The sequence below is a fragment of the Xyrauchen texanus genome, chromosome 20, assembly GCF_025860055.1.
Source record: "Xyrauchen texanus isolate HMW12.3.18 chromosome 20, RBS_HiC_50CHRs, whole genome shotgun sequence".
NCBI lineage: Eukaryota > Metazoa > Chordata > Actinopteri > Cypriniformes > Catostomidae > Xyrauchen > Xyrauchen texanus.
Window position 1 is genome coordinate 33,777,957 of NC_068295.1, and position 117,187 is coordinate 33,895,143.

General features: G+C 39.7%; 3 protein-coding genes across 3 annotated transcripts; 2 read left to right on the plus strand and 1 right to left on the minus strand.

The window, feature by feature from the left end:
- Positions 1-22,729: 22,729 nt before the first annotated feature.
- Positions 22,730-25,738, plus strand: LOC127660686 (homeobox protein prophet of Pit-1-like). The gene is made up of 3 exons (XM_052151052.1): positions 22,730-22,799; positions 23,900-24,126; positions 25,346-25,738. The coding sequence occupies exons 1-3, from the start codon at positions 22,730-22,732 to the stop codon at positions 25,736-25,738; spliced, it is 690 nt and encodes a 229-aa protein (XP_052007012.1).
- A 7,728-nt stretch (positions 25,739-33,466) lies between these two features.
- LOC127660687 (multiple coagulation factor deficiency protein 2 homolog) lies at positions 33,467-41,579 on the minus strand. Its single transcript, XM_052151053.1, has 4 exons — positions 41,465-41,579; positions 40,829-41,005; positions 35,951-36,110; positions 33,467-34,834 (listed from the first exon to the last, which is right to left on the minus strand). The coding sequence occupies exons 2-4, from the start codon at positions 40,999-41,001 to the stop codon at positions 34,703-34,705; spliced, it is 465 nt and encodes a 154-aa protein (XP_052007013.1). The 5' UTR covers positions 41,002-41,005; positions 41,465-41,579; the 3' UTR covers positions 33,467-34,702.
- A 4,514-nt stretch (positions 41,580-46,093) lies between these two features.
- Positions 46,094-93,524, plus strand: LOC127660683 (tetratricopeptide repeat protein 7A-like). Its single transcript, XM_052151048.1, has 20 exons — positions 46,094-46,280; positions 49,963-50,126; positions 50,436-50,604; positions 52,035-52,165; positions 52,782-52,906; positions 53,744-53,822; positions 55,686-55,855; positions 57,622-57,685; positions 59,222-59,359; positions 60,254-60,337; positions 61,019-61,123; positions 62,689-62,806; positions 62,952-63,009; positions 66,803-66,875; positions 67,204-67,364; positions 70,739-70,855; positions 71,256-71,359; positions 71,453-71,587; positions 82,907-83,109; positions 92,661-93,524. The coding sequence occupies exons 1-20, from the start codon at positions 46,151-46,153 to the stop codon at positions 92,877-92,879; spliced, it is 2,547 nt and encodes an 848-aa protein (XP_052007008.1). The 5' UTR covers positions 46,094-46,150; the 3' UTR covers positions 92,880-93,524.
- Positions 93,525-117,187: the final 23,663 nt, after the last annotated feature.

A 117,187-nucleotide genomic window follows, 5' to 3' on the forward strand; every position in this document is an offset into this window, starting at 1 on the left:
ATTTTTCCTGCTCACAGGAAATATCTCGGGTTCGCTTATAAGGACAGAGGCTACGAGTATGTGAAAATTCCTTTCGGTCTTTCACTAGCACCTCGGGTATTTACCAAATATATGGAATTTGCTCTGACACCGTTAAGGAATATGATTATCAGAGTGTCAGCTTATCTGAAGATCTGCTCGTTTGCACTCTCTAAGTGGTGAGCGACGAGAGATACAAACACATTAGTAACACATTTAAATATATATAGAGTCTTGTTCCCTTGCAAGAGATAATTTATCTGGGGCTCAGGCTGAACTCCAATCAGCTTCGAACATTCCATTTTATCCTGTACTACTTGGAAATACGGAATTCAGATTACAGAAGTAAAATAGTTTGCGCATGCTTTCCGATTTCACTAGGAGGATGTTGGGAAACACCTTTGTTGCTTTTGGCAGGCCTTTGTTGCTCTTTACTACTTCTCAATACTCACTACCAGTGTTGTAGTTGAGACCAGATCATCTGATTTAGAGTCGCAGAGACTCAACTCTGGGTAAAGTCCATGTCCATGACAAGATCAAGACCATAAAAATATGGTATTGAGACTGAGTCTGGCCTGCTCACTTCTTTTCCAACCCAATACTTCATCCTTTTCCAATTTTTCAACCAACAGTCATCCCGCACACAAACCTGGGCAAGTGAATGAAATGATCTCCTTTTGTCCCATTATCTCATTCTGTCATAATTCATCCTAGTTATGACCTACCAAGTGTTTGTGTTTAAGTTACCTCTAGCTGAAATCATGTCAAGTTTTCACAAGCCTAATGTAATTGTCTAAAAGCTGATTTGTTTAATTCATTCTATCATCAAGATCAGCATCTGCTTTGGATCATTGAAATGGTCTTTTTCCTAACCATTTCTTCTTAAAATGTTTGTCTCTGTCTCTCTCTCTCTCTCTCTCTCTCTCTGTCCCTTTTTCACCCCTATAGTTCAATCCACCTTCTCACCATAGTGCATTGTTGTTTGGCTGGCCTTCCTGTAAACCCAAAGACTAGGGACTCTGGTCTCTTTCTCCTGCCTGCCTGCCTGCATGGATCAGACCAGCTCTGGAAAGTTTTCCTCATTCTTAATCCTGGCATAGTTATTCCACTCTATGTACATGTTTATGAAGTCCTGACAAAATCCTTCCTCCTCAACCTCTCCCTCTCTCCTTCACTTCCCCTCTCTCTCCCTCTGGGGCATGACTCGCTGAGATTTAATTTCAGATTTTCTGCGTACAGGAGAAAGATTCTTCTACTTTTTAGAGCTAGTAATGTGTTGTTTTGTGACTCTGTTGTGTTTTTGCAGGATGTGGGATCTTAAATGTAAAGGAATATTCTGTGTTTGTTAGTTTTGAGGACATCTACAGTATATGCTAATGTACTCCTAAAACAATTAGCAGATACAGTATACACATTTTAAATTTAGTCTTTCTCTTCTAGGAATATGGCCCAAAAATATTGATGACTCATCTTGCACTCATGGATGTGTCCACAGTTTATCCAATGAAATGCTCTCTAAAATTGAGAACTTGCCCTCCCCTAATACAATTTGGCTTTGAAAAGCAATACCACGCAAAAAAATCATAGTTCACAGCTGGGACTAAAAGCTATTCATGAGAGAAGCTCGTTTACGAACTGATGCACGTGTGATGCAACCAGAGGATGTCAAGTGCTCGGACACATGAACGAGCTTCGCTCATGACCGTGCACAGTAGAGATGGGCATAATTTAAGCATTTTGGTGAAAAAGGGCTGAAGTTTTCATTCGTTTTTCCACACAAAGTGATTGTATCCCTTCAAAAGACATCGAGTAAACCACTCAAACCTTATGGATTACCTTTAGGCTGCCTTGTCCATTTCAAAGCTTGAAATTTTTGGACTCTTTTGACTCACACTCTATGGACAAAAACACCTCATGCATCCTTAATAATATCTTTGTGTTCCACAGTGAATGAAAGTCATACGAGTTTGAGATGGCATGAGGGTGAGTAATTTATGAGAGAATTATCATTTTGGGTGAAGCATTCCTTTAAGTGCTTGTATCATGAACAAAATGCAGTTTGTCATAACTGTCCGAATGTGATCTGCAAGGTCCAATTTACCTCAGTGGGTGTCGTAAAATGAACATTTAAAGTGACAGCAAAACACCTCACTGGCATTTTCACATATTAGAGGGTTGATATAGCCTCACCACATCTTGGTAAAAATTATTTCTGTGCTTCTATGCTTATTCTATTTTGACTGAATGGAAACTCTTCTCAGTAGCTTCAATGCAAACTCATAGTTATAAGACAAACAAGGAAGAACAAAGTGCTGAAAAGGGGTGGGACTGAATAAGGTCAATACAAGATACAAAACTGCACTTTGCAAAGCACTTCATGGAGTCCTCAAGCTCTATCAACAGAGTCTATTCATCACACAGGAAGATTTGGAATATAGTGCAAGTCGCATGGACCACTTTTATGGTGCTTTTTTGTCATTTTGGAACTTGACAGCCCCAGTCCCAATTTACATTCATAATATTTAAATGAGCGGCTTAGATATTCTTTAAAAACTGTATTTAACCATGAATATTTTATGATGGAGATACCGTGTGTTGACCTCATGGAGAAAGCTCTGGCTGAAATTACTATTTGCCATTTAACAGACCTGTGAAATATATTTTGAGGACACAACTTTGAAAAGATTAGTAGGCTCTGTGCTGAACAAGTTCAGGCGATACAGTTTAGTTGCTTATGTGGCCAAAAAAATATGTATGGAGTTGGATTAATGCAAACCTTAAAATGGAAATGGGTGGTTTCTGAGGTGAAGCACTCATGGCCACATTTTGGACCACTGTTAAAAGTGTTTAGCGATGACTTATGCAGGATACTTTTTTTGCATTCATTATATTTTAGATCCAGACATTTACGATACACTGTGCCAAGTAATACTGTTTTAAGAGCAACTAGCAAAATTTTGATCAAATGTTATAGCTCCTGGCCATGTTTGAAATTATGTGATTCATAAAACCCTTGCTAGGTCATTTTACTGCCTTCATTAACATGTGCAATCACACTTAAAATCACAAAGTTAATTGAAAATGTTATGTTTGTTTAGCTTTTCATTCCTCTCTGTTGGCTGCATGTCACAAAATGTGAAAGCATGTGGAACAGCTCTATGAGCCACAGTGTATTTTATAAGAGACTGGATGTAACATTAAACCTCAAGGCCTTCTGGACTATCAAATTTTTAAAAGGCAAACTTGAACAATGAGAGTGAGGGCATTTTCAAACTAGTGCTTTTGGTGCAGACCTGAGTTCACCTGATGTCAAAGTTTTGTTGGAGTGAGATTGGATTTCTGGATTTGTGAACCAAACTTGATTCTGCTTTAAAATATGGTCTGGGATATGGTTTGTTTGAACTTCTGTATAGTTTGCAATTGGTGTGACAGCAATAATTCACTGAAGTGAATTGCTATTATGACATATAATCTGCATCTTTGCATGCTCCTGGTCACCCTTACTATATTCTAAAGCCACTAAAGAAATGTGAATAATAGATGTAAAAAAAAACAAAAAACAAACAAGCCTTGAATGTGTGGGTGTCCTCATGTTGTAATGATTAAAAAGTGTTACAGAATAGTGTTTGATTTTTTTCTCCATTTTAAGTCCTACCAGCAAGTCAATGCTTTTTTGGTGTTGCTTATGTACAACAACCTCTTTAGATCAAACTGCTACTTGCGAGAATTAACTTATTGAACAATTTCACAATAACATTGCAGCATTGTGCATTTTTTGGTCTAATTTGTGAAAGGGTCAGCTCACCTTTCATCATAATTTTTTTAAAACCAGTCAACTTGAATATTATATTATTATAATGTTATAATAAATAATGTTAGGAAATGATAATGGAAATATACTATTATTGTATAATAATAATAATAATATTCAATAGTAATTTATTTCTTTAATAATGTCCTAACTTGATCGTAGCATTGCTATGAAGTCCATTTAAACCTTTATTTTGTGGAAGCTTTTATTTTGGTGGAAAATGAAGTTTCTGATGTTTCTGTTGTTTGTAGTTGATTTGACAACAGCCTTTTAATGTGAAATGCTCTCACACCTTTTCTATCCAGAATAACCATGTGTCAAGGGGTTGTTCTAGATTTTTATAGTAAATGGTAGCAGCCAAACATATGTGAAATTACGCAAATGTGCAAATAAAGTGAATCTGGAGTGTTAGCACACCGAACCGAACTCGGAGCGGATGTGTCACTCAGGAGACCAGATAGATAGAATTCATATGTATTAACCTGAAACCACTGAAAACAGATGTGTAATACACTGACACCACTTACATATATTTAAGAAAGGACTACACAATATAGACAAAACAGCTGCGTACGTAAGAGCAGCACAGTGGGCAGCGTTAGTTTAGCATATATATATATATATATATATATATATATATATATATATATATATATAATTAAATAATAAATAAATAGTTTTAAAATCACACTGGATCATATTGCGATTTAAATTTTACAGTATTTCAATTAATCGTTCAACCTCAATGTATAATAAATAATATGTACCTGAATATCAACATGTTTACATACTTTGATGAACTTGTTTTTTAATATATATACTAAAACTTTGCTGTATACTCGCAGAATGACTCAGACACACCAAAGTAGAACTCTAAATGCAAACGTGACATGACAATCACAGCCAGTCCAAAATATTGGATGTTTAATATACACTTAAGTGTAGCAGGATTTTGGACCAATGAGATTGCACTGTGGGCGGAGCTACCCAGCCCATTTATTTTCAATTAATGCATTAAATTACTACAGGCTATGTTGACTGGTGAGAGCAGTAGTCTCTCTCGATGTTGTCTTGATTGGCCTGTTGGTGAGATTGAAGCTCTAAAGCAAGAGGAAACCTTCTGTGGTTTTCCCAGAAAGATGAATCAGGGAGTGGTGACCGCCAAGTGGCCCAGGCTCCTTTCATCCTGCTCTTAAATCTCCCAGTGCACTGAAGGGGGTCCAGAACTGCACCATCTCGTTCTCCCGGTGGGGTGGGGGATAGAGCTGTTTGGAGAACCCTGGCCCTGCATTTCAACACTCGAGGCTCCACACTGTGATTATACAAGCAATTTATTTATGAGCTGAATGAGAAAAAAACAAATGCATACGGGTCTGAAATCTCTCATTCTCCATCTCTAATATATAGCTCTAATTGAAATGTTCATTCACATCTGGTTTCATTTGGTGTATTTTCTTTTAAAACTGTAGCTTAGGAAACTTATTTAATCTAAACAGATCTGGGAACAGCTTGTGTGTTGCTCCTCCTCTCTGTTGACCAGTGGAATTGTATTCCTGGTAATGGTGATTAATACTTCTCACACCATATTACATTCAGATCAGCCTGCAATGTGTCATCTAGACATGAATAGAGAAGTATAGTTTGGGTGAACTACTGTTTATTAAGGAATAGTTCACCAAAAAATGAAAATTCTGTCATAATTTACTCACCTTCATGCAATTTCATACCTGTTTGACTTTGTTTCTTCTGTGGAACACAAAAGGAGGAATTTCAAACGATGTCCTGTTCACTGATTTCAACACTATGCCAGTTGATAGTGACTCTAAAGCTTATAAAACAACCCAAAGTGCCAAAAAAGAAGTCCATGACTCATGCGTCATATGTCAAGTCTTCTGAAGAAACAACCTAAAATGTAAGTTGTCTCATGCATCCATGAATGCGCAAATGCGAACTATGCCAGAAGTCAAGATTTTCACAGTAAAATAACTTTATAAAACTTCATTTAAAATAACCACACACAAAAAAACAACTCTAATATGCCTTCAAAAGACATTAAATATGATGCTCTGGTCACACAGACTACTTTTATGACACTTTTGGGCCTTTTTTTACTTTAAAGTGAGTCACTATCAACTGACAATGCAATAAAATCCATTTTACTGAAAAATTCCTCTATAAAAATTCCTCCACAGAAACTTCTTCTGAGGACAATTGTTCCACAGAAGAAGAAAAAAGTAATATGGCCTTCTAAACACATGAGGGTGAGCAAATGATGACAGAATTTTCATTTATGGGTGAAATACTCCTCTAAAACTCTCTGGCTTTGCCATACACATATACTACAATCCTAAGACAAAAGACACCACCAATCACAGATCATATTAAAGAACCAGCACCACAACCGTGAGTACCTCCTGCAAGGCCCAGGATAACAAACTTCAAACTACACCAGCTGTAAGAAATAACCAAATCCTGCATGCAGCTAAAAATAATTCTTGTTGTTAGAGGAGAATAAGACCAGGACGGCGGCAAAGTACAGCAAATATTAGTCCTTTTCAACCACTGCTCGACCACAGCAAAGTTCTGGAGAGAAAAAAGAAGCAGAAAAAGAAAAAAGAGAGGGGGCTGATGGGATTGAGAAGGGTGAAGAGAAAGGCCTCACATAAAGTGCTGGAAATCTGACAAAACAAACTATGAGAAATAAGAAGGGGGAGTGGAAGGAAGAGGGAGGAAATGAGTGAAAGAAAGAAAAAAAGGAGCGCATGAGCTGCCTCGCTCACGTTGACACAGCTGAAGAGGCTGTAAAACCTCAAAACCTGGAGAGCAGTTACGCAAATATAAGTGACAGCCCTCGGGATTTAAGAAAAGTGTCTGTATGCCCCTGCTGTTGTGTCATTTTGTTTTCTCAGTGGCTTGGTCACATTCGTATTTGTCACTGAAGAAAAAAAAGAGTGCCAAGCTGTAATGTTGGGACAGGACCCACGACACAGCCCCCTCCCCCTCACCTCCCTTCCTCTCTGGCAAGCGTGAGGCAGCCTGGCACGGTGCTGAGACCAGCCAAGAATGGAGCTCTTCGTTGCCTCAAGCAATGTGGTGCGCTGAAATTTCCTGCATTAAAAGACTGTTTGGGAAGACCCCCATTAAAAATGTGTAAAGAGAAAGTTCCAGGCGAGAGAGAAAGAAAGAGAGATTTTTTTTTGTCTCAGGAAAAAAAAATGAAAAAAGCAACCTGGTCTAACAAATAAAATCTCAGAAATAAGTGACTTGCCTCACCAAAATGAGCCTAAATATGCTGGATTTTGCTGGATGTTATTGGTCTGATTTATTGTATCGCAATGTATTAAATGAAGATGAAAACTTAAGCTACGTCTTGTTTTTTTTTTTTTAAACTAATCTTTTCGAAATGCTCTCCATCCACACTGCTGCTTTCATGCGCTTTTTAAAAAGCTGCTCATCCACACTAAAACATGAAAACAATCCTCCACTGCGCACGTGAAAAATCGCTGTTCCATATACTGTCTGAAAAGCAGTTGTCCTCTTGTTTCGTCGCCAGACAGCAATTCTGAGTAAACTTCTCGTTACATTTGAAGAAATGCATCATGAAGGTTTTACAAAGTAACATTTATCTTTAACAATGCTATCAAAGTAAAAAACAGGCACAATAACGCCACAACAACATCGGCCACCATCATGACTGTTTTGGGTTGAATGGATCACATGACTGTGTCACATGACAACAAATAAGTCATCTTTTTCAGATATCTCTATCTTCCCCATCCACAATACAATGCGAAGATGGAGTTTTCAAATTAATCATTTCAGAGAGCATTTTCGAAAAGTTTTTGCTGTGAAAAACACCATCTCTGTGTGGATGGAAAGCCAAAAGAGAAAAAGACTGGTTTCAAACTAAAACGTATTAGTGTGGACGTGGCCAAAATGCTAAAAGAGCAATTTGTTTACTGTTATAAAAATAGAAAATGCCATGAATGGAAAAACTTAACTAAAATACATGTTTATGCATCTGTAATTAAATAAAATAAAATAAAAATAACCTTTTAAAATTACATTTAGTGTTTTTTTTTTGCAGTACTTTTAACTCGCCAGTATCAATACATGAAACCGTCATTTGCTGGAAATAACAAATGGCCATTTGAGCCCATACCTCAACCGATGTAATCACTACCATCATGGAGTTGAGCAAACCAGGAAGAAAATGCTCAAGTCGTGGTTGGGACTTTCGATCCTGTTTATGGCCCTGTGCATTCTTCTGATGATGCGGATGTGACACCATGCTAAACTAGTTTGCTCTGACAATGTTTCCTGAGCTAACATTCAGCAGCACTGCAATAGTGCAACACTGTAGCTAATCAGGAGCACAATCTAGGGCCAAGCACTAGAAAGCCTAAATACATGATTGTTTTCTGGAAATAAGCCTCAACAACCACAACCCATGACTGCCAACTTTTAACAGCGACTTTATGAAAAAATGAGGTCAACCATACTAAAAAGACCAGCTTAACCAGCATGCAATTTCCATGCTAGTACAGGCATATGCTGGGTAGTGCTGGTTTAGCTGGTGAGCCAGCATGCCTATGCTTTTGGTCTGGACCAGCATGGTCTTTATGATGAAGCTGGCTAATTTAAAAGCTGGTCTGATCTTTTCAGCAGAGAAACACTTCTAATAAGTGGACATATCCACGTTTGGGGTGCACAAAAGAGAGACAAAAAATCTACAAGATGGAGAGTCATATGAGAATTGATAGGTTACCCTGTCGCTGCACTTTCGCATTTCCATTTTGTAGTATTTCCTCCCTGGGTTTCTCGAACCCTGTTTTCATTTAAATTGTGGCAAAGCTCCCTCTCGCTGTATGTGTTTCCCAAACCAAGAGCTATTTCCTGACTCACTCCCTCTTTTATATAATTATTCCACAGTCTCGCTTTCTTTTTCTTTTTTGTTGGCTTCTTCTTTTCTGTGCGTTCTCAGTTTAGCATGACATCATGGCCTCCATAGGTTTTTTGTGGCTTGGCATGAGTCTGCAAAGGGCAAAGTTAAAAAGAGATTTGGGAGAATGTGGCAGAGAGAGAAGGAGAAGCTGCCAGGGGAGTTCTGGTTCATTGAGAATTGCATGCATGGTTGTTCCCTGCACAAGTGCCCACAATCATGTCCACAAACAGCGATCTAGCAACTGTTGCAACTAAAATCTCACAGCAGAAACATCATGACATAATTTGCTAACTATTTTTTTATTAGAAGAGAACTTCTTATCCACAGCTGTGGATTAAACACATTTTAGCTCTCTTTTCACACTGTGTATACAGTAGCTGGACTCTCCTGTTGTTGACTAGGGATTATTTTTCTGGTTACGGCTGTCAAAATTCCCTTTTACTGTCAAGTTAGAGCCTGAAACAAAGAGCATTATTGTTCCCATTCATGATGTCATAACTATAATGACATCCTATCATTTGACTGATCAACTGGTACATGCAGTTTGTCATGTTATCTCTGGACTAGTCTCAGACAGCATGCCCACAGTTTGTTCACTAAACGTCGGCATATTTCACACAAAACTAGAAAGCACTTGTGAAATCACAAGCTCCAATAAGATTGCTCGACTGCAACGCCAATGTGCAGGTTTTTATCTGTCCAAATTTGACAACCAAAATTGAACAAAGTACCAGGTTGATATTAAATGTATGCTTTTGAGTAAGAACTATCAAAGAAATTTGCCAACCCAGTCTCATGACAAGTCATAATAACAGAACAAGATGGCTATGTCGTAAGAAATTATAAAAGTTGTCTCGTACAAAAATGTACAGCTTTTACTTCCTTTGAGAAAACAAAACAAAATGACAAACCACATTATTAGGATTATCCCGAAGTTTAACCCCTAATTCAAACCTAAATCTAACTATAAATTACCACCTCTTACCCAAACCTGAAACCAAACCATGGCTTTCTGTTCTTGGCTGAAGTGGAACCCGACATGTTCTTCTGCTTTTGTAGCCCATCTGTCTCAAGGTTTGACGTGTTGTGCATTATGAGATGCTATTCTGCTCACTACAATTGTACAGAGTGGTTATCTGAGTTACTATAGCCTTTTTGTCAGCTCGAACCAGTCTGGCCATTTTCCGTTGATCTCTCTCATCAACCAGGCGTTTTTGCCTGCAGAACAGCCACTCACTGGATATTTTTTGTTTTTGGCATACCAAAATAAATCATAACATTCTCGAAATCACTGAGATTTTTTCCCCTCTCTGATGGTTGATATGAACATTAACAGAAGCTCCTGACCAAATCTGCATGATTTTATGCATCGCAGTGCTACCACACGATTGACTGATTAGATAATTGCAAGAATAAGTACAGGTGTAGCTAATAAAGTGGTCGGTGAGTGTATATGAGACAATGCATTCCTAAGCAGAAATATGAAATTAGTTTTTTTTACTCACTTACTGTATATTGCATTTGTATTTTTAAGCACTTATATTTCACTTATACAGTATGAGCTGTACAAGGACAAATGAAAGAACATACACAGACATGATGCTGCTTCTGCACAATTAGACATAAAGACCATTTGCATGCACACCAATACACCGTTAACTCCCAAAAATCATCTTATTTTCAAAATCTGACAAAGCATTATTTTATTTGAAATAATCAAGTTATTCTCTGGTTTTGACATCAAATTGTAATTAGCCATGTGCACAACACTTGCATACATTGTATAAACCAGTAAGAATATCAGTAATGGTGTTTAAATGCTATGCAATATAAAGGTAATTGTCAAAGACCTACTTATTCTTGAGTGGTTTATGACCTTACACCGATAAAGGAAAGCTGTTTAATGTGTTTACATAACCACACACATTGTCAGCTTATTAAGCATAATTAGAGTAAGAATGTGCATGTAAACACACTCATATACAAGACATGCTGCATCGATCATGTACTGTATGACATGCTGCTGCTGCACATTTAGACATACATACAATACCCATATAGCAGATCTAGAGAAGTGGTGCTGTAGAGGAGGAGGAAGAAAGTTTCAGAGCAAAATGCTCGCAGTGCACTGCAATGAAATTGGCTTATCTGCAAAACTGAGCAATTTAATCTTCACTTTCACATCTGAAAGTTGCATGTTTAGTTTATGTGAAAGTAGAGATTTATTGTAAAAAATGACTTCAATATTGATTTGTTTCTCACCCACACTTATCATATTGCTTTTGAAGATATTAATTTTACCACTATTGTCCACCATTTACTTGCACTGAAAGGACCAACAGGGATGAGATATTCCTATAAAAACTATTGTTTGTGTTCTGTAGAGGAAAGAAAGTCAGACTCATCTGGAATGGTATGAGCTTGAGTAAATTATCATTTTTGGATCATGATTTAACTTGATTTAACTTTAACTTCACACAGACAAGGAAACCTTGTTTAGGCCTTGTCTTGTGAGAGCCAGATTTTTGAAAATGTCCTCACTAATGCAGTGAAACATGTTGAAAACTGCCTCTTTTTTTTTCACCAGTTAAAAAGACCAAATCATATTTTTCTTTTAATCTACTGATATATTGACAGTGTTAGTTTTAGGGGTTGGGATGTAGAAAATGTCACTACCTTATTTAAAAAACTATTCCATCTATGTCCTCACTAATATTGTGTAACATGTGTGTGTTTGCTTGGGTAAGTGTGTACGTACTGGTTCTTGCATCAGCTGGGGTGCGGTTGTGAGCAGGCTGGGAAATCTGTACAACAATAAGTACATTTTCATAATTAATCCTGAAACCAATGAGTACCCACGACACATTCTCTTTCTCTTTCTCTTTCACATACACACACACACACACACACACACACACACACACACACACACACACACACACATAATTACCACACAAAGGGCTGTGCTGTGGCTGTACTTTAAAATGGATGAGTGTCACGCCATTCTCCGGTCATCTGGGCTGATTTGTACTGAGGGGTTTTGAGGGTGGATGAAATTATGGCTTATGTTCTTTAAATGAACTTTCTCTGCAGGAAATGTTTTCATTGAAAAATAAACTCAATTGCACACATGCATTAAGAGAGCCTTCTGTGCATATGTGCGTCCGAGCAAAAAAAGTGTACAAATGTAAAACATGCATCCCAGTGCTGTGTATGATTATATATATATATATATATATATATATATATATATATATATATATATATATATATACATATATATATATATATACATATAAATATATATATGCATCCAATTTACTCATGCTGGATTCTGTCTTTTTGTTCTGTCTTTTAACAAGCATGGAAATCACAGCAAGCGATTTCCAGCAGTGTTTGATAGTGTGTAAGTTTATGAATGTGTGTATATTTGTGTGTGTGTGTGGTCGTGCTTGTGCGTGCCTCAGGTCAGGCTATGATCTGAGTCATGGCATGAAAAATCAAATGTCCAAACAAACAGTCCCTGCTGGAACGATAAACAAACTGCAATGACTCGCAGCTCCTACACCATGAACCACTATAAATGCATGAAAAATTGTTGGGATTAAAGCCAAGAATGTCCATTTTATTGAAGTGTGTTGTATGAGATGAAGCAAAAAGAAACAGTTCCAATGTGAAACAGCAAAGTTTATAAAGTTCATGGACCCACAGCAGTAGGTGGCAGTATAAAGTCCAAGACCACTGTGATGAAGAATAGCCAGCGAAATTTGAAAACATGAAATTGACACTATATTTACGTTTTCTTTCTTTAATATTGGACATTGTTCAAGATTTATTGGTGCAGGTTATTCCAAGAGGATTTTTTTGTCTTTTTTGTTAATAGTTTTGTTAAACTTGCTCCTCCTCTGAAATCTTTTTTCTCAGATGGCATCATGAATACCTTTAACTTTTTAACCTCTCCCCTCTAAAAACCCATTCACACATGCAGCAACATTATCGCTTGATGCCACTAGTCCCTGTACTGTGTAATTTCAATGTTCTTGTTGCTAAAACATTTACATTCTGCTGAAGAGAGTATTTTTAGATAAACTGCACCAGTACTCATTGCACCAAATAATTAAAAAGAACTAGCAATGTATGAATTAAACTCACTCAAACTGCTGACAATTTGTTTTTCAAGCAGCATTTTTTATTATATCCATTGATGTGGTTACAGACCAGTCAAACAGAATGGTGTAATTGCTCACAGAAACTGTAACTTCTCTTGCATCTTGCAATCGCCATTATCAGGAGATGATAATGAGCTGTTGCTTGTGTCACCAGAAGTTGCCAGCTCTCATTGAAAATTACTGAGGTCATGTTGCTCACATGTGAAAGGGGCTTAACCATGTGGCTGCAATCTGTTATTCAATGCCCACTTTTCACAATCCAATCAATTTGTAATAAATATAATCAAGTTCTGCCTATTGGATATCCTGTTTCACTTTCAAAATATGTCACATTATGAAGGTAAAAAAGGTTGTGAAATGTGTTTTGACCTCAATGATTCACAATGTAGACAGCAAAAGAGAATGTGTGTGCCAGGGAATTCAGGGGATAATTACCACACTCTGAGTGCTGTCTGTCTGGATCATGATACACAGACATGGGAAAGTTGAGACTGTTTCATTCCACCAGGTGGAAAGTAACACAGTATTGAGGTGCTGACACTTACCTTATTTAGTAAGGTTTGCTAAGGCAAGCATCACTTTTACTGTTGATCACCCAAAATAGTTCACTAATGAAAATTCTGCCGTCATTTACTCCACAATTTACCTCAGTCATTCCAAACCTAACTGGAGAGGTTTTAATAATTATCATGGTCTGTCCTTCAATACAACGGCAGTTGATATTGTCTCACTTTAAAGTTTAAAAAAGGACCCAAAATATCATAAGAAATAGTCTATGAGAAACTTGTTCACAGAGGCTTGAGAGAACTTGCGTTGTTTTGTGTTTTGTTGTTTTGTGTGGTCCTTTTTTCAACTTTAAAGTGAGGCACTATCCACTGCCTCTAGTGAAAAGACAGACCAAGAACATCATGAAAACAAGAATGAAAGTCATATGTCTTTGAAACGCCAAGAGAGTAAGGCCACATCCACACTAAACTCAGTTTTCAGTGCCATAATGTCATAGTTTTACAAAGTATGCAGTTAGTAGAGAGTTTTCGAAAGAGGAAAACTCATTCTTCTATGGATAAGAGTTGTAAACAGAGCAAAATCAAAAGGTAAGTTGTAATGCATCATTTGTACTACAGAATAGTTCCTCAGTTATGTGTTATTACTTTTTTAAGCAATCTGACTTACACCTGGCAGGATATAAAGCAGGTGAAAAAAATCCCATAAGTTTACAATAGTCACTTTTCAACTATCGGGCCAGTGCAAGCCAGGGCTATCAACTGGCAAGCCATGGACAATAGCCTCAGACGTCAAGCCGCAAGACCAAAATCGATCAGCGTTCCCACCATTGGGCCAATAATTCTCTAGCATTGCCCAAAAAAACCCCCCTTAATATGCCTCTGCAGTGCAAACTTCACACACCCCGCCCATTTAACAAGCAAGAGGGAAGCTCAAGCTAAGGTATCATAGTTATCTAGAATCTCTAGTTTATATAGAATGTAAACAGCAAGATAAGTTAGCATTGACAACTTACCCAAGTGGTCTCTCCACTAACAGCGTGACAATGTCCCTGCACACCATCTATGAAAGTTCACTAAACCATGGAAAGTCATTTCTTTGGGCACCACTTTTTCCATTGGGGTTTTAATAGATTTATTCTGTGCCTGCATTATAATTTTTTTTCCTGAACTTGTACCGTTATGCACTAGATACACAACCTGGGAAGCTCGGTGAAACTCTGCCTTTGACATTGAACCCCTCTCAATCCCAGGTTGGCCTTGTTTGGCCCAAGGGTAATCGGCGGGCCAAGGCCATTGACCCTAAGAAATCCCAGAGGAGGCATAATGAAGCCCCAGAAGTGACATTGGGAATGCAACTGGACCTGACATGCACAAGCACACTCTCATTTGGGTCGATAGTAGAAACGCAGCTAATGAAGAAAGGAACAAGAGCCATTTCTAGGGACTGTAATATTATAGAGATCTGGGGGTGGGCTCTTTTGACTTGGGTCAACAAGCAACAACCAAAACCCAACACCCTAGCATTGTAGAAGTGACTTTAGCATGTGTAAATCACATTTTCTTCAAAATCTGTAAAAAATCTAGTTTGCTCTGCTTCCTTTTATCTCCCCCCTATTTTATTTAGGAAAATGCTAGAAATTGAGCCTGAGCTGACGTGGTGTATGGAAATTGTTGCTAGTGTGTCTGGTTGGGCAGGGTTGCAGAGGTGTTGTCTGAATGCCTGCAAGTGACCGCGGTGTCTCATTTCTCGCAGCCCTGTCTGAGACTCTCTACAAACACCTGTGACTCTCCTCTTTCTCTATCCAGACAGCCGTGGGGATACACTCTAGAGGTCAAGACCACTGCAGAGGGTGAGAAATACACCATCCCTCTCACTTTTGTGCCCCAGACACAAGAGTTTGCACATCACTTGCGAACCCCAGGGTCTCTCAGCAGACTATACATCTGCTTTCTCTTTCACCAAGTCGAGAAGTGTGTACTATGTGAGAGAGGGAATGCCAGACAGCTGGATATTTGCCTGTGTAGCTGCACTGGGAGCAGCTTTACAGGCTATTAAAGTTCTCCTTTATAGATATAAAGCTGTTTATTATCATGCAAGTCTCCATTGATAAAACTTTCTAATTTACCTTTAACACAAGTATATGTTCATATACAGATACAAATATGGATGACAGGAAATAAATATAAATGTGTTGGCAAGACACAGATGTGTCCAGTACAGTAGAAAGATATCTCTGTCTGTTGTTACTGCACTGACGTCTTTCATGAAGACCTTGTGTGAGAGACTGCACACATGGAAAATTACATTTTCAGGAAACCACAAAAACAACTTTAAACAGTTAGAAAGACTTAATCTCCAGTGTACTAACAATGCACTGAGTAATATTTATGTTTAGCTGGCCAATGGTTTTGGATGTAATACTGACACCTACTGCCGTGGAGGCAGCGTTACGCAAAAGCAAATTTTTCAGTTACCAATGCCATTGTAAAAATCCCCTATTTACTGGTGATTTTTTTAGCCATATTACATTTATTCCACAATCTCAAGTGATAATAGGGGGATACCGAGATAAAGTAATCTCATATGATCTGCATTTCAGATATCTAATACATGAAAGCTGATCATGTTATCTTAACCAGCCAAAGGGGGTGAGGCTGGTGGGGGATGGGGGTTATTTTGCATAAAACTGCTTTTATTAGGCCACTTATATGACTGGAATCTTCATCTCATGTGAGCGAACATAAGTTTATATATATTTCTCAATATGACTATTAATTTCTTTAGGGGGACAACCTTTCTAATGTCATTCCATTTTACTTCCATAATTGTTTATTTATGTTTATTAATTTATTTCTGAGTAAAAAGTATATTTAATTAGGAATTACATTCTTACATGCAAGAACTGAGCTATAAGGACTGAAAGGTATGCAGGATCTGGAAAATCAGCAGAAAACGAAAGTTTTGTTAACAAAGACAAACATTTATTTTTTTTTTGGAATAATAAATGCATTTAGAGAGTTAATAGGGTCAATTTTGATTCCATGTTGACTTTAAGTATTGAGTGAAAATAGATCAATGTTTGATCAATAGATCATAGATCATGTTTGGTCAGAAGACACAATGAGACCCAATGTGACCCATTGATTGAAACGCTTTATCAAGCGATGAGAACCAATTAGGTTCAATGCTATTGACGTAGCCACAACCTTTGACTATGGCTAGTTTCTTTTTTAATATGTTTTTACTTAAGAGTGAAAAACATCTTAAATTTCAGTTGGTTTATCACACAAAAGCAACCACACAAAACAATACTTAACAACCCACAATAATAAATAAAAAAGGTTATTAAATTAATTCAATTTAAACAATAATATGTTGAACTATTGCTTTAAGCTGTAGCTTTTTCCTTAGTAAAGGGGCAAAAGGTGAATAAATGTATTCATTAACGTCTTGAATGTGTGTATACACACATACAGACATATACAAGCCACCAAGCAGGACAGGGCATAGAGTGTTGGGTTACATTCCTTCCATTAGTGCTGAGAGGCAGCCAGGCAGGTCACTCCTCGTTCAATCCCAGGAAACTTGGAGAAGAGATGTCTCTTTACCCATCTGCACAAATTACACCATGGCTGAATCTGTGAAAAATGTTTGTCAACTGTGTTGTACATACACACATGGTAAAGCTTGCTTTTGAGAACCAGAATGTTTTGATCTTAATAGCAGAAAATTCCCGAGACAAACCATAGTATCTGCTTTGAAAACCGAGTGACACATAGTCATTTACTGTTTCGCCTACTTAGGATTTTTTCATGTAATGCAATATTCACACGTTTTCGAATCAGAGCATAGTTGAGCCAACCCCATCTGTCAATGAACAAATTATAGTTTAAGAGACACAATTTAGACCCAATCCCCAATGTGTAGATACTACATTTTTGCTTTTGCACTGCGGTACGCTAATATTTTTACTTATGTGCACAAGTCTGTGTATGTGAGACTAGAGTTGTGGTTAAATTGTGGGCCTCACAGGCAAAACCTCCTCCCAGTTCTCTAATGGGGCTACTCAGAGTCAGAATTCCTCAGGCTTCTGGAAATTCCCAAAGGTCTTGGGGGACAGGCTGGCCACAGCGTTCCGGGGTCTGCAGAGTTTGGCTGTCCCCATGTTTCTCCAGAGCTGGGAACGAGCCCTCAGGATGACCCTGCCTACTCATACATACTAATTTGCTTACTTTCTGTACTTTCTCTTACAAGAAGAAAACTCTGAAGTTTTACATAAGCCTGGAGTGCTTAACATCGGTCATCAGCCAACAGTAAAGCAGAATTTGTATTCATTCTAATGATGTATTGAATTTACTTGAGCTCTTATCTAGTTTAAAATTTACTTGAAAGTATCTGAACTTTCTAATTATACATTTTACATTTCAAGTACAAAAAGGAAATCATTAAGGAATTAATGGACATTTAAAGCATTTTTTAAGACTTCAAACTTAATAATTAAAACTTTAAGACAAACTTTGATGCAATACAGGCCTTTTTCAGAGAATGAAATATAGATGGACGGATGGGCGGATGGATGGATGGACAGACAGACAGATAGATAGATTCATCAAACTCTCAATAACATCAGGCACAGAGGCAAACCTACTCTGAATAGTGAGTTAATAGCATGTGAACCCAGCTCTTTTACTTTGACTATTTTCCCCCTCAAACTGAATAAATCATGTTTGAACTGCAGAGAAGAACAGACAGATCCTGAAGGCATTGAGGAAAAGCAATATAGGAGTATTTTGCAACACAGCCATGTCATACCATACCATACTATGTAAATTTACATACGTTTATGGCATACTATACCCAGTGTTGGGAGGGTTACTTTTGAAATGTATTCCACTACAGATTACAGAATACATGCTGTAAAATGTAATTTGTAACGTATTCTGTTAGATTACTCAAGCTTAACGTATTGTAAATACTTTGGATTACTTCTTCAGCACTGGTAGATTTTTTCACTTGTTTTGACTATAAAAACTCTGCCAGTACAGTAAGACAAAATACACATGTTAAAAATACATTCTCTGAAAAACCTAAATATCTTATGCAGTGTTGTTGTTTTAAGGATTGTTTGATATTTTTACAGGAAAACAATATAATATATTTATTATATTAATATGATTTTTGCCCTACTATCAAAGAAAAAAATTATGATCCAATGTGAATTTTCTTGATAAGAAATCTGATTATGCCTATATAAATATAATTTTAGTTTAGCATAAATCTGACAATTTACACAAGGAATATTTCTGTTCCTTCTGCTCCAAACTTACTTCAAACTTACTTCTCTGTCTGCTCGTATGAATGAAACACATCATAAGAAAGCGTTTCACCACTGTTCAAATGCACTTTTGATCGCATCATTTATATGTATAAATGTTTTCCATCTGAAAGGACTAAATATGAAATGAAACAAATGACAATAAAATGCAAAGTAATCTCTTCAGTAATCAAAATACTTTTAGCATGTAACTGTAGTCTAATTACCAATGATTTAAACTGTAACTGTAGTGGAATACAGTTATATTTTGTATTTTAAATATGTAATCCCATTACATGTATTCTGTTACTCCCCAACCCTGACTATACCATACCATACCATGCTATACTATACTAGACTATACTATACTACATCATGCCATACCATACCATACCATACCATACCATGCAATACCATGCCATGCCATACCATACCACACTATACCATACCATTCCACACCATACCATGCCATACAATTCCACACCATACCATGCCATACCATATCATTTCACACCATATCATTCCACACCATACCATACCATACCACACCACACCACACCATACCATACCATACCATGCCATACCATACCATTCCACACCATACCATGCAAAACCATGCCATACCATACATACCATTCCACACCATACCATTCCACACCATCCATACCATTCCACACCATACATGCCATACCATACCATTCCACACCATACCATGCCATACCATACCATCAGTGTAGTATAAAGTATCAATATGTCATACTTGAGTAAAAGTAAATTAACCTTCATGTAAACTGACTTAAGTAAAAGTTAAAGTAGATCATGAGAAACCGACTCAAGAAAAATTATTAAAGTAACTCATATTACATTTACTTAAGTATCAAAAGTACATTGCATGCATTACAGAACATTATATTAAACCCATGGAAACTTATTTGATTGGTGGTGCTCATCATTTACTCACCCTCATGCCATCCCAAATATGTTTGACTTTCTTTCATCTGCAGAACACATACAAAGATTTTTAGAAGAATATTTCAGCTTTATAGGTATTGCCCCAAGTGAAGGAGTTCAAGTACCTCGGGGTCTTGTTCACGAGTGAGGGGACAATGGAGCGGGAGGTTGGCCGGAGAATCGGGGCAGTGGGGGCAGTATTGCACTCGCTCTATCGCACCGTTGTCACGAAAAGAGAGCTAAACCTGAAGGCAAAGCTCTCGATCTACCGGTCAATTTTTGTTCCTACCCTCACCTATGGTCATGAAGGCTTGGTCATGTACGAAAGAACTAGGTCGCGAGTACAAGCGGCCGAAATGTGTTTCCTCAGAAGGGTGGCGGGCTTCTCCCTTAGAGATAGGGTGAGGAGCTCAGTCATCCGTGAGGAGCTCGGAGTAGAGCTGCTGCTCCTTTGCATCGAAAGGAGTCAGTTGAGGTGGTTTGGGCATCTGGTAAGGATGCCCCCTGGCCGCCTCCCTAAGGAGGTGTTTCAGGCACGTCCAGCTGGGAGGAGGCCTCAGGGAAGACCCAGGATTAGGTGGAGAGATTACATCTCCACACTGGCCTGGGAACGCCTCGGGGTCCCCCAGTCAGTGCTGGTTAATGTGGCTCGGGATAGGGAAGTTTGGGGCCCCCTGCTGGAGCTGCTGCCCCCGCAACCCGACTTCGGATAAGCGGTTGAAGATAGATGGATGGATGGATGGAGGTCAATTTAATGCAAGTGAATTGTGGCCAGACATTTCAAGCTACAAAAAGCAGATTAAGGGAGCATAAAGTTATCCATACTGCTACAGTGGTTAAATCAATGTCCTCTGGAGCAATTTAGTTTGTTTTGGGTGCGAACATACCAAATTGTAACTCATTTACACTGAATATCTTGCCATTGCAATCTCTAGGCATGATCATGATTTCAAGTTTGACTTCACTTTCTAGTGCTTGATGCATGCGCAGAGCACCCGATGAAATCCTTATCGCCAAGGAGACTGCTAATGTAAAGATTTATAGTTGAAGTGTATTACTCTTATTCTGCATTTATTTGCTTTTTTTAGCTTCAAAGTTCTGTCCACTATTCACTTACATTGAATTGACAGCGATATTCTTCTAAAAATTATTTGTGTGTGTGTGTGTGTGTGTGTGTGTGTGTGTGTTCTGCACAAACAAAATAAAAGTCATACACATCTAGGATCGAATGAGGGTAACAAATGAAGAAAATTTCCCTTTAATGGTGCATCAAGTCAAATCAGAATGATAATGTTTTTGGGATGAGCATAAATGTACACCACACGCCATTAAAATTGGAACATTGAAGGAGGGAGTTGAGTCATATTAGTGACCAGAACAGAGACTTGTGGGGGTGGGCTCTTTTCATTTTGGCCAATAAGCAGTAACCCAGAACACCCTGGCAATTGCATAGCAATGTGCTGAAACACAGTTAAAACAACTTAACAGCATAGTAAAAACCTGACAACCTCTTAGAACACCATGTAAACTGCAGACCAATCTGCAAAAAACACAGAAAACAACTTAGCAACAGCATAGTAACAACCTGGCAACCACATACTGTAGCAAACACACAGCAGAGATCAAACTGCATAGCATGCCCTGAATATACTACAAAGCAAATAATAACACTTTAGCAACCACCAGAAAACAAGTTTTGCGTAGGCAGAGACCATTCGCATTTTCATAAAATATCAAAATAACTATTTATAGACATTTTCACGAGCGCTGGTAATTATTCATTCACATCATGCCTTGTTAAAATGCTAAATGTAAACGCATGCGATTATATGAACAGGTCTCCTGGAAAGGCGGGAGACTGATCACACAACTTCATTATTTCACAGCTTTCATAACGTTTAACCCTAAACTTATCACATTAATTAGTAAAAAAATAAAAATAAATAACTTACATGATCAGTTTCTTGTCTTCCCCAGAGGAGACGGACGACACAACACGCAATCTGGCGCGCTTCGCTTATGATTTTGATTCAGATTTGTGATTCACAAAACGAATCATTCAGACCATTTTCTGAATCTTTTTGTTTAGTTCAAAGGAATCAAAGTTAAAAGATTCGACTCTTTTGATTCTTTTAACGAATCAGCATGCATTTTTGTACAGTTGCTATCTTTTTTGCTGTATTCATTCACAAAAGTAACGAAAGGGTCTGGAGAATATGTATCAGTGTAAAAGTATCAATTCTTTCTTCAAAATGTAGTAAAGTGAAAGTAAAAGTCTAAAGATTTTTTATACTCAAAGTATAAAAAGAAAAATGCAAAAACTGTACTTAAATAGAGTAACGAAGTATTTGTACTGCGTTACTATATACCTCTGCATACCACACCATTCCACACCATACCATACTGTGCCATACTGTACAATATACACCATATCATGCCATGCCACACCACAGCATACCATTTCATACATACCATACCATAAAAATACCATACCATGCCATAACACATAGTAATTTAAATTTGCTATGTTTTCCAGATCATGAATATTATTGAACACTTACTGTTTAAAAATAAATCCTGGTTAGCTTATATTTCTTTCTTTTTTGCCTAAGAGTGGTGCCAAGGCCTTGTCCTCTTGTGTTTATTTCTTTTGTTTATTCTCCACCTGGTGGTGGAACAATTCAATTACAATTTTTATTCTCAATTCCAAGCCATTTTATTGTACAAAATATCCCTTTACAAGAACCAGATTCATTAGAAACATTTTTGTTCATACACAAGTACACAGTAATATTATGTCAACAGTATACAATTAAATAAACATGTAATTAATGTTTGTAAAATTAACTAAGCACTGAAAGTAAAAGGAATATGTAGGATTCACCATCACTTTGACAGGTGAGGCGAGAGGTGTGACCGCTCTGTGATGTCACACTGGATTGTTGTGAAAAGCATAGCTCAGTCTGGACTGAGGTCAAACTTGATTACTACCTACAGTCCAGAGAGAGTTTATGATGGACTCTGACAAATCTCAACAACAGTTTTCTGAAACTTACTCTGAAGTCACAGTCAGCTCAAGTGCAGGTAAGGATTATACATTTCAAAGGTCTATGTAATAATATAAGATATGAAATATATATATAACAAAGAATAATTTGCATAATTGATATTGCATTATTGTGTTTGTGTAGTGTTAAGATTTAATTTGTTTTACTTCATTTTTATTGTATTTATTTTTTTATTTGTTTTGAAAACATAGCTCAATGCCAACATAAACCTACTTAACTGTTTCTAGTATTATCTAGCTAATAAAATAATAATCAAGGTAATAATTCGTGTTTGTACATGTCCTGCTAATATTTTGGACCCATTACAAAAAAAATGACAATATAATTTTATCAACATATTTTTATGTTTTAGAAATAAATATCTTTTTTATATATTTAAAAAATGATTTGTTTTCTCTACAAACAAATTACAAGGAATATTTTTTTAAGGTTTGCAATAATAGCAATAATATTTTAAATCGGCAGTAGTTACGATACAGCTGGATAGGTCAAGTGACCGTTCCGTCACTTAGCCACAAACCAATAGTAAAAATTACCAATACGGGTTATTATGTAGAATATGGGGATAAATACAGATGATCTCTAACATTTGTTTCTCATACATTTCCATTCATATCTTCTATCCTAAGATGGGGTGCAACTACTTTTTGAGGGGGTACAGTATATTTTACGATCCATTAGATATAAAACTAACATAGCCAATTTCAATTTAGTTTCACAAGCTTCCTATCCTTAACACCCACACCAACATTGTGAATAGCCCCTGGAAACCAGGCCCCACAATTTGACAAATTAGTGACTTTTTGGCCATTGTTGGTCTAAGCTCAGCATAATCCTTAGAGTTCTGGCATGTCTCTCTCTCACGATATTGAGTTTAGGTGGCAAAGCCTGCTGTCTTTTCAGTTCCTAGACAATTGTTTGGAAGCATTAAGGCGATTAAATCCTTCGTTGTCAATGAACATCATCTCAGAGGTGTCAATAACTCTCAGTGTCAATAGGAAATTGCTTGTAACCAGAGAGAGACCTCTGTAAAGACTCTTTATGTTTCTTTAAGTTTGACAAAGAGGTCTACTCATAATCAATTCACATCTTTGAATTTTACCTCATTGGATGCAGATGTTCAAAATCACACGAAGAAAGACTCTGGGACATCTGAGAGTGCCAGGGGTGGCAGAGGACGAGCAAGAGCATACACTTCTCCATCTCGCAGGAGACATCGAACTACCTTCAGCAATGAACAGCTGGAACAGCTGGAGTTAGCATTCAGACAGAACCATTATCCTGATATCTACTACAGAGAGGAGCTGGCCAGAGCCACCAAACTCAACGAGGCTCGTATACAGGTAACGGACATGTTTCCTAGTATGGTAACATGGCAGCTAACCTGTCGAACTAGGTAATATAAAGGATAGAGGGTTAAAGAAATAGTTCACCCAAAACTAAAAAGTCTGTCATTATTTACCAATGTCTCTTGCGAGTAACAGTCCACTCTGCGGCCATCTTGGAAAAGCAGCTATTTTCTCTTGTTACAAGCAGCATCAAAGGTACTACCTTCAGCAATGAGCACCTATCTACTTGAATGGGGAAAGACCAAAATCTCCAAAATGGTTGGTCAAGATTACAATCAGACAACATGTTTCAAATCCACAGTGAAATGTGACAATGGTATCATAAATTAGCTCAGATCCCACTAAAAAAACACTATTTTTCAGGATGGTCCAGCTAATGCGCATGCACATTCTTGAGTTGACTGACAGGCAATATCTGTATCTAAAAGCGTGATTGTTTTTTTTATCTGTAAGGTAGGACTTCCTTTTCTACATCTGCTATATTGGCCGTTAAAATTTCACCCATTCATTTTAATACAAGTGGTCTGTCTCGGGGGGGTTTAGTCTGTTTTTACTCTCACGTCACAATAAAGGGTTGGAACGACATAAGGGTGAGTACATAATTGCAACATTTGCATTTTTAGGTGAACCTTTCCCCTGAGATATGAGATTACAGTACAGCTAAAGGGAATACAATTTCAGGTTTAGGATTGTAGAGTGCAACATTTTGGTTCCGGCAGTTAAAGTATAATACATTGTCTCAATTTTTATAATGCCTTTCGTGAGCTTGGAGGTTATTAGTCGATGGTGTATACTTCCCCACAGCCACCACCATTGTGTCCTTAAGCAAGGCACTTAAATCCAGGTTGCTCCTGGGGGATTGTCCCTGTAATAAGTGCTCTGTAAGTCGCTTCGGATAAAAAGTGTCTGCCAAATGCATAAATGTAAATGTACTTCTGCTGAAGCCATTAATACCCATGATCCTGATGGGACAAATCCACCAATCAGACAATTGCAGCAAACAAAGCATGCCAAAAGAGCTCTACAGCGACCGTCCTCTCCCATGATACACTGTAAATGACGCAACCCGCTCGGTCTGCCTACACTCTCACCCAGCGTTCCAAATGGGACAAATCCCCCTCCAAAGGCCACTTCGAATGGAAAACAAAGGGGGCCCAAACAGGTCCATAATAGTTTAAGACTTCATAACCTGCCTGTTTATCTTTCTCTACAGGTATGGTTCCAGAACCGCCGTGCCAAGCAGCGGAAGCAGGATCGAATCACCCAGAAAGTGCTGCCAGAGGGCATGATGCCAAGGCGTGGGTCTATCTTTGGCAGCATGTGTGTGTCTTCCTCTGCCATGGGGCGGCAGTACCAGTGCCCCCATACCTTGCCACACATACCCCGATTCTCGTCAGTGCTGCCCTCTGGAGGCTATCCAATCCATCCACCCTCCAGCAGTCATTTCTCTTGTCCCTCAGGCCCTGCTCCATCACAGGCCACTAGGCAGCCTGATGACTGGTACAATCAACTGCGCAACATCGGCCCGTCCTCCAGTCTACCACCTGCTTCAATGCTCTCTCTGGCGTCAGTGTCAGCACTAGAATCTGGTAGTCACTGGAACTAGAGTTAGTGGTTCATACTCCAAAGTATGAGACAACCAGTAAAAATGCTTTTATTTTGCATTTTCATTACAAATTGAAGTATAATACCTGTATAATTATTTTAGTGAAAAGTTGAACTGAAAAAAATTACACTACTTCTAGAATTTCTTAGTATTTGTCCTCTTTTGCTTAAATTACAGCATGCACTTGAGCTGGCATGAACTCCACAACTTTGTACAAAACCTGGTGATCATGTTATCCAGCATGAATTGAGAATGTTTCAAAGAGCATCTTGCATGCTTTGATGGAATCAAATAAATCTTTTGACATTTGGAAAAAAGACATTAATATGGGAATATTGCAATCAGACTTATTTGATTAGTGACCTTAAAATAGTGCAGAATCTAAAATTAAATTTTCAATGCAACTTTAGCTCAATCGACAGAATTTCATTCATTCATTCATTCATTCATATATATTTATTTCATTCTTTTGAAAAAGAAATGAAAAGGAGCAAAAAGAAGATAAACTTATAATATCTGCCCCTTATCAACATAAGTTGAATTACAATTCCAAAAAGGTACGCTTACAACACACATCTACTTTGCAGCACCTATGCAAAGTCATAAATCAAATATCACATTGTCCTTCTAAATAAATGCATTATATTTTTCTATTAGTAATGCTTTTACACTCTTCTTAAAAACAAAAAACGATGTTGAAGTTTTAATTTCACTATTTAGATTGTTCCACAGACTGACACCTTGCATTGAGACACATCTTTCCTTTAATTTTGTTCTAAACTCAAGTTTCTGAAAGACTTCAGTTCCTCTTAAATTAAATTTACTAACTCTCTTGATGAATCAGTTTTGCAGTTTATCAGGTAATGTTTTCAGATGAGCTTTATACATTATTTTTAGAAGGCTATATTCTAATAAGTCATTGAATTTTAAAGTTTTTAACTGTATAAATATTGGATTTGTGTGGGCCCTATATTCACTTCCATTTACAACGCGAATGTCACGTTTTTGTAATTTAAATACAGGTTCTATATAAGTCTTGTTTGCACTTGTCTCTCAATGCAATAGGTCAGATGTGGAACAATCAATGAATTATATAACAAAATTAAGGCACATTTATTAACAGACTCTTTTACTTTATGTAACACAGCTATAATTTGGGATACCCTAGATTTTACCTGGTCAATATGGAATTTCCATGTCAACTGTTCATCAATCACAACACCTAAAAACTTAAATTCATGAGTCCTTTCAATCTGTACTCCTTGTACTGACAATGCTACATCTAAATCCATTTTTATACAACTAAAAATCACAAATTTTGTCTTACTGATATTTAAGGACAGTCTATTGGCATTAAACCATCTAATAATTTTCCCAAACTCATACTCTACAACTTGTAATACCTCATTTATATTTTTGCCAGCATAAAATAAAGTAGTATCATCCATAAACAAAATACATTTTAGTAACTTAGAAACATTTGCTATATCATTCACATAAAGAAGAAAAAGTACTGGACCTAGTACCCGATCCCTGGGGTACGCACAATTTATTGGACAATTTCTTGATTTTATGCTATTGATTTCAACAAACTGCTCTCTGTCTTTTAAATAACTTTTGACCCACTGATGAGCTATACCTCTTATACCATATTTATATAATTTAATCAATAATATTTCGTGGTCTAAAGTGTCAAACGCTTTTTGCAAGTCCACGAAGACACTTACAGTAACATATTTCTTATCCATAGCATTGGTTATTTCTTCTACCAGTTCCAAAATTGCTGTTGCAGTTGACTGATTTGAATGAAATCCATATTGACTATTTGTTAACAATTCATTTTTATCCAAATTTTTTTTCATCTATTCACAAATAGATTACACAAATATAACAGAGATATGGGTCTATAATTCGAAACATCATTTTTATTTCCTTTTTTGAAAAGTGGAACCACTTTGGCTATCTTCATACATTTTGTGGCAATTTGTGGCATAATGTTGATTATTACTGAAAATATTTTTGTTTCATCCCGTGTTTAAAAATTGCAGTTACAGTAAGACATTTATAATAGAAGTGAGGCCAGTCTATAAACATTATAATACACACTGTTTCAAAAGTATAGCCACAACAGATAGAGATTATATGTGTAATGTGATAAAATCTCTTTTCTACATGATTTTAGTGTGATAAAATCACCTGTTTTTTTTTACTGCCATTGCATCGTCATGGCAACTAAATTGAAGTTCCCCTTCTGTCGCTCTCTCCACGTTGTGTCGGAGAAGCGACACTAGGGGTCTCTCTTGAGCGCCAATATCCACCTCTGATCTATGAAAAAAGGCCAATGAGAGTTGGCAGCCAGTATTTGCATGTCCCGCCCCCGGACATACGGGTATTTAAGCGGCGCAAATACGGGAGTTCATTCAGAAAATTTCTTCGGAGCCGATGGTCTGTCTGCAGTTTGCTGCGATTTACACACCACTATAAACGTTCCTGTTTCCTCTGACGATCTGCATGTTGTTGGATCTTGACGGCGCACAACAGCGGCTTTCTCCTTCACATTGCACGGCGTGCATTGTTGCCCCTGAGCGCTTCGACAGCGCAGACACACACACACTGTGTATTAAAAGAGTAAATTCCTATTAAAAGAGCAATTTCTCTAAAAGAGCAAACACAGCGGCGTTGAACATCCTTTTAAGGACGCGTCTTTTTCAAGATGCCTTTCCGCCCCTGTGTCGTTCCTGGATGCGGTAGAGTGCTTTCCGCTTCAGACGGCCACAGGCGCTGTCTCGTGTGTTTGGGCCGCGATCACACCGAGGCGGCGTTTGTGGATGGTTCATGTTCTCACTGTGAGAACATGACCATGACCACGTTGCGGTCGCGGCTTGCTTTCAACAGAAAGCAAGCCACCCCAGCTGCACCCGCATTGCTCCTTCTTCCCACAGGATTGAGGACGGTGCGGTTGGCGCTGGGGGCGATTTGGGGGCGGCAGCGTGTGCAGTTTCGCTGGGTAACCCCCCGCGAACCTCCCGTTCCCCGACAAACTCGATGGTTTCCGTCTACGCTCGTGGCGATAGCAGCTCGCCTCACGGCCTGGCTGTCTATCCTCCCGAGTCCGAAGCAGATGAGCTCGCCGCTGCATCGGAGAGTGCGGCGTCTGATGCCGAGGACTCCCCTGGACTGCCGCCTTCGGGCCAGCAGGCCCAGGCTGAGGCCGACGCTCAGATGTCCGACATGCTTGCCCGGGCCGCCATGAGCGTGGGGTTGGATTGGAACCCTCCATCCTCCCCACAGCCTTCACGGTTGGATGATTGGTTCCTGGGGGCGGCGCGCCGTTCGCGGCCTCGCATCCCCCCGGTTCCTTTCTTCCCGGAGGTGCATGATGAGCTGACGTCTACGTGGAGAGCCCCGCTCTCCGCTCGTCTAGGTGCCACCCACTCCTCTCTCACCACCCTTGACGGCGGAGAGCACCACGGATACGGGGCGATTCCCCAGGTCGATAGGGCAGTTGCGTACCATCTATGCACCCGGTAGCCCTACCCCTGCCGGGTGCGCGGAGCAAGGTAAGTGCTTTGAGTCTATTCTCAGCACCTCAGCCTCGGGCCGCAACGAAGCCGGATGCTGCATTACCTGTTCTGCCCTGCTGCGAGGCCCCGCCGGGTACGTAAAAATACTCATCCCTTTGGTGCCCCTAGCGCAGAGCTGGGAAGCGTGGCTTTCGCTCCCCAATGCATCACGCTGGCTGCACCGGACCATTCGACTCGGTTACGCAATTCAGTTTGCCCGGCTCCCACCCCTCTTAGCCAAGGGCGCGGTAGAGCCCGTCCCTCCAACCGAAATGAGGAAGGGTTTCTACAGCCCTTACTTCTTTGTACTCAAGAAAGGCGGCGGCTTACGACCAATCCTGGACCGGCGAGTTTTCAATCGGGCCTTGTTAAAACTCCCGTTCAAAATGCTCACGCAGAGAAATATTCTGGCTGGCGTTCAGCATCTAGATTGGTTCGCAGCGGTAGACCTGAAGGACGCGTACTTCCACGTCTCAATTCTGCCACGACACCGACCCTTCTTACGGTTCGCGTTCGACGGCCAGGCGTTTCAGTACAAAGTCCTCCCCTTCGGCCTGTCTCTGTCCCCTCGCGTCTTCACGAAGGTCGCAGAGGCGGCCCTTGCCCCGCTACGAGTAGCCGGCGTCCGCAGAGACCAGGTGCTCCGGCACCTCAGCCATTTGGGGCTTCAGGTTAACTGGGAAAAGAGCAAGCTCACTCCGGTTCAGAGCATCTCTTTTCTCGGGTTGGAGTTAGTCTCAATGACAGCACGTCTCACGAGCGAGCGTGCTCAGTCGGTGCTGGACTGCCTCGCTTCCCTCAAGCCAGGCACAGTGGTCCCTCTAAAACTTTTCCAGAGTCTCCTGGGGCATACGGCATCCTCCGCGGCGGTCGCGCCGCTGGGGTTGATGCATATGAGACCACTCCAGCACTGGCTCCAGACTCGAGTCCCGAGACAAGCATGGCACCACGGCACGCATCGGGTAAGGATCACCCCCGCCTGCCTCAAAACACTCCGACCCTGGACAGACCTCTGCTTTTTACGGGCAGGAGTGCCCCTGCAGCAGGTGTCCCGACACGTTCTGGTTACAACCGACGCCTCCTGGTCCGGGTGGGGTGCCATGTACAGCGGGCACGCAGCAGCGGGCCATTGGAAAGGGGCCCCGCTGCGTTGGCACATCAATTGCCTGGAGTTGCTGACCGTCCTTCTTGCTCTCAGGAAGTTCCTCCCGTTAGTTCGGGACAAACATGTCCTCGTGAGATCGGACAGCACCATGGTGGTGGCGTACATAAATCGCCAAGACGGCATACGCTCCCGCCACACGTCACAACTCGCCCGCCGTCTCCTCCTATGGAGCCATCAGTGACTCAAGTCGCTGCGTGCCACTCAACGTCGTAGCGGACGCGCTATCACGACAACGCCTGCCCGGCGGGGAGTGGAGGCTTCACCCCCAGTCGGTCCGGCTGATTTGGGAACGGTTTGGCAAGGCCCAGGTAGACCTGTTCGCCGCCCAGGAAACCTCCCACTGCCCGCTCTGTTACGCCCTAACAGAGGCTCCCCTCGGGACAGACGTGCTGGCACACAGCTGGCCCTCAGGGCTGCGCAAGTACGCATTTCCCCCAGTGAGCCTTCTTGCACCGGTGCTGTGCAATGTCAGGGAGGACGAGGAGCAAGTCACGTTGGTGGCCCCCTCGGACTTGGTTCTCGGAACTCAGGCTCCTCGCGACAGCTCCTCCCTGGCGAATTCCCCTGAGAAAGGACCTCCTCTCTCAGGGATGGGGCACGCTCTGGCACCCGCGCACAGACCTCTGGAACCTCCACGTCTGGTCCCTGGAAGGGACGCGGAAGAGCTAGCCGGCTTACCGGCGACCGTTGTGAATACCATCAACCAAGCCAGAGCCCCCTCTATCAGGAACCTTTACGCCCTAAAGTGGCGCTTGTTCGCAGATTGGTGTTCTTCCTGAGCCGAAGACCCGCAGAGATGCGCGATTAGGTCAGTGCTTCTGTTCCTACAGGAGAGGCTGGACAGGAGGCTGTCCCCGTCCACCCTCAAGGTGTATGTTGCCTCTATCGCCGCCCACCACGATCCTGTAGACGGCAAGTCTTTGGGTAAGCACGACCTGATCCTCAGGTTCCTGAGAGGCGCCCGGAGGTTGAATCCCTCCCGGCCAGGCCTAGTTCCCTCCTGGGATCTCTCGGTAGTCTTGGCAGGACTCCAGAGACCTCCCTTCGAGCCGCTCGAATCAGTTGGACTCAGGGCCCTCTCTCTTAAGATGGCCCTGCTGATCGCGCTCGCCTCCATTAAGAGGGTCGGGGACCTGCAAGCGTTCTCTGTCAGCGACACTTGCCTGGAGTTCGGTCCGCAGATACTTCTGTGATCCTAAGACCGACGGGTTATGTGCCCAAGGTTCCTACCACACCATTCGAGATCAGGTAGTGAACCTGCAGCTGCCCGAGGAGGCAGACCCAGCCCTTTCGTTGCTGTGTCCAGTGCGCCCTGCATTTACCTGGACGCACACAGAGCACCAGACGCTCTGAGCAGCTCTTTGTCTGCTTTGGGGGACGGCAGAAAGGGAATGCCGTCTCCAAACAGAGGCTCGCCCACTGGGTTGTCGACGCCATCACACTGGCTTATCACACCCAGGCCGTGCCCCTACCCTTACGGGTCCGAGCTCACTCAACAAGGGGTGTTGCGTCCTCGTGGGCACTGGCCAAGGACACCTCCCTAGCAGACATCTGTAGAGCCGCGGGTCGCCATGCTGTAGCAACTCCCCCCTTCGAGGCTGGGATCTACCACCGCACCATACTTTCCACACGAGCCCTAAGACGGCCGTGTGACGTGTCTACCACTTTTCCTCCCCAAGAAAAAGGGCAGGTGTGGTCTCCGCAGGGGTCTGGTAAGACCCCTTCCCTATATGCGTGTAAGGGCCCCGGCCGTGATTGCTCTATGTGAGAAACATAGAGAGAAAAGAGGCCCAGCCAGGCTGGCCCGTTCCCATGTTGGCAAACATCGCCTTGTTCCCCTCCCAGGGTAACTAGAAGGATCCCGATGTTCGTATGGGGCATTGGGGAAGGGTACGTGCAGCCGGGTACAGACGATGCGTGGCACTGGATGAATCCCTGCCCGCCTCTGTATCGGCAGTTCACGTACACGGTTCAGCACATGGCAAGATTGGAATGGGTCCCCTAGTGTCGCTTCTCCGACACAACGTGGAGAGAGCGACAGAAGGGGAACGCTTGGTTACGTATGTAACCTCCGTTCCTCGAGGGAGGGAACGACACGTTGTGTCTTTCCTCCGCCATGTCACTGAACCGAGCCACTGTTGTGGCCGGACCATTTCCGGCTCCTCAGAAAAATCCTGAATGAACTCCCGTATTTGCGCCGCTTAAATACCCGTATGTCCGGGGGCGGGACATGCAAATACTGGCTGCCAACTCTCATTGGCCTTTTTTCATAGATCAGAGGTGGATATTGGCGCTCAAGAGAGACCCCTAGTGTCGCTTCTCCGACACAACGTGTCGTTCCCTCCCTCGGGGTACGGAGGTTACATACGTAACCAAAGGTTTTGGATGTAACTGTACACAGATAAGATAAGTAAGTGATTTTAGCACAATAAAATCATGTTAAGATATACAATGTTTACATCTTGTGACTATACTTTTGAAACAATGTGCATTTTAGTGTTTATGGACTGGCCCCATTCACTTCCATTGTAAATGCCTTATTGTAAATGTGACTTTTGCTATTTTTTTATTTTAAAATGTTTTAGTAGTAATCAATATAGTGCCACAAATGCTGTTGACTGAGCTTATGCAACTTGTATTGAAACCGGAATATTACTTTAAATTGTTCAAAATCCTAAAGCTTTCAGTTTATTACCAGTTTTAAAGGTGCACTCAGTTTTTTCCTCACTAAAAGGTTGACCTCCTAAAGACACGAATTGTAATTTTGCAATATATGTAAGAAATCATAAGCACTGACATTAAAATGAAGACTCAGTAACCTTATAAAAGCTGTTTTATTCTAAATGGAGAGGGTCCGCACATGTTATTGGACACTTTTACTTATGGATTAAAATAATAATGGCTGACTGTGAATAGTGAATTTTTACAATGGCATTTGAAACTGAAAACTATTGATTTTAAAAGATGCTGCATCCAAACCACTATGTGTTACTGTAAGTCCAAGATTACACAAAGACAAAAGTTACTGAGTGCACCTTTAAGTTAAAAAACAAAACAACTTTTGGACCCCACTGTACAGTAAGCCATAACAATTTTATGTACAAGAAGCTACACAATGAAGATGAAAAGGTTTTTCAACGACTGCCAAAGCAAGATTGATATTTTCTGTCTTTATTATATAGCTGCTTCCACAGAACATGTTTTCTCAATTATTGCTATATCTACCTAGAAACAATTATGACATTTATATAGATTTATTTTCCATATCCAAGCATTTATCAGTGACATTTTATTATGAAATACACTAGATTCAGTCCTGAACATGCTGTAGATGTGTTTAAATAAGGGCTTTAAGGACCGGTATAAACATGTGAAAACAAATGTTCTCATAACACATCTCATTTCAAATTAAATGTACAATGGAGCATATCTACAATTTTAATTACATTTCTTTTCAAAGCCATCAGTGTTCATTTCCAACTTTGGTAGAAATAAATTAACCATATTGAACACCAAAAACTGTCATTTTTGCCTTTTTATGAGCAGTTTTTGAACAGATATGATACTTTGTTTACACTTTTGTTAACTCCTGTTTATCAACCTGATCTTTTCCTTGTGTTAGAATATCAGAACACCAGATTAAGTATATTTCAATTGTGCACAATGCTGTACTTTGGTATCTGTTATAAAGTCAACCAACGGAACATCAGCAACAAAAGATCAGAGCTACCAAAGGATTCAATCAATCCTTACATGTCCATTGCACAGTGATTGGTAAAATCAGTTAGGTAGATGCTGTGAACACATGTGAAAGTGCATTCTCCCAAGCAAAAACCATCAGATCATTTTGAATAGAATTTTCTAATAGAAGTAAAACAGATTTTCATTTAAGGCAGAAAGCGCATGTGTACTGATGCCTTCATCAGAAGAGCAGCAATTAAGTCTCTCTTTGTAGCTTCATTTAGCAAGTATTCAAAAACAATGTATGATTGTTGTCAGTTTTTGCATTAAGGGTACAATCTTACAAGAGATGCACAGATGTGAGTGCAACATTGATGGCAAAAATAATAAATAAAAACATCATGTCTCTACATGACCCTCAGCCTTTAATATAATTTCACTTTTTACTGGGGTATGAATACACTGTGATTATCAAACTGCATACACATGTGAAGTGTATTTGTACATCAGAGGTATCTACATTCACTGTAAGGCAGTGGCTGTCCTTGTGTTCTTTTACTCCAGAGACCTTGCGAACTCTGCATAGTCAATGTAGCCATCGTTGTTTTTGTCGTCATCTCGGAGGACGTCATCAATGAGGTTGATGAGATCCTCTTCCTTCATTGGCTGGCTACTATCTCCCCCTTCCTAGAAATCAAGTCCAACGTTTATTATTCTTAAAAGGGAAGCAATACAAAATTATACAGACAATAGTGAAATAGCTAAATATTTTATGTTCTGGAAAGATTTCAGAATCAAAACAACATGATAAATGACTAATTCAGCTAGTTTTATTATTGTACATTTAGTGTAGGAGGTAGTGCATAAGTGGAGCAGGGATTGGTAGTTCTACAGTAAAAAGACACTTGCATTAAAATTAGTTTGAAATCCCAGCAGATTTACATGTTCTAGAAACAGATAACAAAGTATTTGGACATTTAAGCCCCACTTAAAGGAATAGTTCACACAAAAATTAAAATTCTCTCATTTACTCACCCTCGTGCCATCCCAGATGTGTTTAACTTTCTTTCTTCTGCAGAACACAAAGATTTTATATAAGAATATTTCAGCTCTGTAGGTCCATATAATGCAAGTGAATGTGTCCAAAATTTGAAGGTCCAAAAAGTAAATAAAAGGCTGCATAAACGTAATCCATGTAATCCGTGGTTAAATCAATGTCTTCAGAGGTGATATAAGTGTGGGTGAGAAACAGATCAATATTTAAGTTATTTTTTTACTATAAATTGTCCTCCCTGCCCAGTAGGTGGAAATATGTATGAAGAATGTGAATCACCAAAAACACAAGAAGAATGTCAAAGTAAAAGTGGAGATTTATAGTAAAAAAGGACTTAAATATTGATCTGTTTCTCACCAACACCTTTCATATCTCTTCTGAAGACATATATTTAACCAGAGTTTTATGGATTACTTTTAATCTGCCTTTATATGCTTTTTGGACATTCAAATTTTGGTAACAATTGACTTGCATTTTATGAAACACCACATTTGAGATATTCTTCTAAAAATCTTCATTTGTGTTCTGCAGAAGAAGGAAAGTCACATCTGGGATAGCATGAGGGTGAATAAATGATGAGAATTCTCATTTTTGGGTGAACTATCCCTTTAAAATGTATGAATGTCATGGCATTAGATACAAAATATTAAAATCAAGTGGCTTTTATTTAAAAAAAAAAAAAAAAGATGACACAAGCATGATTTTCATGCAAAACATTTCACAGAAATCAGAGGCTTAAGAGCACACACCTCCCTGTGCACATGAGTAATGGCAGTGGCAAGCTCAAGTCCATCCAGCAGATTGTTGCCATCATAGTCGTGCATCTTGAAGTAGTGCAGCTGCAGCTCTTGAGGTGTCATGTCTGACTCTGGCTTTTCAATCACCCCTTCTAAGTGCTCCATGATGTGGCTAAAACAGGCAAGAAGAAAAGTTCTAATTAGTGCATCCAGAAAGTATTCACAGCGCTTCACTTTTTCCACATTTTGCACATTTTGTTACGTTACAGCCTTATTCCATAATGGATTAAATTAATTATTTTCCTCAATTCTACAAACAATACCCCATAATGACAACGTGAAAGAAGTTTGTTTGAAATCTTTGCAAATGTATTACAAAAATATAATAAAATAACATGTACATGTACATAAGTATTCACAGCCTTTGACATGACACTCAAAATTTAGCTCAGGTGCATCCTGTTTCCACTGATCATCCTTGAGATGTTTCTACAACTTGATTGGAGTCCACCTGTGGTAAATTCAGTTGATTGGACATGATTTGGAAAGGCACACACCTGTCTATATAAGGTCCCACAGTTAACAGTGCATGTCAGAGCACAAACCAAATCATGATGTCCAAGGAATTGTCTGTAGACCTCTGAGACAGGATTGTATCGAGGCACGGATCTGGGGAAGGATACAGAAACATTTCTACAGCATTGAAGGTTCCAATGAGCACAGTGGCCTCCATCATCCGTAAATGGAAGTTTGGAAGCACTAGGACTTTTCCTAGAGTGATTGGGGGAGAAGGGCCTTAATCAGGGAGGTGACCAAGAACCCAATGGTCACACTGACAGAGCTCCAGCATTTCTCTGTGGAGAGAGGAGAACCTTCCAGAAGAACAGTAAAACAGTTTTCCTCAGTAAAAGGCACATAACAGCCCACCTGGTGTTTGCCAAAAGGCACCTGAAGGACTCTCAGACCATGAGAAACAAAATTCTCTGAATGGCAAGCGTCATGTCTGGAGGAAACCGGGAACTGCTCATCATCTGGCCAAAACCATCCCTACAGTGAAGCATGGTGGTGGCAGCATCATGCTGTGGGGATGTTTTTCAGCAGCAGGAACTGGGAGACAAGTCAGGATCGAGGGAAAGATGAATGCAGCAATGTACAGAGATATCCTTGATGAAAACCTGCTCCAGAGTGCTCTGGACCTCAGACTGGGGCCAAGGTTCATCTTCCAACAGGACAATGACCCTAAGCACACAAACAAGAAATCAAAGGAGTGGCTACGGGACAACTCTGTGAATGTCCTTGAGTGGCCCAGCCAGAGCCCAGACTTGAACCCGATTGAACATCTCTGGAGAGATCTGAAAATGGCTGTGCACCGACGCTCCCCATCCAACCTGATGGAGCTTGAGAGGTCCTGCAAAGAAGAATGGGAGAAACTGCCCAAAAATAGGTGTGCCAAGCTTGTCTTTTTGTGTATGATGCTACTTGAGGCTGTAATTGGTGTCAAAGGTGCTTCAAAGTATTGAGCAAAGGCTGTGAATACTTATGCACATGTGATTTTTATTTTTAATACATTTGCAAAGATTTCAAACAAACTTCTTTCACATTGTCATTACGGGGTATTGTTTGTAGAATTGAGGAAAATTATTAATTTAATCAATTTAGGAATAAGGCTGTAACATAACAAACAAACATTTCGGATGCACTGTATATCGGCCAGGTCAATTAATCTGCCAATAACTTAACATTTTGAGATTATCGCATCAAGAATACTGTGTGCGCCGATGTGGCCGATTCATAATTTTGCACCGTGTCAGACGGTCTATGAATCTTGCCTTGTCACTGGAAGGGTTTTAAAATATTTTTATCAAAATTGATCCAAACATAGTAAAATACACTTTCATTTAAATTCTGAATTCAGATTTTCTGTATGTCTCATCTGCCATTATTAAATTACATGATAATATAGTATTATATTGACATTATATCAGGGTGACCAATGGGTAATATTGGTCTATACCACTAAATAAATTGCAAAAATAATTAGCATATGAACTTTTGATCCTGAAAAAAGTATGACCTTTGTATTCACAATATGTTATTTGCTGATGGGGCAGTTGGCACATAATGTCTCCATGGACATTTTAAATGGATGAAACCTGCAAAAATAATAAATACACAAATACATTTATAAATAAGTAAATACATGTATTGCATATATTTGTGCATAAACAACTAAATGTGCGAGGAGATATACAAATAATTAAATGCACCAATTAATGCAAAATAATAAATTATAAAACTGTTGGGAAATTGCAAAAATGTTAATATAATGGTTTATTTTTAAGTCTGTATTTCCAAAATCGTTCATTTATTTCTGTATGTAGTTCCGTATTTATTTTTAATCTGTGCAACATGCTAATGAGAGGATGCCAATCAAACATTGGTAGGTGAAATGTATGACCTCATTGGCTGATCAATGTAAAAGTGCTTCACTTGACTATGACACATAAGGACATTACTGAATTTTCACAATCAATCAATAAATTGAAGTTTAGCAAAGGATCTCACTTTTATGATTCTCCAAACTACTCGCTGCCTCAGAGCAACTCTGCTATTGACGCCCTCTTCACTATGGAGAAACTGTAAACTACTGCCAAAAAACGTTGCACTTGGTATCGACAGATTGTCTGTGGTGCCTGAACCGCTCTTGACATCCTCTCATTAGCATGTTGCGTGAAGGAAAAATAAATACGGAACAGCATACAGAAATATATTATTATTATTAAATAAATATAGAAATGTGGAATTAAAAATCAACTTTCAATTTCGCATTTCCTTTGACAAATTGCATTTCCACAACCATTTACTTATATTTTGTATTATATTATTTTTGCATTGATTGGTGCACTTATTTATTTGTATATCACCTCACATTTAATATACATGAATATGCAGATTTAGAAATGTGTGTATTTTATTATTTGCTTTATAATTTTTTATTTATTATTCATCCTCCATACTTTTGTTTATCAACATCCAAATGTATGTGAATATATAAAGGAAAGTATATATCCTAGATCCTGTACCTTGTCACCATCTCTTACACACTTTTTGTTTTTTGTCTTCAGTAGTTGGATGATTCTATGAAACATGTCAAGAAAATGTCCAGGTCCTATTTTACTCCAGAATTAAAAGAAACAAATAATATTTTGCCTATAGACAATGAAGCCTAATTTTAGGGCCATTAATAAAAAAAAATGTTTTACATTATGACAGTTACGCACATTTATTCCCTTATTCTTATTACAGCAATGTGGGGGGAAAAAAATTAACAAACATATATAAACACAAAAGAACTGTCAATCTCCCTCGGTCTGGGGTCCATGCAAGATCTCACCACGTGGAGTTGCAATGATCATGAGAACGGTGAGGAATCAGCCCAGAACTACACAGGAGGATCTTGTCAATGATCAAGGCAGCTGGGACCATAGTCACCAATAAAACAATTGGTAACACAATACGCTGTGAAGGACTGAAATTCTGCAGTGCCCGCAAGGTCCCCCTGCTCAAGAAAGCACATGTACAGGCAGTCTGAAGTTTGCCAATGAACATCTGAATGATTCAGAGGAGAACTGGGTGAAAGTGTTGTGGTCAGATGAGACCAAAATCGAGCTCTTTGGCATCAAATCAACTCGCCGTGTTTGGAGGAGGAGGAGGAATGCTGTCTATGACCCCAAGAACACCATCCCCACCGTCAAATATGGAGGTGGAAGCATTATGCTTTGGGGGTGTTTTTCTGCTAAGGGGACAGGACAACTTCATCGCATTAAAGGGACGACGGACGGGGCCATGTACCGTCAAATCTTGGGTGAGAACCTCCTTCCCTCACCCAGGGCATTGAAAATGGGTCGTGGATGGGTATTCCAGCATGACAATGCCCAAAACACATGGCCAAGGCAACAAAGGGGTGGCTCAAGAAGAAGCACATTACGGTCCTGGAGTGGCCTAGCCAGTCTCCAGACCTTAATCCCATAGAAAATATGTGGAGGGAGCTGAAGGTTCGAGTTGCCAAACGTCAGCCTCGAAACCTTAATGACTTGGAGAAGATCTGCAAAGAGGAGTGAGACAAAATCCCTCCTGAGATGTGTGCAAACCTGGTGGCCCACTACAAGAAACATCTGACCTCTGTGATTGCCAACTAGGGTTTTGCAACCAAGTACTAAGTCATGTTTTGCAGAGGGGTCGAATACTTATTTCCCTCATTTAAATGCAATTCAATTTATAACATTTTTGACATGTGTTTTTCTGGATATTTTTGTTGTTATTCTGTATCTCACTGTTCAATTTAACCTACCATTAAAATTATAGACTGATCATTTCTTTGTCAGTGGGCAAACATACAATATCAGCAGGGGATTACATAATTTTTTTCCTCACTGTAGGCTCTGTCTTTTCTAATGCAAAATATAATTTCATATTTCCTTTGTATTAATTTGATCAGGACATTTTCTTGACAGGTTTCATGAGACTCATCCAGTTCATTTCAAATGGTCCTGCGGTGTGACAAACTGAAATATTTAAAAGTATAAATACAACATGTAGCCTCTCATTTAATGAGACCATAAAAGCGGCATGCATAATCATTATAAAAGAACTAGCAAACGGTGTTTAACATAGTTTTAGATGGTGTTTTACAAGTCACACCGCAGGACATGTCAACTTCCCCTGGACAGGCTGTTCCAGTGCATAGGTCATTTGGCACAGAGTACATTTTAGAAAGCAATGTCACAGAAATAATTGTGCAACTTCAGGTAAGTATTCATAGATTTAGTTTGAAGATGGAAATGGACAGAGGCTTTCAAATCAGTTTTAATAGAAGGAAAAGCTACTTACTCTTTATCCTGAACCATGTTCCTGTCTAACCGGATGATTGGTGGATGTACTTGATCTGAACCAGCTGGTTCTCCATGCTGTCCTCCATGGGACCTTACAGGCAGCACGCAGCTGGACCAGAGCAGGAACCAGCCCCATAATCTGAGCTGCCCAGACCTTCCTTTAAATCTCATTACACTGAAATCACACGGTTAAGAATGAACAGATCCCGTTCATCAGTATTGCAGCTGGCTGCTTTCAGAACATAAGTGAAACCCTACCACAGATTGATATTTCAACAATGAAAGAAAACACATTTTAAGAATCATAATAACAGATTATACAATGCAGGAATATATCTAGAAAATCTATGCAATGCGAATTAAATCTGGATGAACTTCGGAGAAAAGTCAAAAGAGATCACTGACATAACTATTAGCAGAAAGCGTGAACTATAATCAATGCTGAAGCATACTAAAAACTAAATGATAGATGTGAATAATTCAAACATAACTGGAGGAGCAGTCTAGACGTTAAGTCTAGACACCCAAACACCAGCAGCAGCTTTACATGTTTTGAAGTCATCCGAACGCTTTATGTCTAAATCACGATACACATTACAACGCTATAACAGCATAAAACTGCAAATGTATTCACCTTCTATATAAAGAGTCTTCACTATTTTCGCACTATTTGTACAGACACAGTTGAGTTGTGATGAACTTCTCCTGCTGAAGTTTATTCAGCGGCGCTTTATGTCCGCTTTTGCTCGCCGTAGCTACCTTTCACCTCATGGACACGACAGCTAAACTCTGATTGGACAAACCCGTTTTTAAAGTAGATGTGATTGAAGCTTTTTTATTTTATTGTTTTATTATTATTATTATTATTATTATATTTTAATTTATTTTATTTGTTTTTATTTTATTTGCTATTTTCTTTTATTTTGGGCACTTTTTGCACTGTGGACTTCTCAAAAGTAAAACCAGTTTATGTTCATACAGCAAATGAGATAAAAGAGTCTGCCTTTACAGGGGAGACCTGCTGAAGTGCTCCACAAATTATTCTATTTAACATATTTGTTTATTTTACATTATTATTTGTATGCATCTTTGATAAGTTAATTAGATGTTGTTATTAACTATTCAACTTTATCTAAAAAAAATATGAACGTCGCCATATGGCAACACTGTAACACAATGGAACAATTGCTGTGCTGCCATATGGAAACCCTGTACTACAATGGAATTGCACAAATGCATTTTCCCATTGGGGATTTTTATAGGCAGTGGCATCTATTATATATATATTATCTGTTAGTTTTAATAACAATATATCCCTGGGACATGAAATTGATTGAAGAAATATAAGAAATGTACACAATTAAATCGTTCTTAGAACTATTAAAGCTGGTCCAAATAATACACAATATATAAACACACAAATGTAGATTTCTGATAGCCTCCTTTTGATCCTTTTTATATTGTTTATGAGCAAAAGGAAGCTATCAGAAATCTACATTTGTGTTCCAAATCTAGACTAATAGAATACAAAAACAAGAGTGTCAATTAATTGTCGGTGTCCATATAATAAAAAATAAAAAAAGAAGAAGAAAGGGGTCTTAGCATTTAGAAATGTACATTTGTGTATGAAGAACTTTGCTAATAAAACAAATAGGTTGGCCACGACAGCTGAGCGCTGATTGGATTTCAGTAATGCGTCATAATGCAGCAGAATGTAGCGCACTGTGCAGTAATAGAGATTATTTAGCAGAGATGGGCCACTTCTATTGAAATGAGTGAGTCAATGGACTTAGAAACGAAGTCCCGCCTTACGGTTAAATGAGCCAATCACCTTTTAGATACAGACAACGCAGTCAATCGATTCTTTAACGCGCATGCGCGTTAGCTATACAAGCCAGCAAATTTGCGTTTTTTTTTAAGCTTGATGTGAGATAAAAAAAATAAAAAATACAATTCTCAATATAATATTCCGGTATTTCCAGATTGTTTTATTGATTTGAAATATGTCCTTTGATTGTTATCTTGACCAAATGTTTTTGAGATTTTGGTCTTTCCCCATTCAAGTACAGAAGAGCTGGATCGCCATGACTGGAAATAACGTCCTGAGCGCGTTCCAAACATGGCCGACAGTGGACTGACTTGCCTGGAAGACTTTGGCAGTAATCCACATGCCATGCTGTCTCTGTATGCTGCATAGATAGAAATGAACGAGTCTCGTTCACAGCACGTAGCTGCATGGCAAACGTCTGCAGAGAAAATGAGAAGGCCAAATCAATTTTCCGAAGGCTGGAGGTTCAGTTTATATTGCGTTCTGGATGTGGTAGAAATGTGACTCTTAGGATAGCCAATAGATTTGTGTGTGCTGTCTCCTAGCAACCATAGCACATTTAGTAATGTATGTAGTTTTAATGGATAATGTATAGCTACAAGCAATGAGGGAAGAGAGATTTTTTTTATTAGACTATATGGATGTATAATTGCTTAATTATTCTAGCATATGCAGGCTTATATTTGACAAGATATTTTAGCACTGAAGAAATCACTGTCTCTATGTGATCCCAAAGAAATTTGTCAAACAAGGTTTATTTTGAGTTATCCACAAGATGGAGCCACTATATTAACTGAGTGGTCATGACCTGGACAGGCGTCTGAAGCTAATTTTATTAGCATTTGCATTCTGTGGAAGGTGTTTGCATCTAATTCATCCTGTATTTTTTCATAAACGACTCCTTGTCGGTCTTATTCCAGACAATATGATATAGGAAGCTCCCTCTCTTGATCTGATAATTCAATTACAACAAGCCTGCAAAAAGTTAACAGGATTTAATTGGTTAAATAGATTTAGTCATCTAGCAGTTGAGGGATTTCAGGAAAATAGGGCATAGTGGTCTAGGACAAGGCTTTGCTTCAGAATAAAAACACTTAAAAGTGCATTTACATCCTTAGTTGATGCTTAACATTCCCAGTGACCCACATGGGGTTGTGACCCAGTAAATGATGATGGCCATCTTTGTACATGTAAGACTGAACATGCATTAAGGCCATTAAACTTACAAAATTATTAGTCAATCTTTCTTTCTCTGTCTCTTCGTGTGCAACGTATGCAATGCATGGGTGCCAAGATGGATTTTGCATACATATCCATAAATGTAGCTGTGCCCCTGTATGGCATTAATAGTTTTAACAGGACTACAAAAATTTATTTATCAAATCTTGAGCCCCAGTTTTCACCACAATAACATTATTACTACAAATTAATATTATCCACCACTATCATTATAAAAAAAGATAGAAATTAAATGACAAAAAGATTCTGAAAGCTTACACTGTTTGAAGTAGATCCAATTAATTGCATAAGCCTAATGGCATTTTGGTGATAAATGTGTTTTCCACACTAACAAGTGTTTCAGTGTTGATGTAGTTACTGCATTTGACATATGGGAAGTATGGTGCTACCACGTTTTTGTGACATGTACTCATACAATGGCAATACCATGGTATTTTTTAAAGGAATAGTTCATCCAAAAATAAAAATAATTTCTCTCATCATTTACTCACCCTCATGTCATCCCAGATGTGTATGACTTTCTTACTTCTGCTGAACACAAAACAAAGATTTTCAGAAGAATTTTCCATTTCTGTAGGTCCTTACAATGCAAGTGAATGGTGGCCAAAACTTTGAAGGCCCAAAAAGCACATAAAGGCAGCATAAAACTAATCCATAAGACCCCCAGTTGTTTAATCCATGTCTTCTGAAGTGATCCAATTGGGTTTGGGTGAGAACAGACCAATGTATAACTCCTATTTCACTATAAATCTTGACATCTGCAGTCTCCTTGGCGATCATGATTTCAAGCTTGATTACACTTCTAACGCCCTGCTCATGCAAAATAATCAATCTTGAAATCATATTCGTACCAAGAGACTGCAATTGCAAGATTTGTAGTGAAAACGTTGTTACATTTTGGTCTGTTCTCAACCAAAATCGATTGGATCGATTCAGAAGACATAAGCTGTTTCTCAATGTGCGTTCTTTTGTGTTCTTACATTCTCATGGACTCATACTAAATCATCATCCACTGCCGAATTTCGATTCCAATCTTCAAGAACGCAAGTATCTTGTTGTTCTTCCGAGTTCGCTCTTCCAATGTAGCTTGGCAAGACTGGTTTTCATAAGGATGCAAGTGCATTCTTTGCGTTCTTAGATTTGAGAAACACCCATGGATTAAACCACTGTTTTATGGATTACTTTTATGCTGCCTTTATGTGCTTTTTGGAGCTTCAAAGTTCTGGCAAACATACACTTGCATTGTAAGGACCTACAGAGCTGAAATATTCTTATAAAAATCTTTGTTTGTGTCCAGCAAAAAAAAAAAAAAAAAAAAGAAAGTCATACACTACTGGGATGGCAAGAGGGTGAGTAATGAGAGAATTTTAATTTTGGTTGAACTATTCCTTTATTGTACATACTGTACCTTGGAGTACCATGTAAATACCAAGGTACATTCCTTACCAAAACTAACCATTGTTTTACGGTACAGTATTTACAGTAACCATAGTTTAACCATGGTAAATGTAGTAAAACCTTAGTAACCACAAAGTTATGATTCCTACAGTTATGGGTACTACAATATTACTATAGTAAAACCATAGTTAATTTCTGTAAGGAATTAATACATATATAGGGTATTAAAGTACCATGATATTACCATCTGACACCATCACTGTACCACAGTACCAGTGCTTTTTTGTAAGGGCATGGCCATTTTTGAAGGGCTATTGCATTTATTTTAAAGCCAAGTTCACCAAAAGGGGTTAAAATGGTTCCTACTGTCCTGGAATATTACATTAGGGATTTTTAGGCTTGAAAATCCCAATTTTCTGAATAACATATTTACCCAGAAGTTATTTATTAATAAAAGTAATGTACATTTTAATAATAAAAATATTACATTTTTAAGTGATGCTCAACTATAAAATACTTCATCGGCTAGAATTGAAAGTTGCTCTTCATGTGTAAAGAACTTCTATGAAACCCCATCCGGTAATTACAAACGACAGAAAAATAATGGAGAAAATTGGGAAATGGGAACCCTGAGTACATCTTTATGTATTTTCAAATATGGGTGCTAAAACACTGAAGGGAAGCTAATAATGTGTAACTTAATTATTGACAGAAATGATCATTACATCTGTCACTGAAATGGGTTTCTGCGTGTGTAATAACTCTGCACATGCTCAGTGAGTTCTCCTTTGACAGTCGGCAGTCATTCCGCTGGTGTCGGTGGAGTTTGGCGTCCACAGAGACTCAGTCGGCGGGATGTCATCGCGTCTCTCCTTCTCTCAGTACCGTTTAGAGGCGGAGGTCGAGCGCTGCCGCGCCGAGTGTCAGTGGGACAAAATCCCGTCTTTAGTGGAGCAGCTCACTGCCGCGCGAGTGCACGAGGATGGTAAGTGAGCGTGTCACAAAATAGAATAGAAGAGACCCAGATGAGTGTGTGTGTGTGTGTGTGTGTGTGGTTGCGCATGAACTTTGCACCTTTCTCTTAAACTTTGGTCATGTGTTTTCTAGTGTTCACTGATAACAGCAACAACACTCACATACACTTTTGTTTCAAACGTTTCTTTTTGGGTGTAGGTTGATTTATCAATGCACTTGATTTATGAATGAGTGATTGATTGAGACATTGGTCTCAGTGTCCGCTTACTAAGCTATAGATCAGTGTGTATAAAGCCAGTTACTCATGTGAATCAGATGCACATCCTTCAGTCAATACAGGTAGAGGATTCAACTGGATTTAAAGGGACAGTGTCATAATTTACTCACCTTCTTGTCATTCCATACCTAGTTTATATATATTATAGTCCATGGAAAGTGGCATTCACATGGCGACAAAGTGACCAGAAGTTATACATTTTCAGTGAAAGTTGTTGATATTTTGGTGACGTGAGCGACAGTAACAGTAGTGGCCATAGCAAATGCATTTGAGAAGCAGTGACTACCAGTGAGAGAACAGTCAGTCCGTTTACAGTACATGCACAGTTATAATTGAACTTCAGCTGGTGTTTGCCTAGTCCAGCGAAAAGACAGACTAGAAAAACCTTTTACAACCCTTTAAAGGTGCACTGCAGTATTTATTTCCTCATTAAAAAAAGTTGAACGCCTTAAGAAATGATTTGTAATTTTAAACATTGTGTATAAAATCACGAGCACTCACATTAATATATTTTTACCTTATAAAAGCTGTTTTATTCTACATGGAGAGGCTCCACTCATGGGGGCTGCCATGTTAAGATCACATGACCAGCCGAATACTGAATACTTAATCTCAGTAACCGTCCTGTTATTCATGACAGACTGTGAATAGTGAATTTCTACAATGCCATTGTTAACAGAAAAAAAAAAAACTACTGTATTATATTGTGTTTGAATGATGCTGCATCCAGGCCACTAAGTGTCAGTGTAAGTCCAAGACGACGTGCATAAAAAATTACTGAGTGCACCTTTAAAAGACGAATTATTGTTGAAGTCCAACTGAAATCAAACTTTAAAGTGTGTGTAAACACACTGACTGATATACAAATGCAAATGCCCACTAGCAACAATAGACCTTTTTCACAGACTGTGATGACGCGTTTCCACCTTATTTAGCGGCATAAATCTTGCAAACTTTTTTATATGATAATTTTTTAAATATTGTGTGTAAGTTAAAAAAATTATGCTTTGTGTTATATTACCCTGGAATTAGTTTTAAAAAAAGAATTACCACAGCTGCAAGGGGGTTTGTGTTACAGCTGCTGAAAGAGTGACAGTAAATGCATCTTCTCCAATTTTAAGGAGTCTTAATCCACCACTCTCTATTTTTTATCTTCTGGAAAGTCATTCAAATGTTATAGTGGCTTTTGCTCTTGGAGCAAATGGATGAGTGAAAGAAATATTTGTTGTGGTCTCCCATTTACTCCCATTCACCGTTGTTGAAGTTTACACTGCAAACCTTTACTTCCATGTTCCAAAACTCGGAGTGTGAAAAAGGTCAGTTGAATGGAGACTTGGCGACCTTCTGCAAAGATTCTAAAAAGAAGATGCTTAGCAGAATGTCCAGGCTGCTCCTTTCCTTAAAGCTAAAGCAGATGGCTACCAGTGCCTGTCAAGCTCTAAAAAGGACCTTAAGAATAGTTCATTTGACACAAGTGTATTATAATACAAGTCTACTTGAGCCATGTGCAGCATAATTTGCTGTGAATTCTAACGTAAAATTTTGTCTGTTCCTCACACAAAGCTCTCGTATGGCTTTGGAAGACTTGGAATATAACACACAAGTTGTTCGGACTAATTTTATGGTAATTTATTACCTTTTTGAGGGTTGACCACCCTGGTCACTATTGCTTTTGTTGTATGGACAAGCTTGGACATCGATAATAACAGAATTTTCATTTTGGGGTGAACTATCCCTTAAGACTATGAGTCTTAAACACCTAGTCTGTCTTTCTCAATCTCATATTCAGCCTTGCTAAATCAAACAATGGTCAAACTAAAGTCAACAATCGTAAGGTGACATGCTTTTTAAACTCTGTCCAATTCCTGTTGTTATATCAACAGCAGTAATCTAGTGGTTAACACTTGGCACTCCCACCACTGTCCAAATCTTACCCAGCAAGTCTGGTCTCGCCACCGCAAGCACTCAGACATAAATATCCCTGTGGGAAACAAATTCTGTATTACCCATTTAAAAGTGTCCACAGAACTTTTTATTTTGCTGACTTTTCAATTTCTTCCAGCACAGATTTGAAGTGAGACTCTAGATACGTCTTAGTTTGTTGAGTCTTTCATAAATAGGAAAATGTCAGTCACAGATTTGACATATAACACAAGTCTGGATTCAGTGGGGAGTGAGAGGTCAGAGCAAACAGGAAGCACCTCATCTACACTGTTTATACAAAATATGCATGAAGGCAAAGACAACATTTTTAAAGCACCTTCTAGAAGGAATTTATATTTGAGCCAGAACAAACACTTGCTTCTTTAAACCTGATCAAACACTGCTGTAGATTAGCATGCAATCTAGGTGAAGGCATGTTTATCAGTGCATGCCATGCTGTCGTGATAAGGTCCAATGTTGGAAGAAAAATTATGCTATGAAGTCATTTCTTAACAAAAACAATCACATACTGTAAAAATATCTGTCAATTTAATGGTAAAAATCTGGAAAAATGCTACAGTAAAAAAGTGTAAATTGGTTAACAAGTAGTTACTGTTTTATTGTTAAAATAACAGTGAGCAGGCGCTCCCAGAATTCCTCATATTTCATATTTCATAATATTTTATGGGAATAGTTATGTTTATTTTTTATTTTTAATATCAGTTACGTACATTGGAGTGTTCTGTGTGTGTCTTAGTTTAATTAATCTTTACTGCGTGTGTTACACTGATGGTGTTTAGTGTTTGTGTGAGTAATACTGAGCTCTGTCTCTATATGTTTATTGGTCGTTACTCCTGGAAGAGCCATTATTGATGAACTTCATGTCATCATGTGCTCTTGTGTAGTTACTAAAGTGATTAACAACACAATATAAAGTGAAACGCAGATTTTTACAGTTTCAGAAGTTACGTTTATCATTTCATAATATAAAGGACGGTACTGCACTGTAAAATATACCATAAAAACAACAGTTTAAGCTTTAAAATGTACAGGTTGTTCTGTGAAATTGTTTAGATTTTTACTGTATTTTTACATAATTATTCTGACAACCACAGCTGGACATCATTTTTTTTTTTTTTTTGTTAAAACAATGGAATTGTCTTTACAGTGCTTCTACACTGTAGTTATGCTGCTCTGTATGTGGTGCTAGTCTTTACCAGACAAAGTACGGTATGTAATTTCAGTGTCACCAACATCACCAAATGCAAAAATAATGTATAATTTTCAAACAGGTTTCCTGTACAATCTCCCCATCTTACATTGGTTAGACAAACAGATTGTGCCATGTTGGGCTGAATGGGATGCTCAAACAAACAGAGCAATGTTTTGATACAGTGTTGATATTTTCTGGGAAATCAACCTACACATGGCTTACGTATGTTGTCTATCCACATTCAACCTTTACCATGGTTCCCTCTCTCTCTGTCTGTAGATGATTTCAGGCCACTGTTGCTGGCAGAAGCTCTGCTGGAGGAATGTCTTCTGGAGAACATGACCCTGTTGAAGAATTCTTCTCCTTTGACTGAACATTCACAGCCCAAACTAGCCCGAGCCAAAGCTCACCTTGACAGCATCCTTTGCAAGGGACGTCTGGAGGTCTGGGACAGTACCTAAGTCTCTCTGTTTCTTGTGTTTATCACTGATTCAAATCAGTGTTGTGAATAACTTAAATTCCACATTCTAAATATATACAGATTTTGTTGTCGTATATTAAAGGATTAACTGTTTAATTCCTAGGCTTTTCAGCCGGATCTCTTTTTAACTGCCATATCATCAGCACAACATAAACAAAAAAACAAAAAAATCACCACAAGCTCTTTGTTAACCCCTAGTGCATGACATGTATACATTTATTCTTTGTTTACATGACTTTCTCATATCTGATGTTTTCCACTCTTCCTTTAGCCACACTACCTGAATGAAGCTCTGCTACTGCTGGCAAAAGTGTACTATGTGCAGGGACGCTACAGGGATGCACAGGGCATGTGTGCCAAAGCTGGTGTTGATGATTTCACACGCCAAGAGCAGCCTCTATACCAGCTACGCATGCTAGCAGAGGCTTTTGTCATCAAAGGTATGAACTTAAAGCTCATTAGTCTGAACTGATTATTGTAAAATTAAGTTATTACAAGGTAATTACATAATCGTGTTAATATGTAAGAACTCAGTCTAAATATTCAGCAAATTGTACAATATATATGTACTGTGTCTGTCTGTCTGTTGGTCGAGCTCTCTGTCTGTCTGTCTGTCTGTCTGAATGTCAATCTATCTATATGTTTGTCCATCTGTCCGTCTTTTGGTTGGTCTGAATATCAATGTATCTATTTGTCTGTCTGTCGATTTATCTATTTGTCTGTAAATGGTCTGCACTGCATATAGCGCCTTTTTAACCTTAACGGTATTAAAAGTGCTTTACACTGTGACTCATTCACCCATTCACACTCACATTTACACACCAATGGTGGTATGCAATGGCGCTAGCCTGCCATTGGAAGCAACTTGGGGTTCAGTGTCTTGCCCAAGGACACTTCGGCACGTGAAGTCGTGTGGGCCGGGATCCTGCGATTAGTGGCCGACCCGCTCTACCAACTGAGCCACTGCCTAGTCTGTCTGTCTGTCTGTCTATCTCTCAGTCAGTCAGTTGGTCGGTTTGTTGGTCTGTTTGTCTTTCTGGGTGGCTTAATGTGAGGAAAATTTGACACTTGCTTAGAGATTATCTATATTAGAGAAAATATGACTTAATAGCATAGTTCCCCATTTTTCAGCTCTGCTCTGTTTAGTTCCTCAAATTTGAATGGAACTAGTGACTCTGGGTAAAGCAGACGTCTGGGCAAATCTGAGATGCAAAGAACGTTAGCCAAAAGTCAGGGTTATTTACAACATTCAGTTATTTTCCAGTACATGGTCTAGAAAGTAACAGGTCATGCTTGCTGAGAGATAATACTGTTTAATCATCTATTTAATAAGACTTCCTTCCTGTTGACCAGAGATCCATTGATGTATGTGTTTATTACTATTTTCTGTGTCTTTCTCAGCCAAAACACAGGATGAGGCAAGCCAGATAGACTAGATAAATGGGAAAGTCCCTCTAATGTCATTTAAAAAGACATGTTTCCATCTTTCTGTGTGTCTGACCAATGGTCATTTACTCCTGTTTTAGATGTTTTCCAAATGAATTAATAATAATGAATTTAAACACTGGAAATTCATTTAAATGGATCTGAGGGTACTGCACTTTTATTCACAGGTGAAAACAATTTAATTAGCCAAAATAGGGATATATACTGTAACTTTCAGAACCACAGGCATTCCAATTATGTGAAAATCTAATGAGCTATAATATGATAAGTAATAAGATAGAGCAGTTGTTGTGTAATTGGATAATGGTGCATTGATCTGTTTGTTTTGTAGAGCTTGTCCCCTTGGAGAAACTATATTACATTCTCTTCTATACAATTGTTTTCCCAAATAACAATAAAGACATTTATCTCAATAAATATCCAGGTTTGTCTTTGGACCATCAGCCTATGTCTGGTGCTTCCCGTGTTAGACTGCATGAAAGAGATGAAGAGTGCCTGACCTGTTACCGCATGGCCTGTGATGCTGGGCTGTTGTACCTTCAAGAGCTAGACAAGGTGTGTGTGTAAAGCAGAGTGCCTTAAACCCCTTACCCATGGCAAAATCACTGCAACATATGCCCTAAAGTGGTTTATTGCTTTTATACAACAGCAGCAACCACAAAATTATAAAATTTACCAATCCCCCTATACAAACATCCTAAAAAGAATATAAAAAAAATATATTTTGTAAGATCTGTCTGGTTGGCATTACATCTTACTGTGTGTGTGTGTGTGTGTGTGTGTGTGTGTGTGTGTGTGCGTGTTTTTGTGATTTACGAGGACAATTTTGTAAGTTACAAACTGGTAATTACAAGGTTATTATGCTATAAATGTGATTTATGAGGACATTTGTAGTGTCCCCATAATTCAAATTGCTTAAAAATCATACTAAACAATGTTTTATTGAAAATGTAAAAATGCAGAAGGTTTTCTGTGAGGGTTAGGTTTAGGGGTTGTGTTAGGTTTAGAGGATAGAATCTATAGTTTATACAGTATAAAAGTCATTATGTCTATGGAAAGTCCTCATAATGATAGGTAGACCAACATGTGTGTGTGTGTGTGTGTGTGTGTGTGTGTGTGTGTGTGTGTGTGTGTGTGTGTGTGCGTGCGCTGTGTGTGTCCACTTTGCTAGACTGTATGCACACCAAGTTCCAAAACACCTAAAAGCGGTTCATCAGTCCCTCCCTTTGATTTGGACCTGGGCTACTTCATCCAGGCAGCTCTTCAGAGTGCATACTTGTCACTGCTGCGCAAAGGGTAAGCTTGGATGCTACTGATCAGACTCTTTACCCATAAAATACCCTGCACATCATGGCTTTCATTATACTAGTTACTAACGAAGCCGTTTATACACAATATTCGTAGCGCAGGTTCAGGTAATCCATTTGTGGGCTCCATGTGGACACACTGTATGACCTGGGCTGTGTAAACACACTGCTGGTATTCTTGTGTCAACAAAACCTCTGTCTGGTGTTGATGTGCCAATGTCCAGCAGGTGTCAGTATTTCATTAGAGGTGACGGAAAATCATTTTGGTATTGTTAGACAATGGTAAAAACCAGGGGTACTAGTTATGAGTTACAGTACTCTGATTTTTGACAGCTGGACATTTTAACATCTTCTTGACTCATTATGTGCTCAGAATGCTAAGAGTTAAGGCATTTTTACAAATCATTGGATTAAAAAATGCAAAGTAACCATTTTTATGTAAAAACTGATAACTTGACAGCACTCACTTTATTAAGCATGCACCGTAATGAATGCAATGTAATGTATCACTGGCTGGAATGTTTATTTTTGCATAATCTTACTGTTAAACAAAAGATAAGCTGTAAGCAGTAAGCTAGTATTTCATGCCAAACACAGCCATTATGTTGGTCAGAATTCATCGTCCTCACTTCCTTCTGTGTCACTTTATAATAATTGACATAGTTGTTCATGTTCTCTTGTGACATCAGCCATAATAACAATCTGTGTTGTCGTGTTCTTCTGCCAAGCCTTTCTGAATCATTTTCATTTCCTTTCCCCACAATAATTTTTCATTCCACAATCACTTCTACTCATCTGTGTGTGTGTGTGTGTGTGTGTGTGTTAGTCACTTGGCTCAGGGTACACACCAGCTGAGGCGGGTCATGAGGGTTGTGGAGAGTCGGGGGTCTCAAACATTTCGTAAGGTGAGAGTTCACAAAGACACGTGGTGATAAGCATTCCCATCAACAGTATTCTTCATTTCACATCTACATTGCCTTTTTAAACCTTGCTTAAAGAGGTTAAAATACCCCCCACACACACACACTTATCATGTTCACTCATAATTCAGTTTTTCGCAACCATTATCCACTTCCTTTCTGACCTTTAAAATTAAACAGGCCATTTTTTTGCCTCTGTGCCTTCTATGTAAATGTCCTCTTTGCATGGGAAATGGGTAAAGGTGTAGTCACACTAGACTTTAACCTCCTGAGACCTGAGTGTGACTGCTGTGTGGATTTTCTATTTCCTTTTTGATTTGTAACCACTAATAAACATAAAATAAATAAATAAATAATTCTAGAGCAAATAGTTTTCCTAAATATTTATGGCAACATATGTGGACAGCGGGACTATGTTGTGAAATTTTAAACAATACCAAGTTATAGAAAGTCAGATTTTTTTCAGCAAATTGTGTATTATGTTTCCAGGAGTGTTGGTTATTTAAGTTTTGAGACGTTAGTGACATTACATCAGAATTAATTCTGATTCAAAGTCATGGCCAACATCATCCAGTCACTGCCACCCATGTTCAAATAAAATTATACATTTTACAATCTGAATCTATGTATTGATTATCATTGTCCCATTCCTGCCATGATGAGTGATCCAAACATCATCTGCAGCCTGAAACTGAACTTTAAATAGCAAGTTTGGATTGAATGCACTTAGCTGCATAAAGAGCTAGAGGATGCTCTTGCTCCCTATTTAGTGAATGACTTAACCTCCAATGTGCTGTCTGTCTGCACTGTTCTCAGAATAGTTCGAAATGCAACTTCATTTCATCCTAAATCCAGATAAAGCCCCTGAAAGCAAATATTTTCTGCTTTTGACCCATTGAATGTGAAAATGCACTGTAAATATAGATTTCTAAGGAAAAAATGTGCTAAAGTGCACATTAGTAAACGCTTGGCATTTTGCAATAAATCACTCAAATCTTTGAAATGGAATATCGAATGAAACTAGAGGCTCTAATCTTTGGTCTCAAACAGGTTTCAATGTAACGATAAACGTAATAATGTTTTATACCAGATGTAGTTTTGTTGCCGTTTCTCCCATAGACAAACTTTGCTGCGGTCGGCGCCATGTTGTTTTGTCACATGACTATCAAAGCCATACGCGGGGTTGCACGAGGTTAAGCACGTAAAATGACTTTGGACCCAACAAGGAACAGGGGCAATAGGATATGATATCACACTATAGGGATTCTAATTGTAATTGTAAATAATAAATTAAACATTTTAAACGTTAACTCCACTTCCCCGCAGCACTGCAAACCATGCAGTTTGTATTCTTTGTCAGCCAAGAGGTCAATCTGTGATAATTAGATTTTCTATTTTCTATATACCAATTTGTTGGCCAGAGTTCACCAAACTTAAAGTCAACGTCTAGTATGACTGCACCTTAACAGCATTTACCAGGTTGCAGATTTGCAAGTTCAGTATAGATCCTAACAGCCTTATAGATCAATAACAGCCTCCTTGCAAAATCTGCATTACATATTTTGACAGGATCATAAAACAATGTGTCTCACAAACTGTTAAGATCAGATTGAAATGATCAAGGACTTTGTTGAGGTTATGCAGAGCCAGCAGTAATACCACATCATTTAACAAACTTTCCCCATATTTTATTCTTATCGTTGGTTTAATCAGTTTTTCGTATTTGTTTTTATTAGTTTAAATAGTTTAACAAACAGTATGTTTTAATAGAACATGGAACTTTTTAATTTTAAAGTTTCATGTTTCAGAATACTGAATAGTTGTTGTGTGTTTTGTTGTGTTGTTCAGACAATAGCGCGCAGGCTTGCAGAAGTGTTGCTGGGTTCAGTGAGTGAGGACGCTTACTGGGGTCCACTGTCCCCTCCACCGGCCGGCTGGCTGAAGAGAGAGGGAGCCACACACCCCAAAGATGCCATCTACCCCTCTTCCAGACCACCACAGCGCTACAACACTGAGGGGTCAGACTCTTTCTGTTTGTCTTTTGATCATGACTCTGTGAAGTGTGTGGTGATGTGTGGTATTTAAACTTTTATTTGCCAAAATATTGAAATGTGTAGAGTAATATGTAATATATACAGACTATTTGTTCATATATTAAACTTGAATTTTTAAACTATCAATATTTAGGGGAATCCGTGCTTCCTGTGCAGTCTTAAAGCAATCGCCACTGGTCATAACCGAACGGGGTGCACCGGTTTGAATATGTGGAATTGAGAATATGATTTGAGTGCTGCAGTGGGGGGAGATTTTCAGTGTGTAATTACAGGGAATTGTCATTTGGGGAACAGTTCTTTTGATTGGGGGATATACTGTATGTTTTGAGATTATCGTCAGGGGCAGTTCTAGGATCAGTGGATATAGGCTAAAATAGGTACTTTTTGAGGAACAAATAGTTGCTAGATTTGCAAGGTTTATGGGATTGTATATATTAATTTATATATGACATAATACAAGATGATAAAAACATTCGCCACGCTGATCTTTACATATTGGCTTTTGCTGGCAAACTTGGGGATTGTTTCCTGTTTTAAAATTCAGGTCGTGCCGGAACACTCTGAATAAAACATACTGTAACTGTAACTACTGTGTGTGTCTGCAGACGCCAACCAGAGAAAGGAAAAATGCAAGAGAGAAGAAAACTGATTTTGAAGTAACAGAGAATTAGTCTGCAGCAGAATAAAAATGGAAAGATTATTTTTATGCTGTACATTTTTGACAATTTTAACTTGCTTGTGTTTTAATCAAAAGTGTTTCTATAAAAGGGTATACAAGACTTTCAGTAATAAAGTATGCCCTGGTTAGGTTAGGGAACTTTAGTCATTATAACTTGATTATTTTGGAAAGAAAATGAACAGGAGGCCTAACAGGACTAAAAATAGATCTAAAGATAGCCATTGCTCAGTTAGCGTTAGCTTAAATGAGGGTGTCATCTTGTTATTTTTTTGATTTTTAGCAATCTTTGGACATTTTTATATTGTCAAACCCATTTCTGTAATTTTATCAATCAGGATGGAATGTTTTAATGTAGACAAACCAACTTATACCATAAAACAACACAAAATTCATAAAATTAATTGCTTACATAGAATATACCTTCCTGGTGGATGATGTCATTAAGAAACTGGCTTTTGTTAGTTAAGGGGATAGTTCACACAAAGATCAAATTCATCATTTATTCACCCTCATGTAGCTCATGTTGGTGAGTAAATGATAACATTTGTAATTGTTTTGTGTGATCTATCCCTTTAAAGGTATTTTATAAAGACTAACAGGAATTAAAGCAATATTTGAAGACAAAACCTATAAATTGATTACCAATTAAAAGTGTTTTTTTGAAAAAATTAAATAAAGAAACATCTGAAATATTTGTAATAAATTGCCATATATTCTCCTTTTTTTCATTTTAGACATTACTGGATAGCAAAAGTTAACACATGTTCATTTAATTGTGAGATATAAAAGGAAACTTATATGATTTACATCTTTATATAATATAATATAATATAATATAATATAATATAATATAATATAATATAATATAATATACCGTAATTATAAAATTATGATTTAGCAAGAAGGACAATTAAGATACCTGTGCAGACTATCCTAAAAGCTCAGTTACAGAATGACATATGTAACTAGAGAATGTCACACACACACACACACATACATATGCATGCACACACACCTGTGTGACATGTTCTTTCCTCTTCCTGTTTCCCAGAGCTTTCTGTCCGCAAGATGTTGTGGAAGAGGCGGTGCTGTTGCTCCTCATTACAGAATCAATGGTAAGACCCTCTTCCTCACATTCATGCTTTCTTACTTACTTTGCTTTGTTGTCTTCTCTTTAGTTGTTTAAGAACTATTGCATAATTCTGTAAAGAAATATAAAGGAATAGTTCACCCAAAAATAAAGATTCTGTCTTTATTTTATCATCCTCGTGTCGTTCCAAACCTTTATGCTGTTTTGTTTTTCATAGAACACAAAAGGAGATATTTTTAAAAACAATCACGCTGCTCTTTTCCACACAATGACAGTTTCTAGTGACCATGGGGTGTCAATCTCCAAAAAGGACAAAAAGCACCATGAATGTAGTTAATAGTCGCTTTCACACATACTGCCTTTTCCAGAAAATGTACTGCAATTTTCAGTTTAGGGATCATGTGTCAACATGCCCCGTTCGAAAATACCAGTACATTTAGCACTGGCTATTGCCCTGAATGAGAAGTTTTAACATTAGCTGAAAAGCTATGTGTGAACAGAGTCTTGAGATTAACAGTGTGAGCGCATACAAGTTCAGGATGCGCTGACGTAAGACAGAGATGGTTCGGTTACCGTGGAGTCAAAAAATATCGTCAGATTGGACAGATAGTGAAATTATTCCATTTAGTCAGATAATATAAATAATATTTGATATTTTATAGAAGAATCTAGAGGAAATCAAGGAGTGTATGATGCTCCATGACTCAAATCAGAAGTCCTATGGTAAGCAGTCAATGAAAATTGACCATGCACGACAACAACACTAGACCACAAAGAAATGGAGATGGCAAACAAGCACTCAAAGTTGGGAAAAATGTAATGCCACTCACCTCCAACTCGCATCACAGTTTCAACTCTCCACCCAAGACTGCACACAAATGTGCTTGGCCCGTTTCTACTGAAACTCGGAACAGAGCAGCAGCAACATCAACTGCAGCGCTCCTGTAAATGCATGTTTGTTTACATCAGTCATATGTCTCCTAGAACGGGGGCGTGTGTTTCCATGTGAGTTTGGATCGGATCAACAGCCAGAGTGATCCTCGGTTGTTTATTATGTGATGCCCAGTTTTTGTCTGTAGTCATTTACATAGGCGGTAAGTGTGTGATACTTAGTATTTTTAGATTACTAGGTAGATTTTAAAAGTAGTGTAGTGTAATCCAGTCTAAAAGCTTGTGAATAGCTGATGTGGTAGCTTTATCAGTAAAAGTAATCCAACAGTTTTACTCCAATTTGCCAAGTTGCATGTGTGAAAATGGCTAATGACTTGTGCACTATTATCCAAGTCGTCTGAAGCCATATGATAGCTTTGTGTGAAGAACAGACTGAAATTGATATTTTTATGCACTGATAATCTTGATTATCATCGATGATTTTTAAATCATAATTTTTTTAGTTTTATGTTTTAGTCTTTACGGCGTTACATCATCATGGCAACAAAGTTGTAAAATTGGTTAAAACTTTACACAGAAATGTTATTAAGTGATATGATAAAAATGTTTATTTTCGCCTGAATTATTCCTTTAACTTTAAAGCTTTTCCGCTCTCTGTTGCTCCCTTTAGGCAAGCGGCGAGGCGGTGATCAGCCGCACACCTGAGCACCGGGAAGCGAGAGAGTCCAGCATGCAGGATGCCTCCTCTGTCTATGACCTGCTGAGCATCGGCATGGCCAGGAGGGGGCAGTACTCCATGCTCTCAGAGGTGAGATCAGTCTCTGTGCTTGAGAATGATTCTGCACATATGCATATTGATTCAACAGAGGGCATGGAAATGACCTGCATGTCAGTGCCATTATTGTGCTGTAGATTCCTTTCTTACCTTCTGTGTCTTCTTATCCTCTTTCCCCATGCCTTGCAAGCTGTCTCTCTCATTCTCTCTCTCTCTCTTTCTCTCCTCCAGTCTTCCTCTGTGTGGGCGATCTTTCTCCTCTCCCCTGTCTTCCTTCAGGTTATTTCAGTAGTTGAGCCATTATGTGATGGTGAGCGTTTACTCAGAGCTGTTCTTGGGTGAATACAGAATCGAAACTCAATGGATCTCATTCACTAATAATTGCGTGCAACTGTCAGTGTTTATGTGTGAGGAATGGATTTGACTAAGTTTAGAACAGACAAAATGTAAGTTCAAACGTAATGATAATAAATCATGCTTTATGTGTACAAACGTTCACATACAGGTTTCAGTCTCAGATATGTTTAGTCAATCAGACCTAATGTTTTCAATAGGTTAAGATATATTGAATACATGGCATATCACTTGTTACCCATATTGCACTTGTTTCCTGCATTATCTAGCACTATCAGCTGCGTTTTATGAACTCCAGTATATAAATATCCATTTCTCATCAAATTTAAGCTCACTTTCTCACGCATGTGCTGTGATGTGTTGTGTACAGAAAACCCACAATCCCCTATCAGTATTGAAAACAACATGATCCTTCCCAGAAATACTGTATCTAGTAATGCAATCAATGTTATATGCATGATCATATGATTTGGTTTCATCTCTGTTGTTTTAAATCTCACAGGCATTTCCTGGAAGGTTGATTAGTTTCGTATATCTCTAATGACTGTGTGATGTGTGATTGTTTATCTTTAGTGTTTGGAGCGGGCAATGAAGTTCTCCTATGATGAGTTTCATCTATGGTACCAGCTTGGTTTGTCTTTGATGGCAAGTGGGAGGGTGAGACTGAAATCTTGAACCATTTCTGAATGTTCCATGACATTTTTCAAGATAAATGATCATATTTTATATTAAGGTAAACGTTTATTTTCATTTTCACTCTTTACTAATATGCTGAGACTACTACAGGGAAGTCATTCATACATTGATTTATCAAAAAAGTGTGAACACTGTGGCTCTGTTGAGCTATCAAAGCATTACTGTGTTTGTTAGAGCTCCTAGACCAACACAACATGCTCAGCCAATGGCATGAGTTTGGGGTGGGAGTGTGTGTTTGTTCAGCCAATGGCAAATTAGGGGAGTGTTCGGGAAACCTATTGGAAACAGTCATTGTTTTTACAAATACACACTTCACATTGAAATAACTTCAAAATGAGTTTTATTAGCTTTAAGAATGAGATGCAGAAGGAAATTGTGTTTGATGGTAAAAAGGCTTTCAAGAGTGTATAGTAGCATTTTCTTGAGCATTATTGGCTGGTTGGGAATGGGATCAGTCTACAGCCATGTCTACCTTCGGCAATGTTGTTTGTAAAAGCATATGTGCCTGTATGTCAGTGTTTGAACAAGTTATCATTATAGAGCTCTGTACTGTTTTAGGAAATATTAATTTGTCTAGTGTGAGTTTGTGTCATTGTAACATAAAAGTATGCCTTATTAATGGTACATGCATTTATCGTACAGAATGAGGGTGCGGTGTCGGTCCTTAAAGAGTGCGCTACCATGAGACCGAAGGACCCCATACCACCTCTGCTAGCAGCCAAAGTGTGCATCAACCAGCTTCACTGGGTGAGCAAAAGATCCAGATGCAAGGGATAAAGGACAGTTCACCACCAAATTTGAATTCTCTCATCATTTACTTACCCTGCCCTCCCACTTTCTTTCTTTTGCAAAACACAAACGAAGATTTTTAGGAGAATATTGAAACTCTGTTGCAATTTTGAAGGTCTAAAAAGTCCATATTTTCAGAAGCGATAGGTGTGGGTGAGAAACAGATCAAAATGTAAGTCCTTTTTTTACTATAAATTCTCCTTCCTGCCCAGTAGGTGGTGGTATGCACAAAGCATGTGAATCATCAAAAACAAAAGAAGAAGAATGTGAAAGTGAAAGTGGAGATTTATAGGAAAAAGGACTTAAATATTGATCTGTTTCTCACCCACACCTATCATATCTCTTCTGAAGACATGGATTACACCACTGGAGGGAATTCTAAAGGCACAGTCTTTACGTATTATTAATTATTAATATTACTAATTATTAATTATGTTATTATTTTATTACCACAGCACAGAAAAATGGATTAAAAAATGTCATAAACTGATTTGGGCCACTAAGCAACCCCCCAAACACCCCAGCAACCACCTAGCTATGTCCTAGCAACTATCGAAAACACCCCAAAACTGCATAGCAATGCAGTATAAAACATTCAGAACACCTAAGCAACCACATAGGAACGCTCTGGCAAACATCCACTACACACATTGTGGCTGCAAGTTTTGCACTAATAAGCACCGCTCACATTTCCTATAGAAAATGCTATGCTAGCTATGTTCATAATTATATTAATTGGTGAAAACTGATTCATGGTTCAGATTGAACCAATCATGTATCCAGATCTGAACTGCAGTCCACTAATACCTTAGTCGTAGAACATTAGTAACGTTGTAGTTTAAATGATGACACACAGTGCAATGTACAGTACAGTTACAACACTACCAATCAAATATGCTATATATCAGAGGACAGACACATTGCAGTGCTGCCTTGTTTGAAGTTGGCAGAGATTAAGGCACATCTGTTGGAGTACAGCACACTATAAGAGGCTTAAAGTACAATAGGGCCCTATAGCCACAGGTTCCTAATGCACAGGGTTTTAACGACAGAGATCACGGCATCACACAGTGATTCTTCAAACCGGCTCTTATCATCCTACTATCAAATCGGGTCATTTAAGCCAAGGACTTGTCCTTAAGCATGGGTCCTTGATACTGACCATGTCAGTATGTTCAGCATTTGAATAGTTGAATTTGAATAGGAAGTCAGTTGAAATACGGTTGGGTTTTTATGTATTCGAAAGGGTCTGTACATTTTAAATGTGTATATCTGCTTAAAGTTGAATTATGTCAATGCACACTTTGACTTTAAAGCTAACAGACATGGACTAAAAGCCACAAAAGTAAATTTTTTAAGGACATTTTTGTTTACTTTTAGTATGGTAAACTACTCGAGTCACTACTTGATGCCAAATGTAAAATCTGGATCCTGAAGCCAAAAGAATAGAGAGCTGCTCGTAGTAAGCATCCAAAATAGCAACTACATCTTAATGTATGTCTAAAAACGTGTGTGTGTGTTAGTTGGAGGAGGCAGTGTCTCTCGCAGGAAGTGTGGTTGGCTTTGGAGAGTATGCTGAGGAGTCTCTACCTCGAGCTCATTTAGCCATCGGACTGGGCCATAGTCTGCAGGCCTCTGATGGTAAGCAAAGACTAAGTAGACAATTACGCAGTCTGGATCTGAGAAAATTATTCTGGCCTGCAGCTGTCTGCTCCTGTCCTCAGCTGATCTCCTCTCCTCATGTGTGAGGTGACTCACTTTTTAACTCTTTAACATGTGTTTGCAGCTACACTGAAAGCAGATCAGGATGAGTTCAACAGAAGAGCGCTGCAATCACTGAGAAAGTATGTTTCATATTTACTTTGTTTAGTTGTGCCTGTCCAGGCTTTAACAACACATTTTGGGTGGGAATTTCAATTCAGTTTATATAGAGCCTTTTACAATACACATTTTTCGAAAAACAGCTAAATAGAGAGCAACAGTCTGGTTATGATAACGATATCTTATAAACCTTTAAAGGAATAGTTCATCCAAAATGAAAATTCTCTCATCATTTACTCACTGTCATGCCATCTCAGATATGTATGACTTTCTTTGTTCTTCTGAACACAAACAAACATAAAAAAAGTGAGTTAGAAACATCAACATTTAAGTCCTTTTTTTAGTATAAACCTCTACTTTTAGCAGCCATTTTATGCACGCTCATGAGAGGAGGACTGAGTTCTTCTTCTTCTGTTTTTGGGCGATTCATATTCTTAATGCGTATCACCACCTACTGGGTAGGGAAGTAAAAAATAACTTAAATATTGAACTGTTTCTCACCCACATCTATCATATCGCTTCTGAAGGCATGGATTAAACCACTGGAGTCTTATGAATTACCTTTAAGCTGCTTTAAATGATGTTAATTGATAAATGAAAACAATTTATGTCATTATTTTTGAAGACATCCTCACTATGCAACATTTTTCCCAAGTGCCTAAAACCTTTGCACAGAACCGTAATTGCCGTTTATCTGTTTTCAAGGATGAGCCGCTGAGGTAATTCGATAAAAGCGGTTATATTTTTTCAAAAAGCTGTAAATTGTCAGAGAATTTACCAGCTTGTTATGGTGGGTAATCTCTCTATTGTCTCTCTCCACATTACCAATGGTGATAGTTGTTATTATTGCTGCACCGTCAAGGTGTTATTTATCGCATTTAGTTAAGATAAATAAGAAAGGCGAAGTTATTTTCTTTCCGAACTAACATGTCGCAGTGAGTCAGGAGGACAATCACTGGACCATGGGCACTGCTAAACCAATCTGATCAAAAGAGAAGGAACCTTCTCGCATGTGTACTTGTGGGGTTATTATTTCAGCCAAGGACTCACACCCCCTGTGCATGGCATGCCTGGGGGTAAAACAAAGGCAGCCTTGGCTAATCCTGAGTGCTGTCTGCACTGTGTTAGATTCCCATTAAGGGTTTGTGAAAGGTGAGTGGAAACAAACCCTCAAAGCCTGAAGTTGGGGGGACATTATAGAGGAAGCCTCGCTGTCTGCATCGAGGAGAGACGAGAAGAGGAGGATGACGATGACGATACAATTGATTGCTTTCTCGAGGATGATGAGGAGGACGAAGACGATGCGATACTGACACCTCAACCATCCAGGCTACCGAGCAGGCAGAATGGGGCCTCCCCTTCCCTGACACGCGTGGATGCTGATCTGACCGAGATGTGCCATCAGGCAGTGGCCAAGCTGTCTATTGACTGGCCATCTCAACAGATGGAACAGGGCACGGAAAGGGACTTGTATGATTGGAAGAGGCTGCCGTCATGGCTCCTTCTTCCTCTTTAACAAAGAAAGCTATAGACAGATCACAACCCTTTGAGATACCTCACTCCTTTGATCAGAGAACCAGTGTTACATGATGTGGCGGAATGATCCACTCCTCTGCCTTGTCGTCACCACCCTGCCTCTTAGGGCCGCCCTTCAGCCAGACTCATGATGGAAGTTGGGTAGGAGAGTGAGAAAAGATGCATAATTAATAAGCCTCGTTCTGACAGCGGTGAATGAAGCACACCTGATGTGAATAATGCTTCATCACCGCTGTCTTTTAAACGCAGAGCGCAACTCTTCTCGGGGAGCCGGCTTCAAATATCCATGTGTGCACTCACACATTCCTCATCCTCTCACGGCCAGGACCAGAGCTGGGAGGGTTCAGATGAGTTGATGCGCCACCAGACCCGCTCCTCAGACCCCCGGGGCCGATTTGATGATTTGCTGCGGGAAAACTGCACACATCGCGTCCGACGGGTTAGAGGCTGGGCCGCCTTCCCCTCTCATCTGCCATGGGCCCGGGAAGACAGGCTGCCAAGGATGCTGCCGCCCCTCATGCCGTGGACCCTGGAAGGGAGTTCCATGGACACTACTCCGCCCTTCACTGAGCCCGTCTCACCGCGAGGATACCAGATTCACCCTTTGTTATGAACACTATTTCCCCCATGACACTTTATTATCCCCCTTTATGGACATGTTACTTTTATTATTATTTCCAATAAATGCCTCTCCGGGGTTTGACACCACACCCTCTGTGTCGGTCTCTTGCTCACCCAGCCACACTGGTGGAGAATGTGGTCATTTTTGTGGGTAGAGACGGCACAGTTGGGCACCAACAGTGACGTCACTCTAACCTCTCATTCGCCGATTAGATGGAAAACATGGGGACAGCCTCCCAGCTACAGCAAAAGGGTAAGTGGCATTTAATAAGCATTTACCCTGTGGCTGGATGAGTGAGAGGGAGAGCTGGCCTGGAGAGGTATACTCCATATGTTCACTCTGACCTTAGGGCCTGGTTGAGGAAGTAGCATTCTCGTATGGGTGGCTAAAGAGTGTGAACCTCTGGCTCTGAACTCTATGGTTGGATACAAGCATGGGAGGAGGTGCCGACAGGGTGACACTTGGGTTGGTGGGGGAAGATGTGGCAGAATGATCCACCCTTCCGGCTTGTCATCGTCGCCCCGCCTCTTAGGGCCGCCCTTCAGCCAGGCTCACGACGGGAGTTGGGCAGGAGAGCAATATGTAACATTATATTATTACTTGTCAGTCATTGTAATTGTGGGATTAGGGAGGAGTGGTGTCTTTTATCAAATGTTTTATAAACCTTGAAGTGCATGCTGTGGAATAAGCTATGTGCCATCCTCATTTCCAAGTGAACATGAAAAACAATCAGTAAGGACAAAAGTACATTTTGGCGATGGATAAAGGCCAACACGGAGCGACAGAGAGAGGAAAGAGAAAGAAAAAAAAAACCTCACTTACCGGTTCTCTGATGCACCGTTTTTTGGTCCTCGATCACTCCTCTCAGGCAGATGGCAGCTGCTCCTCCCCGGGTGGACCGGAGTCAGACCAACAACCCCCGGCGGACAGAATGCCCCTCCACGTGCCTGGTGACTCGTGGGGACACCTCCGCCCCTGGCAGCGGCCCTAGCTTTCCAGGTGGTCGGAGAGTCGCTTCCCTCCTCCCCTCGCAGACGGCGGTCTTCTTTCGACACCTCCACATTTCTTGGGTACGGCAGGGAATTCCTCCACCCCTGGAAGCGGCACTATTGCTCCAGGTGGTTGGGGAGTCCAGTCGGGCTACCCCGTCCCCCGGCAGATGGCAGCAGCGCTCCTCTGGGTGGACGGCAGTGTTGAGAACTCAGCGACAGCATCCCTCCTCCCTCCAGGGTTTTGGCACCAATGTAAAGTGGTAAAAGGGAAAGGAGGAGGCGAGAACCAGCTTGACAATATAAATAATAGTTTTAATAATAAACTGAACGAAAAACACACAAACATAAACACACAGAGCAGCTGCCTGTAATTCTCTTTATCCCTCGCGTGTCCCCATCAGGCTAATTGGGGACCAGGCGTGCGTTGTTCCAGCCCGGCCCCACCCTCCTCCGCTCTACAATTAAGTAAACAGTTTTTTTTTTACTACATTAAGAGCACATTTTACTGAAAATCATGCTGTTCAAAGCAATTTCCAATTCATTCCTATGGTACATTCTGTAAAGCGAAAGTGTCTAAGGGGCGGATTTTAACAAAGGGTAATTTGTGGGGTGATTGACAAACTGTGAGTTGTAAACTGAACTGAATTTGTTGTTGTTTGACCACAGGGCACACTCACTAGACCCTCAGGACCCTCAGATCTCCTTTTACCTCTCTCTGCAGCTTGCCCTCGTGCGACAGGTCAGCAGCTTAACACTAACTAGAACAAGAAACTAGTCAGGATATCAGATTTGTGCTTTTTATGTCTTTCATGAAAAGAAATTCACATTAATCTCTTTCCTTAATAATGGGAAAGTTCACTCAAAAATGAAAATTCTATCACCATTTATTCACCATCATATTGTTCCAAATATAAGATATGCCTTAATTTCCTCCATAGAAAAAAAAGGAGATGTTAGACAGATGTTGCATTCACCAATCACTTTTATTGTATGGCAAATAGATGTTCATATATTGCCTGTTTTTTCAGTCTGTGTTATTTACCTCATTCTTTGTGTGTGTGGTATAGGTGTCAGAAGCGATGGAGCCCTTGCAGTCGGCTCTGACAGTACGAGGAGATGACCTGCACTCTCTACACCTGCTGGCTCTTCTGCTCAGTGCCCAGAAACACTACCAACATGCCCTGGACACACTTAAACTCGCCCTCTGCCAGTACCCAGACAACTTCAAGTATGTGTGTGTGTGTGTGTGTGTCAGGTTTAGCTGTTTTTGAAAAAGCCATATGGGGACTTTTTTGAAAGAGCCATATGGGGTTTTGTGTCCTCTTCCCTATTCGAAGAAACCCCTAACCTTAGGAAATTCTCTTGACATTTACTCATCCTCATGCCATCCCATATACACTCACCTAAAGGATTATTAGGAACACCATACTGATACTGTGTTTGACCCCCTTTCGCCTTCAGAACTGCCTTAATTCTACGTGGCATTGATTCAACAAGGTGCTGAAAGCATTCTTTAGAAATGTTGGCCCATATTGATAGGATAGCATCTTGCAGTTGATGGAGATTTGTGGGATGCACATCCAGGGCACGAAGCTCCCGTTCCACCACATCCCAAAGATGCTCTATTGGGTTGAGATCTGGTGACTGTGGGGGCCATTTTAGTACAGTGAACTCATTGTCATGTTCAAGAAACCAATTTGAAATGATTCGAGCTTTGTGACATGGTGCATTATCCTGCTGGAAGTAGCCATCAGAGGATGGGTACATGGTGGCTATAAAGGGATGGACATGGTCAGAAACAATGCTCAGGTAGGCCGTGGCATTTAAACGATGCCCAATTGGCACTAAGGGGCCTAAAGTGTGCCAAGAAAACATCCCCCACACCATTACACCACCACCACCAGCCTGCACAGTGGTAACAAGGCATGATGGATCCATGTTCTCATTCTGTTTACGCCAAATTCTGACTCTACCATCTGAATGTCTCAAAAGAAATCGAGACTCGTCAGACCAGGCAACATTTTTCCAGTCTTCAACTGTCCAATTTTGGTGAGCTCTTGCAAATTGTAGCCTCTTTTTCCTATTTGTAGTGGAGATGAGTGGTACCCGTGGGGTCTTCTGCTGTTGTAGCCCATCCACCTCAAGGTTGTGCATGTTGTGGCTTCACAAATACTTTGCTGCATACCTCGGTTGTAACGAGTGGTTATTTCAGGCAAAGTTGCTCTTCTATCAGCTTGAATCAGTCGGCCCATTCTCCTCTGACCTCTAGCATCAACAAGGCATTTTCACCCACAGGACTGCCGCGATACTGGATGTTTTTCCTTTTCACACCATTCTTTGTAAACCCTAGAAATGGTTGTGCGTGAAAATCCCAGTAACTGAGGAGATTGTGAAATACTCAGACCGGCCCGTCTGGCACCAACAACCATGCCACACTCAAAATTGCTTAAATCACCTTTCTTTCCCATTCTGACATTCAGTTTGGAGTTCAGGAGATTGTCTTGACCAGGACCACACCCCTAAATGCATTGAAGCAACTGCCATGTGATTGGTTGATTAGATAATTGCATTAATGAGAAATTGAACAGGTGTTCCTAATAATCCTTTAGGTGAGTGTATGTATGACTTTATTTCCCCTTCTGTCACAAAAGGCCAATGAGAATTGGCGAACAGAATTTGCATGTCTCTCCACGGGACATATGTGTATAAAAGGAGGGAATTGTGCATCTGTTTAGTCTGATTTTTTCTTCGGAGCCGAGCGGTTGTTTGTCCAGCGAGTTGATGTTCATGACTGTTCCACTCAACCCTCTACAGAGCTTTGCCGTTTGCTTCCAACCGGGTCCAAGATGAGACCGGCTCGCCGTACTGCCAGTCTGATGTCTCCTACGGACCCCCCGGGCTGGATGATGACATTGGCGCTGCATCGGAGAGCGTCGCGGCGTCTGACGGTTACTGACAGCGTCTGAGGGTCGGCCGTCATGCTTGTCCGGGCTGCCATGAGTGTGGGGCTGGACTGAAACCAATTCGGTGGAGGAATTCCCGACCAGACCCACTACGGGTACTAATTACTCTGATGGAGGGGACGAGACGTTGTGTCCCTCTTGCCACAACACCATACCAACCACTGTAAAGGCTAAACATATGCACGATTCCCTCCTTTTATACCCGTATGTCCAGGGGAGAGACATGCAAATTCTGTTCTCAATTCTCATGGGCCTTTCTCAAAGCTCAGAGGCAACTGAGGCTCTCAAGAGAGACCCCTAGTGTCACTTCACCGACACAACGTCTCGTTCCCTCCATCAGGGAACGGGGTTACGACAGTAACCTAGACGTTCTTCTGCTAAACACAAAGATATTTAGAAGAATATCTCTGCTCTGTAGGTCCATACAATGCAAGTGAATGGTGACCAAAACTTTGAAGTTCCAAAAAGCACATAAAGGCAGCATAAAAGTAATCTATATGACTCAATCGTTTAAATCCATGTCTTCTTAAGTGGTATGATAGGTGTGGGTGAGAAACAGATCAAAATGTAAGTACCTTTTTACTATAAATCTCCACTTTCACTTTCCCATTCTTCTTCTTTTGTTTTTGGTGATTTGTATCTTTGTGCATATCGCCACCTGCTGGGCACGGAGGAGAATTTATGGTAAAACAAAACTCTATATTTAGCTGTTTCTCACCAGTACCTATAACGTGCAGCATATGTGCAGCATTTATTAAATAATATAAAATAATACAATTTTTCTCATTTGTCTCAAAAAATCAGAAAATTGTGGAATTAAAATTGGTTGCGTTTCATGTTAACTTTAAGTAAAGGATTTATTTCACTTGACACCTGACATCGTGAATACACATTTACCCATGTACCTCATCACTGCACTACTGCTGTTTCAGTGCTACTGCACACACAGCATCAGGCCCCTCTGAGGAGCCTCTGTCAGTCAGAGCATCTCACTTCTGTATCTCTGCTTTATCTGCTCTGTTGCCCCTCTTTACACACACACATTCAGCCCTCCTCCCTCCAGCACTCACTGTTGTCCACCCACTCAGTAAACCTTTACAGAGAGACACTTCAGGGGAAGAAATCTCCAGAGAGCTGCAGAACTGCTTCCGTATGAAGCCAGACAGGTAACCGGGCCTGAAGGAGAGCTACTGTATGGTTACATATTAGATGTCGTACAAGTGGTTCAAGAGAGCAGGGTTCCTAATGGCAGATATAATACCAATTTAATGTATATACTGTAAAAAGCAATTTAGTGCAAATAAATGAGACAAGCACAAAATGTATATTTTTTTCTCAATATATACTCAAACTACCAAAATTTGCATTGTTAATTAATCCACAAGGATGACTATTGTGGAAAATAAATTACTAATTGTGAATGCAATCTCTAAAATAATTAAAAAAAAATCCTTATCTAGTAATTACAATTGACTGGAAAAGTCATGTCAATTACTTTTTCAGAAAAAGGTGGGAATTATGTGTTTCCCAAATTGCATAATTTCACAACATAAGTACTTTGTAGAAGTACTTTTAGGTTTGTTCTCTTTTTTTTGCGCTGTAGTTTATTAATTGTTGGTGTCTTTGTGTTTTTGTTTAGTCTTCTCTTTACCAAAGTGAAGCTGGATGAAGCTTTGTTTGGCCCGGCAGTAGCTTTACAGGCATGTGAAGAATTGCTGCACTTGTGGCAGAGTCGCTATGACTTCACTCGACTCAGGTAAAGTGCTCTACATAGGTGGTTAATCATTAAAATATTTAACAATTCTGTTTCCTTATGGTACTTTTACTTCATGTACTTCCTATATACAAACTACTGTACATACTACACAAAAATACTAAACTGAAAATATGTTTTTGGTCAGAAGATCTGGGATAGTTTGAGGGTGAGTAAATGATGAGAGACTACACTGAAGATGTTTAATTTGTTGAAAAGATACAACTCAAAATGCAATTAATTAGCAAATTGGGCACCACTAGCAGGAAAAACTGTATGGTTCTGTTTTCTTTTAAATGGAACTAGTTCTGAATAAGACTTGAGTTGTGTTTTTATAAGTGTTTCAAGTGTATGCTTGAGTGTGTTAGATGCTGTATTTTAATGCTTTTGGTGTCTGTTCCAGTGAAGAGGATGACAATAGCAGTATACCACCTGATCCAGGCCCTCTTAGCAGCAAAGGAAGCGGCCTCCATCTCACACTCCCAGACTTCCAAGAGACAGAAACAGGTGTGTATAAGTGTGTGAATGAGTGTGTGTGTTTTGTGTGTGTGTGATTGTATGTGTGTACAAGTAACCGAGACGTGTGTAATGTTGTGTCAGGGTCTCAGAGCGCTCCATCTTTAGCTGTGTCACGTCTGGAGCAAGCCTTATCTGAGGTATCTGCCCTTAGCTCCAACCACAGACAGGGCCCCGCCTACATTTGGACCACACTGGAACGCATATGGCTGCAAGCAGGTATGTTATAAGTGAAATTAATAAATTAATTACAGCTTATTAAGAGAGAAAATTACTGAGATTTTTAATCTATATCACTATGAAATGTAATCACCAGTGCCTCTTCAAGTCAACATAAAATGCTGTTTGTAACCCATTTAACCCATCAGATTGATGCAAAATATACAGCAAGACAAACAATGCTGTATTTGGTGACCAGTATTTGGAGGTTCACCCTTGAGAACACCTTTTATTGTCATAACTTTTGGTTAACATGGCTTTAGAAAGACTGCATTACATTCATCTGTAGCCCAAAACAAAGCCTAAATAACTATTTGTTCAAAACAATTTCCCACCCCCACGGCCTACGTGATGTCAGATGACAAGAAAAGGAATTTTAGAGGCAGAGCAATTTAGTATATTTTGATGACAGTTTACTGAGATTTATTTTTCTATGGGTCTATTTTGATTTCATGTAATATTTTTGGGAAGTCCTTGAAGCACTGTAAAGGCCTGACATTATTTGTAATGTTATTTTTGCATTATTTGTATACTGCTCTGTGTGAAATGCATTTCCCAGGGATCTTATATTAGGTGTTTGTGCCCTCTTGTTCCCATTCCCATCATTCCTCTGGCATGGGTTCATTTCCTGTCTAAATTGGGACAGGAATGGGAGAGTACAAGCAGAGCTTTTCATTTCCTTAAGAGAATGGCAATGCTGTAATACTGATAGTTTTAAATAGTAAGGTCCCAGTTTATCTGTTCTGAAAGAAGTCCACTATTCTTCATGCAACAAACATTTCCCTTTTTTACATCCACTTTTATGTATAACGTGTGAACCTTAGCTAAAAGTAATTAAGTAATCATAAAGTAGCAAAGTAAAAAATTGAAGTCATATCATTTCTGAAAATTGAAAACTGATATGCAAATATTATACCAGATTTTCTTTTCCTGAAGGAAATGCCAGTGTTTGCAAGGCAATAAAAGAGTAGTGTTTAGTTTTTAGTTCTACTTCAGTTTAAGGGTTTGGTTCTATGTAACACAACGCATCTTTGCAGGTTAAAGGCAGCTATTTAATTAAAGAAAAAAATAGACTGATCACATTTTGGTATGCCAATTAATGCAAGAAAGAAGACCAATCGCAATTTAGAATGTACATATTTTTTTTTTTTCTGAAATAGTTTTGCCTGCCTTTCCCTTTTTCTTTGCCAAATATTTAAATGGCATTACTATAGTAAGCATATTTGATGGTATTTGTAGTAAAACCATAGTAACCACAAGAATTGCCTTGGGTAATCTATAGTAGTTTTTTTACTGTATTAAAACCATGGTTTCTGCCAAAAAACGAAATACAAAAACAAAACTTGGTTAGCCTACAACATTCATGGATACTACTATACTATAGAAAAATTATTTCTGCAAAAACTATGGGTATTATTGTCTATAATATTACTATAGTAAAACCTTAGTTAAAATATGGTACTTGTATAGTAAAACCATAATAACCACAAAATTATTATTTTTATTACAATAGTTTTCATTTTACTATATGATCACTATGCTTTTACTATGAATATCATAGTTAAAATATGATAAATATAGTAAAACCATGGTAAATTTATTGCGAGGGCATGCAAAAATGATTGTGAAGAAACGCTAACTATTGAAGGGAACACAAATCTTATTGCAATGGAATGCAAGCTATTTAGAGGGAGCACATCTTATTGAGAGAGAATGCAAACAATTGCAAGGAAACGCAAAACTTATTCCGAGGGAACGCAGACTATTGAGAGATAAAGCAAAATTTATTGCGAGGGCGCACAAAATATATTGTGAGGGCATGCAAAACTTATTACAAGGGAACACAAAACGTATTGCGATGGAACACAAAACTTATTATGAGGGAACACAAAACGTATTGCGATGGAACACAAAACATATTGCGAGGGGATGCAAACTATTGCAAGGGAACAAAAAACGTATTGCGAGGGAATGCAAAACTTATTGCTAGGGAACACAACTTATTGCGAGGGAACACAAAGATTATTGCGATCGAATGTAAAACTTATTACGAGGGAACACAAAATGTATTGCGATGGAACACAAAACTTATTACGAGGGAACACAAAAGGTATTGCGATGGAACACAAAACTTATTACGAGGGAACACAAAAGTTATTGCGATGGAACACAAAACTTATTACGAGGGAACACAAAACGTATTGCGATGGAACACAAAACTTATTACAAGGGAACACAAAACGTATTGCGATGGAACACAAAACATATTGCGAGGGGATGCAAACTATTGCAAGGGAACAAAAAACGTATTGCGATGGAACACAAAAACGTATTACGAGGGAACACATTTTACATTTACATTTATGCATTTGGCAGACGCTTTTATCCAAAGCGACTTACAGTGCAGTTATTACAGGGACAATCCCCCCAGAACAACCTGGAGTTAAGTGCCTTGCTCAAGGACACAATGGTGGTGGAAAACGTATTACGAGGGAACACAAAACGTATTGCGATGGAACACAAAACTTTTTGTGAGGGAATGCAAACTTTTGCAAGGGAACAAAAAACATATTGCAAGGGAAAGCAAAATTATTACGAGGGAACACAAAACGTATTGCGATGGAACACAAAACTTATTACGAGGGAACACAAAACTTTTTGTGAGGGAATGCAAACTATTGCAAGGGAACAAAAAACATATTGCAAAGGAAAGCAAAACTTATTACGAGGGAACACAAAATGTACTGCGATGGAACAAAACTTTTTGTGAGGGATTGCAAACTATTGCAAGGGAACAAAAAAACATATTGCGATAGAACAAAAAACTTATTACGAGGGAACACAAAACGTATTGAGATGGAACACAAAACTTATTACGAGGGAACACAAAACCTATTGAAATGGAACACAAAACTTATTACGAGGGAACACAAAACGTATTGAGATGGAACACAAAACTTATTACGAGGGAACACAAAACCTATTGAAATGGAACACAAAACTTATTACGAGGGAACACAAAACGTATTGCGATGGAACACAAAACGTATTACGATGGAATTCAACACTTATTGAGAGGGGATGCAAACTAATGCGAGGGCACGCAAACAGGATATTTTTTACTTTAATCGTCAATTTGAATTTTTTTTATTTATAATAAAGCAAACATCCACTGCAAACCTAAGGTTAAAATGATTAATAAAACAAAGTTGGAATGGGGCCTGCATATATGAATTCATTGCAAACAATTGTGGAGGAGAAAAATTTAAATCGAATGTCCCTCCATTTCCAAAGACGATAAAAAATATCTTTATTTCTTGGTGTAAAAGCAAATCGTTCACAGGGATTCTGTGTTAAAAAACAAATACAAACACACAGCAGGCATCTGTTAATGAACATGTACTGTAGTTTGTGCTGTTGGAAGTTCTGAATGCCAGAGTAGAGCTGCAGATGTGTGTGAGGACTTCAGCTTACACAGCACTCCATACATGACCTTATTTAGACATGACGATGAATATGCCTCTATGAGTTTGTGCATGTGAGTGTGATTGAGTGTGTTATTTTGGGGAGTGGGTGGGGTTGGCCTGTGTGTGTTTGCGATTGCAATTATGTTGCCAAAGGTCGATTTTAAAACATCTGTGCTAAATTGCAACATATGCACGATTTTTAAGGTTGGTGCAATCTTGGCTAATATAATGGAGCATGTATATATTCACTCCGATCCTTCACTCTGAGAGTATGATGGATGTGGCAGCAAATACGTGTTTGAGAGTGTTGATGTTCCAGATGGCTGTGTCATGCCCGTGAAGTCGGAGACATTTCATAAACATGAATCATCATCACTCTATGCATGATATCAAGAAGAGGTTCTCATGATATAACAGATCACAGATATCCCAAATGTTTATTGTCTGTGATGTGACTTTATAATGTCACACAATATGATTTTTACATGGAAATTGATGTCAGATATCATTAAATTGAAGACTAATTAAAGAGATCTTAAAAGGCATTCTTAGCAGCTTCAGTTACAGATATCTGAAATTAACATTGCAACCAGTGAAAACTAAATTCCAGATATGAACAGATATTAGCATTTTTATTAGTTTTAATTCAGTTATTCATATCAGGAATGGGCATTTACACTAGTAACAATGTTATTATTGATAAAATAAAGTACATCGCTGATATGTGTATTTTGAATTTCAACTAGTCAGATATTAATTATAAATATATAAAAGGGTTGAATGACAGATAATTGTGAAATTCAACTAGTAAAAATTAACATTGCCACCAGTGAAAACTAAATTCAAGACATCAACAGTGTGGTGATGTGGGCGTGATCAAGCGACGTCTGTGGAGAGCGAGGCTGGGACAGGAAGAACGGTAAGGACTGACACCTGTGGGAAATTATCTCTTACAGCTGTTCTGTGATACAGTGAGAGCTGGAGAGGGATAAAAAGGGAGTCCAGACCATCAGAGGGGAGAGACACACGCAGCCGAGTTCTTGTGTGTGTGTGTGTTGTGTGCATTTATTACGCTGAAAAGGAAACCCATTTATGTTACACTGAAAGTGTGTGAAAATAAAGACTTGTGTTGAACATTTTCCGGGCCCTCGCTTAATCCGTGAGAAGAAAGTCAGAGACCTTGTCACAGTGGTGTCGAAACCCGGGAATTTGGTGGAAGTCCTCGCCCTTCGCTGATCTGATCAAGACTATTACTAGCATTCACTAAATGCAACATCAAGCACTGCTTGAGCTGTGCCAGGAACAGGAGCAGTGATTGCAGGTTATCCTTAAAGCTCAAGCAGAGGACCGACAGGTGCTACGGAGCTTGATACCCTTAGCCAGAGGATGACCCGGAGGAATTTGTAGAGCTGTTTGAGCATGCTTCGGAAGCAGCAGGATGGCCAGAATCCCAGTGGGTTGTCCGCCTACTGCTGAGAGAAGCACAACTGGCAGTCCAACAACTACTCGTTGCCAACTTCCTGGGTATCAGGACTTGAAACTTGCCATCTTGCAATAGGTTTGCCATAGCACAGAGCAGCACCACCTGCGCTTCTGCTTGCTGATGCTTGGTGAGCTCGGCCGTCCATTTGCCTTTGGATACAAGGCAGCGGGTGAAGGTAAGGTGTGTGCACGGGAATATAAAAAATTACCCTGTAGTGATGGTCATTATTCAATTTCGGTGACAAAAGCATAGTGTCCAGGCTGCAGTTAGTCCCCGCCTCTCCCATCCACTAATCTTGGGTACAAATTGGCCAGCATTTACTACTTTATAAGGGCAATGTGTGTATGGGTCCTACAACAAAACGTATCAGTGTGTGGTGTGTGATTTGCTGGCTGAAGTGGCTGTGCCAAGGCTGTCAATGTCAGCTCCATGTCAGGAAGACGCAAGGGAGGGGGAAGTCTTGGCTTCCCCAGCCCATAGAGGATTCCCTGCAGGGGATTTCTCTCTGGAGCAAACACGAGATGAGACACTTTGGCACGCCTTTGATCAAGTGAAAGTGATTGATGGTCAACGCCTCCAGCCAGACATTGCACTTGCAAATCTGTATTTTTTTAATTATCAAGGATCAGTTGTATCGAGTGACGCAGGACACTCAGACATAGGAGGATACAACCCTATTGTTAATGCCATGAATGTCAGCTGGTGAATCCGCCGGCCACTCCATGACTGCCGTTGCGCCCTCTTCCGTTAATCGAGGGCCCCTTAAAAGGAATTGATATGGACCTCGTCGCCATTAGAGCAGATGGCATGTGGACTAGTGGACTATGCAACATGATGTCCGGAAGCAGTGCCTCTGCACAACATTTCAACGCGAAATGTTGCTGAGACACTCTTCAGAATAATCAGCAACAGAGAGCATATGTTGTAACTTAACAATATTTCAGAGGTGGAAGAATGCTGTTCTATAAACATTGGAAATTTTATTTTCAAAGACAGCTTGGTATCAAATATAACACATCATTTCTTCACTGTAGAAGATCACTTCCCTTCATTTACACATACAAAGTGTTAGCAGTCTTATAAATAGGACCTAAACCATGCTAATGCAAGTCCACTCATGCCAACATTATTCAAGAGAACTCTGATAAGTGCGGTCTCTGTATTATGATGGGGCCTAAATCCTGACAGAAATTGTTCATATATACCAGTTCTCTGTAGAAATGAACATAGTTTGGATGACTTTTCAGATTAGAAATCGGTCCATAATTAGCCAATTATCTAGGATCAAACTGTGGCTTCTTAATAAGCGGTTTGATAACTGCCATTTTAAAGTTTCTTTGGACATGTCCTAAAGATAGTGAGGAGTTAACAATATTTTTTAAGAATTAACAAAAAAAGGTTCTGAGATTACAGAGGTGAATAACTCTTTTAAGAGTTTAGTTGGTATCGGATCTAACATACCCAGCCATGGCCAAAAGTATTGGCAGTGACATACATTTTGTGTTTGGCAAAGTTTGCTGCGTCAATATTTGTAGATTTTTTTTCTTCACATTTTTCTATGGTATACTGTAAAACAATGATAAGCATTTCATGAGTTTTAAAGGCTTTTATTGGCAAAATCATTCAATATATGCAAAGAGTCAATATTTACTGTGTTTACCCTTGTTCTTCATAACCTCTGCAATTCGCTCTGGCATGCTGGATATCAGCTTCTGGGCCAAAATCCTGACTGATGGCGATCCATTCTTGCCTTATTAGTGCTAAGAGTTTATTATAATTTGTGGGCTTCTGCTTGTCCACTCGCCTTTTGAGGATTGACCACAGGTTTTCTATGGGATTAAGATCCAGGGATTTGCCTGAATCCGGATACAAAATTTCAATGTAATTGCTTCTGGATCGTTGGGAGAAGTTGCTCTTGCTAGACGTTTTGATACCATTCTTTATTCATAGCAGTGTTTTTGGGCAGAATTGTGAGAGAGCCCACTCCCTTGGATGAAAAGCTACCCCACACTTGGATGGTCTCAGGATGCTTCACTTTTGGCACGACACAGGACTCATGGTAGCGTTCACCTTTTCTTCTCTGGACTATCAATTTTCCAGATGTCCCAAACAATCAGAAGGGGGCTTCATCAGAGAAAATAACTTTGCACCAGTCTTCTACTGTCCAATCCTTGTACTTCCTACAGAATTTCAGTCTGTCCTTGATGTTTTTCTTGGAGAGAAGTGGCTTCTTTGCTGCCCTTCTTGACACCAGACCATTGTCCAAAAGTCTTTGCCTCACTGTGCGTGCAGATGCACTCACACCAACCTACTGCCAATATTGAGCAAGCTCTGCACTGGTGGTGACACGATTCCGTAGCTGACTCCTCAGGAGGAGACGGTCCTGGTACTTGCTGGACACTCTGGGACGTCCTGAAGCTTTCTTCACTGCAGTTGAACCTCTCTCCTTGAAGTTTTTGATGATATGGTAAATGGTTCTTTCAGGTGCAATATTCTTTGCAGCAATTTCCTTGCATGTGATGCCATTTTGATGCAAAGCGATGATGGCTGCACGTCCTTCTTTAGAGGTAACGATTGCTAACAAGAACACAATGATTCCCTCCTTTTATAGCAATCAATCTGCTCTTATAATCCAATCATAATGATGGAGTGATTTCACCTGACTAGTACTCGTTCACACTTTCCCAAGTGCTGCTGATATGATTAATGAAATTATGTTAGCTGGTCATTTTGTGCCAGGGCCAAAAAACTGTGAAATTTGGGTTTTTGAGATGAAGTTAATTTTTTTGGCCAATGAAGCTTTTTGCAATTATTTAAAATGCATCTGAACACTCTTTACAATAATCTAGAAACTATGTGAATCAACACCACAACAACTGAAGCAGAACACTTTGCGCAATACAATTTATGTCACTGCCAAAGTGCCAATACTTTTGACTACGGCTGTAAATATTGTTGCTTTTGCTCTTTGATAAGTTTTGTTAGGTCTTCATGATCTATGACAGCAAAGGATTTAATTTGCTCATGAGGAAATATATGAGACACTGTTTTCTGAGGTTCAGTGACAGTTGATTGCATAATTCCAATTTTATTTCTGATGATTTCTATTTTATCAGTAAAGAAATTCACAAAGTTATTACTATTGTGCTGTGACAGAATATCTGGTTCAGTCTATGCTTTATTCCTTAACAATTTAGCCACAGTACTGAATAAACACCTTGGATTGTTGTGGTTATTTTCTATGGGTTTGCTATAATATGCTAACCTGGCAGCTTTTAATGCCTTTCTGTAGCTACAGATACTATCCTTCCATGCTCTGTGAGATACCTCTAATTTTGTATTCTTCCACTTGCGCTCCATTTTCCAAGCTGCTCTCTTGAGATGATGAGTTTGATCATTGTACCATGGCGCAGGGTTTTTTTCTTTAATTATCTTTCATCGAAGGGGGTGACACTATCAAGAGTGCTAGAGAAGACTGTATTTATATTTTCTGTTATTACATCAAGTTCTTCTAGATTTTTGGCTTACTAAGTATGCAATACAATTTTGGAAGATTAAAAATTAAGCTATCTTTAGTGGACGAAAGAAAAGTTCTTTCAAAAAAATTAAATCTAGCGTATGATTATGGTGATGAGTTGGTCCTGTCACATTTTGTCTGAGAATATTAATAAATGCTAATCCCAATGTGTCATTTTCGTTATCTATGTGAATGTTGAAGTCACCAACAATTAAAGCTCTATCTATAGTTACTACAAGATCTAATAGAAAATGAGCAAATTCACCAAGGAAATCTGAGTATGGCCTGGATGATCTATATGCTGTATCGAGGGCAAAAGACAGCTTTTTTATTATTTATATCTGACGATGTCACATAATGTTAAGCATTATTAGTTCAAAAGACTTAAATTTATGTCCTGTCCTCTGATTAACACCAAAAACTTTTAGTTCTGTAAATTGTAGCAACACCTCCTCGACCCCTCAGACGAGGCTCATGTTTATAACAATAATCTGTGGGAGTAGATTCATTTTAACTAATCTGATCCGGTTTAAGCCAGGTTTCAGTCAAACAGAGTGCATCCAAACTATGATCTGTAATAATTTCATTTACAATTAGTGCTTTGGTAGAAAGAGATCTAATGTTTAGTAGCCTTAACTTTATATGATGTTTATCTTAAAAAGAAAAATAATTCATATTTTTTTTTCTAAATGATTTAGTGAGGGGTTTGTGTTTGCTAGTTCAGGGAACAGACACAGTCTCTATATGATATCTAGGTGGTATGGCCTCTGTGTTGCAGTTTATGTGACCTGTGTGAGGTCTCTAGGCAGCTAGCAGTGATTCAGATTAACCAGTTTGTCTGCTTCCTGGCTTGGGCCCCAGTTTGTTTAATACTATCACTATTAAGTCTATGAGCCAAATTACTAGAGAGGAGAGCGGCACCTTCCCTGGAGGGATGAAGTCTGTCTCTCTTTAGCTGGTCAGGTCTACCCCAAAAACTCTTCCACCTGTCTATAAATCTTGTGGTATTCTCCGGACACCACTCAGACATCATGCCATTCAGTGACACTAATTTATTATAAACCTCCTCACCATGACGAGCAGGGAGGTGGGCAAAGCATATTACAGTGTCTGACATTGGTTTTGCTTTAATATTATCTTTAGTGATCTCTGACTGGCGAAGCCAGACATTGTTAATGCCAACATGAATAACAATTTTAGAAAATCTACTTTTAGCGTTAGCCAGAACTTGTAAATTTGATCTGATGTCAGAAGCTCGAAATACATTTAACAATAGTGACTGGAACCTCTATTTCCACGTTCCTTGCAACAGAATCACCTATTACAAAGGTTCTTTCACAATGATTCTCAGTGGGCACATCAATGAGAGGGGAGAATTGACTGGAATCCCTAACAGGAATGGGAAAGTAGCTTTGTTTTGCTGAGCGAGTATGCTGCCGAGACGTCATCCAAACGCCCTGCTGTGGGGCTCTACCGCCGGAAACCAAAGTGTGTGTGTGTTGGTCGCTGCACTGCCCACATCCGAAACAGTATCTACTGGCTTCTCTTTCTCACTGACCTCCACTAGCAGTCTGATGCATGTCTCTAACTCAATAACCTTCTCTGTCAGTTCCTTACATGTATCACATGTAAATCCCTCACTGCTGACAGAAGAAGCTATAGTAAACATGTGGCATGTGATGCAGGAAGAAATAACATGAGCGGATTCAATTACTAACTGCAATTGTTTGTTGTTGTTGTGGTTGTTCTTGAGTTGGTAGGGTTTGAGATCGATGTGGTTCTATGGGGTTCTTGATAAGCAGAGTTTTGAGATTGATGCAATAACCCATGTAAAACACAGAGGAGAAAACTAATCCATGCAGTCGAGATGCGAGATGTAGACAAGCAGAGAAAAAAAAAGAAAAGAAAAAGAGAAAACAGGTGTGCATGGTAAAATACATGCAATTCAAACAGTAGAATAGCAGAAAAATCCAAAGCACATGGTAAAATGGTAAAGGATACAACAATGAACATATAAGAACATTTGCTACTACTGAGGTTGAGGTACGGGCAGGTTTAGGAGTAAGGGTTAGGGTTAGGATTAGAGTTAGGTTTTGGGTAGGGTGACCAGATTCCTGCTTGTGGAAAATGGGACAGCCCCATCCCAGCAAAAATTAAATTGACAAATCCTTACCTAGGCACAGATCAATGCGAAGTAGAGGGTGCATCCAAATGATATGAGATAGGAATTTTGGGCTTTCATGAGCTGTATGCCAAAATCATCAGTATTAAAACAATAAAAGACCTGAAATATTTCAGTCGGTGTGCAATGAATCTAAAATATATGAAAGTTTAATTTTTATCATTACATTATGGAAAATAATGAACTTTATCACAATATGCTAATTTTTTGAGAAGGACCTGTAAGTCCTTTATGCAAGTCTTGTTTGGATGTAAAGTTGCTGAGAATAAGTTTTCAGAGACATGTGTTTTAAAATTATGAGGGGAGGGGAAATAATATAGGCACATTTTTAACCATGGAGGGTTGTGTTGTTGTTTTCCTATGGATGTATTTAAAATTTAGATATGCCCTGTACAGTTGGCATCCTCAGCGAAAGACAGGGATTCCACTCTCCGATTGGAATTGTACTTTCTCTCTTAGGTCTGATAACAAAAAGAACTAATTAATTCACTGATTCTTGACAAATACATTTGACTTTTCATTGGGGAAAGATTTAAGTTCAACTTCTTCAATAACTGTCTTTGATGTTTCTGTGTGATGTCACAGAAACCCATTACGGTATCAGAAACATTATTGACAATGTCATAGTGAGTGCTCACTGCCTCTGCTTTGTGATGTCATATGTGAACAGGGGAGTTGTTCGTGGCTGACGGGAGGATGAAGGAGGCTCAGTTCTGTGTGCAGGAAGCAGGAACTCTATTCCCCACCTCACACTCAGTGCTGCTGCTGAAAGGCCGTCTGGCCGAGCTCAGGGGCAACGACGCAGAGGCCAAGACCCTGTATGATGAAGCTCTCGCCATCAACCCCAGAGGACACCACATACTGCTGCACCTGGTGAGTGATACACATACACACCGTACACACCGGAATCATACATTTTGACATCTGAAGGTGCATATAAAAATATTTGTTTTGTGTTTGGCAATAAGAAAAGCTTTGGAGACCAGGGTGACCTGGAATGACGACTGAGCCAGTGCACATGTGGCTTTCTGTTCATACATACAGCTTTACAACCCACAGTGATATCTGAGCTAACATTAGCTCTGCCTCCACTCTCTTCTCTTATTGTGACTTCATAATGTCAGGCCCTTCGTTACTCATCTTCACTGGAGTAACTGGAGTGAAGCTAGGCCATTTTCTCACTATATTTGGCCAATCAGAGCATGGTTCCCCGCTATTTTTGGACAAAAGACGTACACTATCAATTCCCAGAGCTGATGAGATCTAATTCTGTGCTAGCTGGTGATGCCCTGCATAGTCCACACACACACATACACCCTGCCTTCATTAGAACATTGCACTACTGATAAGCACTAAACCATCAGACTTAAAAAGATATTTCACCCAGAAATGAAATTTCTGTCATCACTTACTCACCCTTATGTTGTTTTAAACCAAATGTCTCCCCTTCTTCCTTCTTCCATGGAAAAGAAGATGTTAGGCAGAATGTTAGCCTCAGTCACCATTCACTTTAGTTGTACGGAAAAAAAAAAGTAAGCAGTTAAAGAAGAAAGAAAGCCATACTGGTTTGTAACGATTTAAGGGTGAGTAAATTATGACTGAACGAGTTTGAAATCGAGTGAATTTGCCAGCTGGATTCAACGAGGAGCTGTCAACTCATTTCTATTCATTGTAACACTTCTTGCGTTGAGCGCAGCAGGGCAGCAATGCTCTCATTAAAGCAGTTCTTCCTTTGAGGTGTCATGAGCAATGAATTTCAGAGCCTCTCATTTCTGCTGACAGGGTATCGCGGAGTTAAAGAGATAATTCACCCAAAAAGGAACATTATGTCATAGTTTTCTTTCCCTCATGTTGTTCCAAACCTGGGTGAATGTCACGAAAACATGTCCAGGGACAATGTTATACCAAAAGTCATATATACAGTATATACTGTATATACTATATATATATATATATATGTATATTAATGATGCACTGATACCTGTTTTTCACTCCTGAACTCTCATCCGATCCTGATTTCGATACCAGTGATGTTGTTTAGAATATCTCTACCTCCCTTTTTGGAACTTATTGGGGGACACTTTTATATTTGTAAACACAATCCTCAAACTACACAATTTCATTATAAAATAGAGAAAACTAAAATAATTACTTAAAACATGTTTAGCCTATAATAATAATAATAATTGTTTTTAGTTTTGAGTTTTATATATTGGGATATTCCTACTTGATATCTCTGATTTCTGACAATAAAGGCATTCCATTGCCAGATGCTCAGAAGATGACGTGTAAGGAAACAAAACTGCAACGCATTTGTGCGACAGGTGAACGATTATCAAAAGAGAATATCATTTACCATGTTTTGAAACCTGTCTCTGCAAACGTTTGAGCTTTAATATCATGTTATGTAGGAAATTTGACTCATTTATCGATATTACTTAATAAAGTGAATGTTTATCACTTACTTTGTATATCTCCCTGGGTGCTGACATATTTGTGTGATGTCACGCACCTGCATCTCGCCGAAATCAGGGTTAAAGAATTCCTCACGAGTTTCCAAGTTGGAAGTCTGACTTCAACTGCCGTTCCATTGCACTTTTCCTAGTAGGATGTTCGAAGTAAATTCTTATCTATGTTGTTTATGACTGTAAAAGCTAAATGACATTTGATTAGTTGTGAATAAATTCTGGTTGGTCAATGATAAGCATTCACGGAGAGATGAAGAATTTTTCTCTTGCGCAAGTGGTACATTTCACTTGGAGTAAAGAGTTGGAAGGGGAATGTACATGGTAATCATGAAAATACACAGAGCAGAATTGTTTTTTAATCTTTAAAACAAGCATAATTTTATTTATTTAACTGTTATTTTAATGTTATTATTTTGGGGTGAAATGTATTTTCAGGTTTTGTGAGATTCACCCAGCCAAATGACTTTTTATCTTCCTTAAGTTTATAACATAACATAAACATAAAATATGACACTTTATAAAAAGGTTCCATCTCGGGGCCAGCAAAGCCTTCTCTGCTGGCGTAACATGCCAAATAAATAGTTATTTTTCATCCTTTCATTCTCAATCACCTTTTTGCCTATGTATTTTTAATCACTTTCCACTCTTAATTAATCTACAAACAAATAGTGAAAAATGAAATGTTTATCCAGTCAGAATTTATTCCTTGATGCTTACAAACAAATTGTGACAACCTTTTCAAAAAAATCACATGCCTGAAGCTGAAGCAGCGCATGAGTCTGAGCACTCCATCAGGCCTTCAGAATTTCTACAAAATCCCTCAACAGTGCTAATGAATGAGCAACTAATGTAAGATTGTCAGATTCATCAGCCAATCAGATTGATTTATTTGTCGAGGCCTTTTATTTGGCCTTGAGTGACACAATCGCGATTTAACTGATGTGATTTGAAAGCGAAGAGCGCGAGATCTTGCTGACAGTCGGCTGTCATTACTGCCGCTATCGTCATTGAGAAAGAGATCCTTATGGATTTACAAACCTGAGATGTTCTGCATGAAAACAAGTTCTGCATTAAACAAGAAAGGAGGACTGATTTTCACTTCAAGTAAATTGGTACGTGCTTTTTGCATTGTTATAGCAACATCAGAAGTTTTCTAAGTGTAAATACATTTTTCCTTAAACATCATCTTCTGAATATCGGGGAATGGAATGCATTTATGGTCGGAGATATCAAGTAGGAATATCCCACATCCAACTTGAATGGAATGCAGCATAACTGTGTACCCTGATGAGACGAATTTTATTACAAGCAACATTTAAATCGCAAATATTATTAGATTGATTTTTCCAGGTATTATAGACCTCCTTGGTAAGTTCATATGAAAAATTATGATTTTTGAATGTTTGTTCAGGAGACGTTCATTTCATAAAACAGTCATGCTGCAGTTCAAATTAGGCTTGCTTGAGCATTAAGTGTTCTTTCAAGTTCTGTCTTTCTTGCGTGGACGGGTTTTTAAAATGTCAGTTGGTATTACTAGTTAGCTGCAACATAATGTATGATAATGTATGATGCCCAAAGGCATAGGGTGTCTTATTCATTGTGAAACTGTGTTTTCTTAATGGCATGAATCACACTGAAGGCCTCAATTTAAAATGCATGGCCCGCCACTGTTAGTTAACAACATTAGTTAACATGAACAAACAATAAACAATACTTTTACAGCATTTATTAGACTTGGTTAAGCTAATTTCAACATACACTAAAACATTTTTGAAATCATAAGTTGTATATGTTAACATTAGTTAATGCACTATGAATTAACATGAACTAAAAATGAACAATTGTATTTTTATTAAATAACATAAACAAAGATTAACAAATGCTTAATATTGTTTGCTAACATATTGCTTAATATACGTTCATGATAACTAATACATTAATTAATGTTAATGATTGGAACTTTATTGTTAAGTGTAACCAAGATGTTAAATAAAATATCCAGTTTGCTATCTTACCATATAACGGAAGCAAACCGTGTTCAGTGACTGTCAAGCTCCAACAAAACACCATAATAGTGCCAAATTTTTTATTTTTTGGTAAATATTCCTTTAAATGATAAGAGGAATCATGCACACACACACACACACCCATACACTGTCTGTCTCTCACACACACACACACACACACACACACACACATTTTATACAGCTGATTTAGACACATCATGGAAACTCATATATGAATCTGCTGGAGTGGGATCCACATGAATGTGTGTTTTGAGTCATTGCTCAGGGCATCTTGCTGGCTATGTTTGATTTAGTGATGTCAGCCGCGTTAAGTCAGACTCAGTGTAAGTCTTAGATCTGTGTGCTGTGACTCAGTACTGGACCCTCACACACAAACATCATAATATTTGTTCTGCCTTTGTATGTGTCTTTTCTTTTCTGTAATTCCTTTCTTTGTGTTTCTATGGTACTCTTTCTTGCACTCTTATTAGCCTGTCAGTTGATTAGATCATGCAAATACATTATTTATAACACTTCACTCCTTCTCAGGCCTGTAAGCGATGCCTAGCAACCAGGCAGTTGTATTCCACAGTGCAAGAGAGCTGATAATGAGACATAGAATGAGTGTTAAGGTCGGTTTATACTGGAGGTAGTGAGCGTTAAAGGGTCATGAAACAGTCCTCTTTCAGCTCAAGTCTGCCTCTCAACTCTTTGGAAAAATACAACTCAATTGGGTGTGGACAGCTGTGAGAACAAGGGCCCTAGTGGGTGGGGCAGGGCAGGGGATAAAGAGCGGGGCAAGCAATCAGTCATCTGTTAGTTCCCCATGCCGGTTCTCACTAAGTATCAGGATAAAGTATGACGAATTGTAAGATCTGTATAGCTGACAAAGTTCAACTGATTGTTGAATGCCAAAGTCTGAGGGAACAAAACAACTGTCTGAATTAGTCACTCATTATTATTTCACTAATACAGGTGACAGCGTCAAAGATTCTCACAATTGCTTGTGACAGAATGCACAAATAAATTATATACTTTTTTGTAAGCTCACATTATAGCACACAGACACTGGTCATTTTATTTCTGTAATTTAATTCAGGAATAAATGCCAAGCCATATACACTTTATTGAAAATATGTGAACATTTTTGACACTTTAATAACTTTTAAGACTTATTTTAAGGCATTGATTCACAAATATATGTGCTTAAATTAGGTTTTGACACTTATGGGGCTTTTCCACTGCACGGTACAGCTCGACTCAACTCTGCTTGCTTTTTGGGGGATTTCCACTGTGGATAGTGCCTGGTACCTGGTACTATTTTTAGTACCACCTTGGTCGAGGTTCCAAGTGAGCCGTCAAAGCCCTGCAGATCACTGATAGGCCATGGAGAATCATCACTACCAGCATCACTGGATTTGAGACACGGCCATCAACCCGCTAGTTATAAAGTTAGTAACCGCGATAGCAGTATCATTTGTTCACGCAACTTTCAAATTGTAAAAAGAAATGGCTGTGCGCAAAAAAAAAGACGGTCCACTCGTTAGCGATGAACGAAACTGAAATGTATTTCAGGAAGTGTCTCAGCTGGACCTACCAAGAGTGTAAGGAAAAGTAAAAAAATAATTAAAAGTGACTACAGAACCATCAAGGACCACAACAGCTGGAGTGGTTCAAATAGAAGAAAGTGGAAGTGGTTCGACCAAATGGACGCTATCTATGGCAATAGACCAGCGAGTAATGGGAGGGAGAGTGCCCTGAACTTGGCCATGGCATTGTTGGAATCCAAAATGGAGGATGGTACGTTTTGTCACGTTAACTCTACACTCTGCTTGAAAGATTCACTTTATTTAGTTGACCAGCAACTGGAAGCTTGCTTCTAAAACAACGAGGCCAATTCAACTGTTACACTTGTGTAAAATCACCATGCAACAACTGATTTATGCAGCACAATGAGCTAGTAGCTAACAGCTAGTGGTTGTGTTATTGATTATGGTCAGTAATGTTTGTTTCGCGTTTAAGATGATGTCACGGCAGTAGAGGCGGTGCCACTATGACAATCAGCCTGTAATCCCACCCACATTGAGGCGGCACTAAATTTCAGTGGAAAAGCAAGCTCAGAAAGTAAAGCGAGCAGAGTCGAGTCGAGTCGAACCGTAACGTTCAGTGGAAAAGTGCCATTACATTAAGGATGAATGGATGGATGGATGGATGGCGTTTGTGTCTGGGACAATCAATGTAAACCGCGTCTCAAATGAGTCCCAGTCAGACACAGTCCACCTCACCGCATTTCTCACAAAACTCACATTAATAAATGCATGCTGCGCAAACATTTAAAAGGTGTTGCCCTTGACTGAAAGCCTGTCCTGTCCCTCTGTCAGCAGTGTGGTGGTGGTGGGGGGGGGGGGCTTGCATCACAGGACTATCAACTCTCTCAACTGAGGCGTTTGAGAGTTTGACTGGTCATGTGCATAGCAATGACACACTGATAAACCTGCGGCGCTCGCTTGTCAAAGGGTAAAGACATATATACCTGTTTATATCTCCAAAAATGTGTTGTAGTGTTCCATGACCCTCTTTAAGTCACTGTACAGTTTTTGCATTGAGGTGCTCACATTGCAGTTTCAGCGGAGGGTGATGCCCGAGTTACAATCAAATGAGGACTTCATTACACTAAGTCACCAATGTAGCCTGTTGAATTCAGTTGGCTAGGACAGTGATTCCCATTGAAATCAAATGGATTTGCAGAAAATCTTTGATGCAGTGTAAACTGAGTGTGTATTCGCACTTCTGCCTGCCTGAAACATTAACTACACACTTACAATTTTGCATCCCGTTCGATACGGCCTATAGGCATGAGCAAATAATTTTCTTTAGCATTAGTTAATGCATTAGATATCATGAACAAACAATAGACAATATATTTTTAACAGCATTTAATAATCTTTGTTAATGTTAGTTAATAAAAATACAATTGTTCATTGTTAGTTCATTGTTAGTTCATAGTGTATTAACTAATGTTCTCATATACAGTATTTGATTTGAAAAATGTTGTTGAAATGAACATTAACCTATATTTATATATGATGTAAAAGTATTGTTCATTGTAACTTCATGTTAACTAATGTTGTTAATTAATGTTAACAAACGGAACCTTATCGTAGTTTAAACGTTTTTCTATCAAATCTAGTTGTTTGTGTGTAAATGAATAGTGTTGTCATGTGTGTTTGTGTCTGTGTGCAAACACAGCATGCGTGTTCTCTGTCTAGTAGCTGGCACTGATCCCAGCTGGAACAGATCAGTATCCCGTTGGATTAGTAGGGTTCATATACAGGCCAGGTCGTGACCCTACACTAGGATTTCAAGTAGCACCTCTAGCATCTTCAGCTGTCAGAATGTGTCGAATAGCCATTTTTTGCCCAAAGCGGCCAGCCTCCTGGAAGACTGTGAAGTATATTTACATTTGACAAATCTCTGCTGCTGTTCCACTGTTGAGCCAGTCAGGTACAAGGCTCAGACACAGCAGTGTCACCAGGCCAGCCCTTTGCCGAGTTCTGATTGGTCAACAGAACTGTCAGTCTATTTCTGCAGCTGTTTTATTCATTCAAAAGCTTTTAGTGGATGTATAAAGTCAATTCCCCTCTGGTGTAGATCATCACATTAACAATGAACATGTTCCACTAATGTTTGAAAATCAGACAATGTCCTAATAGTGTCCTTTTTGTCTTCATTTTGAACAAATATATCTATTACTTTATAAACTGAAACCTAACAAACTTCTTTTTTGTGAAATATTATTCTTAAAAAGTGTTTGTGCTATATTTCTTCGTAATAAATTTCACTCGCTTTGATATTTTGCTATATAATTTAAAACATTTTTAAGTGTGGCAAAGTGTCCAAATAATTTTTGGGGCCATTGTATCTGTGAGCGTCTCACAGTTCTTGTCTTGCTTTTCTCTCTTCACAGTGGAATAATTTTCATCTCTGATGTGCTTGTGAAGTGGCTGAATAATCAGCAGTCATGTGCCACCACTGACAAATACAACTGTGTGTGTGTGTGTGTGTTTGTGTTTTTGTGTGTGTGTTTTTGTGTGTGTGTGTGTTTGTGTTTTGTGTGTGTGTTTTGTGTGTGTGTGTTTGTGTTTTTGTGTGTGTGTTTTTGTGTGTGTGTGTGTTTGTGTTTTGTGTGTGTGTTTGTGTGTGTGTGTGTTTGTGTGTGTGTGTGTTTTGTGTGAGTGTGTGTGTTTGTGTGTGTTTGTGTGTGTGTGTGTGTGTGTATGTGTGTTTTGTGTGTGTGTGTGTTTGTGTTTTGTGTGTGTTTGTGTTTTGTGTGTGTGTTTGTGTTTTCTGTGTGTGTGTGTGTGTGTGTGTGTGTGTGTGTGTGTGTTTTTGTTTGTGTGTTTGTGTGTGCGTTTTTGTGTGTTTGTGTGTGTGTGAGTGTGTGTGTGCGTGCTTGCGTGCTGATAGAGGAGACAATGAAAATGTAATTGCAATGAGTAAATCATGCTGTTGTTGGTAGAATTAGGGAAAGTAAGGACACCGTTTTACCCTAGGCGTACACAAACGCATTGAAATGCACAAGCATAATACACTTACACCATTATTTGAAACACAGCATTGCACATTTAATTTAGAATAAGGAAATGAAAACAGGGCTTGAATACATATTCATCTCTCATTTACATTTCAGATTCAAGAGGGTTTATTGGTATGTTAAAAAGCTTTACATTGCCAAAACATCAGTAACGTTATATATACTGACACACTTTCACACACATACTGTATACATGAAATGTTAATAAAAAAATTATTAAAGAAATACAAAATAAAAAATAATTTAAAAACACAAATAAAAATGCACACATATGCATGTAATTTAAATACAATAGATTATTAAATAAATACAATATAAAAAAAATGTACATACACAAATAAAAATACATACAAAGGCATTACATTTTAATAAAATATTAAAATAATAATATACAATATAAAATAAAATATAATAATTTCCTTCATTTAAATACCAAATCACAAATTACACACATATGCATGCAATTTAAATAAAATAAATAGTTAAATATAATATAAAAATAATGTACATATATAAATGCACATATGTGCATGTAATTTAAATAAAAAATAATAAAATAATTCCCTTAATTTACAATCACACATCACAAATTACACACCTGCTGTATACATAACTAATGATTAAATAAAATAAAAAATTAAAATAATAAAAAACAATATAAAATAAAATCATTCTCTTAATTTAAAAACACACATCATTACATGCATGCAATTTAAAAATAATAATAATAATAAATAATAAATAATTAATTAATTAAAATAGATATTAAACTTTCTTCTACTTTGAGTCCTTCTATTGACCAGGTAATCACATTCAAATGTAGCTGAAATGAATAAATGAATTAAAGACCCTATGAAATGGCTTGATGTGCTCAATTTTCTTTCCTTTTTTGACATATTTCTTATTGTAACAATATCTTGGGGCAGGACATATTAAAGATCTCCTCTCCTTTTTTTTATAGCCAACAGCCTGTAGTTTTTCCATTTAATAACAACTTGCCGCATTAATAGATCTTATGCGGAGAAGATCCATATTTGATTTTTGACTGTAATGAAAACATGTTTTTTAAGGAGTTTTTTGTCTACTGAAAGGTGTTTTTTCAATGTTTTGTCAGCAAAGCTGCAGAGAACAAGAAGGACTATGAGTCCACCACTCTCCACTTTACACATACAAAGACACTTTCATTTATAGAAGGATGCGCAATGTCAACACAACATCACAAGCATCCCACGTTGACTGTAAACACAATCTAGGTTTTACATCCCCACAAGCATCTGTTGTTTTTACCTAGAATTTAAAAGAAAAAGGAACAGCTCGGATAAAAAAAACTCTCTATCTCTCACTTCCTGTTCATAGGGGAAGTTGTTGGTGCGCACAGGCCGCGTGGGTCTCGGGGAGAAGGTGCTGAGAGACGCAATACAGGTCCAGAGCACGGCACATGAGGCCTGGAGTGGGCTGGGGGAGGCGTTGCAGAGCAAAGGCAGTCCACAGGCTCCCGACTGCTTCCTCACCGCACTGGAGCTCGAGTCCAGCTGCCCTATACGACCCTTTACCATCATCCCACGAGAACTCTGACACCCTAATGTGTGTACGTACATGAAAGGAATGTGTATGATTGGAATGAATGACGGAATATAATACACCAATACAAACATACACCACAATGCATATCTTTGAACACTCAATTCAGAATGACTGAACACTTGAAGGATTTTCTTTGTAAATGTAACACTTTTTAATGAAAGTATGCTGAAAAACACACTCAAATGAGTCTTTTTGTTTCTCAGGGTAATAATTCTTGAATCATTCCAGTCACAGCTCACTTTAAACTAAATTATTTTAGTATTTGAACTGTATGCCCAATAATCTGCTGCACTGTTTGTTGGTTAAATTTCATTCTTCCCATAAAGAATGATCTTGAAATCCCGTCCTGAGTCATTGTTTTCTGTTCTATGCATTCCATATCAGTACCAGCCCTCTAGCTCAAACACTCAAAGTCAGATCTTATGTAATATTTCCAGTGCTCTTGGTTAAACCCTTGCTCTTCTTTCTCTGGGGCTGCTGTGGTTGCCTAGCAGCTGGCTGTTGTTTGAGTTTCTGGGGAGGCTTTTGGATCTTCAGCACGTGGGTCTAAAGCCTCATGGAAAACAGCACTGTGCTATTTTAGACGGTTCTGTTTGATGACGGGATCAAGATGTTAATTGGGAATAGCGCAGAATGCATAGCTCATTGAGTTATGTAAGCATTATAAGTGGGATTCTTGTTTACTTGCACACATCTACAGTATAGATGCCCACAATTTCTCTTGGCACAGATGCACTAGTATTCTTTTAAATGGTATATTTCTGTCATCCTCCAATTTCTATTCTTTAAAACAGGTTTTATGCTCTCTCTGCATATTTCAGCTTTGTGTTGTTCTCAATGGCTTCCACATAATTTCCATTAAAGCATTATTGGCTGGAGTATTGAAACTGTATTTATAAATGTAGGCTATAACAAATCATGAGATTGATTACTGTAATAGTTTAAGATAATGTAGAACTTATTGGTTAGTGGTTGGTTCGTAAGTATTTTTAATTTTTTTGTCTGAATATAATGTTATTAAAAAATACATAAATACATTATCATTGCAATTCATTTAGACAATGATTTGAATTCACAAATAATGAACATTTCAAATGTAAATTTATTTTCTTCTGGAAATTAAAAAAGAAAAAAATAGTTTGCCATAATCTTGTATTTACATAAAAAAAATAAAAAATAAAAAACAAGAGCTGTGCAACATTTAGTTTTAAAATATAATTAACATTTGAGAAACTTTTGTCTACCGAATCTCAGTCAGTATTGTATAACCAGTGTGGTCTTTTTTTCATTATTTTGGACAATCTTATTTCTTACTGGCCCAAATTGAAATGTTAAAAAATATGACTATATCTAATACTACTAATCATCGCATTCAGTCCAAGTCAGTCCACTGTCGGCCATCTTTGGAACGCTCACGGGAGGCTATTTCCAGTCACGACAGTGCAGCTCTTATCTACTTGAATGTGGAAAGACCGAAATCTCATAAACAGCTTATGATCAAAAGATTATGATCAAAGAACACATTTCAAATCAGCATTAAAATGTGATAATATTTTAATCATACATTTTGCTTCTTTACCTCATATTACACCAAAAAATTACATTTTTAAGGCTTGTATAGCTAATGCGCATGCGTGTTCTAAAGTTGATTGACAGGTGAAGTCTGTATCTAAAAGGTGATTGGCTTTTTTTTACTGTAAGGTGGGACTTTCTTTCTACATACGTTGACCATTGGGCACTCGGAGCTCCTTGGTTGAATTTAATAGAAGTGGTCCATCTCTGCTAAATAATCTCTGATTATAATCTTAGTTTATGTATGACTGACACTTCTGATAGTGTATCATCATCTATCGGGGCAGGGGGGGTGGTATTTTTATATTAAAGAGTTAAAAGTAGTAAGCATTCAATGTTTTTTGTTTTTTCTAATTGGCAGGCCTTTTATGTGCAAATTTTGGCATGTTGGAAAAGGTGATGAGAATACTACACTCTTATTGGAAGTTAAAACCACAATTAAATTAGCCAAAATGTTTTATAAACAAATAAAAAAAGGCATTGTTTAATTGAATTGTCACAGTTTGTCTCCACTTTATTCAAGGACTCTTATTTTGAAGTTTTCCCCAGCACTACGTTTCCCAGAATCCACTGCCCCACTTCATTATTATCCTCACCTGTATGCCATTCCCTCATTAGTGTCCATGTGTATATAAACTCTACATTTTTGTTCATGCTTTGTCAGTCCTTTGAATTATGTTTGAAGTCTGATGTTAGTAGTGTTACGTTTGTTTTGTTGAGCCTTTAGTCTGTTCCGCTCCCGCGTATGTTCAACTCCTCTTTATGTGATTAAAGGATTTAAAAGTTCCTACTCCTGCATCTCCTCTCGTCATTTTCCACTCCTTGGGCACCAAACGTTACATTAATGGGCACTTGTGAATGATGGGCATTTCATTTAACCCTTTGATAACCCCGCCTTAAAAGCGTTTCTGACCAATGCTGTCTTAGCAACTGTAGCCCCGAGGCCACTTCTCAGACAAGAGCATATGGATTAAAGTGTGTCATTCCTCATTACAAAATGAACGTATAACATCAGCAAGGACACCTACATTTGCTACAAGGTATATTAAAGCTAATAACTGAAAATTAGTTCATTTAGGTATTGATTAATGTTTCACAGCATACTAGTGGATGTGTTATGAGACATTAAAAGCAGCTCTTTTCACTGACACTAATGTTGTGAGGTTTGTATTACTATTAAATGACACTTTTCTCTCTCCAAGTGACTGTAATAATCATTTGCCTCAATTCTGATCCACAGTCTCCACAGTTTTCAAGCAAATTACTCATTATGTAAAGATGTCGCTCTACATTCCAGCCCACTTAAGAATATTATCCAGTCAGTTTATGAGAATATTTTGCCAAAAGCCGCTCCGCTGACGGCAATCTCCCATTCATTCCTATGAGGAGCTCTGCAGAACTTGTCAGAGCAAGCGACCGTAACCAAGGGGGCGGAGCTTTGCGAAGGATTAGTTCTGTGGAACTCAGATTCCATGATGTGATTCCAGATTCCACGTGGGCCTACTGATCAGCACCATTCCATTCTCAACTTCTCAAAAATATGAATAACCAACACTCCTGGAAACATAATAAAAATTTGATGGAGAATAAAAAATCTGAATTTCTATAGCTTGGTATTATTTAAAGTTTCACAACTTAGTACTGCTGTCCACATATGTTGCCATACATTTTTAGGATTTATTTTTTATTTTTTATGCGTGTTTCTTAGGGGCTACTAGTTACAAATAAAAAAGCGGAATGGAAAATACATAGCATTTACACAGGGTTCTCAGAAGGTTAAACAAATGGTTTAGATTTAGATTCATTTAAATATGGTTACATTTGTCATTGTATAAAATTGGTTCAATTAATGCCAAAGCAAATGTAGCTGCATTGCCATTTACCATTAACTGATTTGTTTCAAATGTATGAAGTTGTACAATTTCATACACCTCATTAATTTCAAATCCTTCAGAATTATCCTGAATTAATAACACATTTAAAGATAAACATTTAAAGATTACTCAATTCAGTTTGATGGAAATTTGTCATCCAGTACAATTAAAATTTGTAAATCTTAAAATTATTAAAATATTTTTATATATATTGTTTTATACTTTAAATAAATAAATATAATCCAATAGTTTTATAATGTGCCACCATTTTGACAAATAAATGGGAAAATAACTTCTAAAACCAATGTCACTGAAGAAGTGGGCAAAAACTATTACACTTTTATGGACTGCAGTAATGCTTAGGATGGTAACAGCACAGATAGGTCATCACTAAAGAACCTGTTTGTCATGCCCTGGCTTTTGTTTATTCAACTGGATTGATTATGTGCTAATGACACAAAGTGACCTTGTTTCTCGGGTTTCACTCTGCTGTGTACTGTACCTGGCTGTGTGTGTTACTGTGAGCCCAGGCCTCAGAGCGGCTCTCTGGTTACTCACAGGTGGCAGGCCAGCCCCACTGTTCCTCTTCAGACTGGGGCAGGAACCAGGAGTCGTGGAAGGTCAGGTGTCCAGACTGAGTTAAAGCCCTGACAGCTGGCCACCCACAGTTTGATGGATGTGTTTGTTTTTTGATGAGGAAGGTACAAAACAGATACTGGAGAATGACAAAAATGAGGACTAGGGTGCACAGGAACAATAACACAGCTGGAAACTAACCTAATGACTTCAGATGTATTTTTATCTTTTTGAATACTGTGTGTAGGATGATGCAGAACTATGACTGTGGTGGTACTATGGTGCAATGATGGTATCAGATGGTAATACCATGGTACTGAAACTCATGAATCATGGTATTTGCATGGTATTCCAAGGTACATGTCAGTATGAATGTTATGATGAATCTGTGACTTGTGTATATATTTTTTTTATTTATATATATTTTTTTATTAATTAAAAAATATACAACAGAGAAAAAACACAACACATACACAATGAAATAAACATACATAATTAAACTAGACTTCTCTCTCTCCATCCCCTCCCCTAGAGTTCCCCAAAAATGCTAAATAATTATCCCATTTCCTGACAAACACATCCCCAATCCCTTACCTTCTATTTGCCACATCCTCGAAAGCTGCCACCTTCCCCATCTCCGCACACCACTCTGGATTCTAATTTTTTTGGTGTTCTCTTGTTAATTGAACCATTTATAATTTTCCATTTACTTTTCATATTATTACGTACAGTTAGAAATATATTGTGAAAATACTGTTGTTTGAATTTTCTAAGATTATGTTTATTTATTTATTAACTTATTCATATATTTACAGTCAGTATTATGATTTAATGGAGAGGGATTAGTAAGGTAGGCTATATATAGCATATGTTCCCCTTCTGTCGCTCTCTCCATGTTGTGTCAGAGAAGCGACACTAGGGGTCTCTCTTGAGTGCCGATATTCACCTCTGAACTATGAAAAAAGGCCAATGAGAGTTGGCAGCCAATATTTGCATGTCCCGCCCCCGGACATATGGGTATTTATGTGGCGCAAATACGGGAGTTCATTCAGAAAATTTCTTCGGAGCCGATGGTCGTGTCTGCAGTTGCTGCGTGTTACACACCGAGTTCCTGTCATTCCTCTGCTGCATGCTGTTGGACTCTACGGCGCACAACAGCGGCTTTCTCCTGTTTGCACGGCTGTGCATTTCCTGCCCCTGAGCGCTTCGACAGTGCAGATTATAAAGATCTCTCACAAGTTCTTTCCTTTCATAAAAGAGTGATTTTATTTAAAAGAGTAATTTCCTCTAAAAGAGCAAAACACAGCGGCGTTGAACGTCCTTTTAAGGACGTGTCTTTTTAAAGATGCCTTTCCGCCCCTGTGTTGTTCCTGGATGCGGTAGAGTACTCTCCGCTTCCGATGGCCACAAGTGTTGTCTCGTGTGTCTGGGTAGCGATCACACTGAGGCTGCGTTTGTGGATGGTTCATGTTCTCACTGCGAGAACATGACCATGACAACTTTGTGGTCGCGGCTTGCTTACAACCGTAAGCAAGCCACTCCAGCCGCCCCCCCACGTCGCTCCTTCTTCCCACGGGATTGAGGACGATGTGGCTGGCGATGGAGGCGATTCGGGGATGGTAGCGGGTGCAGCTCCGCCGGGTACGCCCCCTCGGACCACCCGCGCCCCGACACGCTCGTTGACTCCCATCCCCGCTCGAGGTGGCGGCGACTCGCCTCACAGCCACAGTCTGCCTACCCTCTTGCGATGGAAGCAGACGAGTTTTCCGCGGCATCGGAGGGCCCCGGCGTCAAGTGAACCGCGGGAAGCGTACGCCCCCTTTCTCACGGACCCCATCGAGGACCTGGAAGGCTCCCAGGCGCTCCTGAGACAACGGACCCAGAGTTCGAGAAGTTAGCTCCGGAGGCCAAAACAGTCCCGGCTCCCTGGATGCGGTACCCCCGCCCTCAGCCCCACGACTGTTCCCCGGCTGGAAATCACCTCCCTTCTAATCAAGGACGCGATAGAGCCTGTCCCTCCAACTGAAACGAAGAAGGGTTTCTACAGCCCTTACTTCGTTGTACCCAAGAAAGGCGGCAGCTTACGACCGATCTTGGACCTGCGAGTTTTCAATCGGACTTTGTCCAAACTCCCGTTCAAAATGCTCACCCAGAAACAAATTCTATCTGGCGTCTGGCATCTAGATTGGTTCGCAGCGATAGACCTGAAGGACGCGTACTTCCACGTCTCGATTCTCCCTCGACGTCGACCCTTTCTGCGGTTCGCTTTCGACGGCCAGGCGTATCAGTACAAAGTCCTCCCCTTCAGCTTGTCTCTATCCCCTCGCGTCTTCACGAAAGTCGCAGAGGTGGCTCTTGCCCCACTCCAAGGAGCTGGCATACGCATACTCAATTACCTCGATGACTGGCTCATTCTGGCCTCCTCGCGAGAGTTACTATGCGCACACAGAGACCAGGTGCTCAAGCACCTCAGCCGTTTGGGGTTTCAGGTCAACTGGGAGAAGAGCAAGCTCACCCCGGTCCGGAGCATCTCTTTTCTCGGTTTGGAGTTAGACTCAGTCTCAATGACAGCACGTCTCTCCAACGAGCGTGCTCAGTCAGTGCTGAAATGCCTCGCTTCCTTCAAGCCAGGCGCCGTGGACCCTCTAAACATTTCCAACAGCTCCTGGGGCATATGGCATCCTCCGCGAGACTTGAGTCCCGAAACAAGCATGGCGCCGCGGCACACACAACGGGAAAGTTACTACTACCTGCCGCCAAGCCTTCAAACCCTGGACAGACCTCTGCTTTCTAAGGGCAGGAGTACCCTTGCAGCAGGTGTCCCGACGCATTCTGGTTACGACCAACGCCTCCAAACTGGGTTGGGGCGCCGTGTGCAACGGGCGCGCAGCCGCAGGCCGGTGGAACCGAGGCCCGCTGCGCTGGCACATCAACTGCCTAGAGCTGCTGGCTGTTTTTCTTGCCCTGAAGAGGTTTCTCCCGTTAATTCGGGGCAAGCACGTCCTAGTCAGGACAGACAGCACCACGGTGGTAGCCTACATAAACCGCCAAGGCGGAGTACGCTCCCTCCACATGTCACAGCTCGCCCGTCGTCTCCTCCTTTGGAGCCAGCAGCGACTCAAGTCACTGTGCACCACTCACACCCCCGGCAACCTCAATACGGTAGCGGACGCGATGTCAAGGCAGAGCTTGCCCGGCGGAGAGTGGAGGCTCCACCCCCAGTCGGTTCAGCTGATTTGGGACAGGTTTGGCAAGGCCCAGGTAGACCTGTTTGCCTCCCAGGAAACCTCCCACTGCCCGCTCTGGTATGCCCTGACAGAGGCTACCCTCGGGGCAGATGCTCTGGTGCACAGCTGGCCCGTGGGGCTGCGCAAGTATGCTTTTCCCCCAGTGAGCCTTCTTGCACAGGTGCTATGCAAGGTCAGGGAGGATGAGGAGCAAGTCACTCTGGTAGCCCCCTACTGGCCCACCCGGACATGGTTCTCGGATCACATGCTCCTCACGACAGCCCCTCCCTGGCGAATCCCCCTGAGGAAGGATCTTCTTTCTCAGGGACGGGGCACGCTCTGGCACCCGCACCCAGACCTCTGGAACCTCCACGTCTGGCCCCTGGATGGGACGCAGAAGATCTAGCCGGCCTACCACCGACCATCAAAAATACTATCAACCAAGCCAGAGCCCCTTCAACCAGGCATCTTTATGCCCTAAAGTGGCGTCTGTTCGCAGACTGGTGTTCTTCCCGAGCCGAAGACCGACAGAAGTGCGTGGTTAGATCAGTGCTCGTGTTTCTACAGGAGAGGCTGGAGAGGAGGCTGTCCCCCTCCACCCTCAAGGTGTATGTCGCCGCCATCGCGGCTCACCACGACACAGTAGACGGCAAGTCTCTTGGTAAGCACGACTTAATTGTCAGGTTCCTAAAAGGTGCCCGGAGGCTGACTCCCTCCCGGCCTAACCTGTTCCCCTCCTGGGATCTCTCGGTCGTCCTCACGGGCCTCCAGAGACCCCCCTTTGAGCCGCTAAACTCAGCTGGACTCAGGGCCCTCTCTCTCAAGACCGCCCTGCTGATCGCGCTAGCCTCCATCAAGAGGGTCGGGGACCTGCAAGAGTTCTCTGTTAGCGACACTTGCCTGGAGTTCGGTCCGGCAGACACTTTCGTGATCCTAAGACCGCGACCGGGCTATGTGCCCAAGGTTCCTACCACACCCTTCAGGGATCAGGTAGTGAACCTGCAAGCGCTGCCCCAGGAGGAGGCAGACCCAGCCCTTTCATTGCTGTGTCCAGTACGTGCTTTACGTATCTATCTGGACCGCACACAGAGCACTAGACGCTCTGAGCAGCTCTTCGTCTGCTTCGGGGGACAGCGGAAAGGGAACGCTGTCTCCAAACAGAGACTCGCTCACTTGGTTGTCGACGCCATTTCATTGGCTTATCACACCCAGGCCGTGCCCCCCTGCGGGTTCGAGCCCACTCCACCAGGAGTGTCGCGTCCTCGTGGGCACTGGCCAGGGGCACCTTCCTAGCAGACATCTGTAGAGCAGCGGGCTGGGCAACACCAGATTCTGGGAAACACCAGATTCTATAATCTCCGAGTTGAGTCAGTATCGTCCCGTGTTTTCTCAGGTCCGAGCCCGTAGAACTCGGTAGCACGCTGACGATCTGACCGGGTGAATCGCTTGCGCCTTGCGCCCTTTCCTTCAACCGAGGGAAACCAGTGTGCCTCCGTTCCCAGGAGATCCCATCTTTGGGTCGCTGGTTGACTCCTCCCTAGCCCTCGTGGGTCCGCAGTTCAGCGGAGGAACTCGCCGACCCAAGCCACTGTGGGTACCTCAAGCTACCCTGTACTGGTATAGGTGCTCCACAGGTAAGGCCTCCTGTTCGGACTCCCCCTGTGTGTAATGCCACGGTACTGTCCCCTCACGAGCGGACCCCTGTGTCTCCCTTAGGCAGTTACAGCTGCCTCAGTCGCAGTGCTGTTCGCTATCCCCCCTACGGGGTTGGGTCTACCACCACACCAACTTTTCCACATAGGTCCTAAGTTAGGCCATCTGATGTATTTGCCACTAAAACTTTGTCTCCCCTGCTGGGTAGGTGTGGCCTCCGCAGGGTCTTCTCCGCCCTGAAAGAAGGACTAAGACCTCCTTCCCTCAATACGTGTAAGGGCCCCGGCCGTAGTTGCTCTATGCGAGAAACATAGAGAGAAAAGAGGCCCAGCCAGGCTGGCCCATTCCCATGTTGGCGGCCATCACCTTGTTCCCCTCTCCAGGGTAACGATAAGGAGTCTGATGGCTTGAATGGGGCATTGGGGAAGGGTACATGCAGCCTGATACAGTTGGTCATCCTGCACGTAAGAATACCTGCTCGCTCCTGTATCAGCAGTTCACGTACACGGCTCAGCGCATGGCACTTTTTAAGTGGACCCCTAGTGTCGCTTCTCTGACACAAAGTGGAGAGAGCGACAGTAGGGGAACGTCTAGGTTACGTATGTAACCTCTGTTCCCTGATGGAGGGAACGAGACGTTGTGTCTCCCCTGCCACGTCACTGAGCCGAGCCACTGTTGTGGCCGGACCATTTCCGGCTCCTCAGAAAAATCCTGAATGAACTCCCGTATTTGCGCCGCTTAAATACCCGTATGTCTGGGGGCGGGACATGCAAATACTGGCTGCCAACTCTCATTGGCCTTTTTTCATAGTTCAGAGGTGAATATCGGCGCTCAAGAGAGACCCCTATTGTCGCTTCTCTTACACAACGTCTCGTTCCCTCCATCAGGCAACGGAGATTACATACGTAACCTAGACGTTTCTTTTTAATTGCTTTTTATTGAGCCATGGTTTCTGTGTAGAATTAACCTGCTTAGTATGAAAAAGAAATGATTGATTAAAAGCAGATGCAGTTGTGTCATTGAAATTAGAATATGCCTTTAATGCATTTGTTTCAGGACATTCGTCCAATTACATGTAGACATATCATTTGTACATTTATAATTACTGTTCCTAAAATGTCTTATTTGACATAGCTGTCTTACATTGGGTAACGCTATAGGAATTATAGTGAAAAAAGGAAGATGTAGATATAGCTTGAGTATAAAGTAACAAATTACAAATACTCTCGTTATTGTAATTTATGTATTTTTTTAGGAATTGTAGTTTATCTGGGTTCCAGTGAGGCACTTACAATGAAGGTTAATGGGACCAATTCGTAAACATTAAAATACTCACTGTTTTAAAAGTATAGTCACATAATGTGAACAATATGTGTGTAAATATGCTTTTAGAGTGATAAAATCACTTGCTAACCTTTTCTGTGTAAAGTTATAGCCAATTTGACAACTTCATTGACATGACAACACTTAAAACAACAATTAAAACAACTTTACACAACGTTTAACAGAAGTACAGCTCTAATAATCAGTCTCATTACTCCCATCAAATCAAATTGTGCATAGAAAACTTAATCAGCAGCAATAGATCTGGTACCAACTGCTATTAATCATGGAGGAAGTGGGAGATAATGTAGAGGATGCCTCAAGTTGCAGTCATCACCTGTTTGGCCGTACCTGAATGGACTTTTTGCAATGAAGACGAAGAATAGCTATCACTGATAATATTGGGCTGCTGTGTAAGATGGGCAATGTTAGCAATTTATATAATGGAACTGCAATGTAATTAGCGTTAGCTCGCTATTCATCTGGATTATCAGCACATTAGGTGAGGATAACCGCTTCATATACATTGTTGATGAAGTGCCCAGCTGAAAAGTGTCACATATCCGTGTCTTTGGAATTAACAGCGAAATCACAAACTCTGATTTTAAATCTGCTTTCGTGCCGAGCTGCTGGCACGGAGAGAGACAGACTAGCTATGCTTTTTACAGAAAGAGCTGCTCAAGCATTCTTTTCAACCAAGTGACGTGTCTATTTTACATTACAAACATTCACTAAAAATATTTGTGTATCTAAAAATAAATTATTACCGTAACTTCCGGACTATTGAGCGCACCTGAATATAAGCCGCACCCACTGAATTTGAAAAAAAATATTATTTTGAACATAAATAAGCCGCACCTGTCTATAAGCCGCAGGTGCCTACCGGTACATTGAAACAAATTAACTTTACACAGGCTTTAACGAAACACGGCTTGTAACAAAAATAAATAGGCTTTAACGAAACACGGTGTGGCAGCGGGGGCGTGGTCAAGCGCCCGTCCGGGAGAGAAAAGCGGTAAGGGCGCTTACATCAAGTGCTGAAAACTGTCAAACTGGTGCCAGTGTGACAGTTTTCCCTAGAAGGACACGTGAAGCAGGGCACTTGACGTTCCAGGTAAGGCTTTTAATGGCCACAGCAATGTTTACAATCAATTTTATAAAGTTTCTCAATTCTTGGACATATGCGCCAACACTAGACTGACGTGTGTCTGTCTGTCACTCACTCACTCTCTCAGCTGCCTTTTTATTCCGCTCTCCCCACGTTTACTGAAATTAGACACAGGTGTTAGACATTAGCTCAGGTGTAAGCACCCTTACCACTTTTCTCCCGGACGGACGCTTGACCACGCCCCCGCTGCCACACACGGCTTGTAACAACAAATTAGCAGTAAACAGTAGCCTAGCAAGAAAGTCATTGGTCACTATCTTCCTCCTCTTGTGCACATGAAACCACTGAAGTCATCTCCTTCGGTGTCGGAGTTGAATAGCCTCAGCTTTAGTTGTCTTTTTTCACTGAGTCAATTCATCACGCTGCTGTTTCCAACATCTCCCATGCAGCAGCTCTATTTCCTTTTCCAACAGCCAGATCAATCGCATTCAACTTGAAAGCTGCAACATATGCATTTCTCTGTGTCTTGAGGGTGACAAAATGACTACCGTAATCAGAATGATGGGAAGTTTGAGCGCGCTCGATTTAGTCTAAACAGTAAACAAAAAAGTTGTTTGACCTTAACCCGTTCAGCAATTTCATTGGTCTAATGAAAGCTTCATGCCGCCAAAAAACTGAGCACGTCACAGAATGTTTATTTTTTTCAATAAAATTTGAAAGCGGGAAAAATCCATATATTAGCCGCGTCGTTGTTTAAGCCGCGATGTTCAAAGCGTGGGAAAAAAGTTGCGGCTTATAGTCTGGAAATTACGGTACAAAAACCCCACCTGTTTGACTATGGCTGTTACTCATGTAAGTGCCTCTCTGTCACAGTCATAACCTGGCACTCAACCTCACGGTTGTTGAACTCAGCCAGTTGTTGTTCTCAGGACAGACAAAAATAAGCTAATTCATATCTTGCACTGTTCATATTTCACAAACAATAAATCACCTCAAACTGGCCTCATCCTAGCCCATCCTCTTTAAAGTATTTTGAGTCTTATAATAGACCTGTGATGTAGTACCAACACCTGTCCATTGCCATGTAAAATGATAAAAGGCCTCCAGCCACTTTTGTCTAGCTTGATATCCTCTGAACATGACCCTGTGTGTGATTGCATGAAGTCCAACAGCAGTCACCTGACTGCACACTAGTCTCACTCATTCTCATTCTATTTTGAGAAGATTTGAAATGGTCACCATTTTAGCAGCGCAATAACACTTCCTCACTTATCTTGGGCATGTGCGTGCTAAATTTGGGCTAATGTGCCTGCTAACTTTGTGCTATTGTTTTGATTTTGGTTTCCCTTCAAAATTGACTTGGGTAAGAGTGCACTAACAGATTTTTGGTGGATTCCTGCCCCAGCCATCAGACCAAAGAGAGAAAATGTAGCGTTATCCAAAGTTTTCTTAGCAACCACTGGGTGGCGCCATGATGATTCTAATAGTTGTCTGTTACTGGTTTGGAGACGCCATATAAAAACTACCGAAGCAATCCAGATGGAGAACAACAACCAAAAATGCAAGCAGGACATAACACCCTTTCACCATATGCCCAGACCTGAACCCAATAGAGATGCTGTGGAATGACCTCAAGAAAGCAATTCACACCAGCCATCCTAAGAAAATGGCTGAGCTGAAGCAGTTCTGTAAAGAAGAATGGTCCAAAATTCCTTCTCAATTTGGTTGTGCAGGTCTAATCCACAGATACTGGAAATGCTTGGTTGAGGTTATTGCTGCCAAAGGAGGATCGAGCAGTTATTAAATCCATGGGTTCACTTACTTTTTCCAAAGTACTGTGAATGTTTAATGGGATGTGTTCAATAAAGACATGAAAGATTATAATTGTTTGTGTATCGTTAGCTTAAGCACATTGTGTTTGTCTATACACATTTATGACCAATTCATGGAGAAAAACCAGCTTGTTCCAAAGGGTTCACATACTTTTTCTTGCCTATGTACTGTGGAATGTGCATTCAAAGGTGTGTCTCAATTATGCAGACATATATGAAAAACATGTCATTAAAGATGATAATAAAGCATTGCTGACAGAAAATCCGAAAACACAGACATTTTTATTTTTTTAGATGTGGATGTCATTTATATAACTTTCATGTTCATTCTCACTATCATTAATGTCAGTAGAATCTTTCAGGACCTGTTAAATAGGGCTAATATGGCTGCTGTGTGATAGAGAGTGTTGTAAACAGCTGTTTTATTGTGTGACACTGACCTCTTTGTTCAAGCTGAATGAATGTTATGTGATGAGGGTCATCACTTAGCTCTGTGCATTATATGGGCAGCCAGGCTGCAGTCAGCTCATGGCATAACAGAGATAGCTATGGGACCTTGTCAAGAGGAAAACTCTGAACTGAGATATTAATGCTAAATGTAAAATCTTTGAGTTTAATGTAACTTGAGTGAATTTGATCTGCATGTCAGAGAGTATTCTGTCTATGTAAAAACATAAAAGATGAATTGATACTTTTTTTTAGCTGTCAGAACTGAAGTGTGTAATTTCTGCACCACTAGCATCACCAATGGGAATTGCAAAAATAATGACTGAAACAGATTTCCCAATCATTGCTCCTGCAGCCACTGGTCAAACTAACAGATAGTCCAGTCTGGGGCATGTAGGGAGGAATATGCATAGGTTTCAATGGACTAAAGAGAGGACATGGTTCGAGGTATGTTGCAAAAGAGGAGGTCATGGGCCCAGTCCCTCTAAAATGTTCACCCATAAATGTTCATGTCATCAGTTACTCGCCCTCATGTCCCAAATCTCTATACCTATCTACCAGATATTCCAACTTGGGATGCTGCGATTAGACCCCGAAGGCGCCGCCAGGCGCTGCCATTTGCGCCATTTAGAATTTCAGCCGCCGCCAGCCAATAATTTCGTAAGCCAAATTGAGCCGCCATCTGATAAATTTTGGCTGAGCCGGCTAGAATTATTTGCATCAAATAATAATTCTATCACATAGAGACATATACACACACGAAATATATAAACAATACACGAGATCTATTTTCCCACTGGATTCATAACAGCGCAGTCTTGTGCCCGTTGCTACGATACACAGACTCACAGTGAATTGACGACCAATTAAAATTGCTCGTTTTCCGTACAGAAGAAACGATGCATTTTTTTCTCGCACTGAGGTGAAATGGCGGAAAGAAGCAAGCAAGGTAATTTTGATCTCACTTCTCACATACTTTCCTAATTCCTACTTACTTTTTTCTTAACTTAGGCCTACCCAGACTTTTGTTAAATCTTCAGGGCACGGTTGCACAAACACCTGAATCAAAGATTGATGTTATGAACCAAATATTCTGGAACGGAGAGATTTATACGGAGAGATTTATAGCACTGAACGTGATATTACTGCAGTAACAAACCACCGTTTCCACATTGCTAATTCACGACGCATGCTTCAGTGTACATTGAAGTGAAATGTGCAAAACTTTGTCCAAAATATTACTGATAACAGTGTGTGTTTATTAAGGCGAGACACGGCAGGCAAAAACATAGTTTTTTTTTTACTGGTCAATTTTGAGATTTTTGGATATTTGTCTTCAATAACATGTCTTCTTTCAGACTTGTGGTGAAAAAAAGTCCGAAATACACATTTAGGTCTTTATTTTACTACACTTCGTCTGTTTGCGTCTGTAGATTTCTCATAAAATTCAACAAAAGTTTGCATTCTTAAAGGTGGGGTATGTGATTTGCAAAACGTCCGGCAGATTTTGAAAATACACAACTCTAAGGTCCTACCTTCTCTCCTCCAACGCTGGCCCTGACTCCACCCATTCGAAAAACATGGACGCGCAATCATGCAGGAGCGAAAACTCAGATGCGCAGTGTTCTAGCAGTGTTCTAGACTCACTAGTCAAACAGTGCATTCACCTGTCAGACAATTTTTCAGAGCAAATTGTTGACACAGCAGGAGGAGGGGTTCGCATACCTCTCTTGAAAGGTGTAGAGCTGATTTTCTCATAACTGTAAAAAAAAAAAACATAGCCAGCCCTGGCGTCTGTACAGCGGTCTTCTATTCAAAACAGGATTCATAGAAATGTGGAACAACCCCACTAGCACTATAAAAGCTCTATTCTCCATACATAAATACAATCGCTTCCTGTTACTGGGTCACGAGCTTTGAGTATGCGCACGAACGGGACACGCGCGCCAGGGTGGTGGGGGGAGGGGGGCATGGTACGACCGTTTGATTGACACATTTTCTGTCCAATGATTCTAGATGGTCTTGAAAATGATTGGCTGGAGTTTTTCGAGTCCTGCCCGCTCCACAGATGATTAAATTGCTTAATTTTCATTTCAGTGCTTCTAATTTACAGCCAGTAAGTGGGTTAGGAATAGGATTTCAAGTTATTTTGAAAAAATGGTCAAAAAAGAAAATCACATACCCCACCTTTAATCAAGGTGTAATATGATAAGCTTCATCCATGATAATGCCAAGTTATTGTATACAACTTAGCCTACATACATTTAGCCTAAACACAACACATTGTAGGCTATGTGAAAATGTTTAGTAGCATACAAACTACAAAATAAATATGTACATACGTTGTGAAAGTAAAATCTGGTGTTTTCTTTATTACATTGTATTGCATTTTGTAGAAATATAGTGTAAGCCATGCATTGCTTGGAAATATTGAGATCTAGTAAATGAGTATAACATAGACAGTGGTGGACGAAGTACACATACCATGTACTTGAGTTAAAGTAAAGATACTCAAGGTAAATTATTACTTAAGTAAAAGTAGAAGTGCTGCCTTTAAAAATTCACTTGAGTAAAAGTACAAAAGTATTTGCCTTCAAATGTACTTAAGTATCCAAGTACTATGATTTTTTATGGCCATAATGTCCTATTATAATTTGTCACAAGACTCTTGCTTAACTCAGTCTACATGAAGACTAATGTCACTCTTGTCACACCAATCTATTAATAATATGACATTAATTAGTCAGATGTGTGTGTGTATATATATATATATATACTACTAATATATATATATATATATATGTGTATATATGTATATATATATATATATATATATATATTTGAATTGAATACAGGGGACTGTTCCCATAAGGTATAATACATTTACAGTATTAACTGTATATATTTTTCTCGAGCGTCTATGGTCATAATTATTAACATCCTAATGTTACGATACATTCACATAAACCTGCACAATGCCATTAAATATATATATATACACACACACACATACGCGCGCGCGCACACACACACACATACATAGAATATATATATATTCTATGTTATGGGAGCAGCCAATTTCCCTCCAAAATTAAACACAAAAACGTATTAATGCAGTGTTTCTGCTACTCTCCAGAAAAACAATGCTATTATATGCAAGTCATTTTAGTGTCAACATAATAAGCAATGTACATTATGCGTCAATATTTACCGATAATTGCTGCAATAATAGCTGCTGCTCTCTGCCCCGCTTAAAATCATTGGCAACGCAATTTGTTTGGAACTATTGAGAGCTACACGAATCACGTGACGCGCGGCGGCGAGATCACTGTCGCAACCGCCTATGTTAGCAACTCTCATATTTAACGGCTCTGGGGTGCGTTTCCCGTACAACAACGTAACTTGCTGCTCCACTACCGTAGTACGATGCACTGTTGAAGAAATCAACTTGCTAGTCACGACTGTTTCCCAAAACCGTATTGTCACAAATTGGTTGTTCAACCACGTTGGTTAATGATGTCACACATGTGGTGGATTAAAAACTACTTTTAATGAATCTGTTCGAATTAATGATCGAATTAATGCTAGATGTTTTGCTATAAATTATGGACATGTCATCTGAGGACAATCTCATATTTTTCTCAGTTATTTGCTTTATTTCCAGATTCAATCATAGGCTCGTTCTTACGCACTAGAGCACGTTCACACATGCGCACTCTTCAAAAACGGTGCTTTAAATCTATTGACAAACTAAAAAACATAAAGGACATTTGTATGTCTTCTAAATAAAAGATACTGACTGTACTGAATGTCATCTTGCTTATTTGGCTCAAGATAATAATTTATTAAGCCCACATGTTGTAATAACAAGAAACTCTGCTTCTAACCGCAGGTCGAGAGCTGTCGTTCCAACCACACAACTCTGCGATGCTGTTTGCGAATTTTCGTTGGAACGATGGTTTCGGGAAACACAGACTCGTTGAACTATGATGATAACGACGGAACTTGCTACCATAGTTGGCTAACGATGCTTTTGGGAAACGCACCCCTGGTTCGCGCTTAGCAGATGCCGCCAAGGCAAGTTCAAAACAAAGCGCCGCTGTACTGTGATTGGTGGCTCGTTTGACCAGTTACATTTTTATCCACTCATAAATAAAAAGGAACGACTGATTTTGAAAATGTAGTAGAGTAAAAAGATATTTGACTTTGAAATGTAGTGGAGTTAAAGTAAAAGTCTCCCCAAATTTAAATACTTCAGTAAAGTACAGATACACAGAAAAGCTACTTAAGTACAGTAACGAATTACATTTACTTCGTTACTGTCCACCACTGAACATAGACATCTGTAGACATGAAGTGGCAGCTTCAGCCATTTGCAGCTATGAAAAGTTTGGCGGCTGCAGCAGCCATTTAGGTTTTGGCTGAGCCGGCTAGCCAGCCAATAACTTCATCAGCCAGCCATTATTCTCAAAACAAATGGCTTCGGGCTCTAGCTGCGATCATTCACAAGACATGCAATGCTGTTATTTTAAGTGTCATTGATGCCAAACCTGGTACATATCGGTAACACTTTACAATAGGGTTCCATTCGTTAACATTAGTTAATGCGTTGTTTTATGAACTAACAATGAACATTATAAATATAACCGCATCTATTTAACATTAGTTTATAAAATACAATTGATCATTGTTAGCTCAGTTAGTATAGTAGTTCATAGTGAATAAACAAATGTTAACATATGCAACTTTTGATTTTGAAAATGTATTATTATGTTGAATACATGGTAATAAAAATTATAGTTTTGTGGTTATTATGGTTTGACTATACAAATAGCATAGTTTAAATATGGTTACACTAAAGTAATATTGTAGTAACTATAAAGTTAAGTAATCATATTTTTTGGCAGAAACAATTACATCAATGCAGTATACTGTATCCATATAGTAACAATGATTTTACCATAGATTAACCATGGTTAATCTTGTGGTTACTATGGTTTTACTACAAATTTAATGGAATTTGTATAGTAAAACCATAATAACCACAAAATTTTGATTTTTATTACCATAGTTTTTGTTTTCCTGCATTATTACTATGGTTTTAAAACCCATATCAAGGTTAAAATATAGTTACTGTAGTAAATCCATGTTAGATTTATTGTGAGGGAATGCAAAAGTTATTGCAAGGGCATGCATTAAAAACTCGCCCTGTCCTCTAAAGGTGCGTACACACTGCCAGCGACATCGCGCGCGACAGCGACTCAATACCATTCATTTTCAATGCGAGCACAGCGACTTCCGGCGACACGAGCTGTCGCGACCGTTGGCGCTAGATGTGGGCGTGTCCAGCGACGCAACAAAGTTGAGAAAAGTTCAACTTTGGAGCGACTAACGGAAGCGACAGCCAATAGGAGAGACGACGGGAGAGTTCATGTGATCCTTCTCTCTCTCTCTCTCAGCTCCTGCAGTAACGGAAAGATGGATGAAAGGCTAATTCTTGCTGTTAGAAATTTCCCAGTGCTCTATGATATGTCTCTTCCCACGTACAAGGATATTTTTAAGAAAAATACTGCGTGGAAAGGTGTATCTGAGATCGCGGGGATTTTATGGACCCAGACAGACCGGCATTTGCATTTTTGCCAGAGATAAACAGCCGCTATGGCAAACAGCATGCCTTGTTTCTCATTCATCTTTGATATAAAGCATTTTATGTACTGATTCCATTTCTATTTAGTCTTTTCCCTCCAAAATGTTTGTTTTTAGTGGCAAGAAAAGAGATTCACTGTCAACAGCAATGGAATCCGTGAATGTCATTTATAAACGTTACTATGCAACCAGTAGTGGGAACACCCACTAGCTACTTCACCGCCAGCCACTGGCGACTTGCAGCGATAAAGTCGCTGGCAGTGTGTACGCACCTTAAGGGGCTCCGTAAAATGAACATCAACCAAGATTGGGGCCTGGGTAGCTCAGCGAGTATTGACACTGACTACCAACTCTGGAGTCACGAGTTCGAATCCAGGGTGTGCTGAGTGACTCCAGCCAGGTCTCCTAAGCAACCAAATTTGCCCGGTTGCTAGGGAGGGTAGAGTCACATGGGGTAACCTCCTTGTGGTCGCGATAAATGGTATTCGTTCTCATTGGGGCGCGTGGTAAGTTGTGCATGGATCGCGGAGAGTAGCATGATGTTGTTAATTAATGTTAAAAAATGGAACCTGTTACACAGCAAGTTGGAATGTATAAAGGTGAGAATAAAATTTCAGAGCTATGGTACAGGGTAAATATTCAGGGAATATGTTTTGGTCTGTTCCGCTTCTTTTGTCTTCGACATAATGTAAGCAAATCATTGACATTAGAATGACATGATGGTGAGTAAATAATGACATATTTCCCATCATTCTTGAGTGATTTAAACCTCTAATGTAAGGTGTTACAGAGTTTGTTTCAGGCCACGTCACACCAATCCATTTTCGTTTAAAAAACTGTTTTCAGCTTTCTTGACGTCATGTTCAGTGTTTTCCAAATTATGCAGTTCTAGAGAGCGATTTTTGAAAGTCTCTGGTCAAGTCCACACTAATTCCTTTCTGTTTGAAAACGCATTGATTTCGCTACGTTTACAACATTCCTCCACGCTAGAAACACATACTGTATTCCACCACCAAAATGGAGCATTTCGAAAATACGAAAAGCTCACCATTACCACACACTTTGGAAAACAATTCTCCCAAAAAAAAATTGATTAGTGTGGATGTGGCCTATGTTTTCGGCTGAAACGTAGCCAAATCATTGCGTTTTCAAATGAAAACATATTAGTGTGGACATGGCTTTAGATTTGTCTCTTAATACATAGAAATGGAGCTCACAGAGTGCACACTGTACAGCCGGGGTACTGTGAACATAAAGCAGGAAGTGACTGCAGGGTTGTAATATATAGGAGCAGATCCCTCCTTCTGGATCCATCAATCAAAGACAAAGACAAAGAGTTAATATCCAAAAACAGGATGACTTTTCTCAAACCGTTTAGAGTGCTCCAATAGAGCAATTCATTAAACTAAGCCTGAATCCACAAACACAGACACACTGTATTTGTATTAAAAGTATGTTTGAGAAGAAGAGCTTCCACCACTCAACGACTGTGCCACAGAAGCTGCCTGCTACCACAATGTGCCATTTGATTCCAGTGGCGGTCTAATTTGGACATGTTGGTCTGTGCTGTGGTGCGTGTGGGGGGTTGAATTGTGCCAGAGGTGTTAATGCAGGTCACAGGAGATCTTGCTTCCCTCATGAGGTCAGCTTTTGATGGTTTTCACAGGCATCGGGCCATTGCTGGCCTAGTTCTATGAGATGACCAGCCAGCTCAAAATTCCGCTGGATTAGAGTGGATAGCTGTGCCATACTACACATGTCTGTAGAGCCACTGAGCTATTATTTCATTAAGGGTGTGAAGTCCAGTCAAGAAGAGCCACATTCAGCACCCTCCAATCCCAGCCACTCATTATCAAGCCTTTTCACCTTACTAGTTAAAGTGCCATCAAGTTGAGCCGCAAAACTCAAATTGAGGGAAAAAAGAAGAATCACAAATGAGATGTGTTTAATATCTCAATTGTTTCTCCTAGACGGCAGTGAGATTAAATGGAGAGCAAAGGTAGAAAATTCACCTGCTTAGATTTTTCTAAGTGTGCATTAGTATAAATAAACCCCTAAACTATTAAAGTGCTATGAAGTTCTGTTGATCTGTCATCTTCTGATTCAGCTTGAGGTTTCTTCGCTACTTAACCTTTGACAAAACACTTGTCTTACATGAGATGACAGGCTCTTCAAACCACACAATGCCCTAATGTTCACCCTAATGAGACCCAGAGGATGATTTAGCATCTTCACTGCTCCATCAACACCAGACAGCTGCCAGCACAGCTCGAATAACCAGTCAGTACCGACACTCTCCCAGCACGACTGAAGCCACAGAGCATGAGGTGTAAAAACAGTGACACATGCACGGGCCAGTGAAACTCAGAGGAGCTGAGATGCTTTACAAAACATTCTAAAGTACATTTAAAGTAACAGTTAACATGTGCTGTACACATAAAGTCTGGATTGGAGAGTTTGTCCCATTGAAACTGGACACTTATAGGGAGAAAGCTGACCATCTGTACCGCTGAAACGGAACATCACGTGTCTGCAATAAGAGACGCGTGTCATGAGAGAAGAGAATAAAATGGTGCAGACAGGGTGGAGACGAGAGTGTCAACAGGAGTAGGGGAAACAATAAGGACTGTTTCTGCTGGCCCAGTCAAATTTGTTCTTGTCCAGAACATGTCAATTTAACCTAAAATCTTGTTGGGTATGTTGTCAATTTCCAAAATATTTTATATTTTTCATCAGATTTTACGTTTTCTTTACCCAAAAAATAAAAAATATGCCAAATCTATGGTTTATGGCAATTTGCTTCTGTCACCGGTCCTACTCAACCCGCCCGAGAGGGTTTCGAACTGGCAATTCCCAGCATGGGATTCTGACACGCTACCAAGGAGGCTATAAAAGCCATGGCCATGGTCGTTAGTGCGTCTCTTAAGCCCAGGAGAGTGAGGTTTACACACTGCACAACTATCATGTACCAGCTGGCTACTGTTACACTCACCCCCTTAACCTCACTCCCATTCAGGTCACGGCACCAGTGTCACCAGATCCTACTCAACCCTCCCTGAGCAGGATTCGGTGGTTTATGGTAATTTGCTTCTGTCACCGGTTCTACTCGACCCGCCCGAGAGGGTTTTGAACTGGCAATCCCCAGCATGGGAGTCTGACGTGCTAGCATGGAGGCTATAAAAACCATGGCCTCTAACCTCAGTCGCTAGTGCGTCTCTTAACGCCAGGAGAGTGAGGTTCACAATCTATCACAGACCAGCTAGCTACTGTTACACTTATAATGTTGCCTTCATGTGCTATCGGAATTATCCAACTTCTGAAGTGACAATTACGAATACATCGCATTCAAGTGCTTTATTGTTGGAAAGAACAGGAAACAATGATGCCACGTTCATTCATACATATTTCTTGAGGAACTTTTATTTTTAGACTATAATACATATTACTCAGTTAGATTGCTAAAGATAATTTAATTTTGTTGAAATACAAGCTATTTTCATGGTGTAAAAACTTAAAACATGCATTAAATAGTTGCTGATACTGTAAACATGTACATTCATGAATATGATCGAACGCAAGAGCTAACGATTAGATGTATTTAGAAAAATTAACAAAACCTGTCATTCACTACATAAACCGTACTCTCCTCCACCATGTTGAAAGTTTACATCTCCTCCTAACTTGGAAATTGTGATATCAAAATTATCTCAGAGTTTCACTGTCATAATTACGACTTGAGAGGTCATTCATGTGCAGCTTTGGTTGAGCGGTAAAGCTGGCTACTCACTTGGTCATGTGGTCATGTGTCGGTCTGCAGGAGAAAGAGAGCGGTAAGGCTTGTCACCTGGTTTGTAATGAACCCAAACACCTTTGTCTTGTTATAGTGATGCGGAGCGAGACATAAGAGGAGCGCTGAGTGCCCAGAGAGGGAGGGAGAACCCTGAAGCCTTACTTTGTTTATGTGTCTTATATTTGAGTTATTGATGGTTACCATTGTCTGTATGCAAATAAAGAGTACAACTGACCTCAATCCTGCTTCGCTGTCTCCTGACTCCTCCATTGCCCGAACAAAGTGTGTTACAATCCGGTTACACACACACACATGATAACACTGTACTGTATAAAGTAATTGTTCTGACACACATTTAAAAGTGGGAAGCACTGAAATTGATTTTGTTTTGGTTTTCAGTTCCAAGTATAACATAAATGAATAGTGCTGTCTTCATTCTATGGATTTTCATTGCATTATATAACAAATTATCAAACCCAAGTGGCATATACAAACAAATGAAGCTAGACCTATTCCAGCCATTTTTCAATTACTACCAACTGATCTCAAGGTGTTTTTTAGTGGATGTATGAAGTCAGTTGAAGTCAGATACAGTACTTTGTTATCTAAAGTAATGACATTCATACTTTGAAGAATACCTTAAGTATCCAAATACTCTTAGGTGCCAATGACCTGTAGATCGCTTGAGGATTTTGTCGATCTCACATAGTCCCTGTTACCTAAAATGTAGCTGTCATGTCTGGGGCAGTTTTTGAAAGAATAAGTTGCCTGGTGCATGAGAGCCTCTTTGGTTGAATCAGTGAAGTTGTATGCCCCAGGCAATAACACATACCCGCTACACACACACACACACACACACACACGCCACACACGTGCCTTTGAAGCCATACGTTCTTGTCACTGAGTTGAGACTTGTCTCCTCTAAGAAATCACAGGTGTGGTAACTGCCAGGAATAGGAGTTTGGTGGTAGAAAGAGGAGACCTCACTTATTATTTTGCTATTCAGAAGCCTCTTATTGCACCAAAACGATGCTCTGTGAACACTTCATATTGTCTGATTGATTTGAATAGTGAAGCTTTTGGACCATTTAAAAAAATGCAAAATTCTCCTATGACTGGATCTTTTGTAAATGTCAGATACCTTAAAGGTTTTCTCCACAAGAAAACCTTTCGCCACTTCTGTCAGAGTATACCTCTTTGTCGTGATTCTAAATAAAAATGTGGGTTCCCCCATTGCCATCTGACCAGGTC

Bases quoted from the DNA above. Each gene is read 5' to 3' on its own strand.
- LOC127660687 (XM_052151053.1), bottom strand. From the start codon at position 41,001: ATGAGATTTAAAGGAAGGTCTGGGCAGCTCAGATTATGGGGCTGGTTC. The intron at 36,111-40,828 runs GTAAGTAGCTTT...TGCCTGTTTTAG, and splicing joins AACATGGTTCAGGATAAAGA to CCACATCATGGAGCACTTAG. The intron at 34,835-35,950 runs GTGTGTGCTCTT...CTTGATTTCTAG, and splicing joins TTACTCATGTGCACAGGGAG to GAAGGGGGAGATAGTAGCCA.
- LOC127660683 (XM_052151048.1), top strand. From the start codon at position 46,151: ATGTCATCGCGTCTCTCCTTCTCTCAGTACCGTTTAGAGGCGGAGGTC. The intron at 67,365-70,738 runs GTATGTGTGTGT...GTTTTTGTTTAG, and splicing joins CAGTACCCAGACAACTTCAA to TCTTCTCTTTACCAAAGTGA. The intron at 83,110-92,660 runs GTGAGTGATACA...TCCTGTTCATAG, and splicing joins ACCACATACTGCTGCACCTG to GGGAAGTTGTTGGTGCGCAC.
- LOC127660686 (XM_052151052.1), top strand. From the start codon at position 22,730: ATGGACTCTGACAAATCTCAACAACAGTTTTCTGAAACTTACTCTGAA. The intron at 22,800-23,899 runs GTAAGGATTATA...CATTGGATGCAG, and splicing joins CACAGTCAGCTCAAGTGCAG to ATGTTCAAAATCACACGAAG. The intron at 24,127-25,345 runs GTAACGGACATG...CTTTCTCTACAG, and splicing joins TCAACGAGGCTCGTATACAG to GTATGGTTCCAGAACCGCCG.